The 139,317-nt window shown below is 47.1% G+C and overlaps 8 protein-coding genes and 1 long non-coding RNA gene across 17 annotated transcripts; 4 read left to right on the plus strand and 5 right to left on the minus strand.

The window, feature by feature from the left end:
• Positions 1-4,572: 4,572 nt before the first annotated feature.
• On the minus strand, positions 4,573-33,382 carry Usp39 (ubiquitin specific peptidase 39). Its single transcript, XM_059257977.1, has 13 exons — positions 33,081-33,382; positions 31,254-31,323; positions 28,258-28,352; positions 24,870-25,006; positions 24,128-24,280; positions 23,288-23,513; positions 18,837-18,914; positions 15,622-15,689; positions 14,697-14,885; positions 11,710-11,852; positions 7,584-7,719; positions 5,584-5,670; positions 4,573-5,057 (listed from the first exon to the last, which is right to left on the minus strand). Exons 1-13 carry the CDS (start codon positions 33,343-33,345, stop codon positions 5,010-5,012), a joined length of 1,695 nt encoding a protein of 564 aa, XP_059113960.1. The 5' UTR covers positions 33,346-33,382; the 3' UTR covers positions 4,573-5,009.
• Positions 33,383-35,104: 1,722 nt separating this feature from the next.
• C3H2orf68 (chromosome 3 C2orf68 homolog) lies at positions 35,105-37,571 on the plus strand. Its single transcript, XM_059257978.1, has 4 exons — positions 35,105-35,286; positions 35,364-35,482; positions 36,361-36,512; positions 36,858-37,571. Exons 1-4 carry the CDS (start codon positions 35,180-35,182, stop codon positions 36,978-36,980), a joined length of 501 nt encoding a protein of 166 aa, XP_059113961.1. The 5' UTR covers positions 35,105-35,179; the 3' UTR covers positions 36,981-37,571.
• Positions 37,572-43,474: 5,903 nt separating this feature from the next.
• Tmem150a (transmembrane protein 150A) lies at positions 43,475-48,268 on the plus strand. 3 transcript variants are annotated; one of them, XM_059257979.1, is made up of 8 exons: positions 43,475-43,573; positions 44,138-44,319; positions 44,720-44,767; positions 45,056-45,142; positions 45,986-46,053; positions 46,401-46,528; positions 46,667-46,844; positions 47,075-48,268. In XM_059257979.1, the coding sequence occupies exons 2-8, from the start codon at positions 44,255-44,257 to the stop codon at positions 47,314-47,316; spliced, it is 816 nt and encodes a 271-aa protein (XP_059113962.1). In that variant the 5' UTR covers positions 43,475-43,573; positions 44,138-44,254; the 3' UTR covers positions 47,317-48,268. The 3 variants fall into 3 exon arrangements, with proteins under 3 accessions (XP_059113962.1, XP_059113964.1, XP_059113963.1); XM_059257981.1 differs by lacking the exon at positions 44,720-44,767; XM_059257980.1 differs by lacking the exon at positions 43,475-43,573 and having other exon boundaries at positions 43,611-44,319.
• Rnf181 (ring finger protein 181) lies at positions 47,780-50,583 on the minus strand. Of its 5 annotated transcripts, none has more exons than XM_059257987.1 (5): positions 50,315-50,583; positions 49,499-49,626; positions 49,223-49,332; positions 49,003-49,077; positions 47,780-48,789 (listed from the first exon to the last, which is right to left on the minus strand). In XM_059257987.1, exons 1-5 carry the CDS (start codon positions 50,437-50,439, stop codon positions 48,703-48,705), a joined length of 525 nt encoding a protein of 174 aa, XP_059113970.1. In that variant the 5' UTR covers positions 50,440-50,583; the 3' UTR covers positions 47,780-48,702. The 5 variants fall into 5 exon arrangements, with proteins under 5 accessions (XP_059113970.1, XP_059113965.1, XP_059113966.1 ...); XM_059257982.1 differs by having other exon boundaries at positions 47,780-48,797; positions 50,315-50,578; XM_059257983.1 differs by lacking the exon at positions 50,315-50,583 and adding an exon at positions 50,088-50,308 and having other exon boundaries at positions 47,780-48,797.
• A 4,560-nt stretch (positions 50,584-55,143) lies between these two features.
• Positions 55,144-64,964, minus strand: Vamp5 (vesicle associated membrane protein 5). Its single transcript, XM_059256718.1, has 3 exons — positions 64,879-64,964; positions 56,228-56,365; positions 55,144-55,590 (listed from the first exon to the last, which is right to left on the minus strand). Exons 1-3 carry the CDS (start codon positions 64,879-64,881, stop codon positions 55,420-55,422), a joined length of 312 nt encoding a protein of 103 aa, XP_059112701.1. The 5' UTR covers positions 64,882-64,964; the 3' UTR covers positions 55,144-55,419.
• A 5,426-nt stretch (positions 64,965-70,390) lies between these two features.
• On the minus strand, positions 70,391-75,339 carry Vamp8 (vesicle associated membrane protein 8). Its single transcript, XM_059256719.1, has 3 exons — positions 75,114-75,339; positions 72,876-73,034; positions 70,391-70,796 (listed from the first exon to the last, which is right to left on the minus strand). Exons 1-3 carry the CDS (start codon positions 75,114-75,116, stop codon positions 70,653-70,655), a joined length of 306 nt encoding a protein of 101 aa, XP_059112702.1. The 5' UTR covers positions 75,117-75,339; the 3' UTR covers positions 70,391-70,652.
• LOC131905926 (uncharacterized) lies at positions 74,821-96,494 on the plus strand. The gene is made up of 3 exons (XR_009378076.1): positions 74,821-75,282; positions 93,052-93,168; positions 95,688-96,494. It is a non-coding gene; the product is annotated as an uncharacterized LOC131905926 (long non-coding RNA).
• Positions 96,495-97,497: 1,003 nt separating this feature from the next.
• Positions 97,498-115,518, plus strand: Ggcx (gamma-glutamyl carboxylase). Of its 3 annotated transcripts, XM_059257988.1 has the most exons (15): positions 97,498-97,610; positions 97,816-97,986; positions 100,987-101,145; positions 101,436-101,601; positions 105,674-105,752; positions 107,143-107,249; positions 109,502-109,665; positions 110,390-110,655; positions 110,818-110,949; positions 111,635-111,786; positions 112,210-112,379; positions 112,538-112,668; positions 113,108-113,255; positions 113,412-113,607; positions 113,893-115,518. In XM_059257988.1, exons 1-15 carry the CDS (start codon positions 97,568-97,570, stop codon positions 114,083-114,085), a joined length of 2,277 nt encoding a protein of 758 aa, XP_059113971.1. In that variant the 5' UTR covers positions 97,498-97,567; the 3' UTR covers positions 114,086-115,518. The 3 variants fall into 3 exon arrangements, with proteins under 3 accessions (XP_059113971.1, XP_059113973.1, XP_059113972.1); XM_059257989.1 differs by lacking the exons at positions 97,498-97,610; positions 97,816-97,986; positions 100,987-101,145; positions 101,436-101,601 and adding an exon at positions 101,676-102,382; XM_059257990.1 differs by lacking the exons at positions 111,635-111,786; positions 112,538-112,668; positions 113,108-113,255; positions 113,412-113,607; positions 113,893-115,518 and having other exon boundaries at positions 112,210-112,322.
• A 3,324-nt stretch (positions 115,519-118,842) lies between these two features.
• On the minus strand, positions 118,843-124,849 carry Mat2a (methionine adenosyltransferase 2A). Its single transcript, XM_059257991.1, has 9 exons — positions 124,755-124,849; positions 122,231-122,308; positions 121,849-121,971; positions 121,007-121,119; positions 120,776-120,919; positions 120,395-120,613; positions 119,905-120,087; positions 119,677-119,810; positions 118,843-119,094 (listed from the first exon to the last, which is right to left on the minus strand). The coding sequence occupies exons 1-9, from the start codon at positions 124,843-124,845 to the stop codon at positions 118,992-118,994; spliced, it is 1,188 nt and encodes a 395-aa protein (XP_059113974.1). The 5' UTR covers positions 124,846-124,849; the 3' UTR covers positions 118,843-118,991.
• Positions 124,850-139,317: the final 14,468 nt, after the last annotated feature.

Genomic DNA, 139,317 nt, shown 5'->3' on the forward strand with positions numbered 1-139,317 from the left:
AGGGGAGGGCAGAGGGGAGGGCAGAGGGGAGGGCAGAGGGGAGGGCAGAGGGTAGAGCAGAGGGGAGGGCAGAGGGGAAGGCAGAGGGGAGGGCAGAGGGGAGGGCAGAGGGGAGGGCAGAGGGGAGGGCAGAGGGTAGAGCAGAGGGGAGGGCAGAGGGGAGGGCAGAGGGGAAAGCAGAGGGGAGGGCAGAGGGGAGGGCAGAGGGGAGGGCAGAGGGGAGGGCAGAGGGGAAAGCAGAGGGGAGGGCAGAGGGGAGGGCAGAGGGGAGAGCAGAGGGGAGAGCAGAGGGTAGAGCAGAGGGGAGGGCAGAGGGGAGGGCAGAGGGTAGAGCAGAGGGGAGGGGTGAGGGGAGGGCAGAGGGGAGGGCAGAGGGTAGAGCAGAGGGGAGGGCAGAGGGGAAAGCAGAGGGGAGGGCAGAGGGGAGGGCAGAGGGGAAAGCAGAGGGGAGGGCAGAGGGGAGGGCAGAGGGTAGAGCAGAGGGGAGGGGTGAGGGGAAAGCAGAGGGGAGGGCAGAGGGGAGGGCAGAGGGGAAAGCAGAGGGGAGGGCAGAGGGGAGGGCAGAGGGTAGAGCAGAGGGGAGGGCAGAGGGGAAAGCAGAGGGGAGGGCAGAGGGGAGGGCAGAGGGGAGAGCAGAGGGTAGAGCAGAGGGGAGGGCAGAGGGGAGGGCAGAGGGGAGGGCAGAGGGGAGGGCAGAGGGGAGGGCAGAGGGGAGGGCAGAGGGTAGAGCAGAGGGGAGGGCAGAGGGGAGGGCAGAGGGGAGGGCAGAGGGGAGGGCAGAGGGGAGAGCAGAGGGGAGGGCAGAGGGGAGGGCAGAGGGGAGAGCAGAGGGGAGAGCAGAGGGGAGGGCAGAGGGGAGGGCAGAGGGTAGGGCAGAGGGTAGGGCAGAGGGGAGAGCAGAGGGGAGGGCAGAGGGGAGGGCAGAGGGGAGGGCGGAGGGGAGGGCGGAGGGGAGGGCAGAGGGTAGGGCACTGGTTCATGCTCTAGACCCTGGTTGTATCACAGCACTGAAAACAAAAGGGCGTGAGAAGAGGGACAGATCCTCCTGACTTCAAGTTTACAATCCTGACTGACGGTGATTCCGCATCTGCCGTGATTATCTAAGGTCACTTAGGACCGTGCATACCAAGGCCAGTTCCCATGCCAACACAATGCCTGAGTCACAGCTAATAAAAGTTCCGTTCCCTTGTGTAAAATAAGAAAACAGAGTCTCTTAAGGGGTGGCAGGAGTCACAGCCTCAGCCTGATGTCAGCAGGGCCAGAGTCCACCTCTCTCTCTGCCTTACAGTCCACATCTGCTCCCCCCAGTCCCTGCTTCCAGCCTGGCCTCCCTCCTGCTACCCTCTCCCTGAAAGTTTACTTCTTTTTTTTTTTTTTTTTTTTTTTTTTTTTTTTGGTTTTTCAAGACAGGGTTTCTCTGTGTAGCTTTGCGCCTTTCCTGGAACTCGCTTTGGAGACCAGGCTGGCCTCGAACTCACAGAGATCCGCCGGCCTCTGCCTCCCGAGTGCTGGGATTAAAGGCGTGCGCCACCACCGCCTGGCTGAAAGCTTACTTCTTAAGGTGAGCTGAAGGTGCTAAACATCAAAATAAGCAAGTAAGAGGCTGGAGAGACGGCTCAGCAGCTCAGAGAACTCTTCTCTTGCAGGGAACCTGGGCTGGATTCCCAGCAGCCACACGGTGGCTCACCACCATCAATGGCTCACCACCATGGCAACTCTAGTTTCAGAGGATTCGATGCCCTCTTCTGACCTCCATGAGCACCAGACAAGTGCCTGATGCACAAACACATGTGAAGGCAAAACATTCATACACATAAAATAAATAAATCTAAAAAAAACAAATAAACAAACCCATCTTTAGTATTAAAGCTCTAAATGCCAGATGTGTCCCTTTATATATACATATATGTATATATAAAAACTTTTGTCATGTTTCTAATTATAAAAAAACTACATTTGTTAAAGAAAATCTAGAAACTGCAAACAAAAAATAGACCCATTACACTCAATCTTATCAACCCCAAGAGGGCACTGTAACTACACGTATATCTGGACAGTAAACTTCCTCCACCCTCATCTCCCAAGCACCAGAATAAACTTTCTGCTCACCCTGCTCTGACAGAGGATGAGAAGCAAATCCTCAGCCTCTAAACTTAAATTTCACAATAGGTATTTCATAGGTGTGCATTAGATTATTGTCTTAAAAGTCACTGTTTTCGTTATTACACTCAGGTAACTGAAGGAAATAGGGATATTTTACATTTTAAAAGCAACAAAGGTAGCTAGCTGGGTTGGGGAAATGAGCCAAAGCATAAAGGCAGGGAGCGTGTGTCCCAGAACAAGCGTGAGGTGAAGGTCTGAGGGGAACCTCGGCTATTTCTGCCTGACGGCTTCACTCCTGGCTGGTGAACGCATCAACTGTTTCTGCTGCGGTTGCCGCCACTATCCTTCACTCACGGGAACTTTTTTGGCTTTCCAATGTGGACTTCAGACCAGCAGCTCTCCAGGAATCCTCCCGGCGTTCAAGGCCAGACTGGAACTACGGAAGCACCCAGCCTCAGGGCCTGGGTGGCTACTGGATGCTCAGCCTCTCCAGTCTGCAGTCATTGTTGGACTGACTAGTCCATATTTACTGTGTAAGCCAATCTAATGAATCCATATGTTAGCTTGGGATAAACAAGGCCCTCTTGAAATTAGCATTTTTAAAATATTTTTGTTTTATGCACAAGTATTCTGCCTGCATGTATGTTCACTGCACATGTGTCTGTCTGGTGCCTTCAAAGGCCAAAGGGGGCACTGGATGCCCCGGAAAATGGAGTTATAGAAGGTTGTAAGCTGCCACCTAACAGCTGGGAATGGAACCCTGGCTCACTGAAGAGCAGCAAATAATCTTAATGGACAAGCCAGCTCTTCAGCTTTGATTACTGAATAAATCTATATGCTTACAGGTTGTTAATATTTTATCCTTTGTGAAATGTCTGTTCGGGCTTTTGGCCTGATTTTGTTTTCTTTTCCTTATTTTAAAAAGTTATTTATGGGCTGCAGATACAGCTCTGAGGTTAAGAGCATACACTGCTCTTCCAGAGTTCAATCCCAGCACCTACATCAGGTGGCTTACACCCTCTATTGCTTGTACTCCAGCTCCAGGGGTTCCCGACCCCTCTGGCCTGTGAGGCTACCTGCACTCACATGCACAAACCTACACACAGATACACAGGAAAATAACAGTGGGACATCTGACACTATCCTCTGGCACACACATGCATACATGCAGGCAGGCAGGCAGATACACACACACACACACACACACACACACACACACACACACACGCCCCAAAAGAAAATGAAAGGATGACTCCTGAAAAAATCAGGAGTTTTTGTTTGAGAAAGGATCTCATGTAGTTAAGAATGACCTTGAACCTGTGGTTCTCCTGACTATATCTCCCACATACTGGGATTACAGACACATGCCTTCATGCCTGGTTTATATGGTGGTAGAGATTAAACTCAGGGTTCCATGAATGCTAGCCAAGTATTCTACCAACTGAGCTACATTCCTAACTAAGTTCGAGTTGATTTTTAAGACATCCAAAAACAAATCAAATAGGCATTTGGCTTTAAGATCAAGAATTGAGGGATGTGTGGTATTGGGACTTGTTTATGGGGCACCCGCTCCCTAAGAGTGGAAGCAGAGCCACAGGCACAGCTGAAATGGCCTGGGGAAGAGGTAAACTGAGAGGAGGGGTCCTAAACAGTCTCGAGAAATTCCAACTTCTATCAGCTGTAAAGCAATACACCAAAGCAAAGCATATGGGCCACAGCTGCAGAAGCATCCAGGTTCAGAACCTGCTGACGGGGGAGTGGTGGCCTGTAATCCCAGCACTCCAGAGGTGGAGACAGGAGGATGGTGAGTTAGAGGCCAACCGAGCTACAGAGCAAGACCCTGTTGGAAGGAAGGAGGGAAGGAAGGAAGGAGGCAGGGAGGGAGGGAGAGAGGGAAGGAAGGAGGGAGGAGGGAGGAAAGGAAGGAGGGAGGGAAGGAAGGAAGAAAGGAGAAAGGGAGGAAGGCACATCAAAGGGAAGCTGCTGTAATCAACTGCCGCCCGCTGCAGCGCCCCTTCCCCACATCCCAGGCCTGCTCTTGCCAAGGTTCAAATCCTCCAGGTCAGAGTCAATGACTGAGCTCAACAGAAGCCAGACAGAAGCCACTTCTGCCCAGTTCCTCGGCCAGTCAGCCTCTGCTTCGGGCTCCCCATCAGCCCGGCTGAGACCTGCGCAGAACTGCAGGCCTGCAAGCGGTGCTTTCTAGTTCTTTCACTCTGCTGCCTTAAAAGCAGCACTACAGTCAGAAATCGCCGCCTTTAGCCTTCTAGTGAGGCACAACCGTTTCTCAATTTAGCGAGCTATTTTGTTACTCAGAGACAAATGGACTCCAAAGGGCAAACCACCCTAACAGGAAGAGACAAGAATGATGCCCACAAGATGGCAGACAGCAGGGCAGAAAGTGTATAGGTTAAAAAGGAAAATAACCCTCTTAGCAAGCCTAAATGAGTACATAAAACAAGAGGCTGGTTTAAAAACAGGAGGATATTTAATCCGTTCCAGAAGTCCATGGGAGAGACGGGAACTACAGGAGAACCATCTACCTACGATAGACAGATAAACAGACAGAAGCTGTCAGCTTCATGTTTGTTCCTAACTCTCAAGACTTCACGTCTCCAAGGGATTATCTGTTCTTTATCCTTGCAGCAATTCAAACCAGGCATCCACCTGTAGTTCTGCCTGCCCTGCTGCTGAAAGGGAAGGAGCATCTGCACGTGCTAGTCAGAGAACCACTGGAGACAGCCCAGGACACCCGGGCAGGCCGGCTCTCTGATGGTGACAGACAGACCTGTAAAACGGGGCTGCGGCAGGAGTCTTCCAGCCAGTCCACAGTCAGCTACAGCCTCCGTGTTTTTATTTAACACCTTCAGCCAACACCACTGGGAGCAAAACCCCAGGCGAGGTGTTCAAGCCCCCTGCTGGTTGGTTTCATCATTATCCCGCCTCTTCCAAATCTGTCAGAAACGAAAACGGTGATGAGCTCTTCAGTCGGTCAGTCATTAAGTAACTCTTCTTCCTCAGGAAGCAGACAACATGCCACCCCACTGTTACGTGTGCTACATTTTCCAAAATGAGTCATACTCTTCCAGAATATTCCCTTTCATTCCATTTATATTTTTCCACCTACCCAACTCTTCTTCCATTCCTTTTTTTAATTCTTTTTCAGATTTATTCATTTTTAATGTGTATGAGTGCTTTGGCTGCATGTATACATGGATGTACCATGTCCATGCCTGGTGTGCACAAAGGTCAAAAGATAGCTTTGGCTCTCCTGGGACTAGAGTTCTAGATCTCTGCTAGACTCACAAGGCCACAAACACACTTTGTTCACTTGTTGACTCACAGGCTTCTACATTTTCCCTTTCTGAAAATCTGACTGGCTTTGGGGCCACATGATCTGGTCCCCTCGCACTCTGGAAGCACCAGGCCTGTAAGCGAGACTCTACATCAATTCCACTTCCTGCACTGGCCCACACCCACCTGAATGTAGGCCTCGGACAAGGTGATCATCTGGGGCAGGATGTCAGTCACCTGGAGGTCTTGTAATTCATACCACTTGCCGGTTCCCTGCACAAAGCATGAAGGGTTGATTGAGTTAACCTGCTCTCCAAAACCAGAGGTGTAAAAATGATCACAGCCAAGAGTCATAACCTTAGCTAGACCTCAGTCAATGAACAGTTCTGGCAACCTCAATTCCTATCAAGGCGTCTTTGAAATACAATGAAGTCCCAAACATTTTGCTTCCCCCTTCCTTCCTCCCTCCCTCCCTCCCTCCCTCCCTCCCTCCCTCCCTCCCTCCCCCCCCCCCCTCTCTCTCTCTCTCTCTCTCTCTCTCTCTCTCTCTCTCTCTCTCTCTCTCTCTCTCGTGTGTGTAGGGGTGTCCTCGCATAGTCCAGTCTAACATCAGATTTTCTCTTTAGCCAAGGAAGGCCTTCAACTTCTGATTCTCCTGCCTCTACCTCAAGAGTACTAGCATTACAGGTGTGTGCGACCACACCTAGTTCATGTGGTGTCTGAAGTCAAACCTAAGGTTTGTGCATGCTGGATACCTATCACTTGAGCTAAATCTCCAGACCCACTTCTACACATTTAAAGGGGAATTTGGCTGGCCACTCAAGAGGAAAATGAGAAGGCCCTTCAACCTCAGCTGTCTTTTTCCTCTCCAGAAACGGTAAATTAGACAAAGCCCTTAGAAAGTACATGACACTGCCTGCTAAGACCCCGCAAGTGGTCACTCTCCTCCTCCATACCCTCCCCAGAGAAATAAAGTAAAGCAAGGCATCTCGGTGGACACTGCCCATCACCTGCAGTTTCCCCGGCCTGCAAACTACCTCACAGCATGCTGACACGAACAAGCTTGGGAAAGATTAACACAGACACCCGCCAAACGTATAACAAATGAAAAACACTGCTGTGATAGGACACAGCTGTTGCATATATTGCAGATACTTTAAAATTCAAAATATAGGGACGACAGAGAAAGTGTGGGCCTATATAAGCAAGTTTATTTCTGGTTCTAAGAGTCTCGCCCCAAACCCCAATGTGACTGACAAGTCCTCACACTAGGTCTAAGCCTAGGTCTCCTCATGTGTGAGGGATGTGCTGTAAGGACAGTAAACCACTGGTCCCAGTTACACTAAGTCACAACAACCTACATTAAAATTCTGTGTTTACAAATATAGCTGGAGGATGCTTTTGTTTTCAGCTTTAGATATGCTTTTAAAATGTTTTAGCTCAGCTGGGCATGGCAGTAATGCCTCTGATCCTAGTACTTGGGAGGCTAAGCGCAGGAGAACTGCCACAAGTTCTCAGCCAGCCTGGGCTGCAGGTACATTCCAGGCCAGCCTGGGCTACAATGTGAGACTGTCTCAAAAACAATCATGACAGACAAAGCAAGGAAAGAGTCTCTAAATCAATGTTTCTCAAACCTTAATTTCATGCATATCAAAGGGTCTTGTTAAATAATGAAGAGCTGATGCACTGTGTCCCAAGGGGTTGGAATTTTGCCATTCTAAGGAGCCCTCAGATAGCACCACAGCTGCTGAGCTGCTAGGCTGGTGGGACTCTGACCCTGAAGAGAGGTCCTCAACCCTGGCTGGCTATCAGAACCTCTGGGGAACTTTAGCACACCTACCACCTCAATCTGCACCCACACTCTAAAGCCGTCTCTTAACCTTGATGCCGATCACTGCTTGGGATAAGTAAGCATGCTACAGAGATGGGCTCAGCACTGCAGCATCTGTGGCTGCGTCCCTGGCCTCTACTCCAGTTGAAAACCAATGTCTACTGTAACTGGGCTGGGGCACAGCCACCACTGGTACTTCAGAAACCTCCCAGTGGTGTCTACCATGAAAACAAAACTAAAGCCATCCATTCCATACAGAGTTCTGAAGCCAGGCCCAGAAAGGGCAAACTCAAAGACACCACGGGAACACCACCTATTCTGCAGCTCTGTGCCACGCCAGTCAGGGGCCACTCACATGATGAAGCACGTGGATCCTATAGGAGCCCTCGGAGGGCTTGCCATCATGCACAATGTTGGCAATGAGATCGTAAGTGGTGTTCTTGTGGACTGCCTGGACTTCTTCAGATAAGTATTCTCTCAGATCCACATTTCTGGAGACAAAGAGAAACAAACAACAACAGCACATTACACCACGGCTGTGAAGTTAGGGAAATGTTCCATACAAATGAACCACAGAGCTGTTGACTGCTACTTTAGTGTTCTCGTTCTGGAAAGGTCTACAGTGCCACAAAAGTTCCAGTGAGCTGAAGTCACATTTTCCAGCAGTGACAACCTCTATCAGAAACCACCCCTCAGAAGTATGTCTAGGAGCCAAAGGTGCAAGGTCTCTGCTCATCTGGATATGAATGGGCATCCTGGCTGTCCCCTGATAACTATGAACCTATGCAGTCTACACCAGGACTGTAGTTCCACTGGCTCCCCAGAGGGTAACGAGCTGGGGCAGCAGGGCTTGCCCAGAGGCCTACCTAGGGTGTAACTTGCAGCTGCAGGATTCCGGCAGCACCTGCCCTTTGCCCTGAGGCACCTACGGAAGAAGACTGACCACAGGATGTGTCATCGCTGTAACCACCTCAAACAGAAAACTAGGCAAATCACCAGCTTTCTTATTTTCAAGGATCTTCTTTCATTTTCTCTCAGTGAAGTTAGAGGCAAAATCATTACAAGTAACACAGCTCACATAGGTAGCAGAGGCATGAAAGGGGAGTTTACTCAAGGTTTCTAGACTAGAAAACCAGCACTGAAGAAAAAAACTGGTCCAGAGAGCTAGCAGCCTTCTGTTTCTTTGTATGTGTGGTATATGCACTTGTGTGCACATGCACATGGCTTGAACGCCTGTAGAGGTGAGAGGTCAACATCTGGTGTCTTCCTCAATTACTTTCTTCTTTATTTCTGAGGCAGGGTCTTCACTAAACCTGGGGTTCAAAGACATTCTGATTCTGGGCTACAGTGACTCAGGCCAACTTGGACCACACACTGACACCCTGCCTTTTTAAAAAAGCATTGGGGGCTGGAAAGAGACAGTTCAGCAGTGAAGAACACTGGCTGCTAAAGGACCCGGGTTCAACGCCCAGCACCCACAAGGTGGCTCACAACCATCTGTAACTTCAATTCCAGGGGATCTAAACATCAGTGACATCTGATTTTCAAGGGCACCAGACATACACAAAATAAATAAATCTTAAAAGCAAAACAAAACAAAAAACCTCTACCAGACATGGTGGCATACATCTTTAATTCCTCAGAAGACAGAGACAGGAGGATCTCTGAGAGTTCAAAGCCAGCCTGACCTACATATTGAGATCTAGAACAGCTACATAGAGACCCTGTCTCAAAACAAAACAAACAAAAAAAGCTTTTTTAGCCAGGCAGTGGTGGCACACGCCTTTAATCCCAGCACTCGGGAGGCAGAGCCAGGCGGATCTCTGTAAGTTCAAGGCCAGCCTGGTCTACATATCGAGATCCAGGACAGCCAGGACTACACAAAGAAACCCTGTCTCGAAAAACAAAAACAAACAAACAAAAAAGCTTTTTTAAAAAAATAAAAATGGGTGGGAAATGGATCAATTAGTAATGTGCTCACTGTGCAAGCCTGGTGGCCTGAGTGTGACCCCTGGGACCTACACAGTGGAAAGAGAGAAATGAATCCCATAAGTCATCTTCAAACCTCCACATATGTGCTGAGACTCATCAATATCCAAGCAGGTGCGAGTGCACACACATCCACATAACAAATAAAATGTAGTGATTTTTTTAATGAAGTAGTCTTTGAGTCCTGGTCTAATAGACCTCCTGTTTTCTAACTTCTCCAGAGCAAGCTTTCCAAAGGGCAGACTACTCTAGTCAGAACTGCCAAGTGCACAAAGGCAACCGCTAAGAGGAGAAACACTCCAGGCCCCCAGGAAAAGGCAGCAGGGTGGGAAGTCTCTGCGGCTACTGAAGAAGCACCAGCTACACAGTGGCCCCTTTGCAGGTGAAGCACTCTTTCCTATCAGGAACACACTGGAGACTCCCAAGAGACAAGCTCTAACATAAAACCTTGATGAATGGGATTTCAAAGGCAGTGCTCAGACACAGTGCTTCTGTGCACCCCACTTGCCACACAAACAAGACAGTGGCAAAAAACAGGAAGAAAAGTCTGGGGAGAAAGGAGGGGCTGGAGAGATGGCTGAGAGGTTAAAAGCACTGGCTGCTCTTGCAGAGGACCCAAGTTCAATTCTCTACACCTCCAGTTTCAGAGGATCCAACGCCCTCTTCTGACCTCCATGGGTTCTATATGAACATGGTAAACAGACACAAATGCAGGTAAGACATTCATAAACATAAGAAAACTTTAAAGAAATATTCTTTTAAAAAAGAAAGAAAAAAGGAAATTCTCTTGTACTCATTTAGAAATTCTCCTGTGTGGTACCTGCCACATGCTCACAATCCCAGCTGCTGAGCAGGCTGAGACAGGGGCACAAGTCCAGTAAAGGCCAGGCCTGAGTTTCATAGCAAGATCCTGTCTCCAAAATTTAGAAAAAAAAAAGATTTAGATAAAATTTAGACAAAGCTCAGCAATACAGTGCTTCCCCAGCACCCAGAGCACCTGGTTCTGTCTCTAGTAATTAAGAGGAGAGGATTCCCCGGACACTTCTCTCTTCACCATCTATGATCAGACTCTCAGGGAGGATGGACTCCATTAGAAAAACAAACCCAAAGCCTCTCCTGGAAGAGGCCTTAGGACTCTCCAGCCCCACAGCAGAGTGCATGCACTTTACCCACTAACCCACCTCCCCAGTTAAGACTTTCTTTAGAGAACTGAGAACTGGAAAGATTTTCAAAGGAAAGAACTGCAATCCTGGTAGTTTGGGGGATGAGAAAGAGAAAGGAGATGAGAGGAAAAGGGAACCAAGAGGTAAGTGAGCGTCTGCCCACCATAGTCCAGACTCCTTCGTTACTTTAAATTAGAAAGACTGACAGTGTGAAATCCAAAGACTACCAAATACAAAGACGTCAAACTTCCCTGTTTTAGGAAAACTGGACATATTCTAGACATACGAGTTACACATATGCCCATCCCAAGCCTTCCCCCTGCCAGTCTGTCTTAGACACCACGCTTCCTCCAACCTCAACACCACACACTGACACACTTCTTCTCAGCCTGCCATGAGGTTTCTCTGAATTCTAGAGACCTTCTTCAGATCATGGAAAACACTGTCTCTTGAGCTGGAGAGATGGCTCAGCAGCTAAAAGCACTGGCTGCTCTTCCAGAGGACTACAGTTTGATTCCTGGAACCCACATGGGGGTTCACAAGTGTCTGTAAGTCCAGTTCCAAGAAATTTGATGCCCTCTTTTGGCCTCTGTGGGTACCAGGAATGCACATGATTCAGACATACATGCAGGAAAAATATCCATACACATAAAATAATTTTTAAAATTTAATTAAAAAATTAAGAACATTGGCTTTGCAGAACTGAAAAACAATGGTCTGAATTAGAGGTATTTCTAAAGACACTGAGGTCTTTCTGAATTAGAAGGCAGCCAACTAAAAGTATCTGGTATTCTTCCAGTTCCTTCAAGCTAATCATGAAAACTCAATTGCAGACTAAATTAAAGGGCCCCACCCTAAAAACTGTAATTTATGACAGTGTGCTGTCACACGCTTGTAATTATGGAACTTGGGGGGTAGGAGGCAGGAAAATCAAAAGTTCAAGGTCATCTTGCCTTACAAAGTAACTTCAAAGCAAGTCTGGGCTACATGAGTAAATAAGTAAACAAATAAATAAATAATGACTGCATCTAGGTAAGTATCCACCTTTGGGGACCCTGAAATGTACATCTTCCAGCAAACCCATTAATTTCTATGATGTAGGGAGCTGTTTCTTGCAATCCCCAACCAAGTCCAAAAGGAACGACATGGAAAGATACCTAGACTCATAGCCAGATGTGGCACAGCTGCAGACTTGGGAGGCTGAGGCAAGAGTTTCAGGAGTTCAAGATCATTTGTCAAGCTCAAGAACAGCCTGGGCTTCATAAGCCCCTGTCTCAACAAGAAAGAGGAGGGCCCTCCCCACCCTCCAGTGAAGCAGAAGATACACACGTGATAGGGAAGTTGACAATTGTCGGGTTCTTCTCCACGAAGAAGTTGTTCTTAGTAAATCTCTTGATGCAAAAGATTAGATATGGAGGCAGCTTGGTGAGCTGGAAGCGCTTCAAGAAGTTTTCCTTGTAAGTCTTGTATTCCTAGAAAGACAGTTCAATGGCATCAGAGCCAGCACTGGGTAGGTCCTACAACGGCAGTTTGAGCTTTGTTGTTGTTTTTGAAGATTATATATTATATATATACTATATATATTATATTATATACACGTGTGTGTGCTCTATCCACATGTACCTTTATGGCAGAAGAGACCATCAAATCCGACTACAGACAGTTGTGAGCCACCATGTGGATGCTGGGAATTGAACTCAGAACCTCTCTCTGAAAGAGCAGGCAGTACTCTTAACCACTGAGAGCTGGGCCATCTCTTCAGCCCCCTTTGTTCTGGCTTTTAAAGATAGCTCTGCATCACACCTACTTCAGAAGACACCTAGTCTCAGAAACCACCAAAGAGGCTAAGATTAGCGATGTGGCGAACACCAAGTAAGAAACCTGACAGTGGGCTGTTTCAGCCAGTGTATGAGCACACTGCTGAAGAAATACCCAGCCGTGTGGGCTCAGGTAAACACAGAACAAAACTGCCCAATGAAAAAGTCAGTTAAAAGCTGAATCTTACTTTACTCAAAATGGGGAAATTTTTCTTGCCTTAGTAACCGTGAAGCACCCTCAGTATTCCAGAGGAGGTGACTATCTACTTCTCCCATCCCTCCTGCCTCAAAGGTCCTAAGACCTGGGGTGGGGCATAACTCTGTGGTAAAGCCTGTACTCAGCACTCAGAAGGCACTGGTCTATCTCAACCCCTGGCAACCAAAGTGTACATCTGAGAAGAAAATCTCAAGGCTTGTGTAGGTAGTCCAGCAGGCCACATTCCTGTGAGCTCACTCTACATGGCCCAAGGAGAAAGGGAAGGGCCAGAGCACCCGCCTAGCCCAAGAGGCGTAAAGCTGGTGAACATGAGCAGCTTTGCTTTTCCTTTATGTGTATGGGTGTTTTGCCTGTCTATGAACTCGTGTGTGCTCACAGGTCAGAAGAGCACACCAGGCCCCTGGAACTGGAGCTACAGATGGCTGTAAGGAACCATGTGAGTGCTGAAAATTGAACCCAGCTTCTCTGCAAGGGCAACACTCTTACCTGCTGAATCATCTTTCCAGCCCTGTGAATAGTTTTTCTTTTTTTGTTTATTTTTGAGACAAGGTTTCTCTGTGTAACCATGGCTGTTCTGGAACTTACTTTGTAGACCAGGCTGGCCTTGAACTCAGAGATCCGCCTGCCTCTGCCTCCCCAGTGCTGGAGTTAAACACAGATTCTTATCCTGGTCTAGGGATTTAGCCTAGTAAAGCACTTTCTTAGCATGCGTGAGACCGAGGCTCAAACCCCAGTAGAAAAAAATAAGCTTACATTTAGTTAAGAGATAGGAATGAAACACTAATCATAACCAGAGAGAAACAACCAGCCGAGGCTTCCCTCTGAACTGACTGAGTGCTAAAGGGAAAAACAGATCCCCCCCCTCCCAGATCCACAGGCTGCCCAAGGGGAGGGAGGGAGGGAGAGGGAGAGGGAGAGGGAGAGGGAGAGGGAGAGGGAGAGGGAGAGGGAGAGGGAGAGGGAGAGGGAGAGGGAGAGGGAGAGGGAGAGGGAGAGAGAGAGAGAGAGAGAGAGGCCTACTTCAAAACCATCTGGACAATGACCTTCTTAAACAGCAAGAGACCCATGTCTGACATTGCATAGTGAGGAGCCCTATAGACCTGCTCCCCCAGCCAATCAAGAGAAAGTTCTTAAAAGGTCATCTAGAAATTGGAGAAGCTTTTTACAAGGGAAAAAGATACTTATCCAAAAACATTAATAAAATAAATAGGCAAGGAAAACCAGAGTGTTGTGTCTACACTGTCCGTGACAGCTCAATAAGAAGGAGATGCCTCTGCAAGAAGGTTCAAGGTTCCTTTCTCCCTACCCCAGGAGTCCAGTATTGCTGGCATATGCCTTTAATCCCAGCACTTGGAGGCAGAAGCAAGCGGATCTCTGTGAGTTTGAGGTCAGCCTGATCTACAGAGCTAGTTCCAGGACAGCCAAGGGTATACAAAGAAACCCTGTCTCAAAAAAAAAAAAAAGACTCCAGTGTCATCATCATTTCTGATATTGCCCCAACAATTTGTTACTGAGACTGAAAAGTAAATACCCATATTATTAACAAAAAATAAGAGCAAAATAGACAAATTAAAAATAACTGTTGGAGCTGGAAGTGGTGACCCACACTTGTAAGCCAGCACTTGGGTGAAGGAAAGAGAATTAGGAGTTCAAGGCTGGTTTTGGATACACAGCAAGTTCTAGGTTAACCTGGAGAGATGAGACCTAACCTCAAAAAACAGAACAATAAAACTATTCTTTTTTTGCGCCGGGCGGTGGTGGCGCACGCCTTTAATCCCAGCACTCGGGAGGCAGAGCCAGGTGGATCTTTGTGAGTTCGAGGCCAGCCTGGACTACCAAGTGAGTTCCAGGAAAGGCGCAAAGCTACACAGAGAAACCCTGTCTCGAAAAACAAAAAAAACAACAACAACAACAAAAAAAAAAAAAAACTATTCTTTTTAAAGATGAGACTTCTGTATTTCTTGAGTTTCCAAACATCTCAACTTTCCACCTTTCTCTACAGTACTCAGAGGCAGGGAGGAGCCATGTAAGAAGCAACTCTAAAGTTAAGAGTTCAACACCAGAGAGGCTGGGGACTTGAAAAGACAGTATACTCAGAGCAAGTACATGATATTTATGTGCCTATTCTGACACAGAAAAGGACGACGCGGCTGAGGAGTGACTTGTCTGTGGAGCACTGGCCTTCCACTTCTGAGGCCCTGCTGTCAACACTGGGAAAAAAGGGTGCTGGTGATGATGAAGTTAAAGAAACCAAGAAAAAGGGCGAGGGCGGCAGTTGATACCTTCTCAGTGATGCCGTTGAACTTGGCCAGGATGTTGAAGAGCGGCACCTGGGGGATGATGAGCTGTTCCTTCTCATCCTTATAGAGCGGGGCTGTGGGAAGGTCCAGCGTCAGGTACATGAACGTGGACTCCACCATCGTCTCCTGGTACTCATCATTGTGGAGCAGCTGCTCTTTCTCTTCTGCTGGCTAGAAATGAATGAGAAGACCAAAGAAGAACCGAGTGTGGAAAGCATGAAGAAACCCAGAGGACATGATGCTCATTCACGTCTTCCCTAGTCCCGAGCCCAGGCAGCTGTATTCAGAACCACCACCTGACAGTATGAATTCAAAAACTGATGGCATGTGTGTGCATGCACGTGGTCACAAAACTAGAAAGGGGATCACTGGACAGAGGAGGAGACCTCCAGGAGGGGAAGAGAGGGTAATGGAACACATAGGACAGGAAGCAAAGGTGGGATCTACTTGTGGAAAGGAAGCCTGCCAGGAAGAGGGCACTGGAGACAGGGAGGGCAACAGAAGAGGGGATTAATCAGAACTAAGAATAATGACACATGCTTGGAAATGCCACACTCAAACCCGTTACTTTGTAGGCCAACTTTTAAAGAAAAAACTAATTGCTTTCCTCCTGGGAAGGATTTTATTTATACACTATACTATTTAAAAAGTTCTCCGACTACACAAGACGTTGGCTGAGTCTTCTGGAAAACACACCAGTACCACTCAAACCACTTCAACCAACAGACTACCACCTACAAACCCTGAAGCTCTTAGTCCATGGCCACTATGGGCACAGAACTGCCCCTCAGCAGGTGCTCTGGGAACTTCTTTGTGGGGTATATTCTGTCTATTCTCTAAGTTCCTGTTTCCCCAAGCCCCTCAGGCCACATGTATCAGACTAAAATTCTGTTTTCTGGACACTCACCAGATCAGGATGAGGAAGCTTTTTGGTGAAGATTCTCATTGACCCCTGGAAAACATCAGTCACAATAGCTGTGCAAACAAAAAGCAAAACAGAGTCTGTGAGGCCAGAAAGCATGTCAAGAACATACTCTCAACTTCTAAATTTCTGTTATAAACCAGAATGCCCTAGTGGAAGACTCAAGCTCTCCCTAAGCACAGAAGCTTCGTTTTGTAACATATATCATCATAGTACCTGTATAATTATTTTTCTACATTATATCTCCTCCACAGGACACTCTGACCACTGGGCTGGGTCATAAAAGGGGGAGAAATGTGCATTTGGAATGAATGAATGACTTACACAGCTTAAAGACAGAATCATTTTAAAGAGAGAGAGAGCTAGAGAGATGGCTCCGCAGCTTAGAACACTTGTTGCTCTTGCATAGAACCCAGGTTTGATTTCCAACACCCACATGGTAGCTCTCAACCATTACAGAGGCTCCAATGCCATCTTCTGACCTCTGAGGAAACCAGGCACACATGGTACACATAACAAAAATCAGGCAAAGCATTTATACACATAAAATAAATCTTTAAAAAAAAATCAGTCAAAACTGGGCATAGAATTGGGTATGGTGGTTCACACCAATAATCCTAGCACTTGAGAGGTTTAAGCAGGAGGATAAAGACACAGACAGACAGACAGACACACACACAGAGAGACAGACAGACACACACCCCCTCAAAAGCAGCTTAGTCAAAGTATTTCTCACTGCCTTCAAAAGGTAGTAACCTACACTGCACACAAGAGAGAAATGACTAAGATAGCAAACAAGAATAAAATCCAAACAGAGACACAAAGCACGTGGGGTCCCAGAATCCCAGTGGACACAAGTTAGAGACCTGAGAGAAAGAGCTTGGCTGAACTTACCTTGTAGATGGGGCAGAGCTATCCAGAGCTAAGTACTGAGCTCCATCACCCAGCAAAGCCATCACAACACAGAAGACAAGAGAGCTGGGCGTGGTGGGACACACCTACTCTCAGGCAGTGGAAGCAGGAAGATTGGGAGTTTGAGGCTAACCTAGGCTACAAGGCAAGACCTTATCTCAAAACAAACCACACACACAATCACACCATCAATCAAATAAAAAAGAAGAAAATCAGCAGGGCATGGTGTTGGCACGTCTGTAATCCCAGCACTTGGGAGGCAGAGGCAGGTACATCTCTGTGAGTTCAAGGCCAGCCTGGTCCACAAAGCAAGTTCCAGGACAACCAGGAATGTTATACAGAAAAGCCCTGTCTTGAAAAACAGAAGAAAACTAAACTGCATTATGTCTACAGAATGACTCACCTGACTGCAGTCTATAAGCTACAAGCTATAACTGGAATTCAAAATAAATGCCTAATGACCACTAAACCAACAGAAGCTGAGGGTCAGGGGGACTTTTAGTCTAGTTTTGTGCCTACAAGTAGAGTCAGGGTCTGCTCTAACATTCAGCTCAGCCCTTCACCAGCTCTAGTACTGGCAGGAATTGAAGAGTCTAGAACACAATGCCCCTACTCTCCATTTCAAACTGGGTCAGAATTTCTAAAGTGTAATTACACCCATTTCTGAATTGTAAAAATGCTTTGGCCAATATGTGGTGGTGCTTGTCTTTAATTCCAGCACTTGGAGGCAGAGGCAAGTGATCTGTGTGAGTTCCAGGCCAGTCTGGTCTGCATAGCTAGTTCCAGGACAGTCAGGACTACATAGAAACCCTGTCTCAAAAACAAAATCAACAAAACCAAGCTTTGATTTAGTCTGGAGAGATGGCCCAGCAGTTAAGAACACATACTGGCCGGGCGGTGGTGGCGCACACCTTTAATCCCAGCACTCGGGAGGCAGAGCCAGGCGGATCTCTGTGAGTTCGAGGCCAGCCTGGGCTACCAAGTGAGTTCCAGGAAAGGCGCAAAGCCTCACAGAGAAACCCTGTCTCGAAAAACCAAAAAAAAAAAAAAAAAAAAAAAAAAAAGAAAAAAAAAAAGAACACATACTGCTCTTGGAGAGGACCCAGGGTCACAACCACCTATAACTCCAATTCCTGGGCTTCTGACACCTCTGACCTCTGAGTGCTCTTGTACACATTTGGTGCACATAAACTCATGCAGGCACAGTAAATAAACACTTTAATCTGAGCAAAATGACATATTTGTAATCCCAACATTCAGAGGGGAAGGAGTTTTAATTGATACCCAAGACTGTATCTATTAATGGAGCAGAGTACTATTTCAATAAATGTATAGAGTACAATAATGGCCAGCTGAGGCTAACTGGCACATCCATCTCTAAACATTTATCATTACCTTGTGCTCAAAACATTCAAAATCCTCTCTAGCAGCTATATTGAAGCATACAGTTAGTGGATGTCAACCATTTTTACCTACTGTGTCAAAGACATTGAAAGGTCCTCCTGCTTACTCCTCTGTCTGAGGGAGCCCTTCTAGCCTCAGGCCTCTGGTAACCAGGATTCTACTCTTAGCTGCTGGAAGATCACTTCTGGAGTGACAACATACAGCCATGTCTTCTGTCTGTCTTACTTCACTTAACCTAGTATCTTTCAGGCATTTCTGCTTAAAATACCACTGGGGCCAGGCATGGCAGCATGATGTAATCTCAGTATAGGGGAGGCTGAGTCAGAAGGATCACAAATTCCAATCCAGTCTGGGCTAGGCAGCAAGACCCTATTTCAAAGATTAAAAAAAGAAAAAGCTGGGCGGTGGTGGCAGCGCACGCCTTTAATCCCAGCACTCGGGAGGCAGAGCCAGGTGGATCTCTGTGAGTTCGAGGCCAGCCTGGGCTACCAAGTGAGTTCCAGGAAAAGGCACAAAGCTACACAGAGAAACCCTGTCTCGAAAAACCAAAAAAAAAAAAAAAAAAAAAAGATAAAACAACAAAATAATCTGGGAAAAAAATAAACTGAGAATATAACATATTCTAACAAAAAACAGAGCAAGGTCTATTCAGGCCTAGCACACGCCTGTAATCCCAACATGCAGCGGGTGGAAGCAGAGGATCATGAATCTGAAGTCATCCCAGTATGGAGGAAACTAAGACAGGAAGAACCTGAGTTCCAGGTTAGCTTGGGCTCCAGCAAGACTTTGTCTCAAAATGGACAAAGCAGTATAATTTAATTTTTTTTTTTTTTAGAAAAACACAAAGAAAACAGAGCTCTCTTTTAACAAGCAGCATGACTTACTCTTCTTCTTCTTCTTGGTGCCACCCAGAGCTGAGTGCAGAGCATTCAGAAACCAAGACAGGAAGTCAACTCCATCCCCTGGAAACAAAGGAAGAGAAGAGCGTGTTGAAGCTCAGAGGCAGGAAAGGAACCTGACCACACACTGGCTGGCTCGCTTCATCCTCTCCAGTCACACACCCGATCCCCTGTGCATCCTCCTCTACCTGATCACAAGTACCCTCACTCCTCAAGGTCAAGTTTACTCTTTAGTCTTCTGTCTCTCTCAAGGTACTTTGATCCACAGCAGGATCCTGTCATTTTTGTCCCAGGATGTATCTCACCACCCAGCGATAACAATGAATGACGACCTTGTAACATCCATGTCTTCAGAGTGGCTCTGACTACTTTCCCCGGTTCCCTATATTACAAAGACTCTTGTCTTTCAGGAAGGTAACGTCTAGTGCTATTACTAAGAAGGCATCTATACACATTGTAGAGCAAAGGATTCTGGAACAAGCAACATTCCTGGCCCATGAGAAGAGTGCCTAATGGCTACTGTCTTACCAGATGTCTGTCTCCATTTACTTTCCCTCTACTCAGCTTAATCTGTAAGGCTTCTTAAACTTAAAGCTTGGTATATTTGGGAATTTGGGCACAGTTTTTCTTACTACTTTCTGCTGGAGGGGGGTGCTGTATCTTATGGGGACACAAAGAAAATTTTAGGATTATGGAGTAGTCCAGGAGGGTGTATCGTCTGAATCAGCTGTCTTGAAACTATTGTGGATGTTGGATCATCTGGGCCATGGTGTCATCGAGGAAGACCTTTCAGGGGGTCTTGGCTGGTCAAACCTGATGTATCTTAATCTGGAACAAATCCATAGCCTCTGGCTTTTTGTGGAAACAAAAGCAGAGCCTCCTTTCCAAAGCAATATATCTTTAGATCTAAATTTTGAAGTCAAGGTATCTTTAAAATATACATATTGGCTTAACTCAACAGCTTTTATAATCAATTGTTTTTTTGTAGTTAAAAATCCCAAAGACAACATAATCCAGAGTCTCTGTGTAATGCCTATCTTTACGTGGTTTATTTTTTATACTACGTTTATTGTCTCTTTAAATACTTTATTTTTAAAAACTATCTATTCTTTATATAACTGTATATATTCTCCCAGATTCCAAAGGCCTGACAACTCCACAAAATTACTTTCCTCCACTTCCACACACACAATGCTTTATTTAACTACAAATGACCAAGTCAAAAACTTCTCTATACACCCCACATACATCTAGGCAACTGATAATGCCCAGGTCTCAGACACTGGGGAAATTGTAGTTAGCTGACAATACAAACTACGGCTATGACAGAGGAAACTGGCTAAGGGTAAGCTGATTCTTAGGGTTAAGATTTTTCTGCAACTCTAACCAATCACGCTTTAAGCCGTCAAAAGCTATAGGGAAGGCCGGGCGGTGGTGGCGCACGCCTTTAATCCCAGCACTCGGGAGGCAGAGCCAGGCGGATCTCTGTGAGTTCGAGGCCAGCCTGGACTACCAAGTGAGTCCCAGGAAAGGCGCAAAGCTACACAGAGAAACCCTGTCTCGAAAAACCAAAAAAAAAAAAAAAGCTATAGGGAAGGCTAACAGATACAGCCATCCATGGCACACAAAATAAATCTCTCTACAAAAATATCATATCTTGTTGTAGCCTTGACTAAAAAAGCATAAGAAAGTTCCCAGCACCTGCAGTGGACAGCTCACAACCACCTGTAACTCCAGCTCCACCTTTAGGGGACTCAACAGCCTCTTCTAGAATCTAGGGACACCGGCATATTTATACACATGCCTACACACACACACACACACACACACACACACACACACACACACACAAAGTAAAATCTTAATTAAAGTCCAAACAAAACTGAGACTTCACAGAGTTGGTCCAGAAACAAAATGACTTTTGAACTACATGTTGGAGATGTGAAGGTTGATCTAGCACAGGAGGTAGCTGTGCCCTGTTCAGAAGAGTAAGGTGTTACTGGCCTTGCTGCAAACTATGAAACACCATGTGCTGTGGGATGGCCTGTACGTCAAATCTGTTGTTCTTATTGGTCAATAAATAAAACACTGATTGGCCAGTGGCCAGGCAGGAAGTATAGGCAGGACTAACAGAGAGGAGAATTAAGGGAACAGGAAGGGAAAGGGAGACACTGCCAGCCGCCGCCATGACAAACAGCATGTGAAGATGCCGGTAAGCCACGAGCCATGTGGCAAGGTATAGATTTATAGAAATGGATTAATTTAAGATGTAAGAACTAGATAGCTAGAAGCCTGAGCCATTAGGCCAAACAGTTTAAGCAATATAAGTCTCTGTGTTTACTTGGTTGGATCTGAGCGGCTGTGGGACTGGCGAGTGACAGAGATTTGTCCTGACTGTGGGCCAGGCAGGAAAACTCTAGCTACAACCATGCTCAAATGTCTGCTCATCTGGGAATAAACCATGGGGTTCTGGTCAACATACACTGTCTATTCCCAAGTGTATCTTACTCTCTGTTACCCTAAAACTCTAAAATCCAAGAGTCTCAGCTCCTTATCTATTATCTTATCACCCCCTAGTGCTCCTTTCCTAAGTACCCAACTCTGAAAGCCACTACTAAACAAGCCTGGTGGCACATGCCTTTATTTCCAGCACATAGGATGCAGAGACAGGCGGATCTCTGGAAGTTCCAGGCCTGTCTGGTCTACATAGCAAGTTCCAGGACAGCTAGGGCTGCACAGTGAAAACCTGTCTTTTAAAAAAGTGTGTTGAGGGGTTGGGGATTTAGCTCAGTGGTAGAGCTAGGCCCAGGGTTCGGTCCTCAGCCCTGAAATTAAAAAAAGAAAAAAAAAAAGTGTATTGAGAGGTGGAGGTGGCAGGAGAGATGGCTCAGTAGTTTAGAGGACTTGCTACTCTCTCAGAGAGACCCAGGTTTGATTCCCAGCACCCACACGGCAGTTAACAACTGTCTGTAACTTCAGTTTGACAGGATCTGACATCCTCTTCCGGCCTTCTCAGGAACCAGGCATGCATATGGTATGCAGGCATATACATACAGGCAAAACACTTACACACATAAAATAGTAAAGTTCTTTTAAAAGCAAATCACTTAACATTCCCTCTATGTAAGTCATTCCTCAATCAGAATAATGGAGGTTTTATTTTGTTTTTGGATTTTTAAGACAAGACCTCATGTAGCTAAGGATGATCTTGAACTCCTATCTCCACCTCCTAGGTGCTGGGATTATACACATGTACCACCATGCCCCGCTCGGAATAATGTTTGTGTGTGTGTGTGTGTGTTTCTGTAGCCCTGGCTGTCCTGGAACTCACTCTAGAGACCAGGCTGGCCTCGAACTCAGAGATCTGTCTGCCTCTGCCTCCCAGAGCTGTGATTAAAGGCATGTGCCACCACCACCCCACCCAGAATAATGTTTCTTAATTATAGATTTGTCATCACAGTTTTGCAAGTGCCAACTGATTTTCAATCTTAAGATCTAAACCAATCTCCTTACAAAGACACAGAAACTGGAAAATCTTTTTTCCTAGCTACTACCCTGGCTCTCCACTGACCCTAGAATCCAAGATGTGACTACTTACTGTCTGGGTAAAGCCAGACACCTTTGTGCATCCCAAACTATACACTAGAACCCCCATGCCTGCCTAACCAGCATGCCTATCACCAACCCACCTCTCCCTCTCCCACCTAGCACTCAGGACTCTTCCCATACGTTCAACTGGGTCTCTGCTCCATGTTCCCATAACAGCCTGCTTTCTCTTATCATAGCCCTTAATACCCTCTGGTTTCCTTCCTAGACAATTACCTTCCCTGTTCGCCTAGGAGCTCCTGGAAGAAAATGATCACATTCCTCAACCTACAGCTCTAAAACTCTGCAAGAAAAACATAAGCTGACCCAGCACTGGGAAGGCAGAGACAGGCAGAACACAAATACTCTCTGTGAGTTTGGGGCCAGCCCGCTCCAGAGGGAGCTCCAGGCCAGTCAGAGCTCCAGAAAAACCAAAACCAGAATATGGGATGAACAAACGGATGCAATGGGGCACTGCCTAAGATCCGGCTACTGAGAGTAACTGGAGACTCACTCAGGGGTGGTCGAGCAGAATGAAGTTCCCCGGTGGGGACCCCACAAAGTGAGCAGCAGCACAGGCGGCAGACACTTAACAACAACAGGCTTGCCCAGGTTCTCCCTCGGGCAGGACCACTCTTCTGACACACACAGACTCTGTATTCATTCAGCTGCAATCTCTTTGGTCCCTCTACACAGGACCCACTGATGAGAAAAGAAGGAAGACTAACCCACTATCCATGGGACAGTCCCTTCACTGTCTATCAGGATTCACTGCCAATGGAAAGAAATGTGTTCATGAGCCTTGAGATGCTGTCCTCAAGTCAGAGAGATGTGGGTGATTTGTTTCTCACCTTGTTTGGTGATCTGGAAAGTCTTCTTGCTGCAAAGGACAACAGCCTGAAGCATCTCATGAGGAGAAACATGTGCCTTGAAGTTTCGGGGGTTCCAGAGCTTTCTCATTAGCTCTCCAAAACGCTGGACCAACAAGAACATGATATCCCCTGGAGGGCGCTTGATGTTCTTATAATTGTCTTCCTCCAGGAAGTAGTTCCGAAGAGGAGGAACATTAGACAGAGCCTGCAAATCAAGCATTCCAGTTAGCAAAAAGCCCCTCACAGGACCCCTCAGGACCAGGCTGTTCCAACTAACATTCAGATAAAGCCTGTGCAGCCTAGGATAGCCTAAAACGTCCAAAAAAAAATTGACCCTCAGGAAATGCTGCCAGAGCTCAGTGAAATGTCCTTCACCTTTAATCCCAGCACTCAGGAGGCAGAGGCAAGCAGATCTCTGTGAGTTCGAGGACAGCGTGGTTCCAGGACAGGCTCCAAAACTACACAGAGAAACCCTGTCTTTAAGGAAAATAGAAGAAAGGAGGGAAGGAGAGAGGGAGGAAAAGAAACAGAAATGCAACCACAGTGTTTCACTTTGGCATTGCCTAGGAACAGAGTCCACCTCTAATCACCTGGAAACTGCAGGAGCCATAAGCCTAGAAGCTGAACCCCATGCCCCAGCACGGGACAGCCGCCCTTGACCAGAGAGGCGTGGTCTGCTGGCTGCAGAACAGTGCTCAAGTAGAGTCCTCAAGAGGCCTGGCCTGGGCCTTCTGACTGCACTAAGGAAGCAGTGAGTTCTCGGCAGCCCTCCCGCCTTTCCAGCTGCTCTCTCCTCCCCAGAGTCCTCCTGGATCCTACCTGCAGCACTGCATTTGCATAGTCGTTGGCTTTGATGTTGTTCAGCCCCACGATCCCTGGCAGGTACGTGGTACCATCATACGCCCGGGACAATTTGGCTTGCTTGTCCAAGTTTGCAATCTGCTGCTTTGTGAAAGTAGGCTTCAACACGTACTGCCAAGCAAAAGGAAACTTTAAGTTGTCGTAAACAGGGTTCACAGGTATGTCCAGAACAGCACTTTCTACTGAAAATAAAAATGTCCTGGTCATGAATGCCCCACTATACATACACCCTATGCCCCAGCCATGAGGGCTGAAGACAGAGGTAATGGAGTAAGTCCTCTACAGAGCTTATCTGCAAGGGGTTTGTGTCTAATCCTGAATCACTGCCTTCCAGGTCTGTCTTCAGCCCTACTGCCTGGTTAACTCCATGATCAAGGACTGCCTGACCCACAGGATCCTCAGGACTATGAAGACAGCAGGAGCCCGAGTATCCAGTGGATGTCACATGTACCTAGCTCAAAAATGGAGCACCTCCTTCCCTGGCAGCACCAGGATTCAGAGCCTCCCCAGGGCTGTGAAAGCAGGAATGGAATCTTCCTGGTCACAGAATCCTCATCATGAACTTACTTTGAAACTTGAATTTATTCCACTTTTTCGCTTTCTCTCCAGATACTACCCTGACGTCTAGTAGGACACTTCCCAGAGACCCGGGATAGCTCACAAAACAACGTGCCCCACACCAGCAACCTGGGACACGTACCGTGATATCCTCCAGTGAGGAATCGATGATCTCATAGTTGTCAGGAAGGCAGTAAAACTTGAGAGTGTGGAGGTTGAGGAAGACGTGGTGGCTGAACTGGACGCTGTGGATGTAGGCATGAGACTTTAATCCCCGGCCTGTGGGGAAGGGGGAAGGGCTGTCAGAGGAAAGCCTAGAAAGGCACAGACCAGGTTTGTTCTCGTTTCTTTATTTTGTGCAAAACACGTTAAAAGCAAAAACAAAGAAAGTCCTATGCCATCCATGAAATTAATGCACATAAACTTCTCTCACAAAGAGAACCAGATAGAACATTACACATAAGTTAGAGAAATTAGTTTCAACATAAAGTATAAAAATAAACCAACCTCCTAAGTATCAGAAACTAGGAGTATCAAAAATGTATTAATGAGTAAGAACATAAATACACACAAACACACAGATATACCTATCCTGAGGCCACCTGCCCACGTTCAGGACAAGCCTGCACCTGTGTCCTCTGTCCATGCTGCATCTCTTTGTTTTCTACGGTTCAGTAGTACTAATGTCAACCCAGAGTTCCGCACACTAGGCAAACACTCTAGCATTAGGCTACTGTTGTGGAAAATAGTTGAAGATGTATTACATGTGTTTATGCTGTGGAACATTTGTTTAATGATGCAAAGATATGTTGCATACTTTTATGTTGCATTTGTTTAACGCTGTGAAGTTGTGTTACTTTGCTTGTCTAAAACACCTGATTGGTTTAATAAAGACTGAACGGCCAATAGCTAGGCAGGAGAGAGGGATAGGCAGGAGAGAGGGATAGGCAGGGCTGCCAAGCAGAGAATAAACAGGAGAAATCTAGGTTTAAGAGAAGCAAAAAGCAAGGAGGAGTAAGAAAAGGAGAAGGAGAGGAGGACACCAGGGGCCAGCCACCCAGCCACACAACCAGCCATAGAAGAAAGACATATAGAACAAAGAAAGGTAAAAAGCCTTTGTTTATGTAGTTAAAGAGAAACAGATAATTTAAGTTAGAAAAGCTGGCTAGAAACAAGCCAAGCTAAGGCCGGGCATTCATAAGTAAGAATAAGTCTCCATGTATTTATTTGGGAGCTGGTGGTGGGCCCCCAAAGAGTAAAAAAAAAAAGCCAACTATAGGCTACCCTCCAAACTCTTGCTAAGTTGCCTGAGCTGTCTCAAAGTTTCCACCTTCCTATCTTCCCAGCACAGGCTCCTGAGAGCTGGGATGGTAGAATGCATCATCCTCCAGCACTCCTCTTTTTAGTATCACCCTCCTGTAACACATTCAAATCCTTTAGCAGACAAGAAGAGAAGAAAATAGGCCGGGCAGTGGTGGCACACACTTTTATTTTTTTTTTTTTATTTTATTTTATTTTTTTTTTATTTTTTTAAAGGTTTATTTATTTATTATGTGTACAGTGTTCTGCCTGCACTCATCCCTACAGGCCAGAAGAGGGCACCAGATCTCATTACAGATGGTTGTGAGCCACCATGTGGTTGCTGGGAATTGAACTCAGGACCTTTGGAAGAGCAGCCAGTGCTCTTAACCTCTGAGCCATCTCTCCAGCTCCGGCACACACTTTTAATCCCAGCAGAGTCAGGCAGATCTCTGAGTTCAAGGCCAACCTGGTCTACAGAGTGAATTCCAGGACAGCCAGGGCTACACCAAGAAAGAGAAACACTGTCTCGAAAGGCAAACCAAACACAAAAAGAAAACAAAGTATGACGAATTACACATGAAGATGCATATGAGACTCATCATCTCATATGCTAACCTGAAACATCAAAATAAAGGCAGAGCAGAGTGGTAATGATGCACACCTTTAATCCCAGCCCTCAGGAGGCAGAGCCAGGGAGATCTCTGTGAGTTCAAGGCCAGCCTGGGCTACAGAGTGAGTTCCAGAACAAACAAAACTTGTCTTGAAAAACCATTAAAAAAAAAAAAAAAAAAAAGGCTGGGCATGATGACTCACACCTGTAATACCAGCATTAGGGAGATGAAGATAGGAGGGTCAAGACCCTGTCTGAAAACACACACATGCAGGGACTGGAGAGATGGCTCAGCAGTTTAGAGCACTGGCTGTTCTTGTAGAGGACCTGAGCTCAATTCCCAACTACCACATGGTGGCTCACAACCATCTATAATGAGATCTGGTGCTCTCTTCTGGTCTGCAGGTGTACATATAGGCAGAGCACTTTATATATACTATGGTTTTTTTTTAAATACACACACACACACACATACACACACACACACACACACACACACACACACACACACACACACACGACCTTGGGGAGCTGGCAAGATGGCTCAGTAGGTAACGGCATGTGCCACCAAACCTAATGACCTGATTTCAATCCTTGGAATCCACAGGGTGGAAAGAGAACTAACTCCCACAAAAGCTGTGTGCTGACTTCTACACAAGCACACAAATGCACCCACAAATATCCACATACATATATAAAATAGTAACCTTAGAGTGTAATACTTTTTAGGAATTGACTCTGGAGACAGGCATGGTGATGACACCTAAACTCCCAGCACTCGGATGACAAGAGCAGGTGAACTGAGGTGAACTCAAGCCAGTCAGGCCATACAGTGAGTTCTATGTCAATCAGGGCTACATACTGAAGTATTTTCTCAAAATATCAAAGGAGGAAACACTGACCTTCACCTACTTCATTACCTCCTGTGCTCATTTCCATTCATGGCTATACAGTCTAGCAGAAATCATTACGGTCTTGTGGGGTTTTCTGGTTGTTTGATGTGTCAACATAAGCTCCCTACAAAAGCCTAACGCGTGGCTTCTCTTTTTTCACTTCCCCGGTGTACTATGTTCGTACATACTATTCGTTTGGTCTAAGTGAGTTAAAAGAATACATTTTCAGAAAAGAACTGAGTAAGTATTCTCGGGAGATGGTGATGGGGCACACCTGCAAATCCCAGCATGAGACAGCATGGAGCAGAGTCTCAAGTTCAAGGTGAGCCTGGGCTACATGCTCAGACCCCATCTCAAAACAAAGATAGAAATGCAGAAAACATCAGACTCAGAAACCCAGGAGCTGGGTGCGCAGCTCAGTGGTAGAGTACTTGCCTAGTATGTTTGAGAACCTGGGTTCAATGCCCAGCTCCAAAATGAAGGAAGGGAGGGAGGGGAAAAAAGAAAGAAACTTAGAAACTCAGTGCCTGGAGATCTAGTCTTTTTTCACAGGACTAGCTCTCTCCCCCTTTCAGAGGTGCTCAACTCTGACCAAGGAGAAAACCTCCAATTTCCTGGGAACAAAGACAGGAATTATTAAACATGGTTCCCAAGAATAACTTACTTTTAAAAAAAAGGACAGCTTCACAAACGTAACATATTTATCACCCGAGCCATTTATTTACCTTGAAAGTATTTGCCACACACCAGACAGGCGTAGGCGTTGATATGCGAGAGGGAGATAGAGCAGAGTTTCTCAAAGTCGAAGTCCAGTACACTCCTGAGACAGAACACAGGAAAAATGAACAGGGATGAGGAGGTGTTGGCCCTACATGACGCAATGCCACACACATCCTTAAGAGAATGCTTTAACAACGTATAAACCACACACCCAGCACTCCCTCAAGGCAGGCTCAGTATCTGCATCAAATGCCCACAACACACTTTTACATTAGCTTCAACCAACCGTGGATTGATATTTGGAAAAAATGTTACATCTGCACTAAACATACACAGACTCTTTCCCCCTTTGCCCATTATTCCCTAAATGACAACTATTTTACATAGCACTGACACTCTATTTGGGATTAGTAATCTCAGATCATTTAAAGCAACAGGAGGATATGCATAGACTATATGTAAATATCAACCAACTGGCCTTAAGACTTGCACAGTCAGATTTTGGCACGTATCACAGAATCCTGGTTCCACTCCCCCCACGGATATAAGAGGAAATCTTTCCATAGTGGCTCAATCCTGTAGTTCGGGCACTTGGGAGACTGAGTCTGGAAGATTGCAAGTCTGAGGCCAGCTACATAAAGGGCTCCAGATCGGCCTGGACTATACAGTCAGATGTCGAAAACAACAACAAAAAGGAACCTTCCATTATATTCACACTGCAGGAAAAGCAACAAATAGGACTAAAATAAGAGCCCAGCAGCACTGAGAGAGCGAGAGGCATAAAGTGTGACCACAATTAGAGACAAAAATTTCTGCCAGGCACAGTGGCACATACCTTTAATTTGTGCATCGTGAGGCAGATGCAGGTGGATATCTGTGAGTTTGAACCAGCCTAGTCTGCACACTGCAGTCCAGGCCAATTGGGGCTACATAGTGAGACTCTGGCTCAAAAATAAATAAAAATTTTATTTTTATTTTAAAAAAAAATGGCCATCAGTGGTGGCACATGCCTTTGATTCCAGCACTTGGGAGGCAGAGGCAGGGGGATCTCTGTGAGTTTGAGGCCAGCCTGGTCTACAGAGTGAATTCCAGGACAGCCAGAGCTGTACCCCAATTCAGAAACACTGTCTCAAAAAAACAAAATAAAGAAACAAATAAATAAATAATGGAAAGTGGTTGGGGGATTTTGCTCAGTGGCAGAGCACTTGCCCAGCAACCACAACACCCTAGCACACACACACCAAAAAAGAGAAAAACCATGAGAGAGAGAATGAGAGAGGGAGAGAGGGAGGAAGGGAGAGAGGGAGGGAGGGAGGAAACACCTGAAGAAGTTTAAGACAATATCTACAACTAGACCTGGTCATTAAAGCACAAAGCAAGGGATGTGGCTGCTGAGCAGAAAGGGACAAAAAAGTCTCTATGTCCACTGAATCCACGAGTGTGAAAGAGATTTAACAGTAAATACTAACAGTTGCACTGTTGAGGGACCACTAGCCACACATGGTTATTGATAACTAAGTCTGAAATTCAGTTCCTGGGCTGACGTGTAGCTCAGCGGTAAAGCACGTCCAGCATGAATGCCCTGGACTTGATTTCTAGCACCACAAAGAAACTAAGAAAGCAGTGCTTCAACTGCTGACACCATATTTCCAATCCTCAAGAGCCATGTGCAGCCTGTGCGTCCCACAGCGGACAGCCCTTAGGAAGAGCAATTACTGATGGGCTTGGTGGGGCACCCCTGTGACCCCAGCACTTAGGAGCCCAGGTGGGAGGATCAGCATTCAGCGTCAGCCTGGGCCGTATGTCAGAACCCTGTCTCAAAGAAGTAAAACAAAACAACGTTTTAAATGCAATTCTCTGTTGTGGAGAGTTCTATAGGACTGCACTACCCTAGAAGACAGTTGTGGACAACTGGAAATCGAAGAAAATAGAAGATAAGGAGACTATCTCTGCTATACAAAAAAAATGTTTTGGAACTGGAGAGATGGCTCAGTAGTTAAGAGCAACTGCTGCTGTTGCAGACAACTGGAGTTCAGTTCCCTGCACCCACATTAAGCAGCTCACAACCACCCATAAGGTCACTTCCAAGGGAACTGACACCCTCTTCTGGCCTCCACAGGCGCCTGCATGCACATGATGCCCATTAACTCGTGAAGGAACACACATACACATAAACAACTGAATCTGGAAAATGAGACGCCCACACCCATGCTCTTAGGTGTGCCTCACTTTCGAGTACCTCTTTCCCTTAACCCTGTGCATACGCCGATATTAAAATATCTTCAAACCCCAACTCTGCTTCATTAGCAAGAAAAATACTATATTTTGTTTAATGAATCCTGAAAGTCTAGAATAGTAAGTATTTCAGTTTGCTACTGTAACTCCAGGTACACCACGTATCCCTTAGTTACAAAATACAAATTCAGAATTGGCTGGGCGGTGGTGGCGCACGCCTTTAATCCTAGCACTCGGGAGGCAGAGGCCGGCGGATCTCTGTGAGTTCGAGGCCAGCCTGGGCTACCAAGTGAGTTCCAGGAAAGGCGCAAAGCTACACAGAGAAACCCTGTCTCGAAAAAAACCAAAAAAAAAAAAAAATTCAGAATTGGCCAAAAGCTCTTAATGTGTATGTGTGCTCACTCACGAGGCAGTGGTGGCGCACGCCTTTAATCCCAGCACTCTGAGTTCCAGGGCAGCCCGGTCCACAGAGTGAGTCCCAGGGCTACACGACAAACAAGTAAAACAAACGCACTCTGCCACCTTAAAGGGACAACATGGAAAACATGGCAAGAAGCACAATTTTCAAGGCAGAAAGGCTTAAAAGGCTGTCAGTTTGGAGGATTTTCTACAAAATCTTTACTATTTTCTGCATCTCAAAATCTACTGATTTTGCTTGTCTGTATGATCCTGGGGATTAAAGCCTGGGTCTCTGACATGTCAGGCCATATCTCTACTACTGAGATATATCCCCAAGACTTTTCCTCATCCTCTCTGTATCACTGACCTGTTAATGGTATCCAGGTACGGGCAGTGACGACTCCTCCGGTCCTCAGAATCCACTCGGCCATTCTTTGCTGAGAAGAAATCCATCACAGACTTTAAAATGGAAAACTCGTGCTGAGCTGTAACTCAGTGGCAGAGCACTTAACTAGCAAGGGCAAGATTTGCTCTTCCACAGCGTCATAAATGGAGGGCAGGAGACTCTACTCAAATCACAGGTACAAGCAAACCAAAAAATCCGAAGACAAACACAATTGCTTCCATTGTGTTTTGTTTCTATTTCCCATGAAAATGGGAAAATTTGATCAACTAAGATTAAGATGAGTTTTCACTTCTCTTGTAGTGACAACATTCCAAAACTGCAAACCGAGAGTAGATCTATTACATATATAAACATCAAAAGATTAATTCACGTTTTACATAAAGAGATCCAGACAAGTGAGGGGGCTTAGTGAAGGTGTTCACCACCAAATCTAACTACCCGAGTTCAATCCCTGGGATCTACAAGGTAGGAAGAGAGAAGTGACTCCCACTGGTTGCCCTCTCACCTCCACAGGCACACCATGGTACATGCATACACGCATATAAATAAGTAAATGTACTATAAACCCTTTGTTTCACCAGGTATGGGGATGCACACCATTAATCCTAGCCCTTGAGAGGGAGAAACAGGAGAAATCTGTGAGTTCAACAGCCAAGGCTACTTATTAAGACCCTGCAAATAAATAAATAAATATCTAATAAGGTGCTGGGTGATGGCTCAGGTCTTTAATCCCAGCACTCAGGAGGCAGAGACAGGAGATCTCTGTGAGGTCAGCCTGGTCTATAGAGCTAGTTCCAGGATAGCCAAGGTTACACAAAGAAACCCTGTCCCAAAAAACACCAAAAACAAAACAAACGAAACAAACAAAAAATCCAATATATCACAAGTACTAAGATAAGCTGATTAACTTAAATCTACTATTTGTCCAAGAATTGTGCTGGTCCTGAGAGTTACTCCTACTGGCGAGCTAATGTGTTAGCTGCCACAGCCTCACGAACACTGATGGAAGGCATGTGATCACAGACTAAAACGGAGTCTATTAAAGCAATGACAGCAGCCAATAATATGCCATCTTTGCCACTTCCTGGAGTCAAGTCGCACAAGAGAATAGAAAAAGAGCCAGTGCTCACAGTGGGTTGCCTTACAGAAGAACTCTACCCTTGAAGGGGATCCTATCTGCTTGTGAGCTTGCCTCCCTTTTGCTCTATAGAATACAATCTGTCTCCTAAGGCTGTTCACTAGTCAACATGCTTGACAAGACAATATAGAACCCCTACAACAACCTCCTGCAAAACCCAGAAGAAGCAGAACTGTCTCCAAACTACTGAACTAATACAAAGTCAGTACTTTAATCGGGTGCACAGAGATCTTGGCTGAACGAGCTTATTCCAGATACTACAACAGGACCCTGCATCTAAGGAATTTTGCAAAAACTGGAGAGGGAAACATCTGTAAAGTGATCGATCAGCAGAGCACCTGATCCACGCGGGCTATTCGATAAAGGGGAGCTGTGGTGTATCGTGACAACGTTTAAGTTTAGAACTGTCTTCATCTGAAGGCAGTCCTGTCTGGATTCGACCTCGGGCAGGGAAGCGTAGAAAGTAAGGAAAAGTAAAAAGCAGGCGAAAACTGGGCATCTCAGGGCTCACGAGGTAAAGGCAAGAGGAGTCTAAGGTCATCTCTGGCTACAACAGCAAGTTCCTGAGACCCTGTCTCAAAAAAAGAAAAAGGAGAAGAGAGAAGAAAGCAGGCGAGGATGGAGGGCGCGCCCGGCCCGGCCCCGCGCACCTCGCACCTCCCGCTCGGGCTCCGAGTCCTCGTCGGCCTCGCGTTCCCGCTTCACCCTCACGGCCGGGGGCGCGGGCGCCGGGATTTCTCGCGCAGTCGCCTCGGCTTCACGCTTCACGCGGACCGGGCTGCTCCGAGAGCTCGCCGCCTCGGGCTCCCGCTCGCGGTCTCGCTCCTTCTTGATGCGACCCGAGCCACCCCGCGACTCGGACTCGCGCTTCCCGCGGGTGGAACCATGGGACTGCCGCTTAGACCGGCTAGACATCGCCACCACCGGCTAAGAGGAGCTTCCGCGCTGGCGCCGCGCACGCTGGAGACACGCAGCCAATCAGGAGCCGAGCTGGCCTCGGGCGCGCAGTTCGCTACGAGTCGCTGAGAGGGACAAACCAGGCGGTTCTGATGTGTGAACACTTGTGAATCCATTGCCACAATCAAGAAACTTGTCTCGCTCCAGAAATGCCCTTGTGCCCCTGTGGAATTTTATACTCTAGTGTTATACAGTGTTTTCGCTTTCTGACCTGGTCTCTTTCACACCTGGTGTACAGACAATCTGTTCTTTACTTTGCATTGCAATATTCCACCACACAGTTGTACTAGAGTTTGTCACTGTTCTAATAATGAGTTCCTGATTTTCACATTTTAAAACAAGGACTTGAAAAACTATACACACAGGCTGAGGTAGAAAGAATCCCAAAGTTTAAGGCCAGCCTGAGCTACATAGTTAGTTCAAGACTATCCTGAGCTACATAGCAAAAGGAGAGAAAGAAAGAAGAGATGGCTATACATTACCAGACCCTTAAAAGCCTTGGCTCCTCGCATGGGGACAGTTAAGCAAGTGATCTGGGCGGGGACAGTGCAGCCCCAATGTGGCTGGAATAGGGGCTGGGTATGGGTGGGGACAACTTAGCTACCTGAGCACTTGTCTGCCTTATTACCTACTCGAGATAGATGTTCTTAGTGTGTTCACTTTTTAAAAAGCTAGCAACTGGGGAGATGGCTTACTGTACAAGAATGCCTACTGTACACGCATGAGAACCTGACTTCAAACCCCCAACACCCATGTAAAGAGCCTACAGCAGGCATGGCCTGTACATGCCTGTATCCTAGGCCTTTGGACGTGAGACAGCAGGACCACTGGGGCTTGATGGCTGCCAGCTTAACTACAGGTTCAGTGAGAGACCCTACCTCCAAAGAACGAGTAGAGAACACAGACCAGAGCACCTGGTATCCTACACACACACACACACACACACACACACACACACACAGAGGAAATTTAGGCACAGTTGGATCAGAGTCAACCAAGTGGCATATTTAGTAACATTTTCCTTTTTCTTCTGCCATAAAGAATGAAATTCTGTCATTTGCAAGGAAATGGTGAACCTAGCGATCATGTTAAGGGAATTCAGTAAGAGTTGGAAAGATGAATCGCAAATATTACATGTTTTTCCCCATATGCAGAACCTAGATTTAATGGTGTGTGTGTGTGTGTGTGTGTGTGTGTGTGTGTGAGAGAGAGAGAGAGAGAGAGAGAGAGAGAGAGAGAGAGAGAGAGATATGAAAGAACTGTAAGAAGCAAGTTAGAGGTCCAAAGGGAGAGAAGAGGGAGCGAAGGTGATGGGGATGATAAAATATCACTTTCTCATGAGCAGAATCTGCCCTTAAATATACGAACAAAGCAGATACACATACACATATACAATATATTTGATCTCATAATGAAGCTCATTGTACTGTACACTAAAGAACTAACTTTAAAAGGCTAGAAAAGAAAGCCAGTATCTCTAGTAATAGTTTCCAGTGTTCGTGGATGACTCTCATTTTTTTATAATTTCCTGGTATAACACCTATAAATTCTTCTTTTGTGTTGATGATATCACAAAGAAAGCGAAACTCCCGCCCTAACAGCAGCGCTCCACCAGACCAGGTTCGCAAATTCCGAAAGCATCAACGCTATGCCGCACTGGTGCCTACGCAACCGGAAGAAGGGCACTGGAGTCGGAAGTTGCGGTCCGCAGCCGGAAGTCGGGCTCCGCAGCTGGCGGTTTGAGTTCCGCGGCGGTTGTGGCGGTTGCTGCGGCTCTGCACCCAGGATCCGGATGGAGGCGGCACGGGATCCAGGCCCGGGGCTATGCTGCAAGCCCGGCGGGCGTCTGGACATGAGCCACGGCTTCGTACATCACATCCGCCGGAACCAGATCGCTCGGTACCGCCCCGCCCCAGGCCCGGCCCGGCCCGGTTCGCCCGGGTGACAGCACCTGACCCCCGCTCGGCTCCCCGCAGGGACGACTACGACAAGAAGGTGAAGCAGGCGGCCAAGGAGAAGGCGAGGAGGCGCCACACACCCGCGCCCACTCGGCCCCGCAAGCCGGACCTACAGGTGTACCAGCCGCGCCACCGAGGTAAGCAGCAGCCCGCCCGCAGCCCCGCCCCCTGGGCCAGCCCCGCCCCTGGGCCAGCCCCGCCCCCTGGGCCAGCCCCGCCCCCTGGGCCAGCCCCTCTTCTCTATGTCAGGCCCCCCTCCCTCGTCGCGGCCCTTACAGAAGCCACTGCCTCAGCGCCCCCAGATCTCCGCTCCAGGGCTCGTGACCCCAGTTAAGCAACACTGTTACTGAAGGTACATGGGACCCGGACAGGAATCACTGTCCACCGGTGTGGTCTGCCATGCTGTTTTAGTATTCCTGCCACTTGGAAGAGAGAAAGCCTGGCTGAGATTAAAGAAAACAAAACTGGCCAGTACATAAAGTGAAATGAACCCAGTAAATGGCCTTTTCCCGGTTTTCCTGTGACCATGAACTCACGTTAACAAACATAGGACACTAAGTTTATGGGCTGTTATTTACAGAGGGTTTAGATCTTAACTACATTAACTCATTGAGTCCACAGGACACCATGAGCTGAGAACTATTATTTCTGTTTCACTGTCCAAAGAGGTGAAATGATAAGTTGTCCAACGTCTCAGAGCTAGTAAATGACAGAGTCTGGATTTGAACCCAGGCCGAGTTCTGTCCATCCTTTCAGCAGCTTCCAGAGATAGTTGCTGGAGACGTGTGCATCTTGTACCTACTTTGTAGCAGAACTGTACTAGAGTAGAAATAGAAAGGGAAATTAAAATCCTGACTGACAGCTCCCCAAACACACACACTGTGTTCACATGCATAAATACCCAGAGACTGTCGAAGCTTGGAGGCTTTCTTGGTTCTCTTTTTCTGATGATTTCTGTGGGTAGGGATTTTAGCCGCATTCCCCTTTTCCCTCTCATTCTGGTTTGCCCTTACAGATGCCTCTGCCCACCTAGTCAACCCAGACTGTGAGGAGTCCGGTGAAAGCAGCAGTAGTGGAAGCTCTGAGCTGGAGCCTCCTGGGCGCCAGCTCTTCTGTTTAGAATATGAGGCGGACAGTGGAGAGGTCACATCAGTTATTGTATATCAGGTACGCCTTCTGGAAACAGCTGCAGCTTGAAGGTCCTGGGCCATGACGGAAACTATTGCCAGTCCCTGAGCCAATGTTTATCTCAGGGCCAATGGGAAAACATGTCTTCCACATGGGACTGCTGGGCATTGTCACAAGGTACAACTATCTCAGCACACAGTGGTTCTTAGTTGGGGGCACAGAGAGAACTTGTGACCCTCACTTGAGAATCACTATTACAGGGGACTCCTGAGAAATGAGAAGCCTTAAGCCAAAGAATTCTATGAGAATGCTGTCTAGGAACAGGGCAGGTCACTTTCCTGAAAGAGACCAGGCTCTGAGCTTCCCGACTCTTCCTCCACGTAGGATGATGATCCCAGAAGGGTGAGTGAGGAAGTGTCAGCACACACACCTCTGGATCCAGCCATGCAAGAGGCCCTCAGATTGCGCATCCAGGAAGAGCTCGCAAAGCGCCAGAGGCAACACTGACCGGGCTGAAGGCGTTCAGGCAGGCTTCACTGCACTTGGCAGAATTCACCCAGGGAGCTCACCTCTAGTTTGGGGGTACCAGGACCAGTCTATATGATCTTCAGGGATCCTTGTTCTCCCTTTCCAAGCTGCTGTATCCACAAGGGTGTTGCAGGACCACATCTGGCCTACCTCCAGCAGCCATTCCTTCTTGTATATTGGCCCATTTGTCTGAGCTAACATTCTGGAACTTTATGACAGTTTTGGATAACTTGGTATCTTGGGAGCAGAGACTTCAGGGAGAACCAGGGCTTATGAAGCCTTTACCCACATGCTGCTGTCTTGATGAGGTCCTTTGCCAGGCCCTTTCATGAGCCATACTTGTTATTCTGTGGTTCTTTGATGTTTGTGCTTTCTTCCACACATCGTCCCTGGACTGGTTGTCACTTGTCCTTTCTCCTACCTTTTTGCCATGGGTACACTCATTCCCCCCACCTTCCCAACGTGACTGTTTCTCTACCACTCAGGAATTTGGAAGTGGGGGTTCTGGGGGCCTGCCTTCCTCACAAGTTCTCCAAGTAATTCTGATGCCAATAAAACAGGGGAACTTTGGTTTTGAGGCCTATTTGGAAACATATCTCCTTCCCCTCCCATAGCTTTCCCAAGCCGCTCACATGCCCCCCTGCTTTACACTATGTAGAAGATGTGTAGGAGACCTAGGAAGACAATGATGGGCTAAGCTTCAATCATCTGTTGAGAAACCTGCCTGCTGGGAATGGTGGGGCACACCTTTAATCCCAGCACTCAGGAAGTAGAAGCAGGCAGTGTTCTGTGAGTTTAAGGCCATCCTGGAACAGAGGGAGTTCCAGGACAGACAGTCAGGGCTTGTAGAGAGACCCTGTCTCCAAAAAAAGAAAGAAAGTTAAAAAAGAGAAGAAAAACCTGCCTTGCCTAGGCCTACCAAATTGGCCCCCCAACTGTAAGAGACTACCTTCTACTCAGACTAGAGGGGAATTATCAAACAAACTTGAGACTAACTCTCCAATTATGGTCTAACAGTCTTGAATTATTGAAGATGGGAAAGTTGACTATAGCTATGATTGCCTTGGGGGGGGGGGCTCTGGTAGCAAAAAAAAAAAAAAAATAGAGTCCTGGAGAACACCGTAGAGGAAATGAACGCTTCTCCACCCCATGCTTTCTTCTTTCCCACCTCTCAATATGTCTGAGGATGCTTATGCACACTGTGACTGCTGTGTGCAGGAGGCCAAAGTAGGAGGATTGCTGCAAGTTAAAGGCCAACCTAAGTGGTTCCAAGAAAAAACTAAATAAATGTAATTTAGGTCTTTTGGGTAAAGATCCCCAGACGTAGCATTTTTCCAACAGGGGATATGTTTTCTAACACAAGATTAGGCTAAGGTCTGAAGTCCACAACACATCCTGTGCACGGGATTTTCAGGCACCTAAGATTTCCAGGAATGAGCCTGACTTCAGCCACTTGAAGTGTGAGTTGTAAAAGAGCCCACGAGCACTGAGACTGCCTGCAGCCCAACAGCCTGCCAGGGCTTTGTCTTCATGTGAGGGTCTCAAGATCGTTCTGACCAGAGCAGCTCAGTGGTTTTTCTCTCCCAGGACACTTGGGGGCTCTGCTGGGTTTCATCCCACGCTGCTGAAAACAGATGTAATGGGGTTTGAGCACCTACTTTATGCCATTAAAACAGTGAGTCACAGCTTGCCATGCCAGAGGAATTCTGGGACAGTGAGTTAGGTAGTAAGTTAGAAGGTCCTGGTTGTGGAGGTGGCTGGGGACCTAAATGCTCTAGACCCAGAGAGCTGGTCCCAGGGTTAAGTGCCTTAAGCTTGTCAGTCCTAAGCCCAGTTCTGCTGTCACAGGAAAAAGCCTTTACCCTGTGCTCGTGAACATGTGCTGTGAGTGCCTTTGGACTTACATGGTTAGATACCATCCAGAGCCTCTAAGGGAAGGAGGTTCTGCCAAACACCATGCTCATCATCCAGCAAGCCATTTTAGTCTCCAGCTAATCAGTCCATTTTCTGACTTGAAACACAGGATTCACTGGAACTCTGGCTGCTTTAGGAATGTGTTCTTAGCGCTTCATTTCCTATTTCCTGGTACAGTTACTAAACCTAGAAAAAAAGACCTGAAGAGGAATCTGAGGACTCAGCACCTAAAAATTTGCCTCTATTCCCACTTCTTGAGAAAGAAAGAAATGGAAGAATACAGCATTCAGTATAGGCCTTTTTTGTGTTTATGATCCTCACAAAGACCTTAGATAGGAGACTGATAGAAACTCCTCTAAGCCTTTTTTCCAGAAGCACTTTGCTTATCAGGTGTGTATGAAAGATTTTCTAGCCAAGAAAGCACTCTTCATTCTTAGCTAATTTCTCCCAAAGCTCCAAACCTGTGCTTGAGTGAAGAGCGGTCATTCTGAGCCAGCCTGTTGGAGCTGATGCTGATGTCTCTTCAGACACCCCTGAAATGCCTCTCGGGGGCTGTGCCCTCAGCCTTAGGGCTTAGCTGCATTGCTCTGCTGTTCTCTTCTGGGGTCCATCATAGTTCTGTTCAGTTTATTTGGCAGATCTGCTTCTAGATGTCTCTTACCTGTTTCAAAACTCACAGGCCATAGTGAGCTCTCAGAACTGCCCTGTTTTGTGGCACAGAAGCAGTATGCCATAGACAGGACTTACAGCAAACTGCTTCAGAATCAACACTCATTTGAGTAGATATGTTCTTGGCTGTCTTTTTTTTTGGGGGGGGGGATATGGGGGTCAGGTAGGATGGCATATGCCTGTAATTCCAGCCTTTGAGGCTGAGGCAAAGTGATTGCCATATATATATATAGCCAGGCATGGTGGCACATACCATTAATTCCAGCACTTGGGAGGCAGAGGCAGGAAGGTCTCTGAGTTTGAGTCTAGCTTTGTCTACATAGCAATTTCCAAGACAGGCAGGACTACATAGAAAGACCCTGTCTCAACCCCCAACCCCCCCCCCCAAAAAAAAAAGATTGCCATGAGTTTGAGGCTGTCTTGAGCTACATAGACCTTGTATCAAACAGTCCCATTCCTACTCTCTATGGAATGTTTTTTCCCTCAGTTCTTAACTGGAATTAAGCCTGTATTTCACAGTTTTGTAATTCCTGAGCCAGAGTTTATATCATTCTTGAGAGAACTGGTTTTGCAAGGGGGCTTGGGCTGTGCAAGTATAAATGATAAAGCTGGAGTAGTGGCCTACTGCAAGCATGAAAGCCTTTGAAGAGTGTAGTGCAAGAAGGGAAAAGATATAAAAGTGTATATATATGAAGGGAGTAGTGTATGTACTGGCTGCAGTAGCCAGCCAGTGGTGGGTCTAGTATGAATGAAAGAACATTCCATCTCTGGTCATCTGGGGTGCATTGCCAACTAGAGACCACCCCAGATAGATTGAACCCCTTTGGGGTGGTAAGTATTCCAACCTGCTGTGTGTGTTGACAAGATCTGCGAATGTCGGGGTGGTGCTTCCCAGATAACTCAAATGTAAGTGAGACCTTTGTATGAAAGACAGATGACTCTCCTACCTCTGAGCCTTTTGGGAAAATCTCATGGAATGTTGACAATTATTTGAAATCTTAACTCCTTTAGATTCCTATCGTATCGTTGGGAGCCCTAGGCATCCAGCCCAAATTTCTGTAGGAGTTGGAGTGATACTAGAAGTGAAAACCTTCCTAGTAAAGGGCTCCTCTCTTCCCAGAGCCAACAGAACAAGAGGCTAGGAATGGAACAGTTCAAGAGACAGGAGGAGCACTGCATATTCGAGAGCAGCCTAAGCTATATAGCAACACCTTATATCAAAAAAAAAAAAAAAAAAAACCATCAGAGTGTACTGGCTATGTCATGGTGCTAAATGTAGAAAAAGCCATACAGTCTCATTTCCGGTGTTTCTGTATAGATAAAATGGAATTATGCAAATTGAAAATCATGGAAGGTACTTTTTAACCAATAAACTATTTTTACAGCACTGTTTTTGCCAAGAGTTGTGAAATCACTTGTGTACTTGGGGAGGGAGGTTAAATGCCTGCCCTAAAGTTACTCCACTAGAATCAGCACTGGGAATCTCACCTCTTGGTGTGCTGACTATTTGAAGAGCTGTTCTGGTCAGAGTATAACAGCTAGACTCACGTAGCATAGAGGTTGAAATTTTTTAAAGATATCTGGTCCTACTATTGCCCTCTTAGGCAGCTTCCTCCTTCAGGTGTCCATAAACAACTTGGTCCTCATCAGGTTGACATTTTAAACCTAAAAGTGCCTCCAGTGGCACAGCTCTGGAGTTCAGGTAACCTCAACACTGTCAGAATAGTCAGTAGGGCTTGTGGAATCCTCCAAGACCCCCTGGTGATGAGATAGAGACATAAACCCAGCCCAATAGGATACAGTGAGTGTTAGGAATCACAAAGCTAAATGCAATGGCCATATAGTCCTGTAATAGCAGTACTAAGGCAGAGGCAGGATGATAGTCAAAAGTTAAAGACTAAGCTGGGCTTGGTAGGACATACCTTTAATCCTAGCACGGGGTGGGGGAGGGGCAGAGGCAGGCAAATCTCTTGAGTTCAAAGCCAGCTACATAGTGAGACCTTGTCTCAAAGAAAAAAATTTATATATATATATATATAAAATGAGTGAATGAATGAATGAATTTGGGGTCTAGAAAAATGGCTCATCGGTTAAAAGCACTTGCTCTTCCAGAGGACAAGGGTTCAGTTCCACATACTTGGTGGCATGAAACTGTAACTCCAGTCCCAGAGGATCCACTACAAGCATGTGGTGCACAGACTTACAGGGCAGGCAAAACACCATACATATAAAGTAATAAGAAGAAATCATATATATAATTTTAAAAGTTCCCCAGCCAGATACAGGGAGTTCCAGCAGCAGGACTCCACAGTCCCTATCTTGAGGAGAAGAAAGGCTAACCAGGTGTGGTGCTACATGCCTGTAATCCTAGCACTCTGGAGGCTCCAGCCAGAGGATCATTAGTCTGAGACTAGTCTGGATTACATAACAGGACACTATGCAGAGGGCTTGGGGTGGAGAACAGCTCTCAATGATAGTTCGCAGTCCCATTTGAGCATGTAAGAGAAACGGTGCCTGGTTAGGTTGGAATGTAGTGGGCAGGAAGATACCACTTCTGTGTTACTGAGAGATTCACCTTTGTCCCTCAGACAGAAGCTGGGCTGGATTTTATACCCACCCCCACCGCTGTCAATTCAGCCAGCCTAGTCTTGTCCAGTGACCATTGCAGAGCCTTATTCCTTGGCCCTGTTTTCACTAACAAGTCCTGGTGGTAAAGAGGGAAAAGGCCATTCAGTGATTTCCTATGCCACTTCTTCCCTCCATTTGGATGCCCAAAAGGTTTCTCCTCTTGAAGCCCCAGTCCACGGCTGCTTCTGCTCTATTTTGCTTCAGCATAAGGGACTTTGTGGAACTAACTGGTTTCACCAGTCCAGCTGTCTCCCACTCCTACCAGCCTGGGATCATGCCCCCTTGGGATAATGATCCCCCTAAGGGTGGTCTTATGGGGGCCCCACTGCTGGGGCTGCCTAATAGGCAGAGCCAGACACACCTATGGTGTGCCAGCAGAAGTAGCCATCCCCTTTCCATCATAAAGAGAATGTTCAGGGTACTCTGTCCATCGATTGAAGGGAGACTAATGGATAATTTATTCCCACATAGTCCTGTTTCCTCTTTCCAGATTCCACTTGAGTCCCTCACCTTCCCCTCTAGTAATGAGCACCGGGTGTGTTCATCTTTACCGGCCCTAGGCAGGCACCAGCATGTATTTAGAATGGATATCCTTTAGTACCCTAAACCTCACTTAAGTGTTGAGTCCTTAGTTGGGAAACATCTTGGACATGGTGACTTCTGGCCAGTACTCTGTGTTCTTGTATGCCCCCAAAATAAAAATAAAAGCAGCCCTCTTCCAGAGTTTGCTAATGGGGCGGACCGGAGGCTAGCGGGTGGGGTGGGCAAAACCAAATTCAGCGTGCTTTGGGTTTCCTAAGCCAAGTCCAGGTTTGGTGCTTGGCTTCTCACCCACCTGCCTCTTGCCTGTCAAGACAGTAGCAGGCTTGGGGCGCCACAGTGAGGTAGGGGAGAGCCTCCCCAAAGCCTTAACAGTCCGCCAAGGCAGTGAAGGAAGGCTTCTTCCAGCCACGTGCACGATGACAGCCACAGGCTACAGTCACGGGCGGAGCTGCAGGGCTGGCCAGCCCGCACTCCCACCGCAGGAATGACAAAACCAACTGCCCTCTAGATCTCGGTGTCAGAGGTGTCCGGGCCATCGCCCCCGGCGCCCAGGTCCCCTGGACTTGGGGCACCGCCCACGTTTCTCCCGTGACATTGCCGCGGGGGCTCGGGAGTTGTAGTCTCGGGCGGGGCGCCGGCACCGGGGCCGGGGCTACGCGGACTCCACGTCCCGGCGGGCGGCGCGGCGGGCCTGGGGCCGCCAGGGGCGGGGCCGCTCGGCCCTTTAAACCTTTCAGGGCTGCTCCGAGGGCCGCAGCTGGAGACGCAGCCACGAGGGGGCCGAGCAGGGAGCGGCGGCGGCGGGGCGCTCCGGGGAGGTGCGTACTGGACTTCTTTTCTCTAGCAGCCTCCAAGGGATCGCCTTGGGAAGCCGGGCTCTGGAGGGAGGGCGAGTTGTCGCTGGCTGCAGACGCCTACCCAAGCTGGGGTCCCTGTGCCCACGCGAGCGGGACCGGTCGGGCTTCCCTCGAGAACCCGCCCCTTTGCCGGGGCACGGTGGTCAGGTGGTTTGCCCGCACGCCAACGCCTCGCAGCCGCTCTCTCGGCCCGGCGCACCCTCCCAGGCTTTCCTTGGCATGATCCCCTTGATTGTCCTAGCTCCAGCCTTCACCAAGCCGGTGTCCCTCAGGCCGGGGAGCGTGGCTCTCTTTCCAGATGTTACAGCCCTACCCGAGGCTCTCAGCGCGCCGGTGGCATTTGAGTAGATCGCGGAGGCCCCCGATGGATAGCCGGAGGGTGCCACGTTCCGGCTGAGGCTCAGCCCAAAGTCTGGACGCTCGAATGCCCAGGGAGAGCTCTGGGATGAAGTGTTGCCCACCCTCCCCCTCCCCCCGCCCTGGCCAGTCACCAGACCCTGGACCTTGATCTTTCTCCCCCACCAGGCCAGGGCAGCTGATGATTGTGGCTGAAATATCTCAAGGTAGCTGGGCCTGTCCCCTCTTCCCCACCTACCTGTTGTCCTTACCCCCAAACTACCACCACCCTGGCTCCACTCCCTCATGACCGCCTGGATCCTCCTTCCTGTCAGCCTGTCAGCATTCTCCATCACGGGCATATGGACAGTGTGAGTAAGAGGGGTGCGGGTTGAGGGGGGCCTAAAGGAGCTTGATGGCAAACACACAGTCCATTGACCTGTTTGTAGGCTCCAGAATGGTAGGTACCCATGGTCACTCTGTCGCCAAAGCTTGGCCTGATTCCTGGGCACACAGCCTCTCGAGACATGCGGGCACCACTGCAGTCCAGCAAGACAGCTCCAACATACACTTCTAAGCAGGGCAACTTCCAGAGGGTCTTTGGTTGGAGGCAATTCTACAGGGTCTGCTATAGCATCAATACCTACCTCCTCACCCCACCAAAAGACAGCAAGGACAGTGAGGCTGAATTAGGCCAAAAGTCAAAGAGCCAGTAGGGGGTGGCTGGGCCGGAAGAGACATGAGGACAGAGTGACAGGTCTGCTTCCACAGGTATGCCATGGCCGTGATGAACCGCCACGTGTGCCCAGTGGAGAACTGGTATGGAGCACTCTGCAGGTGGCCTCACTCTAAAGCTCCCTTCATCTCTGTCCCTCCTTGAGCCCACAAGCCACACGGAGACCATAGACCTCACTGCTATTCTCTGACACTGGTCTCCAGGCTTGACATCCTGGCCATCCACCCACTTCCCATCATCCCTTCATCCTCTGTCTCTGCTTCAGGAAAGCCCTGGGAGGTCTGGAAGATTTCTCCTGAAGCCTAAGGCTCCAGGCTGAGGTTTTGAGATACTCCTTCCTCCAATCTTCTACCCTGTGTCCTACCTGCCAGGTCCTACAATGAGTCCTGCTCTCCTGACCCTGCTGAACAAGGGGGCCCAAAGACCTGCTGCACCCTTGATGATGTTCCTCTCATCAGGTAGGTCCTGGAAACTGGGCAGACCCCAGACCTTCAGAAAGCCCCTCAAACACAGGACTGTCCCCGGATCTCAAGAAGAAAGATTCTGAGCCAGTGAATACTAGCAAGGCTAAAGTGGCACTTGGGAAGTAGTACGAAGATGAATCCAAGGCCTGCCTGTGTCCTGTGAGACCCTGTCTCAGAGAAGAAAAGAGACAAGGGGGAGCCTGGGCATTGGCCATATAGCTCAGTTGGCAGAATGCCCGTCGGGCATGAGCAAAGCCCAGCACCACATAAAACTAGATGTGTAACACATGCCTGCAGTCCCAGCATTCTGGAGATTAAGGCAAGAGGACCAGAAGTTCAAGGTCATCCCCAGCTAGTTTTTGGCCAGCCTGAGCAAAGTTAAGACCCTGTTCCAAAAAAATAATGCACTACTTGCTATTTCTAGGAGCTGGGCATTCTGCTTAGTTTTATATGCCAGTGGTGCCTTTTACCCCTTCCTTCAGGTTAGGTTCCGTTTTCACCGCTTTTGATGTGGAAACAGGCTGGGAAATATTCATTCAGGTCACACAGCTAGCCAATGAAAGTACCGGATTTAAGGTCAGCACTTCTGAGTGCCCAACACAAGTCCAAGGAAATCTAGACCAGCTGCAGGACTCAGCAAGGAGTCTCAGATCTGCCTGGCACTCTAGGGCACCTCTTTATCTCTTACACATGAGCTCTATTTCAATCAGAGGTTTGTCTGCTGAAGGGCCAAGCACAGATAAAGTCCCCCCCACCCCGGGAGGGGGCGGGGAGTATAGGAGGGGTGTAGAGGGCCATGGGTTACTCCTGCCTCACTGTCCTCACCCCTCCCCTCAGCAAGTGTGGAACATATCCCCCAGAGAGCTGCCTCTTCAGCCTCATTGGCAACATGGGTGCTTTTATGGGTGAGTGATACCATCAGACTCCTACCCTCATCTCTAGAAAAGCCCAGAAATGTTTACTCTGCACAGCCTGCCCCATCACCAAGAGCTGGTGAGAGGGGCAACTTCTCTCCTGTTCAGTGAAGGCCATATACGAACTAATCTTCACACAGCTGCCTTGGGTAAAAGCCTGGGATTGGGGGGTGGGGGATGACACAGAAACAATTCTACCTACTTGTCCACAACCTTGTAGCTCTCAGCTCTCAGCAAGAGGCTGGAGTGCCTGAGCAGGCAAGAAACTGGAGGGCAGGCTGGGAAGGCAAGGTTGGAGGAAGGCGAGAAGAGGTCCCAGCATCACTGTCTTCCCCTAGTGGCCCTGATCTGCCTCCTTCGGTACGGGCAGCTCCTGGAGCAGAACCGGCACTCCTGGATCAACACCACAGCACTCATCACGGGCTGCACCAACGCCGCGGGCCTCGTGGTGGTCGGCAACTTCCAGGTGCCTCCCCCCACCTCCCCTTTCTAGGGTCTGGCTGCCTGTAGGTTGATCAAGGAAGGGAGGGGTTGAGGGACAGAGAAGGGATGGATGGGACAGAAAGGTGGGGCTACTTCATGGTTTAACCCCCGTCTGGGCCAGGTGGACCATGCCAAGTCTCTACACTACATCGGAGCTGGTGTGGCCTTACCCGCCGGGCTGCTCTTTGTGTGCCTGCAATGTGTTCTCTTCTACCATGGGGCCACCACCACCCTGGACCTGGCTATGGCCTACCTGCGAAGTGTGCTGGCTGTCATTGCCTTCATCACCTTGGTCCTTAGTATCCTTCTGGGACAAGGGTAGCCAGGAACTCACCCCCTAGCTCAACCCTTCTCCCACCCCAGGTCGGGGGAGGGGTGGGATCTTGATTGAGCGCAGTGCCCATCGGCCTGGAAGTCTTCTCCTTAGGAAGTCTGATCCTTTACCTCAGCCAACTTCAGTATCTGGGACGGCCAAACAGTGTAGCCAGGTCCACACATGGTATCGAACCTTTCCTTAACCCCATTCCAGGTGGAGTCTTCTTCCTCCACGAGAGTTCTCAGCTACAGCACGGGGCTGCCCTGTGTGAATGGGTGTTTGTCCTCGATATCCTCATTTTCTACGGCACCTTCAGCTATGAGTTTGGGGCGATCTCCTCAGACACACTGGTGGCTGCACTGCAGCCTGCCCCTGGCAGGGCCTGTAAGTCCTCTGGGAGCAGCAGCACCTCTACCCACCTCAACTGTGCTCCCGAGAGTATTGCCATGATCTGAGTCTGGAGGGTGGCTGGCCCAGCCTCCGCAGCACCCACACCCTCTACCTTCTTTGCATTTATTTTGTACCAAAAACGATTTGTAGAGAGTATTGTTGGGATCTAGGCTTCCTCACTTCTGGAGAAGTGGCCATCCAACATCCACCTGTGCCATAGAGGAGCCCGGTCTCACCAGCTGCCTCTGCTACATGTCCTGTCCCCCCATACCAGAGTAGTATTTTGTGTTAAAGGTCACCTATCCTCACCTGCCCTGCCAGCCCTTCAGGTGCCTTCTCCCAGTGCCAGAGCCAGACCACTGGGGTTTCCTGCTGCAGGAATTGGGGGCTGGGGCAGCAGGGGCCCCAAAGCCTGGATGATGGGAGGCGCATGCCTTAGCCTAAGGGAGGGCCCACCCAGCTGCACTTGGGTTCTTCACTCTGCCCCTCACTTCCTTTAGGGCAAATAACACAGCAGAACCACATGAGTATTTTAGTACTTTTTTATATCTATTAAAAGAATTCTAATTTGCATGTCTGCAGTCTGTTCTGGAGAATCAGGGAGGGTCTGATCCAGTAGGTAGGGATGAAAAGAAGCCCTTTGGTCCGTCCAGGAGAGATTCTTGAGGGTTGCCAGTAACTAAGAGTGACAGGTGCCATCAAAATACATCAGAAGGGTCTGGGCATGATGGTACAAACCAGGAATCCTAGCACTGGGGAGGTAGAGGCAGGAGGATCTCCTAAGTTCTGTATAGAGTGTGATTTGTATAGACCAGGATCAGCCTGATCAATACAGTGAGTTCCAAGCCAGCCAGGGTCACATAGTAAAACCCACTCTCAAGACCTCCACAAGTGCTTGGCCCCCCATTATGAGTCTCTAAACAGGCCAAAGAACTGGCTTGGCTTTGTAGTCTCACTTCTTTCCCCTACCCAGTCTGGCTTGAACTTTGATTCCTTGATACCGGCGCCTACAGGGACGGGGATGGGATACAGAGGGCAACTTTTACAATGTTAAAAGTTTTCTCAGTGGAACTAAAGAACACCCCCAGGATTCCAATGTTAACTAAAGGTTCCAAGGTTAACTAGATTCTTCCGGAAGGGGGTGGTACAAGTTAGTTTATCAGTTTTAAACAGCTACAAAGTGCCAGGCCCTGACACAGTTTAACTTGTAACCAAGAACACTCAGACCCAAGCCCTGGCTGCCCCCAGAGGCCCACCACCCAGAGGCTAGAGGCCAGCAGAGAGGGAAATGCAGCCTGGCACCTTCCGCCATCTGACGCCTTTGCCAGTTTTCTCACTAGCAGCAGGGTGGAGGATGCAGAGCCCTGCTCCGGCAGCGTGTGAGCGCTGCAGCTGCAGGGCGGGTAAAGAAACCTTTAATGAAGATTCAAAGTGCAAAAGGGAGGACTCAGTCACAGAGGCTGAGCTCTCAGCCCTAACCGCTGCCTCACGTATACATGGCTCCGTGGAGGTTCTCCAGGCGGTGCTGCTGCTGCTGCCTCCGAGCCTGGAAGACAGACAAAGGCTAGGCAGGGCAGGCCGGAACACTCATGGATAAGGCCTGTTTTCAGGCTCCTAGCTTCAGCAATGCTAAGGCCTCTGCCCCTCAACCAAACTGACTTGGAGGGGAGGCAAAGTAAGGAGCCTGCTGAGGTGGAGGGGTGGGGTGACCACGCCCACTGCCCCCCCTCCTCAGAAGCACCAGCCCCTACCTTGTCTTTCTTGTGCTCTTCGTAACTGTCATCATCAGTGGGCAGCTCATGGCGGCACAGGGGGCAGGAATTTGTCTAGACAAATCAGAGCAGTCTTCCAGCCCGTCCCTGCTCCTGAGTCCCACCCCTGCTCTCGCCCTTCCTGGATTCCCAGCTCAGGCCGGAACCACAAAAGCAGCTCAGGAATTGGTGCCAGGGCAGGTGAGGCCGGAAGAAGTACCTTACTTAGCCAGGGCAGAATGCAGTCGGAGTGGAAGAGGTGATGGCAGGGCATCTCGATCACAGTCTCCTCCTCCTCAAACTCCAGAAGGCACACGGGGCACTTGAGCTCTTGAAGAGGAAGTGCTGATCAGGAGAACTGTTAAGGCCCCACCCCAACCTCCCACTCAGACCCAGGCTTGGCCTAGAAAACTTAACAGGCCAGATTGTGCTGGCTTGGGGGAGATGGCACCTCTGGCTTATCTCCTAAAAAGAAAAAAAGAACTTGTATCCTCACCAGCATTGGAGCTACCGATGACTGTTCTGGGGAGACTCTCCACCACAGCCTTGGCAGCTGGTGGGGGCAGGTGGTGTTCCCAATCTACCAATCCCAAGTCTTCAAAGTCCATCCTATTAAAGAGTGATCTGAGGGAAAAGTGTAAGAATCAGAACTAAAAAAAACCCCACATTTTTGGCCCCATAATCCACTAGACACTAACAGACAAAAACACCTGTCCTGGCCAGTAGTAATAACGACTAGTACACAATAGCTGCTCAGTAGGAAAAACGAAAGTGGGGTGGGAGCGGAGGGGTCCCCCGCCTTTAATCACAACACTTAGGAGGCTGTGAGTTCGAGGCCAGCCTTACCTACATACTGAGTTACAGTTGCGAATACATACTAAGACTCTCTCAAAACACAAGAAAAACACCAGCGTGGTGGTGTGACCAGACAACCCTAGCTCGCTGTTCATTCCCATTTTACACGAAGTAGCAGTCTCAAGGAAGTCGCTCAGGAACGATCCGGTAAAGCTAAGTTGATTCCAGGGCCGCAGTGAGCTTCTGTGCTAGCTTATTGCTAGCAAAACACTATCCAATTTACTACGCACATGAGCACATGGCCGTGTCCGCCCCCACGACAATCTTCTCCGCTGCCTCCCTCTGCGACTCCCACCTTTTCCAGCTCAGTCCTTCCCACGATCCCCTGGCGGGCCCCGCTCATTAACGGCCCAAATTAACGACTCCGACTAATCGCGTCGCCCAGACTTAACATTCCATATTATTCGTCCCATCTCCCAGGTTACCGGCCCTCTCCGCCAAGCCCCAGCCCAGAAACCTGCTGCCCGGGGCCCAGCTCCAAGCCCCGCGCACTCTCCTCGCGAGCTCCAGCAACATATTGTTGCGGGCCTCGCGCTCGGGGTTCAACGGCTCGCAGTCGTGCTCATCAAAATAGGACGCCATGGCCGCCGGGTTGCTAGGCTTGTCTGACACGGCTCTAGCTTGCCGCTGGAGAGCCGGATCCCGCCCTGGCCAATAAGCGAGCGAGCTTCGAGATGACAGCCAATCAGAGTTATTCGTGAGATGGCCATAGTGGCTCGCTGACCGCTCACAAAGGCGGAAGTACTGATTCAGCCGCCTCTCATTGGTCGGGTGAGTCAGGTGACCAAAGGCTACAGCCAATAGAGTCGTAGAACAAGGAAATTCCGGGGACTCTTCCGGCCCCGCGCTCAGACGGCCCTCGCCGCGCTCCAGAAGTGAAAATGCGAGCCGGAAGTCTTTGTCTTGAGTCTCATTGGCTGAATTTACCCTCACGCCCCACCTACTCCTCGAGAGGAAAATTCCCACGCATTTATTAGGTTTTAGGCATAAAAATAAGAGATGGAGGAGCTAAAGAGATAGCTAAGCTGACCGAAGTTCTAGTCCCAGAACCCACAGGGCGGCGCTCAACCGTCTGTAACACAGTTTCCAGGCGTTCCGACGCTCTCTGCGGGCACCAGGCATACAAACGACGGACAGACAGACATGCAGCAAAACACCCACACACATTAAAAAAAAGAGAAAAAAAAAAAAGGCATGGTGCTGCTTGGCTTTAATCCCATAAGTCAGGAGGCAGAGGCAGGCGGATTTCTTTGAGTGGTAGGCCAACCAAGGCTACAAAGTGTGACCCTATTTCAATCTGTCAATCAATAAAAATAAAAAATAAATATAAACAAATAAGGAAAGGGAGAGAAAGACAAACAAAACCATGCATGGTTAGGAGCTCAAGTCGGGCAGTTTACAACCTCCTATAACTCCAGCTCCAGGTAGCCCCTCTTTCCCCCTTCTCCCCTATACCTACGTTCAACTGGCAGAAACACACATACACAGTTATAAAAATAAATCCTTAAAAAAAAAAAAAGATGACAGCCAGAGGATTGCAAGTTCAAGACCAGAATGGACTACATAGTAAGATCCTGTCTTAAACAGGATAAAAGGAGACACATACAGAAAACGAAAAGCCCGTATTTGATCACTGTAATTGTCTGATACTGTAGTGAGGTACCTTCTGCTTTTCCTTTTTCTCATGGGGGCTTAACTACAGAGCCTTGAGTCCATGCTAAGCACTTTCTCTACCACTGAACTGCACCCGCATTACTTCTGCCCCCTTTTATATGTATGAAACCTGAGTCCCAGAAGCAGCTTGCCCAAAGTGAGTGTTGTTGACCTACTTAGCAGGGCAAAGTGCTACCCTCCATCATTCTCAGAAGAGGAAGGTGATAATAAACCCAGGGAAGGTAACAAATTCTTAGAGCAAGCATGGTGGTAATCTGAGAATTTAAGAGGCCAGCTTGGGTTCTTAGGGAGACACTGCCTCTAACAAAAAGTAATAAGCCTCTATAGCCCACACTTGAAAAAAAACTAGGGTCATCTGCGAAGAAGGACCCTCAACTGAGAAAATTCCTCCATCACATGAACCTGTAGACAAAGTCATTTTCTTGATTAATGATTGATATGGAAGGGCCTAGCCCACTGTAGGCAGTGACACCCCAAGACTGTATAAGGAAGCAGGCTGATGAACAGGGCGGTGGTGGTGCACGCCTTTAGTCCCAGCATTCTGGTGGCAGAGGCAGGTGGATCTCTGTGAGTTCAAGGTCAGGGCTGGTCTGCAGAATGAGTTCCAGGACAGCCAGGGCTACACAGAGAAGCCCTGTCTTGAAAAACCAATAAAAAAAAAAATTTAAAAAAAAAAAAAAAGAAAAAAAGAAAGCTGAGAAAGCCAGTCAGCAGTGTTTCTCCATGGCCTCTGCTTCAGATCTTGCCTCAGTTCCTGCCCTGGTTTCCTGCCCTGACTTTCCTTCAAAATAGACTACAATTTTAAGTTGAAACACACCCTTTGCTCAACAAGTTCCTTTTGGTCATGGTGTTTTACCACAATAGTAAGAAAACAATGCCGGACAGTGGAGACACATGCCTTTAATCCCAGCACTCTGGAGGAGGCAGAGGTAGGTGGATCTCTGTGGGTTTGAGGCCAGCCTGGTCTACAGAGTGAATACCCGGACCACCAGAGCTACACAGAGAAACCTTGTCTCAAAAATCAAAATATATATATAATAAAATAAAGAAAAAGTGAGAAAAAATAAAAATAAAAATAAATAAAACAAAGCAAAGAAGTTGGCACTAGGACATGGGTATTTCTGTGGCAGATCTGAACATATTATGTTTGGGAAGATTGAGAAGGATGTTGGGACATTGGGCTAGAAAAGTTATGTTAAAGTTTTAGAACTTAATGAACTTGTGGGAACTTGGAAGATAATGCTGACAGCCATGCAGATGGTGGAGGCCTGGCTTAATGAAGGTTCAGAGGGAAGTTTGCGAATCCCTTAAAGACTCTGCTGGGGCTGTTTGTGAGATATATTTTAATTAAAAATCTGTGGCTTAGCCCGGTGGTGGTGGTGCATGCCTTTAATACCAACACGCAGGAGGCAGAGGATGGCAGATCTCTGTGAGTTCAAGGCCAACCTGGTCTACAGATCGAGTTCCAGGACAGCCAGGGTACCCAGAGAAACCCTGTCTCAAAAACAACAACAACAAAAGGAATGTATGGCTCTGGGCAGCTGGGGCTGAAGAATCCGTGGTGGTTAACAATAGACCAGCACCACTGAAGTGAAACCTGAGCTCTAGTAGGACAATCTATGCTGGTTATCTGGAGCTGAGAAATTGGCAGCGATTAAGAAGAGATGAGCATTATTTTGATCATGTTTTGGTTTTTCGAGACAGAGTTTCTCTGTGTAACAGTCCTCACTCTCCTGAAACTTTATCTGTAGACCAGACTAGCCTTGAACTCATAGAGATCTACCTGCCTCTGCCTCCCAAGTGCTGGGATTCAAGGCACATACCAGCATACCTGCCCAGCCCCAAACGTCAGTCTGGTTTTTTTTGTTTTTTTTTGTTTTTTTTTCAAGACAAGGTTTCTCTGTGTAGTGTGTAGTTTTGTTGCCTGTCCTGGATCTTGCTCTGTAGACCAGGCTGGCCTCGAACTCACAGAGATCCAGCCTGGCTCTGCCTCGCGAGTACTGGGATTAAAGGCGTGCACCACCGCCCAGCCTTTTTTTTTTTTTTTTTAATAATTTATTTTTATGTGCATTGGTGCTTTATCTGTATGTATGTCTGTATGAGGGTGTCAGATCTTGGAGTTACAAGGCAGTTGTGAGCTGCCATGTGAGTGCTGGGAATTGAAACCCAGGTCGTCTAGAAGAACAGCCAGTGCTCTTAACTGCTGAGCCATCTCTCCAGCCCCCACAACTCCATATTCTTTACTCACCAGCTCACATTGTTTTTTGAGACAGCTTATCCTATTGGCCTGGAGCTCACCAATTAGGTTAGGCTGGTGGCTACTGATTCCTCAGGGATTTGTCTGGATGTACAAGAAGGTCAACATACTGGTTTTTGTTTGTTTATGTGTTTTTTGAGAGAGGATCTCACTATGTAGACCAGGCTAGCCTCAGTCTCACGGAGATCTGCCTGTCCCTATTTGCCCAGTGTTTAGATCAAGGTTAAGGCTACCACATTGGACTACACACCGGGATTTTTAAAATGGGTTTTGGAGATGTAACTCAGGTCCCTGTGCTTTCAATGCAAACACTTTATGAGGTTATCTCTCGGCATGTTTTTTGTTTTCCTTAAATGTTGTGTAAATTGTGAGTGTGTGTACACTTGAGTGCAGCTGCCCACAGAGGATGATCTCATCAGGCGGTGGTGGCACACGCCTTTAATCCCAGCACTCGGGAGGCAGAGGCAGGCGGATCTCTGTGAGTTTGAGGCCAGCCTGGGCTACAGAGTGAGTTCCAGGAAAGGCGAAAAGCTACACAGAGAAACCCTGTCTCGAAAAACCAAAAAAAAAAAAAAAACCACAGAGGATGATCTCCCTGAAGCTGGACTTAGAGGTGGTTATGAAGTACCTGACTTGAGAGATGGGAACTGAACTTACAAATTTGGGTCCTCTGCAAGAGCAGTACGCCTTCCTAACCACTGAGCCGTCTCTCCAGCCAACTTTTTGCTTTTGAGACAGGGCCTCATATAGCCCAGACTGGCTTCAAACTAACTATAGCCAAGGATGATCTTGACCTTGTGATCCTCCTGCCTCTACCTCCTCAGTGCTGGGTCTCTAGAGGTATGTGCCACCATCCAGCCCAGAAGTTTGTTCACACTAGGCAAGGACTCTGAAAACTGAGCTGGACTCCCAGCAAGCCCTCTCTTCTTAATTCTTCCATCTGGGTCCTCTAAGAACCCTCAGGATGTCAGAAATGATGGGTTTCATTTTCATGGGAATAGGTGCAAAGGTCTGTTTTGTGGGTTGTTGTGTCTGTGCCCCCATATTACAGGTCTGTCTGTGTAGGGCAAAACCAAGGAGAAAAAGCAAAGGAAGGAGCCATCTACTGGAATATAGTCCTTTGGGCGACAGGTTTTCTTTTCTTTTTTAAATTACATTACTTTAGTGTATGTGTGTGTGTGTGTGTGTGTGTACAGTATGTAGTATGTTTCTGTGTCTGTGGGATGTGTGTGTGTGTGTTGTGTTTCTGCGTCTGAAGTGTGTGTGTACACATTTGTGTCTGTGGTGTATGTATGTGCACGAGAGAGAGAGAGAGAGAGAGAGAGAGAGAGAGAGAGAGAGAGAGAAACAAACACTTTTAACCAAACAGCTGCTTTTACTGAGCTCCAGCTGTGTCGCCTAGTAGGGCCAGTGCAGCAGCAGGCTGCCCTCAAGGACCAGTCCATGGCATGATGGGAGATGCAGAGGTACACATATCCAGGATGCCCTTCAGTACTCTCCGGGGTGGCCGAGACGGAAGCAAACACCAGGATTCTCTGGAGACCAGAACAGGCCAGTACAGTCATTCAGCCTCTCCTCCAGGCCTGGCTGGGTCAGTCCTCAGTCCCTAAGGCAATGCCTGTATCCTAGGCCTATGGATTACTGCTGTCCCCACCACTCCCTGGAAGAAAGATGACCAGCAGCACAATCAGGATGATGAGCAGGCCACCAGCCACTGCCAGCCCCAAGTAGATCCGGCACCGGATATTCTCCCAGCGCTTCTTCTGGGCTAGAGTCTTGGTCGTCTTGCTGAAGGCCGAACTCTGTGGGTACCCAGAGATACGAGAGAAAGAGAGTTAATGGTTCCCACAAGGCCTCAAAGCCAGCTCTCCATCCCTACACCAGCACCCTCCCTACCCTGTCTGCCGCCTCTCCACTCACTGTCACCCGCCCACCCGGGACCCTTCCAGCCTGGCTCCCAACCTCAAACACTTGACTCTCAATCCTCCTGCTAGTTCACACCCACTTAGCCCTTGACCTCTAGGAATGCGCACAGCTCCAAAGACTTCTTAGGTTTATTTATTTATTTTGTTTATTTGTTTGTTTTTGTAAGACAAGGTCTCATGTAGCTCCGGCTTGGACTTACTGTGTGACGGAGAATGAGCTTCTGATCTCCGGATTCCCTGAGTGCTGGGATCACAGGTGTACCACCACTGTGTTTCATGCCATGGTGGGGAGTGGGCCCAGGGCCATGCATGCTAGGTAAGTACTCTATCTGAGCTACAGCCCCAACCCAAGGCTATCTTTGTGAAATCCACTAGTAGGAAACCAGAAGGTCCCACCCACACTAGGAAGCAAGCAAGCCCCAGAACCCACCTACAGCCTCCCCAGCAAAGCCTAAGAGCTCCCTCTAAGGGTCAAACTTCTCCTGTCCCTCCCCCATTCCCAGAGGCCACCCACCATGTCCAGGAGCTGGTCTGAGCGCTGCTCCAGCTCTGCCAGCTTGTTGTCACGCTCCAGGACCTTGTTAAAATTGTTGAGCATGATTTCCGTCACTTCGTCCGCCTGCCGCTGGCATCGCTCCAATTCTTTCCCTGCCTGAGCACCAAGCCCAAGGTCAAGGATACAAGAGTTCCCCACCCAGCCTTCCTCCCGCACAAAAGACCTAAACTCCCCGCTCCCCTACAATGTCTGGGTATGGCAGATGAGTAATAGCATCCTTTGTGTGTAAAGGCTTGAGCTATTCAGGTTAAAGGGCTGCCTTCTGAGCAATTGACCTCCGGGCTCCTTATCCATCCGCTCCAGATTTCAGCATCTCAGCTTCTTCTATGTTACCTCAAACTGGGAGCTAGCTTCCCAGGCCTCCAACTTCCCATAAAGCAGACACTTTGCTCACCTGCTCCAAAATGGCATCTACCCAGTGTTCATCTGTCCTACGGCTTCCCACTGACCCCAAGAAATGGCAAAGAGCAGGGAGCCAGGCAAGAAAAAAAAAATTCACTCCGCAGGACTAGAAAGGTCTTTTGAGACCAGGTCACACCAGCATCTCTGCCTAGAACCCCTCCCAAACCAAGCAGCTCATCTCTCCCTCTCTGGACCCCTGACCAGTCAGGCCAGTTCTGCCTCTGAGCTAACCTGCTCTCCATCTTTCAGTGGCCACCTTCTAAATGTGCTCTCCTCCTGGGAACCTGAGACCCTCTGGCCTTCGGCCTCCAGCCTTCTAGGCAGCCAGGGCTTCCCTGGGATCCAAGTGACAATCTTTGGCTTCTGAACCTGAGCAGCCCAGCTTCACCTAACCAGGAAACCCAGTTTGTTTCGGAGGATTGGGATGAGAAAGGCACAAGTGTCAATCTGGGGGATGTGAAAGGGGAAGAGGGGGAGAAAAGAGTGGGGGCAAAAGCCGTGCTGTCTCTAGACGCCTTGTGCGAGACCACGAGACAGCAGGTCTATTCAGGAAGATGAACACCAGAGGATTAGCAAACCACAGCAACTCCCTCCCCTCAGCCTCATCCTTCCCATCCCCATTCTATCTCCTTTTCACAGAGTGTCAAACCCACCCACCCCCACCCCCGCTTCCGGCCAGCCCATATCTCCCATTGTTCCCAGCAGACATTTTGGCATTTGACAGAATTCCACTTAAAACCAGAGAATGTGTGTTGGAAGGGACCTGGTAGTCGCAGAGGATTACCTCCTCCACAGGCAAGAATCCTCCTCACACAGGATCATCACAGCTGCCCTGCACACAGCCTCAGAGCATTCCCAGGGCATGAGTCCTCTCTCCACAGCTAGATCACACGTTCCCAAAGGGAGGGCAGGGGCCAGCACCCTAGTCCATCCTCCAGCATCCAGAAGCCTGGGAGGCCAACGCAATGCTGACCACTGCAAGGACCCAGGAAAGGGGTCAGTTGCTTGATTGCCTATCCAAAAGGAACTCTTAGCCTCAAGAGAGGTTCTCCTGATGTGCTGATCTAGCCCAGCAGGAGTTTCGAGGGACAGGCATCTGAAACCCAGATAGGTCAATATTTATCTAAGAGCTAGAAAAACAGCTTGTTTTTAAAGTGGAGCAGGCAAACCAGGGAGGCATTGGGTGCAGAGGCTGAGACACAGGGCGGCTTCCTCCATTCCTGAGTCAATTGTCATCCCCACCGTGACTACTGGATTGTTGGACAAGGCTCCATTGTTTGAACTTCCCCAGATCCCCAACACTCCAAAAACTTGGGAACGGACAAAGATTTAAAGAATCACCGCTGGGGGTTGGTGGGATGCTGGGGGTATTTTCGTTTTTATTATTGTAGGGGGACCCAGACGGGGAAGTCAGAGGACATCTTGTCCACTTTCCCATGGATCCTGGGATTGAACTCAGGGCAGCAGGCTTGTGTGGAAAACGCTTTACCTGCTGAGCCACCTTATGGCTCCTGTCTGTCTGTCCTGTCCCCAACTGCCCACCCCCACCCTGCAGCATATGAGTGCGTTGGGAGTGGTTTTGTTGGTACACCTGCCTGTAAATACACCCAGAGGCCAGAGGATGATGCCAGTGTCCTGCTCTATCACCGTCGTCCATCTTACTCCCTCGACAGCAGGTCTCTCACTGAACCTGGAGGAGTCTGGTAGCCGGAAAGCCCCACCAATGCTCATGCTTCAGTGATAAGTGCTGTTGACTACCGAGCCATTGCCCAGCATCTTCCCCCTTTCTTCATCTTTTCTTTTATCTTTTTTCTTTTTGACAAGGTCTCGTATCGCCCAGGTTGGCCTCCAACACACTATACAGCCCCAAATGACCTAGTACTTCTAATCCTGTTAGCCTCATTTCCCCAGTACCAGTAGTGCAAGGGTGCCCTACCATGTCCAGTTTATGTGGTGCTGGTGACGAAAGCCCAGGGCTTCATTCATGCTCAGGGAAGCCCTCTACCTGCTGAACTGCATCTCCAGCTCTGTTCTTCTGGATGCTACAACCGTTATCTTCTTCCCATCCAAGGGGTAACGCAGGGTCACACTCTGTGGAGAGCTGGCTGTGCCTCCATCTTTTTCTCTCCACAGCAAAGCCATGCCACTGCCTATCGGGAGCCAAGATGGGCTACCGGCCTAAAAGAACACCTACGTTCCAGGGAACACAGCCACCAAACGCCAGCCCACTTTGGCCCCCCTCAACCAGAGGCAAAAGGACCCTAACTATGCGCACAGGTCTCTGCTGGAAGTATGAAAGATAAATCGCTAGGAAAGTGTCGGGGAAGAGTTGAGCAGAGGGCAAGGAAGGGCCATGCTGTCTTGTGCCACCTGTAACCCAGCCAAGGGCCTGGCAGCTGGTAGACACATGACAGATATTTTTTGAATGAATCGTACCTGTTTTCAGGGAGATTTCTCTCTAGCTGAGGAAAAGAAACATGTGATACCATCAGAGAAGGGTAGAGTTACACACGGAGACATAAAGTGCCCTAGCCACCCGTGGAGTGGGTAGATTACAAGGGTCAGAATTGTAACCAAAAGGGCAGATGTTGGAATGGAGCTGGGCCATTCTGGCAGACAGAGACATGGCCCACTAGTGAAGGGACCTGGCAGAGGATGGAGAGGCTGGGTGGGGCTAGGGAAAGCCGCAGAAGTCAAGGAGTGGAAACTAGTGTGGAGGAAGTGATAAAACCCAACCAAGTCAGGTGTGGTGGTGTGCATAAGCGGGGACTCTCCAGTCCCAAGCCAGCCTGGGCTATGTAGTGAGATCTGCCTCAAAAACAAGACAAAAGCATTAGGTGTGACACAATCCTGTAATCCCAACGTTCCAGAGGCAGAGGCAAGAGAATCGGAAGTTCAAGGCCATCTTTGGCCTGGACTACATGAGACCGTCTTGAGGCGGAGGCTGGGGGTGTGTAGGCTAGGGAGAGAGCTCAGTGGGTAAGAGTGCACTTATAAGCTCCTGAGTTCGGATCCCAAGCACCCATGTAAAAAGCCAGTTAAGGCTGCACACCCCAATACCTCCAGCTCTGGTAGAGATCGGAGAGAGAGGATCGTTGGTTTTACTGGCTGCTCCAGCTTTGGTGAGAGCCTTTGTCTCAAGGGAATGCAGCAGCGAGCGAGCGATAGAGCAGGAACACACACACACACACACACACACACACACACACACAGAGAGAGAGAGAGAGAGAGAGAGAGAGAGAGAGAGAGAGAGAGAGAGAGAGGCAGGCAGACAGACAGACAGACAAGACAGAGAGAGCTTCAGACTTTGAGTCTGTCCTTCATCTATTGCTGAGCACCTCCCCCCTCACACCACCCCCCATTTTGTTTTGTTTTACATACCCCTGGCTGGCATGGAATTCAATATATAGACCAACTAGGCTGCTTGGACTTACAGACACCTGCCTGCTTCTGCCTGAGACCACGCCTCTTAAAAGCAAGAAGTAGGGTGTGAGCACGCATGTACATAACCCTAGCACTTGGAGGAGGAGAGAGCACATGACATGGTAGAGGAAAATTCCCAGAGCCTGCTAGCTCATTCTCATGTAAAAACTGTGTGTATTGGTGAGCACTTATAACCTTGTTTCTGGGGGCAGGGGGGCCGGGAGGACTCTATGTCAAAAACAAGGTGTACTGCATCCCTCGCCTCAAATCCCGCCTGCCTCTGCCAGTTCCCAGCTGATTCACTAACACTGAGGCTGCAACCTTTCTGACCAAGCACTTCCTCTTTTGTAAAGTGGTGAGATCTCATATTAGCTCAGATTATGTAGTACATTATTAACAAAAGCCTAAACAATACCTGGCCCATACTAAATGCTAAATAAATAATATCAATTAGTATTAATGGAGACCATTTTTCATTCCTTTTTCTTTTTATTAAAGATTTCTTTTTCTTAAACGTATGCATTTTTTTTTTTTAGATTTACTTATTTTATGTGAATGAGTGTTTTTCCTGCACGTGTATATGGGCACCACGGGTGTGCCTGGTGCCCAAGAAGATCAGAAGAGGATGTCAGACTTCCATGGAACTAGAATTACAGATTGTTGTGGGCTGCCATGGGGGTCCTGGGAATCAAATCCAGGTCCACTGCAAGAACAACCAGTGCTCTTAACCGCTGAGCCATCTCTTCAGCCCTAAGATTTATCTTTAAAAAATATTTATGGGGGCTGGAGAGATGGTTCAGCTATTAGAGGCAGTGGCTGGTCTTTTGAGGACCTTGGTTTGATTCCCAACACCCACGTGATGGGTACAACCGTCTGTAACTCCACTTCCAGGGGATCTAACAACCTATCCTGGTCTCTTCAGGCACTGGCCATATGAACCACCCAAAACGGATACTGAGGACTGAACTCGGGCCCTCTGTAGAAGCAGCAATTACTCTTAATCAATAAGGCCCCTCTCCAGCCCATTTTCTTTTTCTTTCCAGGTCTAATGTAATCCAGGGTGGCCTTGAACTCACTACACGTATACCATCATACACACTTGGCTCCTTCTGCCCAGTCTTTTTTTTTTTTTTTCCTCAAGATTTATTTCTTTTGATTTTCGTGTGTATGGGTGTTTTGTCTGCATGTATGTCTGTGCACCAGGTGCATGCAGTACCTGAGGAAACCAAAAAAAGAGTGTGTGACCCCCTGGAACTGGAGTTACAGACAGCTGTTAGTTGCCATGTGGGTGCTGGGAATCAAACCTGGGTCCCCTGTAAGAGCAGCCAGTGTTTTAAGACTTATTTTATTTTTATCTTTGAGTATTTTGCCTGCATGTGTGTACGTGCACCATGTGCATGCCTGAGGAAGTCAGAGTCCTTGGAACTTGGCGTCTGGAGAGGGGTGGTTGTGAGCCACCATCTGGGTGCTGGGAATCTAACCCAGGTCCCTGGAGAGCAACAAATACTCTTAGCCACTGAGCCACACTCCAGCCAACACCACCCCCTTATGAAGAAGTGTTGGGGACCTTAGGAAAGACATCTTAGATGTGGGTGTAAGTCCCTCAAGACAGTCACCTTCCCTTTTCTTTCTCTCCTTAGGAGATGCACAAGCAGCCAAGGCTTCCCCGTCGCACGCACACTTATGCATTTACTTGCCTCTTATCTAAGTGAGGAACCTTCTGTGGATCTTCGAGAACTGCTGCTCTAGACCCAGGAGCTGCTATCTTTTCATCAGGTGCTACAGGCTATTGAGACCTTTGTTTATGTATGTGGTACCGGGAACTGAATCTAGGATGCCACACACTGCAGCCCTTTCAGAAATTTTAATAATAAAACAAACAAACAAACACGAAGGAGACTCTTAATAAAGTGTACAGCCTGGCCTGAGACTTGGGGGAGTCCTCCTGCCTCTGGTCCCGAGTGTTGGGATTACGGGGGCCTTAAGTCTCGAGCAACAGTAACAGCCACTTTGCAGTGGGCACACAACCTGACCAGCACTGAGCTGGCTGTTCAGGTGGGTATCTGGCTAAATCTTCACAATAACCCACTAAAGACAGCGTTATTGGCCCCGTTTTACAGCCCAGAGGTGTTAAGTTGCCTGGAGTCAGTAGGTAACCAATCTAAGGGCCGAATGGTCAGACTCCTGGGGCCACCAGTCTAAACCCTGTGCTAAGAGAGTGGAGGTGTGATGCTCCAGCTGACTGGCTCATGACTACCTACCAGTCACTTGATGATGCCAACTTAGCTTGTGCGCAAGTGAGAGAAGCCTGTGACCACACACCCAAATTCTGTCAGATGAATGACTTCAAGAATTATTTTCGGCTGAGCATAGTTGTGGATTTATTTAATCCCAGAACTCAGTAGGCAGAGTTTGAGGCCAGCCGGGTCTACATCGTGGGATCTTGTCTCAAGAAAAAACAAAAACAAACAAACAAACAAGAACTATTCTGTAGCTGGGCATGGTACCAGATCATTGTAATCCCAGCACTTGGGAGGTAGAGACAGGAGCATTGCTGCAATTTCAAGGCCAGCCTTGTCTATAGGGAGTTTAAGGGCTATGCAGCAAGACTGCCTCAAAAAAATAGTTCATTCTAGTCAGGCATGGAGGCTCAGCTTTATAGTGAGTTCCACACCAACATGATCCTCATGAGACCTTGTCCCCCCAAAAACGAGCAAGCTAAGTAACTTTTTAAATTGTTTATAGTGGGGTTGGAGAGATGGCCCAGTGGTTAAGAGCACATGCTGCTTTTCCAGAGGACCTGAGTTCCATTCCCAGCACCACTTGGCAGCTCACAGCCATCTATAATTCCAACATGAGGTGATCTAACACCCTCTTCCAGACTCCACAGGCACTCACATACATGATGCACATTCATACATGTGGGCAAAACATTCATACAATGAAATCTTTTTAAAAATCATTTATGAGCCGGGCGGTGGTGGCGCACGCCTTTACTCCCAGCACTCGGGAGGCAGAGCCAGGCGGATCTCTGTGAGTTCGAGGCCAGCCTGGGCTACCAAGTGAGTTCCAGGAAAGGCGCAAAGTTACACAGAGAAACCCTGTCTCAAAAAACCAAAAAAAAAAAAAAAAAAAAAAAAAAAACATTTACGATGCTAGGGAGATGGCTTCAAAAATAGAACTCCTCCTGTCCTAGTCTGAGAACCAGAGTTTGAATCTCGAGCACCCACACGAAAGCCAAGCAGTTTTGTTTGAAATCCCAGTGCTCACGATGCAGAAACCGGGGATCCCAAGGACAAGCTGGTGAGCTCCGGCCAGAGACCCTGCCTCCATAAATAAAGCAGAGAGCTATTGAATGAGACACCTGACATCAACCTCTGACTTCCATGTGCACCTAAACATGTACGTGCCCACACATGTGAACAAGCATGTCTGCTGAGGAGTTGGTGAGGTGAGAGGCGGCTGTGGCTTGTTCCTTTCTCTCTCTCTTTCAGGCAAGCTTTGTTGTTAGATCATACACGGAATATCACCACACACGTGTACACGTGCAAAGAAATGATTGCTCACTTCCCCTCTTCCCTGCCACTGCTTTGTCCTACGCTGGTGGCACAAAAGAGCTGCTGTGTCTTTTTTGACCCAATGAGTCACAGAGAAGAGACCGGAAGGAAAGGGAAAGGGGTGGGGGTAATTAGGTAGTCAGAGCTGGAGACAGAAAAAGGAACAAGAAGAGAGGGAGAGTTAGCTGATGGAGCTGGAGACAGGCTGGAGGAACAATGTACCCCGCAGGCTCTGAAGCCCCTTTGCCTGGAATCCACCTGTGAGCATCCCAAGGTTCTGCGGTACAGCCAGAGAACAAACCTAGCAGGACGCCCACCCTCCTCCCCATCTCTTACCCTGCACTCTCGGAAGTGGGCTCTCAGCTCCAGCCCGTTCTCAGAGCCTCCCTCAGTTTCCTGGTGTGGCCTCAAAGCTTAGGGCTACCTTCCTGCCCCACTTCCCTTTCCTGCCTCCAGTTCCCCAGAGACGAAGCCATCCAAGCACTGCCATCTCTAGCCAGCCCGCATCCATCCAGCCTTAGAGTACTAAACTTGCTTCCAGCCTGGCCCATCTTCCCAGGAGCCCCAGGGGAGGGGGATCCTGGCACCAGAGGACCCTGACACCTTTGCCTTGGAAATGGCAGGTCTGCGGCAGGAGTTTGGGTGAGTCAACTCAGGGTTATGTCACTAGGTAGAGGTTAGGAAAGAGTCAGCCTGTGTCACACTGATAATTTCATGGAACTTTTATAGTAAACAACTTATTTTCTCTTTCCCCGGGGAAAGTGTTTATCCTTCAGCACCCGGCCGAGAGCATTTACTCAGGTTTCCACCCTTGGGCCAGCTCTGGCTCCTCTCAGCCCCGGGAAGAGCTGCCGAGGTCATCACATTACCTACCACTTTCTTAGCAAAGGGTTCTGAGTGCCTGGCAGCAGCAACTATAAACATCTCCTTTAACCTCTCAAGGACCCACTAAGGTAGGTATTGCTGCTCCTACTTTATGGTACGGAAAAGAAAGCTCATGGAGGTTAAGTGACTCGCCGGGTATTGCCGGGAGCTGGTAACTGCCGCAGGAGCGTGGGAAGCTACAGCTCCGCTCACTCCGCCCCGACGGGGCGCACTCTGAGTCTCCTTCCCCGGCTGCCTGCAAAGTTGGGGTCTGGCCCATGCGACCAGCGTGTCTCTCACCCTGGGGTTCGGGCTCCTTCCTCACGCCCCTGAACAATCGCCCTCTGCCCCTGCCCGTCTCACCATCGCCTCCGCAGCCGCCGCCACCGCCTGCTCGCCGCCGGCTCTGGCTCCTCTGCCCGGCGCGGCCTCTGTGCCCGCGGCTCTGGAGGAAGCCGCGGGGCGGGGCGGGCCCGCGGGCCAAAGGGGCGGGGGGCGAGCCTTCTCAGAGAGGTACCCGACCCGGGCAAACCGAAAGCGGTAACGGGGCCCGTGGGGCGCCTCCTACCGGGCCACCAGCGTCCGACTTCGATGACTCCCCAGCCTGGTGAATTTTGGTGTCTCTTGGATCTGAAGTTGCAACAGGAGTTAGCCAGGGAGGCGTCATTCCGTCATGCGACAGGCATCTGTGAGTGCTAAGTGCTGGAGATGTTCGTGAGCAGGCCAGGATGCCACCATGGTGAGTGCATCTCACCCGAAATTAAAACACATCAATCACTCCAAAGTTATGATTGTTTTCAGACGGAGCAGGCAGCATTCTGAATACATCGCATGTCACCGAGTTGTACACTTTAAAAATGATAAACTGAGGTCTGGCGAGATGGCTCAGTGGATCAAGGCACTCGATGCCAAACCTAATGATTAGAGTTCCATCCCTGGGAGTCACATCGTGGAGAGAACCAACTCCTGCAAGTTGTCCTCTGACCTCCATACATCGGGGAGTGGAGATTTTTTAAATGCTAAAATTCTGCAGACGTTTCTGTGAGCTAAAAGTCTCAACCAACGGTGTGTGGATGGATGGGCCTCTAAAGTTGCTGGGATGGGTCCCAGCTTGAAATTAAAACAAACAAACAAACAAACAAACAAAAAAACGACAACAGCAGCCAGACCAAGTCTTGAACCAGCAAGAGGCAGAAGAGGAAAAGGAGGAGATTTGAGCCAGCTTCCAGAGCAGTACTCCAGCAGAGACCTTCCCTTTCCTACAAGAATCAAATACAGACAAACGACATGGAAAGCCCTGAAGAACGTCAAGGTGAGTTGAGGAGCGAGCTGGGGAGCAAGCTGCTGCAAGAAAAACAAACAGGGTTGTCCAGCCCCGGAACACACAGCTTCCCTCAGATTCCTGCAGGACCTCTACCCGGTGAGGAAGACGGAGAATTGGAAGGAGAGCGATGATGGGGATGAGGTGGCTTTTCCTGCAGAACTGGGAAAAATTAAAGAGCAGCCAAAGAGCAGTGCTTCCTTAATCTCACTGGCCCTGGCCAGCCTCAGGCCAACTTCAAGGTTAAAATGAGCTTCTTTTTAAGGACTGTGCAAAAGGTGTGACCAGAAAGTCAAAAGATTTGTAAGTGATACACTGTGATCTGAATTTCACAAGGAAAAAAAAACTCAGGGAGAAAGAGATTAAGTAGTACTGTTTTTGTGCTTATCAAAGACTAAAATGTGGCCTGGGAGAGTTAGCCCAGTAGTCAAAAGTACTGGGTGCTCCTCCAGAGGACCCAGATTGAGTTCTCAGCATCCACATGGTGGCTCACTACTGTCTATAACTCCAGTTCCAGGGGATCTGGTGCCCTGTTCTGGGCTCCCAGGGCACCAGTCACGCGTGTGGTGCATGTCACACGTGCAAGCGAAGCATCTTTACACACAAAATAAAAAATAATTTAAAGAAAAAGTAATTTAAAACATGACTTACTTATTTTACATCCTGACCGCAATTTCCCCTCCTTCCTCTCCTCCTGGTATCCCCCCCCCTTCGCCCATCCCTCTCAATCCTCTCCTCCTGGTATCCCCCCCCCCTTCGCCCATCCCTCTCAATCCTCTCCTCCTCCATTTCTATTCAGAAAAGGGCAGGCTTCCCATGGATGTCAACCAAACATGGCATATCAAGTTGCAGTCAGACTAAGCACCTCCCCTTGTACTAAGGCTGAGCAAGGCGACCAAGTATGAGGACTAGGGTCCCAAAAGCTAGCAAAAGAGTCAGAAACAGTCCCTGTTCCCACTGTTAGGAGTCCCACAAGAAGACCGAGCTACACAATTGAAACACATATGCAGAGGGCCTAGGTCGGTCCCATGCAGCCTTCCTGGTGGTCAGTTCAGTCGCTGTGAGCGCCTGTGAGCCCAGGATAGTTGTTTCTGTAGGTTTTCTTGTGGTGTCCTTTGACCCCTCTGGCTTGTAGAACCAATCCTTCCTCCCTCTCTTCAACAGGATTCCTGGAACTCAGCCTAATGTTTGACTGTGTTCCCATCAGTTGCTGGATGAAGGCTCTCTGATGACAGCTGAGCTAGGCACCAGTCTGGGGTTTAGGATGCTGGCCTGGCCTTTCGAAAAAGCAGTTTTTAAAAGACTGAAGTGTAAGGAAAAAAAATTAAATTGCAAACTGTGGCTGGGTATGTGCTTGCCTATAATGCACCAAGCTCTGGGTTTGATCTCCAGCATTATATAAACCAGATTTGGTGGTAGATGCCTGAGATCCTAGCACTGGGGAGCCAGCAGCAGAAGGGTCAAAAGTTCAAAGCCCTGGTCTGATATATAGCGATTTTGTTTGTTTGTTTGTTTTGGCTTTTTGAGACAGGGTTTCTCTGTGTAGCTCTGGCTGTCCTGGAATTCGCTCTATAGACCGAACTGGCCACAAACTCAGAGATCTGTCCAACCCTGCCTCCTGAGTTCTGGGATTAAAGGCGTGCACCACCACTGCCTGGCAACTCTATAGTGAGTTCAAGGCCAGTGTTTACCACATGAGACCCTGTCTAAAAACAAAACAAAACAAAAAGACAAACTGGGCTGGCCCTGCGGCTTTTGGCTGTGATTCCAACACTTAAGAGGATGAGGCAGGAGGACTGACTGAATTTGAGATCAGCCTGAGCTACATAGTAATAGGCTACAATGCTACAAAGCGAGACTTGGTCTCAAAAAAAAAAAAAAAAAAAAAGTGTGTCATATGAATTTCATTCCAATGTAAAAGGAAAGCAGCATCTCATGGGAAGTGCTAGCTCCAGCTTTTTTCTGTTCTAAACTCTTCATGAGAAACTGCAGGCCTGTTCCTGTGCTGCCGATGCTCGTGTGCCTCTAGCATTGTGGAGCCTTCCTGTCACCAAACCCGTCTCCCACCTTCCCGGCAGTCCTTGACATCCCAAATGAGGCCTCTTAACCAAAGTGTCAGGGGCTTTTTCCCTGGGGCTGAGCCACTGTGAGGACAGACCACAGGTTTCCAAGCTTGCACACAGCACCTCAGAGCGGGCTCGGGGAGAGCCGGTAGGCACAGCACGGCAAAGCAGACCAAGAGGGACTATTTGGTACTTTTTCTGCCCTCCCTGGAGTCAGGAGTATGATTCCAGAACCTGGCCTCTTTTTAGCCTCAAACTTTGTGTCTCTTAACCCTGCCCTTTCCTCACATCCTCCCAACAACAGGTTGTTTCTAATTCTGGAAAGGCTGTGGAGGAAACAGGGACAGAGGTAGCCAAGAACCCTTCCCACAAACCGATGCAGACTGGGAAAGAACAGCAGTGACGAAGAACCTGGTTGGGAGGAGGGGTCCAGAAGACAGAAAGCTCATTGTGCTTCAGGCCCTGTCCTGTGACATTGACTGTGACTAGCATGGGACTCCGGGGAGAGATGTTCGCCCCCACCCCCTCAGAACAGCTGAGCTCCAGGGCCCTCTAAAGACCCAGAAGAGCAAGGGTGGACAAAAGACAAGCAACACAGGAAAAGCTGACGATCTCCTTCAACTTTTGGCTCTGAGTTATACCAAGGCCACAGAAGAGACACGGCAAAAGAGGCCTTGAACCAGGCCCTAAATAACACGTCACATCTTCGCAAACACATCCAGGAGAATAGTTAAGGGACATGATAGGATCCAAGGAGGACACTGAATCCTGCATCCTACCCTAAAGTGCTGAGGAGGTTTTGATTCTCCTTGTGGTAAGATCCCTAGGAAATCCCTCCTCTTGGGGCCTGTGACAATGAACAGTGTGGTATGAAGAAAAACAGGAGGGCTTGAGATGGCTCAGTGGGGAAAGTGCTGGGTACGCACGCACAGGGCCTGGGTTAAGATTCCCATGCCCACGTAAAAGTGTGACCCATGCTTCTGTAACCTCAGCACTATGGAGACGGGTAGATCCCTGAAGCACATGGGCCAGCCATCCTAGCCAAACTGATGAGCTCCAAGTTTAGTGAGTGACACCATCTCAAAAAGTATGGTGAGGACTGGAGCTGTAAACCAGTAGTAGAGTGCTTAGCTCACATACATGATGCCGTAGGTTCAATCACCGGTACTGTCAGGAAGAAAAACAGGGCCCGCTAGATAGTAAGGTGGAAAACAATGAAGACATCCGACGTTGACCTCTGGCCTCCACACATATGCACGCATAGGTACACATGCACCTGCATTCATCCACACAGATGTACATCCTCACATATATACAGGATGGGAGGAAGGGAAGAAGATGGAGAGCTGGCTCTTTGGTTAAGAGTGCAAACTTGCTGGGCAGTGGTGGCGCAGGCTATTAATCCCAGCATTCGGGAGGCAGAGGCAGGCGGATCTCTGAGTTTGAGGCCAGCCTGGTCTACAGAGTGAGTTCCAGGACAGCCAGGGCTACAAAGCCTGTCTTGAAAACAAAACAAAACAGAAAAAGAGTACAAACTGTTCAACAATCTAGCTGCCTAAAGAAGACCTAGACAAGGACAACATCAATAGATCTGCGAACACGGAAGGGGAAATCTCAAAGGGCCCCATCCCTAGACAGAGAACTGCAGGCAATTGAGGGATGCTGAGAGAGGGAGAATCAGTCTTCCCCAGAGAAGAGCTCCTTACCTGGTTATCCAGTACCAAGTGGTCAGTCCTGAAGTCATATGCATGCAATCAACACCAAACAGACTCAGCGGGCTATATTTGTGTGTGTGTGTGTGTGTGTGTGTGTGTGTGTGTGTGTGTGCATGTGTGTATATGTGCATGTGTGTGTGTAAAACAATAACAACTAAAGAAAAGGAGGCTATGAATTTGAGAGGGAGTGAAGGGAGCACGGGGAGGCTGAAGGGAAGGGGAAACCCAGTATAATTATATTTTAATTAATAATAAACAAATTTAAATTCTTTACCTAAGGAGGGGGAAAAAAAGAGTGCAAACCGTTCTTGCAGAGGACCCAAGTTTGGGTCCTAGCACCCACGTTGGGCAGCTCACCGCTGCCTATAACTCCAATGCCAGGGGAACCGACATCCTCTTCTGGGCTCTGGGGGCATCTGCATTCACATACCCATACTTTTAAAAAAATAAAAGTAAGTCCATACACACACACACAGGCACACACACACATACACACACACACACACACACACACACACACACACACACATACACACACACACGTGTGTGTGTGTGTGTGCCAGACAGAATTATTGATTCTAGCTGGGTATAGTGACTCACATCTGTAATCCAGATGTGCAAAGCCCCTGAGCTGCCATCTTCCCTCTATAGCTCTGTACTCTATCTTTGCACCATCTTGGTCCTAGATTGGGAGAAACCAATCCAGAGGGGGTCCTCAGGAAGGGAGAAACAGAAGGGCAAAGGGCGAAAGAGAAAGGAGGGACGCGCTCATACTCTTAGGGACACTGAAAGGTCTTTATTGCCCGCCAGCCACCAGCAGGGCCCTCTGGGTCTCTCTAACCCACTCTCAGGACCCCTGAGATGCAGCCACAGTCCAGCTCTCTCCCCCCAGGGGATCAAGGTGCTTCTGGAGCAGATGTCGCAGAAGGCCCTCACGGGGACCAAGCAGCATTTCTGTGGAGGAGGGCAGGAGAGGGCCCCTCTTGGCACACATCAGGGAGGGTTACCCCTGAGGAGTAGCGGGGCATGAGAGGGGCTCTAAGTGGGGATGGTGCCGGTGGCAAAGAGCACAATGAGGATGATGATGATAAGGACAATCACACAGATGATGACAATCATCTTCACATTCTTCCACCAGAACTTCCGGGCCACCTTCTGCGATGTTGTCTTGAAGTGTTCAGACTGTTAGGGACAAGATAAAGTCGTGACCCAGTGAGTCCTTCCTTCAGAACAAGAGTACAGGTGGAGGCCCACATGCCATAGTGTAGATGTTTACATTGTAAATTGAAGTGAGAACCTGAAACACAGACTGGAGCTAAGGTATAGCTACCTCAAAATAAACAAACAATAAATCTTTCCTTTACAATAGGAATGGAAAGATGTTTTTGTTTTGTTTTGCTGAAACAGGGTTTCTCTGTGTAACAGCCCTGACTGTCCTGGAACTTGCTTTGTAGACCAGGCTGGCCTCAAACTCAGAAAGATACGCTTGCCTCCACCCGCTGAGTGCTGGGATGAAAGGTGTACTCCACCATGTCCAGCTGTGGGAATGGAAAGGCTTTTAAAATATTTTTATAACATTGATTGGTGTCTCTGTGTTGACATATGCACCACACTGCTCATGTGGTGGGCAGAGGACAATTCGCAGGAACGGTACTCATTTTCCATTCTGTGTCCTGGGGATTGAACTCATGGAATCAGGCATGACGATAAGAGTCTTTACCCCTGGAGCTATCTCTCTGGGTTTTGTTTGTCTGTTTGTTTTGTTTTTAACTTTTGAGACAGGGTCTCACTATGTATCCCTGACTGGCCTGGAACTTTGGAGATCTGTCTATCTCTGCCTGCTGAGTGCCACAGTGCACTACCCTCCTACCTCGATAAATCCCTTTCCACAACAAGCTGTAAGCCAAGTTCAGAGTTAGAATTCTTGAGCTCGTGGGCATCCCTTCGAGCATGGCAGGGGCCAGGACTTCCCTTCCTTCCTTTTTCTTTCTTTCTAGCCAGGATCTCATATAGCAAAGACTGGCCTCCGTTCCTATGCAGAAAAGGATGACCTTGAACTTTTAAAAGCCTGTCCTTCCACCAAACACGTGCATCCCAGGTACGGAACTCGAGTCCTTAGGCTCAACAGCAAGTGCCTTCACCCCCTGAGCCATCCTGATGGCCTCGCTTTGAACTTCTGATCCTCTTGCCGCTACCTTCCAAGAGCTGGGATTACAGGCATGTACCACAATACTGGGTTTATATGTTGTCAGGGACTGAACCCAGGGTTTCACGAATTCTAGTCAAGAACTCTACCTGAGCCTATCCAGCCTCCTTCTTTTTCCTCCCATCCCCCCCATGGCCTGCACACTGAGGAGTGTTTCACATATGCTCACAATCCAGGTTTGTTTGGTAGGCAGAGCCATCTGGCCTTTGGAGAGCAGACCCACAGACGGAGGGGTACAGGAATGTGCTCCAGATGGGTACATCTCCTGGCTCTATGACACTTGTCTTCTAGGGACTGTGGAAGCTGGAGGAAGAATCAGGGCACTACAGAAGGTTGAGAGAGTAAGAAAAGGCATCCTGCTCCCCCAAGTTTACTTACAGACACGAAGTCTCTGTGTACCCAGCTTACGCTGCAGGAGACACTAGATTCCATGATTACACATGGGGCCCAGAAAGCCAGAGTTCTCCACAGCATGTGGAAACTGAGGCTCCAGCCTTGGCTGATGCCGGACTTCCTTCCTCCCTGAGCAGCTGGCCTAAGCAAGATGTGTAGGAGATATTATTCTGGCCTTTGGCAGGCAGAGGGATCCTGGGATCAAAGAATTTCACTGTTCTTCTCAGTTGTGTTTTAAACAGACTCAGCAAAACTCTGTTTTCCCACTCCCAGCCTAATAACTCGTGGAAAATGCTGAAAGCCAAGGACCGCTTCCCCGGTGCTCAGAGGTTTGCCTTGGGGACGTCAACTCCAAATGACTGTCAAGGGCTTCAAAAGAAGAATCAGCTCCGTGCCCCAAAGAAGCCTAAGAATGCAGCAGTTGTCTGAGCTGTCTCAGGAATGGCTCTGTAGGTGGACTCCTGACCCAAGCCCAAATGGACCCACTCACTGAGCTCTGTACCAACCAGAAGAGGGGACTCAACAGTTCCCTGAAAGGCAAGAGGCCAGTAGACACGGTAGTCTACCACCCCTTCTGCTCATTTTGCCCCCTCCAGCCCCCCCCCAACTCTCCCCTCCCCGGTGAGATCTCTCCGTCTAGTCCCAATTTGCTCCCATCTCACCGTGGCTTCCAAGTCCTCCGTCTTGTTTCGGAGATGGTCCAAGTTTTCCCCTCGGGCCAAGATTCTTTCCACATTCTGGGTCATGATATTCTTGACTCCCTCCACCTCACTCTGCAGGTTCCTAACTCGGTCATTTCCGGCACCCCCACTGGCTTCCTCCTGGATGTCAATACAGGGGTTAATTAGACCAAGCGGCGAGGATCCAAGAGGCTAGAGGAGGTTGGAAGGAGCTAAAGTAGATTTTAGCCATTTCTAATACTTTACAAAGAGAATGTTCTTTGTCTATGTTCACGGGTGGGTGTGTGCCCGCGTGCACGCACATGTGTGTAACCTGGCATGGAGGGCCAGAGATCAGCTTCGGGTGGTCAGGTGTCATTCCACAGGAGCCTTCCACCTTGCTTTTTTTTTTCCCCTCAGAGGCTGGGTCTCTCCTGTTGGCCTGGGGCTCTCAGATTAGGCTAGCCAGCAAGCCCCAGGGATCAGCCTATCTCCACCATCCCAATGCTGGGAGCCATCACACCTAGTGCTTGTGGCTACCACACCTGGATTTTTTTTTTTTAATGTGGATCTGGGGATCCAACTCAAACCTCCGTTCTTACGTGGCAAGCACTTACCCACTGAGCCACCCCACCAGCTTTATTTATTTTCTTATTTATCTGAGACAGGGTCTCATAGAGCCTAGGAAGGCCTCAAACTTCCTTCCTAAACAGGATGACCTTGAACAACTGATCCTCCGGTCTCTACCTCCCCGGTGCTGGGGTTACAGGTGTGCACCACCACTCCTGGTTTATGAGCTGCTGGGGATGGAACCCACAGCGTCAGGCATGCCAGGCAAACATTCTACCAACTGAGCCACACTCTCAGTCCTGCCTAAGTGCAATATATGTGTACTATCTATCAGTGGGTGTGGGCTGGGGAATATGCACGCACACCACAGCGTTCATGGGGAGGTCAGAGGGAAACTTTCACCAGCGGATCGTCTTCTGCAGTGGCTGCGGATGGAAGTGGGAGGGGTCTTGAACTCAGGCCCGCAGGCTTGCACTGCAGGCGCCTTTACCGGCCAAGCCATTTTGGCTGCCACGTAAGTGTGTTTTTAAGTCCCAGAAGATGAGATTTTATTCTGGACTGTCATCCGCCTTCTTGGGGGGGGGGGGATTTTCAGGGTCCCTGACAAGGAAAATCAACACACACCTGTCCCTATTTCCACTCTCCACAAAGGCCGGGGAGATGACACAGCTGGCCTTTCAGTTCCCCCAGCAGTGCACAGCCGAGTCCTGTTAACCGGTCTCCACGCCACCCTCTTTCCGATCCTCGTGGGGTCTCACTAAAAGTGTGAGAGCTGGCCAGCCGAGCACCCTTGCCTGGCCCAGTCCGAGTGCCTCTCCAGACAGCTGTTGCTGAGGTGTTCTGGTCCCGGCCTGCTGCGCAGTGCAACTGCGGTTCAGTGGCTGTGGCCCCCAGAAGGCATCCTGTGCCGTTGGACCGCACCTTCTGCTTTAGCGCCTGGTGTAGGCCACACACCACCGCCTGCGTATGTAGATACTGAAAGTCCTCCCTGCTGCGGTCTCTCTATCCAGGAGGCCTCTAGATAAGGCTTTTGAACTCGGAGGGAAAAGGCATGGACTCCTCCCTTAGTGACCCAGGGGGCCTCAGGTACCAGCCACGGGTGTGGGCTGAAGCTAGATTGTCAGGGAGGACCGACGTCTGGCTGCTTTACTAACCCTGGCGCTGTTGCTAATGTTTCTAGAGAAGGGGCTGCTGTTGGTGGCCAGGCAGATCCTTTGGGTGTCTGCATATATACAGTGCGAGGCTAAGGGGGAGAACTCCAGCCCGCTGGGCTGGAATCTGAGCTCCAAAAGGCAGGGGCACTTGTGGCCCAGTAATGTCACAACACCGGGCTCAGGCCCAGCTGGAGGAGGCGGAGGAGGGGGAGGGCGCGGCGCAGCAGCTTGCCTTGGAATTCGGGCCCCCCTAGCCCCCACCGAAACCCTGATCGGATCCAGCTCCGAGGTCACAGGAGGAAGGCGGTGGAGAAGTGTCAGGAACCCCTGGCCCGGAGCGCAGAGCTATTTGTGGACGAGTTGTCAGAAGTAAAGAGACAGAGGCAGCGCCGGCCCAATAGGGCCAGCGCTCTGACTGTCGCCAACTTACCTATCTGGACACAGGCAACCCCCAGGCCCAATCCCCCTCTCGTAGCCCCCCTAAATCTCTCTTTTCCTAGTCCCCCACGCCACTCACCATGTCTCGGAGCACTTGGGCCTCTCAAAGCAGTACTCGCCTAGTCTGTTTCCACTCAAGGCAGCCACAGCTTCACTTCCTGCTTACTCCAACTTTCTGCCCGCCTCCTGCCCATCCCGCGACTCCAGCCTCTCCAGCTCCTGCCACACCTAACTGCAGGTTTCTCCAGGTAGGCGTCCGCTCTCTGCTGCCCTCCCAGTCTCCTCCCAAACAAAAGCTTAAGCTTAAAGCAACAGAGCACTCTGGACGGGGCGGGGGCGGGGGCGGGGGCGGGGGCGGGGGGGGGGGCGGGGGGGGGAGCGTCTAAGTCGTCCAGAAGGTGAAAAGAAAGGATCAACTAACCCTCCTAAGTTTTCAGAAACCCATGACCTCTCCTTTTTATGCTTCAGAGAAGTAATTCTAGTTTTCAGGGACTTAAATTAGCCTTGTTCAGATAGAAACGAATGTCCGGGCGAAGATATCTCGCTGGGCAACCTTTGTCCCCCAGGGCCATCCTGGGTGAGAAGAAAGCACTAAAATTTCCAGAAAACGGGGCTGGAGAGATGGGTCAGCAGTTAAGAGCACCCGCTTCTCTTGCAGAGGATGGAAGTTTAGTTCCCTCCACCCACATCTGCTGCTCACAAATGCCTGTAACTGCAGATGGGGGGGGGGGGGCGCAGGGGTGGTGGTGGGGGACTGGGTGCCCTCTTCTGGCCTCTGTGGGTATGTGAACACACATGCGCATACACACACTCATGCCCATATTTAAAATCTTTAAAATCTCTAGGTAAGTCCCAAGTTGGCCGTGAGGAATCTTGGTCCTCCTCCTCCCAGGGCTTTTCAGGTGCTGAGGCTGATCGTAGGCAGTGGGGAGGAGGGCAGGGCAGGGCACCTTAGCAGTGTCCGCGGCCGGACAGAAGATAGTCAGGAAGTGATAGCTCACTCACCAGCCCCTCCTTCCCTACTGGAGTTCCCTCCAAAGGTCACCATGGGAGTTGGTGACCCTGGTCAGTTGTCACAGATTTGTCCAGTGGATTAGGAGGGGGCCCGGGGTGAAGGGTTTTTCCACCACATGTGGCTCTCCGCCAGAGAAAATCTGCTCTTCTCCGGATGGAGTTTGTCAAGACAGAACAATAACAGGGCACCAAGAGAACAGACATTCTTTCCCACCCCAGAAGAAATAACAACGCCAAGGAGGAAATCTTAGCTCCTCCAACAAATAAGAGCCTAAGGGGGAGGGGGGGGGAAGGAGGCTTTAATAAATTTAGAATCCCTATATCATTTTGAGAAACTTTTGTGTTTTCCCTTGGGCATGCTCAGGGACTCATGGACGAACTGCATTCCCAAACATTGCACTGTTAGCTTTACAGAACTAAATCAAAGCAACTAGTAACACTTTTTAAATAGATCTTTTTTTAAAGGATTTCTAATTATGTGTATGTGTGTGTATGTCCGAGGTCAGAGGTGTCAGGTTCCCTGGTGAGTTAAAGGCAGTTGTGAGCTGTCTGATGTGGGAGCTGGGAACTGAACTCTCTCTGCAAGGGTATGCTGTGGGATTTGTACACTGTGTGAAGATGTATTGCTGTGATGGTTGTAATAAAAAGCTGAATGGCCAATAGCTAGGTGGGAGGTATAGGCAGGACTTTGGGGGGGAGGCGGGGTGGGGGGAGGAAGAGGAGGAGGAATCTAGGCACACAGGAGAGCCAGGAGACATGGAGAGGAAACAAGAGGTACAAGATGGGAGAAAGGTAACACCATGTGATAGAATGTAGATTAATATAAATGGGTTAATTTAAGTTATAAGAGCTAGTTAGGAACAAGCCTAAGCTATAGGCCACGCTTTCATAAATAATAAGTCTTTGTGTCATTACTTGGGAGCTGGCAGGTGGGACAGAAAAAGATCCCTTACAAGAGTAATGCCTGTTCTCAGCTGCTGAGCTATCTCTCCAGCTCCTTCGTAACGCCATAAAATTGCACAACCTCTTTCTTTCCCGGTAAAGCAAAAGAAAAATCTAGAATAAACAGGAATGAGATTACAACAGAGAATGTCATTTCTACACCTCATCTTAACCAAAAGGCCAAGAGGTGAGGAGAATGTCAGTTCTAGATGCGGTCTTTAGGGTACTGCGATTCTCTCATCAAGAGGCAGGACTCAGGTGGTCACAGAGAAAGGATTGGGGCTGGAGAGATGGCCCATCCATTAAAAGCATGTGCTATTCTTCCAGAGGACCCAAATTTGATTTCCAGCACCCATATCAGGCAGCTTGTTACCTGTAACTCTAGCTCCAAGGGATTTTATGGCCTCTTCTGGCCCCAGTAGACCCTATACTTATGTGTACAAGTACACACACACAGACATACACAGTTAAAGAATAATAGTAATAAGCAAGTGGATCTCTGTGAGTCTGATGCCAGCCTGGTGTTCTTATCCAGTTCCAGGCCAACTAGGGCTACGTGATGAGATTGTCAAAAAATAATAGAAGTTAAATTAACTTAAATATTTTTAAAAAGGAAGAATTATATTTTAAAAGAGTCATCTTAAACTGCAGGGGTGTCTACAGGATAAAACCCACCTAGGCTAGGTATGGTTGCAAATGCCTTTAATCCCAGCACTTGGAAAGCAGAAGCAGGAGGATATCAGTGAGTCTGAAGCTGGCTGGTCTACAAAGTGAGTTCCAGAACAGCCAGGACCACATAGAGAGACTCTGTCTAAAAAAAAAAAAAAAAAGGTGGGGATGGATCTCTCAGCAACAGAGTTTTTACCAAGAACGTTTGGAGTCCTAGGTTCTGTCCCAAGACCTCCCACCCCCAAATCCTTGTTCCCTACTTGTGCTGTCCAATACAACATTGCCTGCATGTGGCCATTTAGCATTCACAGTATGGCTAGTGAGAACTGAGGCTGTGAAAGGCATGACACGTTTAAAAAACTTAGTATAAAATGCTACTTTCATAAATTTCATCAATATTTTATAGCCTGGTGTGCTGTTCCATACATATAATCCCAGAATTCAGGGATCTGAGGCTGGGGCAATCACATTCAAGGTTACCTCGGGCTACACAGGCAGACCATGTTTTCAATCGATCAATCAACCAATCAACTGATGGCATGTTGAAATGATGTTTTTGGATGCATTCAGTTAACAGAAAGATACACACGTACCGCCAAGCTTGCTTTCATATGGTGCTGGGTTCGAATCTAATGCTTCCCACAGCGCCAGCTGAGGACCACCTGAGCCACACCTCCAGCCTCTTACAGTTTTTGTTTAACTAGTTGAAAAAACTAAACTGCACAACTAATAAAAACTTCATTCCTGGGGCTGGAGAGATGGCTCAGAGGTTAAGAGCACTGACTGCTCTTCCAGAGGTCCTGAGTTCAATTCCCAGCAACCACATGGTGGCTCACAACCATCCGTAATGAGATCTGGTGCCCTCTTCTGGCCTGCAGATATAACACTGTATACATAATAATAAATAAATAAATCTTTAAAAAAACAAAACAAAACAAAAAAAAACTTCATTCCTTTTTCCTTGGAGGTGGGTGCTGGAGTCAGGGTCATTTGAACCCAGGGTAAGGTGCATGCTAGGTAAGAGCCTACTGTCAATTCACACCTTCAGTCTCATTTCATTTCATTATTTTTAAAGACTTAGAAGGCGCTGGAATCCCTGGAACTGTTGTGAGCCGCCTGATGTGGGTGTGGCCAACTGAATTTAGGGCAGTTTGTACTCTCAACTATGAGCAACCTCTCCAGTCCTCTCTTTTGGATTTATTATTTTTTATTTTATTTTATATTTTCAGACGGAGTCTCATAATGTAACTCAAGTAGCCTGAAATATGATATGTCATCCAGGCTGACCTGAAACTCACAGTGATCTTCCCTCCTCAGAGTCCTAAATTTGGGGATTATAGGTGTGAGCCAAATGTAACACGAATTCCTAAAAATGGTCTTTTAATAAAAAAAACCCAGAGCCAGATATTGGGGTAAATGCTAAAAGATCAGAGAGACAAAGGAACAAGCCACTGCCACATCTCACCTCCAGGACTCTACAGCCTGAAAAAGCTTCAGTTCTTGTCTCCTCGTGCCTTATATAATTTTCTCCACCCAACCATATCACTTCCTTCTTAGTGCTGGAATTAAAGGTGTGTGACTCCCATGTGCTGGGGTTAAAGGTGTGTGCCACCACTGTCTGCCTCTGTTTCTCTCCTAGACTGAGTCAATCTCATGTAGTCCAGGGTGGCTTTGAACTCACAGAGATCCAGACAGATCTCTGCTTCCCTAGTGCTGGGATTAAAGGCCTGTGCTACCACTGCCTGGCTTTTGTGTTTAATCTAGTGGCTTGTTCTGTCCTCTGATCTTCAGGCAAATTTTATTAGGATACACAATATATCACCACAGCCAAATGCCCAGGTGTTCCTCCCTCACTCCCTCCCTCCCCCCTTACCTCCCACAGAACTTAGAACTCCCCAGACTCTGGGCTGACTGGGTGTTGAGATTGTTTTCTGTGGGCTTTTGTTTCTAGAAGGAAGAGGGTGCTCTGCTTCCGTAATTTTTCTGTGCCTCTTGCTAAGGTGTGATTTTCTTTCTCCCTGAGACCAGGTCTTAGGTAGCCTGGCTGACCTGGAGCTCACCAGGCAGCTGAGAATGATCCTGCTGTCTTCACCCCACTGGTGCTGGCATTACAGGCTCACAATGCATACCCGGGGAGAGGGAACTCACCCTGAGTGACAGCAGCCTTGTAAGGAATGAGGGCAGTAGGCCATAGGTCAGGCTAGGGAAGCCGTAGTTTAAGGATGGTTTCAGTCTCTAGTGAACGGAAGACTTGGGATCCTTGGCTGTGCTGCTGACTCAGCTGGGGAAACCTCAGTTTCCCTCTGGAGCTTTCAGTTTCTGGTTCTGCAAACAGGAAGGGGAATGAAGACTACTTGCAAAATCACTTCTTATGCTCACTCCTGTGATCCCAGCGTGTGAAGGCCAAGCAGGAGGATGGATTACTGTGAGTTGAGGCCAGCCTGGGCTACACGATGAGCTTGAGGCCAGCCTAGGCTAACAGAGTCTCACAAACAAAAACAAAAAAAAGTCAGGCATGGTAGCAAATTCCTGTACTCTTAGTACTGGAGAGGTAGAGGCAAAAGGATCAGGAGTTCAAGGTTAGCCTCAGCTATATAGCTATAGCCAGACTCTGTCTAAAAACAAGCAGAACAAATGAGAAAACAGTAAGTGAGAAAAAGGGGAGAAAATGGAGTGAGAAAATAGGGAAGAGGAATATTATAGCCTAAAAGGACAACTGTTTTTAGACTGGCCGGGTTACATATCAAGACTTCATCTTTTTTTTTTTTTAATTTATTTATTTATTTATTTATTATGTATACAGTGTTCTGTCTGCATGTATGCCTACATGCCAGAAGAGGGCACCAGATCTCATTACAGATGGTTGTGAGCCACCATGTGGTTGCTGGGAATTGAACTCAGGACCTCTGGAAGAGCAGTCAGTGCTCCTAACCTCTGAGCCATCTCTCCAGCCCCCAAGACTTCATCTCTTAACAAACAAAGTTGGACATGATGGTTCATGCATGCAATTCTAGCAGTCGAGCAACAGGGGACAGGATCACTTTGAGTTGGAGGCCAGCTTGGGCTACATAATGAGTTCCAAGCTAGATTGGGCTAAAAAGTAAGAAAGTCTTGGTCTTGCCGGGCGGTGGTGGCGCATGCTTTTAATCCCAACACTTGGGAGGCAGAGGCAGGCGGATCTCTGTGAGTTCGAGGTCAGCCTGGGCTACAGAGTGAGTTCCAGGACAGGCGCAAAGCTACACAGAGAAACCCTGTCTCAAAAAAGAAGGAAGTCTTGGTCTCAAAAACAAACAAATTCAACCAAACAATCATACTTCAGTCTAGATGCCGGGCTTGGGGAGAGCCAGGGAGCTTAGTCTCCTTTGAATGACAAGTTAAATGTCCTGTGTGATTGCGTTTCAGGAAGGCCTGTTGTTCAGGAGAAATGTGTGGTGGGTCTGTCACATACTTTCATACTTTACATGCTTCCTTTGTCAAGTTGTTTTGTAGGATAGCCTTGTTTTTTGTCTGATATTTAAAAATAAAACTATCTTGGGAAGAAATTCAAACAAAATAAAAACAAGGCGGCTGGTGTGGGGTGTGGTGACACATGCCTGTAAAGCCTCCACATTGGAGGGGGCAGTGGTAAGGCAGGAGAGCTAGCCTGGGCTACAGTGTGAGCCAACAAACAACAAGCGAAGCGAGCACAGAAGCCAGGGCTTGGGCATAGCTCTGTGACTGTTTTTCTAGCCCAAGCCGTCCTGGGTTTGACCCCAGCGCCATGCCTGGGCTTGGCCATCTCTTCATTCATCCTTGGTCATTGTGTATGCTCACTCTCTTCTTTCGACCAACTCCAGCTTCCCAGTGGCTAGAACATGAACATGGTCTCTGCTCTAGACAACTCCCTCCATTTCCAGACCTACCTTTCTGGTCCCATCCATTCCTTTAGAGACTACTTGCTGTGTTCCCCAAACAGACTTGAGTAAATTCACCTTGCCTCCCGGTTAAAGGCAGACTTCCTGGGTGTCCGCCCACTTTCCCAGGCTTCCAGGAAGCAGCCTTCTCAGCCCTACCCATGCCCTCCTCAAACACCCATTTCTGCTGAAGGGCTTCTTCATTCCTTGGGCCTGTGGAAATTCTTTTCATATTTCTTTATTTCTGGAATTCCCCACGGGACTGAATTTGCTTCTTCCTCCCTCATCTCTATCAATTTCCTTTTTCACACGCGTGCATGTAGCTGCATACACATTCTGCTTCTCCAAAACTTCCCTTTTTTATTTATTGTTGTTTGAAACTGTATTTGGCTATATAATTTTAGTTAGCCTTGAATTTTTATTTATTTATTTTTTAAAGATGTATTTATTTATTATGTATACAGTGTTCTGCCTGCATGTATGCATGCATGCCAGAAGAGGGCACCATATCTCATTATAGATGGTTGTGAGTAACCATGTAGTTGCTGGGACTTGAACTCAGGACCTCTGCAAGAGCAGCCTGTGCTCTTAACCTCTGAGCCATCTCTCTAGCCCCTTAGCCTTGAATTTATGATAATCTGCCTGCCTCAACCTTGCCAGTCCTAGGTTTACCAGCATGGGGCACCATGTCTGGTTTATATTTAAATTCTGAAACAGAGTACTAGTTTAAAAAAAATTTTTTTTTTTTTTAAAATAGATCTCTGGGGCTGGAGAGATGGCTCAGTGGTTAAGAGCACTGACTGCTCTTCCACAGGACACGGGTTCAATTCCTAGCACCCACATGGCAGCTAACAGTTGTCTGTAACTCCAAGATCTGACACTCTCACATAGACATACATGCAGGCAAAACACCAATGCACATAAAATAAAGATAAATAAATTATTAAAAAAAATGGATCTCTGAATTTGAGGGCAGCCTGGTTTACATAGTAAGCTCCTGGCCAGCCAAGACTACATACTGAGACCATCTCAAAAAACAAACAAAACATACAAACACAGAACCTCACAAAACACTGAAGCCAAGTAGCATTTATCTGGGAGCTCTTTGGACATACTGCCCCAGAGCACCCTAAAACAGTGCATGAGGCAAAGGCAGGGGCTTCTTTTGTTTTGCTCTTAACTGGGGATTTCCAGAGTGGCTTTTGGAGGCAGTCACTGCTTGGGCAGACATCCTAAATTGCAAACCTTCCTGTTAGTTATTGAGGGTACTCGTGCTGAGAAATGCCGAAGGCTAGCAGATACCGGCTTCAGTTGTTGACCCAAGCCTATTGGAACATTCTGTGGTTTAACCTTTTAGCAGGTCTGCGCGCAGGCCTTTTGCAATCTCCCAAATCCACTTTAAAAACATCTTAATTGCTAGATGCGGGTAGTGGCGTGGCACCTGCCATCCCACCTACTTAGGAGGCTGAAGTCAGCCTGGGCAACATAGAAAGATCACATCTCAAACTTAAAAAGAGAGCAAGGTCTGGCACAAGAGTGGTGGTGCATACTTGCAGTCTCAGCTCCCAGAAGCCGCAAGTGGAAAGAGAAATAAATACCGGGCTAGCCTGGGCTGCTTAGGGAGGCCCTGTCTGAAAAAAAAAAATATTAGTTTTAACGATTTGATTTTCCTTGGCAGATAGCAGGGGCTGTGTCCTCGTTCTGTATTATATGACATAGCTTCCCCTTAAGACAACTCATTCAATGTTTTGGATGTTAAGTTAGAGTGAATAAGGTGAGTTAGGGGATCACTTGAGCAGCTGAGCTGCACCACCAGCCCAAATTCAAAACAAACCAACAGAAACTTCCTTGATTTTCTACGCCTAGTTCATTTTCCCAGTGCTCCCACAGAATTTATTTAATGTTTATGACTCCCTACGTCACAACAGTGGTACCACTAGAGTTCTTAGGGGCAAAGCCTGGGCTCTAAAAGCCCCCGCAAGCTAGGCTTGGCCACCAACCCCAGTACACCAATTAAAGAGACAAGTGACAGAAACAGAAAAAAGGAGATGGATCCAATGTGTCCACATCGGAGAGAGGAACAAATAAAGAGGTCCCGTGACCCCAAGTCCACCTTTAGTGCACTGCCCTGAGGGTCAGATTCCAATAGAGGGCAAGACAGCATACAGACTGAGCAGTCCTGGTCAGTATGCACTCCCCCTCATTATGGACCCCTCACTGCCTCTCTTCAAGTCTGGCCCATGGTGTCCTCTGAATTCTGTGAAATCTCTCCTGGGAGGCAACTTCTTCCTGGCTGACACCAGACTTCAGCCTGTCCCTTACCCTGGAGAAATTGTAATTCTTTGGAACCAATAGTTTGATAGCCTAGGGAGGGGCACAAGTGTCTCTCTTTAGCAGATCTTCACTCCTATTAAGTAGATGGTTACAGAAGGTGCCTATTATTTCCATACCATTAATTTTTTTACATTCGTGTGTGTGTGTGTGTGTGTGTGTGTGTGTGTGTGTGTGTGTGTGTGTGTGCTCGAGTGGAGGTCAGAGGACAACTTGCAGGAATTGATTGTCTCCTTCCACCAAGTGGGTCGCAAGGATCAAATCGGGTCATTAGGCTTGGAAGCAGTCATGGAGCCATCCCCAGCCTTTGTATTGTCTTAGTCAGTGTTCTATCGCTGTGAAGAGACTCCATGACCATGGCAACTCTTACAAAGGAAAGCATTGAATTGGGGGCTTGCTTACAGCTTCAGAGGCTTAGTCCATCGTCATCGTGGTGGGGAGTCCTCATGGTGGCACACAGGCAGGCATGGTGCTGGAGAGGTAGTGAGAGCTTTACATGCAGATTCTCAAGTAGCAGCAGGAGACACTGAGCCTGGCATGGGCTTTTGAACTCGCCTCCTCCAATAAGGCCACACCTCTTAATCCTTCCCAGGAGTCTACCAACTGGGAACCACGCATCCCACATATACGAGCCTCTGGGGGCTATTCTTATCAAATCACCACAGTTATTGTTATTATTATTAGTCCTGTGGCTTGAACTAGGACTTCATGCTTGCTAAGCACACACTTCCACTCAACCCCACTCTCCATCCCTCCAGTCTATTGATATTGTTCTTGTCCTCCCCCTCCTCCTCCCCCTTTGCTGTTTAGACAGAGCCTCGTATAGTCCAGGCTGGTCTCCAATTCAATATGTAGCCAAGGATGGCCTTGAACTCCTTACCCTCCTCCCTCTACCTGCCAAGTCCTGGGATTACAAGAGTGAGCCACTTGTATGTAACAGACCAGAAGGTTAAACTTGGTGGAAGTAACTTTGGGTGGTTGGGTACTTCTGAAGATTAAACTTGGAGCCTCATGCATGTTAGGCAACTACTTTACCACTGAGCTACACAACCCAGAACCATCATTGTGCATGGTCCTAGAAGAGTCAATACAAACTTTCCAAGCTGCACTAACTCCCGTTGGGCCCCAGGTTTTTATTTTTTTTTATTTTCTGTGTACAGATGTTTTGCCTGTTGAGTCACAGTTTGACAGTGACTGAGAGACCCATCTCTTATAGGTCTGTAGCTTCCAAAGTGATGTGACCTGCCTTGCCTGTTAGGATAACCTAGCAGTGGACATGTCCTCAACAGCAGGAACACTATTGACCTAGTTATTCCAGCTGCCAAACACATCTGGCTCCAGTAACCCCTGCTTTTATGTCTACATCTGCCAGCAGTGGTGCTCAGTGTGGCTCAGAGCTCCTGGGGACTTCAAGGACAACAGCTACAATAACACTGCCGTGTTGACATTCACATTGGTGATGCTGGCAGCATAGCAACAAGGAAGACAGAGGCAGCAAAGTGGAATAGTATCCATTCGTGTTCCTTATTGTCCCACATTTACAATAGTTATTTTACTTATGTGTTCATTTATTCATTTTATGGTTTTTGTTTTGTTTTGTTTTGGAGACAATGTCACATGTAGCCTAGACTAGCTCCAAACTTCCTATTCAGCTATGAATAGGATGAATTCTTCATCCTCCTGCTTCTACCTCCCAAGTGCTGGGATTACATGCCTGACTTGAAATTTTTTGTCTGTTTTATTAATTTTACATTTATTTATTAAAACTTTTAAATGATTTATTTTTAAGGCCAAGACTGATGGCACTTAAATCTCAGTACTTGGGAGGCAGATGCAGGTGGGTGGGTCACTGTGAATTCAAGGACAGCCTGGACTATGAAGTGTATTCCAAGCAGGTCATACCTACATAGTGAGATTTTATTTCTTTGCATGGTTGTGTACTCTTGGAGACCAGAAGAGGGCATCAGATCCCTTAGAGCTGAAAATGCAGGTGTTTGTTTCTCTGATTTCTTTCTTGGCCCGTTTATCATTTGTATGTAGGAGAGCTACTGGTTTTTTGAGTTAATCTTGTATCCTGCCACATTACTGAAGGTGTTTATTAGCTGTAGGAGTTCCCTGGTAGAATTTTTGGGGTCACTTATGTATACTGTCATATCATCTGCAAATCAAGAAAGTTTGACTTCTTCCTTTCCAATTTGTATCCCCTTGATCTCCTTTTGTTGTCTTATTACTCTAGCTAGTACTTCGAGTACTATATTGAATAGATATGGAGAGAATGGACAGCCTTGTCTTGTTCCTGATTTTAGTGGAATCGCTTTGGGTTTCTCTCCATTTAATTTGATGTTGGCCGTTGGCTTGCTGTAAATTGCCTTTATTATGTTTAGGTACGTTCTTTGTGTTCCTGATCTCTCCAAGACTTTTATCATGAAGGAGTGTTGGATTTTGTAAAAGGCCTTTTCAGTATCTAATGAGACGATCACGTGGCTTTTTTCTTTCAATTTGTTTATATGGTGTATTACATTGACAGATTTTCATATGTTGAACCAACCTTGCATCCCTGGGATGAAGCCTACTTGATCATGATGGATAAATTTTTTGATGTGTTCATGGATTTGGTTTGCCAGTATTTTATTGAGTATTTTTGCATCAATGTTCATGAGGGAGATTAGTCTGTAATTCTCTTTCTTTGTTGCATCTTTGTGTGGTTTGGGTATCAGGGTAACTGTAGTCTCATATAAAAGAGTTTGGTAATGTTCCTTCTGTTTCTATTGTGTGGAACAATTTGAAGAGTATTACAATTAGCTTTTCTTTGAAATTATGGTAGAATTCTGAGCTGAAACCATTTGGTCCTGAATTGTTTTTTTGTTTTTTGTTTTTTTTTTTTTGTTTTGATTAAGAGACTTTTAATGACTGTTTCTATTTCCTTAGGGGTTATAGGTCTATTTAAACTGTTTATCTGGTCTTTATTTAATTTTGTCATGTGGTACCTATCGAGAAAATTGTCCATTTCTTTTAGACTTTCCAATTTTGTGGAGTCCAGATTTTTGAAGTATGACCTGATGATTCTCTGGATTTCCTCATTGTCTGTTTTTATGTCTCCCTTTTCATTTCTGATTTTGTTAATTTGGATGCTCTCTCTCTGCTTTTTGGTTAGTTTGGATAGAGGTTTGTCTATCTTGTTGATTTTCTCAAGGAACCAGCTCTTTGTTTCACTGATTCTTTGTATTGTCCTCTTTGTTTCTATTTTGTTGATTTCAGCTCTCAATTTGATTATTTCCTGGTGTCTATTCCTCCTGAGTGAGTTTGCTTCTTTTTGTTCTAGAGCTTTCAGATGTGCTGTTAAGTCAGTGTGAGATTTCTCCAACTTCTTTATGTGGGCATTTAGTGCTATGAATTTTCCTCTTAGCACTGCTTTCATAGTGTCCCATAAGTTTGGATATGTAGTACATTCATTTCCATTGATCTCTAGGAAGCCTTTAATTTTTTACTTTATTTCTTCCTTGAGCCATTGATGATTCAGTTGAGCATTATTCAGTTTCTGTAAGATTGCAGGCTTTCTATAATTTTGTTGGTGTTAAAATCTAACTTTAAACCATGGTGGTCCAATAAAATATGGGAGGTTATTCCAATTGTTTTTGTATCTGTTGATATTTGCTTTGTGACTGAGTACATGGTTGATTTTAGAGAAGGTTCCATGGGATGCTGAGAAGAAGGTATATTTTTTTGTTAGGGTGGAATGTTCTATAGATATCTATTAAGTCCATTTGACTCATAACATCTGTTAGATTCCTTATTTATCTTTTAAGTTTCTGTCTGGCAGACCTGTCCGTTGGTGAGAGTGGGGTATTGAAGTCTCCCACTATTAATGTGTGGGGTTTGATATGCAATTTAAGCTTTAGTATTGTTTCTTTTACATATGTGGATGCCCTTGTATTTGAGGCATAAATGTTCAGAATTGAGACTTCATCCTGGTGGATTTTCCTGTGATGAATATGTAATGTCCTTCTCAATCTCTTTTGATTTATTTTAGTTTGAAGTCAATTTTATTAGATATTAGGATAGCTACATCAGCTTGTTTCTTAAGTCCATTTGATTAGAAAGTCTTTTCCCAGCCTTTTACTCCGAGATAGTGTCTGTCGTTGAAGTTGAGGTGTGTTTCTTGTATGCAGCAGAAGGATGGATCCTGTTTTCATATCCATTCTGTTAGCCTGTGTCTTTTTATAGGTGAATTAAGTCCATTGATATTAAAGGATGTTATTGACCAGTGATTGTTAATTCCTGTTATCTTTTGGTGGTAGTGTGTGTGTATTTCCCTTCTTTGGGATTTGCTGTTGTGGGGTTGTCTATTGCTTGTATTTTCGTGGGTGCATTTGACTTCTTAGGTTGGACTTTTCCTTCTAGTGCTTTCTATAGGGCTGAATTTGTGGCTAAGTATAGTTTAAATCTGTTTTTTTCTTCGGAATATCTTGTGCACTCTATCTATGGTGATTGAAAGTTTTGCTCGGTGTAGTAGCCTGGGCTGGAGATGCAGGTGTTTGTGAGCTTCCAACACAGGTTTTGGGTCCAAATTATGATCTTTTGGTAGAGCAGTAAATTCTAACTACTAAGTCATATTTCCAGCCTTCTTTCCTTCCTTCCTTCCTTCTTTCTTTTTTCCTTCCATTTTGGCTGCCACATTAAGTGTTTTTTTTTTTTTTTTTTGGTTTTCCAAGACAGGGTTTCTCTGTGTAGTTTTGGTGTCTGTCCTGGATCTCACTCTGTAGACCAGGCTGGCCTCAAACTCACAGAGATCCGCCTGCCTCTGCCTCTGCCTCCCGAGTGCTGGGATTAAAGGTGTGTGCCACTGCCACCTCGCTGAAGCAAGCACTCTTAACTGATGAGCTATATCTCCAGCCACCATATTGATTTTTTAAAAAATACTTTATTTTATTTTTATTTATTTTAAAATTTTAAATGCGTGTGAGTGTTTTGCCTGAATGTATATCTGTGCAACATATGTGAGCCTGGTGCCTACAGAGGCCAGAAGTAGGTCTTGGATCCCCTAGAACTGGAGTTACAGATGGTTGTGAGCTTCCAAGTGGGTGCTGGGAATTCAACCCTGACCATCTGGAAGAGTAGTCAGTGCTCTTAACTGCTGAACTATCTCCCTAGTCCTCTTTATTCTACTTTTAATTAGTGTGTGTGTTTATCTGTGTGTGTCTGTGTTTGTGTGTGTGTGCGTGTGGATATGTGCACATGAGTACACATGTCCATGGAGACCAGAAGCATCAGAGTTGGAGTTATAGATGGTTGTGAATTGCCCAATTTGGGTGCAGGGAATTGAACTTTGGGTCTCTGAGAGAGCAATATGTGCTCTTTAACTACTGAGCCATCTTTGTATGCCCTCATTAATTTTCAAAATGGTGCTATATATCCCAGGCTGTTTCATTAAGTAACCCAGGATGATTGTGAACTTTTAATTCTCCTTCCTCCACCTCCCATGAAACTCAGGGTTTCGTGCACATTAAGCAAGCATTCTACTAACTGAGCTACATCCCTAGCTCCCCAGATTGCAATGCGGGTGTGTAGTTGTGTCTGTTTGTGTGTGAGAGGGTGTGCACATGCCATGGTGTGCATGTGGAGGTCAAAGGACAATCTCAGATGTTGGTTCTTAATATCCATCTTATTTGACAGGGTCTCTTGCTTTTCACTGTTGCTTAGGCAGATGAATTAGCTGGCCCTGCAAGCTTCAAGGAGTTCTCTGGTTTGTGTTCCCATCTCTCCTTAAAATCACTGGGATTACAGATGCATACTTCTGGGTTTTACACAGGTTTAGGGACTCTAAACTCAGATCTTCGGGCTTCCCACTGAGTCATCTCCCCAGCCTCAGCTTGCAACTTTTTTTGTCTGTTTGAGCCTCACTAAGTAGCCTTGTTGCCTCAAACATGCTACATAGACCATATCATCCTCAAATTCCTAGAGATCTGCCTACCTCTGCTTCCTAAGTGCTGCAGGTGGCATCGTGCCCAGCCCTCAGCTCAGAATTGTTAAAAAGTACCATTTTAATTTCCTTGGTTTTGGACTCTTGAGATAGAGTTTCATGATGCAGCCCTGGACATCCTGAAACTCCATAGGTAGACTTGGCTTTCGTGGAACTTGTAACAACCCCCTGCCTTTGTCTCACACGTGCAAGGATTATTACCATATGCAACCATGCCCAATTTTTTAATAATACCATTTTTGGCAGACATGGTGGCTCATGGTTTTAATTCCAGCATTCAGAGGCAGGTAGATCTCTGTGAATTTGAGGCTAGCCTAGTCTACATAGCAAGTTTCAGGACAGCCAGGGCTACATAGAGAGATCCTGTTTCAAAAAAAATAATAAAAATACCATTTTCAATTATGAATGCCCTTGATGAGCTGGGATTTGACTCACTAGTAAAGCATTTGTCTATTATGTGCAATGTCCTAGGTTGAATCCCTCAGTACCAAAGACAATTTACTTTGCTGAGTGTAGTGGTATATGCCTCAAAGCACTTGGAAGTCTAAGGCAGGAGGATCACAAGATCAATGTCTGCCTGGCATACAGAATGAATTCAAGGCCAGCCTAGGAAATTTATGGAAACACTGTCTTAAAATAATAAGTTTCAAAAAGGCTGAGGATATGGCTCAGTGGTAGAGTGCTTGCTGAGCACGCAGAAAGCTGTGGTTCCTAACCTCCAGTGCTGTTTAAAACAAATAAAGAGGGCTGGGGGACGGCTTGGTGGGTAAAATCACTTGCTGTGCAAGCCTGATAACTCAAGCCGGGCTCCACGGAATCAACATAAAAGCTAAATGAAAAGGAACAAGCAGCTATAATCCCAGCACGCTCTCAGGAGGAGACTGGAAACAGAGGCAGGAGAATCTCAGGATGCTTTCGAACCAGACAGCCTGGCTTTTGCAGCAGCAAAGAGACCCGTCTAAGGGTGGAAGGTGGAGACCAGCACCTTAAGGTGGTCCTCTGGCCTCGACAAGTGCTCTCACACTCACACATACAGACAAGCACACCCCCATACACATACAATAAATAAATAAAACCATTTTTACAGTATGGATAGGTGTGGTACTAGAGAAGAGTCTACAGTGATTAAAAAAGGCTATTAAGTTGATTTTTCCTCTTATCCAGTTAAATATGTGTATGGTCCTATTTCCTTCATATCTTTTAACTAACATTTCAAAACAGATTGAATAGAGAAGTTAATATAAGATTGTAGCTATGTGTAACTAACAAAAATGTAAGAGAACTGTATATAAAACAACACTGAGTTTTGTGGGAAATATACTTTTGGGGTTGATGGAAGAAAAATAAGCCAGATACTAGCAGAGCCATTAGCTGATCAGCTGCCCATTGACAGTTTACTCCATTCACGTAGGTGCTAGAAAAAGAAATGGGTGCTGGCTGCTTCTTCTGTCAACTCGACACCATCTAGAGTCATTTGCCCAAGCCTGTGGGGGCATTTTTCTTGATGGATGGCTGATGTGGGAAGGCCCAGTTCACTGTGGGTGGTGCCACCCCAGGGTAGGTGATCCAGCGTTCTATAAGGAAGCAGGCTGAGCAAGCCAGGAACTAGCAAGTCAGTAAGCAGCACTCCTTCAGGACCTCTGCTTCAGTTTCTGCCTCCAGGTTCCTGCCTTGTGTTCCCACCCTGACGTCACTCAGTGATGGACTGTGATGCGGAACTGGAAGCTGAAAGCAACCTTTTCTTCCCTGGGTTGCTTTTCGTCATGGTGCTTCACCACAGCAATAGAAATCCAACTACACAATGTAATGTAAAAATAATGCGTTTTCTGTTCTGCTGATATAAACTCAACACCAACTTCAGATACATCAGCTATGAGCATAAAGTGCATCACGTAACCACACATCTCTAACACTGGAAGACTTAGACAAGAATGGATGCTGCCAGAGTAACGTCACTTCCTTTGATGGATGCTGAGCAACTATTTCTCTCGACCTCAGGTTATTTTTTCAGCTTGTCAGAGCAGTGAGGAATGGTTGTCTCATAACCAAGTTAGAGTGATGACATGGACTCTAATGCATATGTTCCAGTGTGTGTGTATGTGTGTACACATGTGTACATGCGGGTGTAGCCCAGATGTTAATGGCTGGTTTCTTCTTCTTCTTCTTCTTCTTCTTCTTCTTCTTCTTTTTTTTTTTTTTTTTTTTTTTTTTGGTTTTTCGAGACAGGGTTTCTCTGTGTAGCTTTGCGCCTTTCCTGGAACTCACTTGGTAGCCCAGGCTGGCCTCGAACTCACAGAGATCCGCCTGGCTCTGCCTCCCGAGTGCTGGGATTAAAGGCGTGCGCCACCACTTCTTTTTTTAAAGACAGGATTTCTCTGTGTAGCTTTGAAGCCTGTCCTAGATCTCACTCTGTAGCCCAGGCTGGCCTTGAACTCACCGAGATCCGCCTGCCTCTGCCTCCTGAGTACTGGAATTAAAGGCGTATGCTATTCATTTATTGTTTTTATTTTATGTGTTTGTTTTACCTGCATGTATGTCTGTACACCACGTGCATGCAGTGCCTCAGGAGGACACAAGAGGGAGTCAGGATCCTCTGGAACTGAAGTTAGAGATGGTTGTGAGCCATCATGTGGTTGCTGGGAACCAAATCTTGGTTTCTGAAAACAGTAATAAGTGCTCTTAACCATTGAACGCCATCTCTCCAGCCTCCACCTGATCTTTCTGAGACAGGGTCTTTTGATGAACTGCTTAGTGATTGCTTCAGTGAGCCCTGGCTATCATCTTTCTGTCTCCATCCCTCAGGACCAGGAGCACAGAGCTTCAGAATCAGGCCTGGTTTTTATGAGTGTGAGGTATCCAAACTCAGATACTATGTTTGCTACATATGTCCATTTTTTAGAGATTTAGTTTATTTTTTTAAATTATGTGTGTGCCTCTGTGTGTGGGTATGTAAATATGAGTTCAGGTACCTATGGGGGCCAGAAGAAGGCATTAGATCCCCTAGAGCCGGAGTCACAGGAAACTGTGAGCCACCTGACATGGATGCTGGGATCCAAATTGTGGTCTTTTCTAAGAGCAGCACGTGTTCTTAGTCCCTGAACCATCTCTCCAGTCACCCTCTGTTCCATTAAAAAACACTTTTCCCCCCCTGAATCTTGGGCAATTGTTCTCTTGTAACTCTTTTGCAGTTCCTCAAAGCTGTTTTTGTTCAAAGCTGGAAGAACTAAGTCTTCTCATATGAGCATGGAATGAATGGGCAGGGATTAACAAAAGCAAAAGGATGAGGTCTCACAGGAAACATCCAGGTAAGAAGATTAAAACAGGAATGGTGATTTAAAGTTCATTCCACCTATGATTCAGGTTATTCTGACTTGAAGGCATGTTTCTGAGTCTATTCTTGAACATTCTGTACTTACCTGTCTGCTTTATAGACCCCTGCAGTCTACCACTAGGTGGTCATCTGGGTTTGGATCACAAAGCAGTGAACAAATAGATTAATGGACTTTAGAAATAGCTAAAGTGAGGGTGTAGAGATGGCTCCGCAGTTAAGAGCAGTGGCTGCTCTTCCAGAACCCAAGTTCAGTTCCAGCGCCCACACTGGGCATCGATAACTCCCTGTAAATCTAGCCCCTGGGGATCTGATCTGATCTGGCTTCTGTGGGCACATACATGGCATACACATGACACACGCATATATGTATCTCTAAATTTAAAAAAAACAGTTAAAACAGAAAAACACTGTGACTTCACAGTGTCAAGACAAATGCTGCCAGGGCTCTGAATATCTGAACGATGCTTTTGTTTTTTGTTCTTTGAGATGGGGTTTCTCTGTGTAGCCCTGGCTTTACTGGAACTCTCTCTGTAAACCAGACTGGCCTTGAACTCAGAGATCCACCTGCCTCTGCCTCCTGAGTGCTGGGATTAAAGGTGTGCGCCACCACTACCTAGCCTGATAAATTCTTGTTATAAATGCAATTTTGTGTGATTTGAAGGGGTAGCCTGTAGGGAAATGAATTGTCAAAAAGAATATACCACTTTGATGTGGGATATTATCAGGTCCCACAATTGTAGCTTGTCAACAAAACAGATAAACAGGGCCTGATGGACACTGCCAGAGGGTCACTGGCCAGATCCCACAGAGCAGATCAAAGGCCAGTTTCTTATTAATCTGTTCTAGAGGCATACTCTGTGCTTGTCACCTGGCCTCTCCATATCTCAACATGTGCTCAAAAGTCAAGCCAAAACTTTTTTAAAATATAAGATTTATTTTTTTTCTGTGTACGTTTTACCTGCATGTATGTGTGTGTGTATCATGTGTGTGCCTGATGCCTGAACAGGCCAGGACATCGGATCCCTTTGAACTGTAGTTACAGATGGTTGTGAGCATCCATATGGGTGCTGGGAATCAAACCCAGGTCCTCTGGAAGAGAAGCCAGTGCTTTTAATTACTGAGCCATCTCTCCAATCCCTTCTCTGAGCACTGAGGAAGGACTGTCTTCATTTTCACACCAGGTCTGCCACCAAGTGTTTTGTTCTGAGGAGGCCCGTCTCTTGAGGACTGTCTTAGTTAGGGTTTCTATTGCTGTGAAGAGACACCACGACCACAGCAACTCAAAAAGGGAAACATTTAATTGGGGTGGCTTATATTTTTAGAGGTTTAATCCATTATTGTCATGGCGGGAAGCAAGGCAGCATTCAGGCAGACATGATACTAGAGCAGGAGCCGAGAGTCCTTATATCTTGACTCACAGGCAACACCTCAGACAAACCTTTTGGACAAGGACAAAAAGCAGCCACATTCTTCACCAAAATATCACAAGAGCAATCTCTAGGCAACATACTAAAATTCTTCTCTGAAACTTCTTTAACCCGCTCCCCAACACACACACAGAGTTCAAATCACTTTTGTTTTGTTTTGTTTTGTTTGAGACAGGGTTTCTCTGTGTAGCTTTGGAGCCTGTCCTGGAACTTCCTTTGTAGACCAGGCTGGCCTTGAACTCACAGAGTTCCACCTGCCTCTGCCTCCCAAGGGCTGGAATTCTTTAATGTGTGCCACCATTGACCAGCTCAAATCACTCTTATCACCCCTGTTTTCCATGCCCCTAGTAGTATGGCTCATTAAGCAGTGCTTAAAGCATTCCACTGCTTTCCTAACCCAAAGTACCAAAGTCCAAATTCCTCCAAACAAAAGCATGGTCAGGCCTTTCACAGCAGTATCCCAGTCCCTGGTACCGACTTCTGTCTTAGTCAGGGTTTCTGTTGCTGTGAAGAGACACCATGACCATGGCAACTCTTATAAAGGACAACATTTAATTGTGGTGGCTCAATTACAGGTCAGAGGTTCAGTCCATTATCATCATGATGGGACACGGTGGTGTGCAGGCAGATGTGGTGCTGAAGAGGTAGCTAAGTGTCCTACATCTTGGATTGCAGGCAACAGGAAGTGGTCTGTCTCACTGGGTGTAGCTTGAGCATAGGAGACCTCAAAGCCCATCCCCACAGTGACACACTTCCTCCAACAAGGACACATCTCCCATTAGTGCCACTCTCTTTGGGGGCCATCTTCTTTTAAACCACTACAAGGGCCTTATGGTTGGGTCTGAAATATACTTATTTTCCACAAAAGATTGTAGTACTTGCTGGGTCAAACACAAGGCCTCACACATGCTAGACCAGTGACCTATTATGTTACAGATGTAATTTACCTAAACATGTAATAATTCTTTAATTGTATTTGAATAAGTCAACATACATGTATATATGTGTATGTTATATAATTTTGTTTTTTTTTTGTTTGCTTGTTTTGTTTTCTCTTTTTATATAGGTTGGTCTGGAACTTACTATGTACCTGAGGACAACCTTGAACTCCCAATACTCCTGGCTCCACCTTCTGAGTGTTGGCTTGCACCACCACATTTAGCATTGATGTATATTTTTTGAAATTTATTTTTATTATTTTTAGTTATGTGTGTAGGTCTGTGTGAGGGATTGTGCACATGATTGCAGGTGCCCTCAGAGGCCAGAGGTCTGGAATCCCCCAGGATCTGGAGTTAAAGAGAGTCCTCTCTACAAGGGCAAGACCAAACACGCTCTGAACGGCTGCCCTCTCTCCACACCTAGATACTCATTTATAAATCTTCTCAATGTAAAGCTCTTCAGAATAGGAGCTGGAAAGACACTCAGTTGCTACTCTGCAGAGGACACAGGTCTATTCCCAGCACCACATTCTGGGGCTCATAACCCATTGTAACTCCAGCTACAGGTTATCTGACACTCTCTTCTGGTCTTTGTGGGCACCTGCACACACAAGGCATATAGATACACAAATACACACATCAATAAAAAGAGATCTTTAAAAACATCTCCAGAGCTGGGGTTGTAGCTCAGACATACAGTGCTTGCCTAGTGTACTCTAGGATTTGGGTTTGAGTCCCAGCATTACACACACACATACACACACTTAAAAAAAAAAAAAGCCAGAACTCATAGCACATGTCTGTAATACCAGGACTCAGGAGGTAGAAGCAACAGAACTGATAGTTCATGGTAACCCTCACCTACAGTGTTTGAGCCAGCCTGGGCCACATGAGACCCTATCTCGAAACAGAACAAAAATAAACACAGAAAACTAGTTTCCTCTGTTTCCAAAGGTGTAAAAGTGTCTTGAGACCAAAATTTTGGTGAAGCGTCCTGTTCTGGGTGCTTTTCCTTATTCTGTGGGCCACCTCCAGCAGGGAATTGAATGTTACAACTGTATTCAAGACCCTCTGACTGATGGCTGGACTCACAGCGCTTGCTCCACATCTCTCCTTTGTTTCACCTTCCTGCTGCTTTCAAATCTAGGGGTTCTTTTAGGTACAGAAAGGTTGGCACACTAGCCTTAAATAGAGGCAGTTCTTCCAAGTGCATCCTTAACTCTCCAGTCGGTGGGAAAGTCTGCCCTTTAGCGTACTCGATTTATTTTATTTTTTTTAATGCCAGGAAGCACTTTAGGGACATTCAAACCCAGAGACACCTGATGGACATAAGGAGGTTAGTAAAGTATGTCGTAGTCTTGCAATCCAAACATTTGGGAAACAGAGGCAGGGGTATCACCGCGAGTTCCAGCCTAGTTCTGTCTCAAAAGGAGGTAAATTGGGTATGGGGTGAATGCCTTTAGTCCTAGCACTCCGGAGGCAGGGGCAGATGGATCTCTGTAAGTTTTAGGCTAACCTTGTCTACACAAGTGAGCTCCAGGAAGGCCAGAGCTAGAAAGAGAGACGCTGCCTCAAAACAACAAAACAGAGGAAACAGAGGTGTCAGGGGTTGAAGCTCAGGTGTGTGATGGGTAGCTAGCATAGAGATACTTGTTCTGGGAACGGTCACTCCTCCCTCACAATGCCAAGGTTAGATTTACGCATGCCCCTTTGCCCCTGCGCTGCCCATCCCCCCAAACCCCTTGCCCTCTCCCCATGCCCCTGCTCGGCAAGCTCTCTGGGCTCAGCCCGGTGCTCAGGATCTCTCCGCCCCACCCCGCCCCCTCGCCCCGCCCACACGCCTAGCCCCGCCCCACGCCCCTGGTGTTCCGGCCTTTACGACAGTGCGGGCGCTTTCCGGCCTGCCGCGCGTGTGTTGACGTGTCGAGGAGGCGGAGCCTAAGACAGCGAAGGCTTGGGACTCCACTCGCTGGGACCCAGCTGCACAGGCTCATCTGTCCCTGCAGTCATGGCTTTGCACCGTGGCTCTGCACGGGCCGCTACCGCCTCAGGTAGGCCAAGGGTTGGCGAGAGGGACGGTGTCTTAGAAAGGGGCATATTGAGAGAGATGGCAGTCTTAGGAGGATCCTGGAGGAGGGCCTGCGACCCAGAAGCGTTCAGTAGTCCGATCAATGGGAGAATCCAATGGGTAGAGACCCTAGGCTTTGGGGACTTCGGTTTTCCTATGCACACATTTTCCCCACTTCTTGGTTGTAGATAAAGTACAGAAAAACAAGTCTTCGCGGACATCAGGGCTCAGCCAGGGCAGCCGCATGGAGAAACTTTTGGGGTTTGAATGGACAGATTTATCTAGCTGGCAGAGTGTCGTGACTCTGCTTAACCGACCAACGGACCCCGCAAACCTGGCTGTCTTTCGTTTTCTCTTTGGTAAGTTCATTTTCTAGATGGGGATATATTTTGGTTGTGGTTGGGAAAATGACATCCTATTTCTTTTTAAGATTTGTTATTTTGTGTGTGTGTGTGTGTGTGTGTGTGTGTGTGTGTGAATTCACTTTCTATTACTGTGATAAAACACCATGACAAAAAGCAACATGGAAAAGAAAGGGTTTATTTCAGCCTACAGGTGTAGTTCATCATAAAGGGATGTCAGGGCAGGAGTCTGGAGGGCAGAACTGAAGAAGGGACCATGGAAGAACGTTGTTGTTGAGTTGCTCCTCATGGACTCCTCAGCCTGCTTTCTTATACCGCCAGTGATCACCTGCCCACACAGTAGGCAGTGCCCTCCCACGCCAATGCTCACCGGCCAATCTGATCGAGGCATTTTCTCAGTTGAGGTTCCTCTAGATTGTTTTAAATGGACAAGTTTAATCAGGACAGTTTCTGTGTGAATGTATGCCAGGTCTGTGCTTGCTTGTGGAAGTCAGAAGAGGGTGTTGGATTCCCTGGAACTGGAGTTAAAGGCAGTTGTAAGCTGACTGATATGGGTGCTGGGAACTGAACTCTGGTCCTTTGGAAGATCAGTGCATGCTCCTAACTGCTGAGCCATTCTCTTCAGCCCAGTCACCTGTTTCTTGGTTACTTCTTAGATACTCTCTTTTCCTTAGCACTGAAGGTATTGGAATAGTGGAAGAATTCCTTGGAAGTTTAGAATCATACCTGGCCTTGTCACCTCTCATTAGGGTTTAGTGTTCAGAAATGCTTTGATTGAGGCTATATAGGATACATAGATTAGAGGAACGGGTTCAAGCATAGGCACGCCAGGTGTGTGTGTGTGTGTACACATGTGTAGGCCACAGGTCAATGTCAGGTGTTTTCCTTAATCATTTCTCCACCTTATTTTTTTGAGACAGGGTCTCTCCTGAGCCTGGAGCTCACCCATTGAGTTAGACTGGCTGGCCAGCAAATCCCAGGGCTCAGTCATCCTGTCCCCCTGCCTCCACAGCACTGAGATCGCTAGCTACTGGGCTGGGCTTTTTACGTGAGCACTAGGGATCTGAACTCAGGCACTCTTACTTGCAGGAAGCACTTTTGTTTTCACTAACTGCTTGCTCCCCCCAGCTCTCTGTGGTGTTTGAAATGGTCTTACTCCATAGCCCAGGTTTGCCTGGCCTCTTGAGTGCTCTTCTTTCTTCTTGAGTGCTAGGATTACAAACACCAGCACACCTGACAAGGGACCCGTTTTGTTCCTGTTAGGAAGCTGCTTCGGAGCTATGATAAGTCCTTCAGAGAAATAACCGTAACAGCTGACAGAGTTACAGATGTGCCAAGATATTACTCCCTTAAGTCCAGTAGTTCCCAGCTGCAGGCCATTTTGCTCCTTGAAGATATTCTTTTTTTTTTTTTTTTTTTTTTTTAAAGATTTATTTATTATGTATACAGTGTTCTGTCTGCACATATGCCCGCAGGCCAGAGAGGACACCAGATCTCATTACAGATGGTTGTGAGCCACCATGTGGTTGCTGGGAATTGAACTCAGGACCTTTGGAAGAGCAAGCAGTGATCTTAACCTCTGAGCCATCTCTCCAGCCCCCCTTGAAGATATTCTTAATTGTCAGAACGTTTGGAGAAGAGGAATAGGTGGTTGCTGGCATCTGTGCTGGTACCAGGATGCACTAGATATCTTGTCATGAGCAGGTAAATGCCCTACAGATAATTAACCAGACTGGCTAGTGCAACTGCTGCTGGGATTGAGAAACCTTCCCTGAACCTAAACTGGCTTCCAGATCAGAGTGTCCTTATTTATCTTAGTGTGTTGATCAAATACCACTGCTTTCCCGGGTATGTCAGAAGGCAAAAAGAAAAGAAAGAAAGAAATGTTAAGGTCCCTCTGGAACACTTTTTATGGTTCAGTAGACTATCTTTATAGATGTAAATAATTGAACCCCAGCAGTTTCTATAGTGGTTTTTTTTTTTTTAAAAAGAATTATTTATTTATTATGTATACAGAAGAGGGCACCAGATCTCATTACAGATGGTTGTGAGCCACCATGTGGGTGCTGGAAATTGAACTCAGGACCTCTGGACGAGTAGTCAGTGCTTTTAACCTCTGAGCCATCTCTCCAGCCCTCTATAGTGTTTTGTACATAGCTCTTATTTAATCCTATCTTCAACCCTGTAACATTTTGCTATGGTTTGTCTTATTTGTTGTTTCTTTTACTGAGACAGGATCTCACTGTCCTGGATGGCCTACAACTCTCTATGTAGGTCAGGCTGGCATAGAACTCACAGAGATCTGCTTGCCTCTGCCTCCCCAGTGCTGGGATTAAAGGTGTGTTCTAGGAACACTGGCTTCTGAAGTTTTTTAAAGATTTGTTACTGTGTGAGTGTATGCACACACACACTCCCACATGTGTGCACAGGTGAGAGTTCCTGAGCACAGAGGCTAGAAAATGGTCTCTGTCACACTGCACTCACTCGTTCCTTTGAGGCAGAATCTCTCCCTGAGCCCCTGGGGCTTGCAGTTTCTCAACAGGCTAGAAGCTGGTAAAGCCAGCAAGCCTCCTGTTTCCACCCCTTTCACAGCTGGAATTACAGATGTGCATAGAATTCCCAGCTTGTTATGTGAATGCCGGGATCTGAACTCTAGTCCTTGTGACTGCTCAGTTGGGCCATCTCTCCAACCTCTCTACCCCTGCACCAAGTGTGAGCACGGTTGTTACAGGTGGGAATCCGCTCACAGAGCCTTAGGATTTCTCAGACCACACAAGTAGCATAATTCCTAGCACAGAGCAGGCTCAGTACTAATAGTAGTGACTGCTATTTTGGTTTTTTGAGACGGGTTTTTCTCTTTACCTCAGGCTGGAATTGAACTCACTGTGTAGCTCAGGCTGGTGTTAAACTTCAAGTGTGGGGCTGGGCATGCTAAGAGCTGTGTCTTGCCTTGTTAGTGGATGCCTAACAGTTGTCTTCCCCCACTTGCCTTTATAGCGTTCTTGATGCTACTGGACATTCCCCAGGAACGAGGCCTTAGCTCCTTGGACCGAAAGTACTTGGATGGGTTGGATGTGTGCCGCTTCCCCTTGCTGGATGCTTTGCGCCCGCTGCCACTTGACTGGATGTATCTTGTCTACACCATCATGTTTCTGGGTGAGGGGAACTGGGTGCTGGGGGTCTGAACCAGGGAGAGTTGACTGGCCTGTCGGAAACTCACCAGAAGCAGGCTGGTGAGCCACGGATGTCTGTATCACTTCTGCTGTGGTTCAGCTTCATGCCGCTCATCTCTGTGTCATGTGAGCCGTCATGACCCCATTACCCTTCTTTCATTTCGTTCTCTGCTTGATTATAAAATGCCTGCTGACTTTTCTTAATTTCAGTCCCAGGGAAGCAGGGCCTGTGGTGATAATTTGACCTTGAATCCTCTCCTCACAAACCCGTAGGGGCTCTGGGCATGTTGCTGGGCCTGTGCTACCGGCTAAGCTGTGTGTTATTCCTGCTCCCGTACTGGTACGTGTTTCTCCTGGACAAGACGTCGTGGAACAACCACTCCTATCTGTATGGTCTGTTGGCCTTTCAGTTGACATTCATGGATGCAAACCACTACTGGTATGTGCCTTGGGAAATAATAGGGATACGGATGCTTACTGGAGGGGGTAGGCAGTGAAGTCCTAAAAATTGTCCAATAGGCACAATTTTTATTGGTGTTTTGATCTTTTGGGAGTGGGGATTTGAGGTGGGATTTGTATTGCTGTATGTCAGGCTGGTCTGGAACTCACTGTGTAGTCTAGGCTGGCCTTGGACTTCTGTTCTCCTGTCCTAGCCTGAGGGCTGGAATTACAAGTGTGAGCCACCATGCTGGCTCAAAGACATATTTTTAACCAAGTTTTGCAAAGTATGGTCTGAGATCATACTCTGACCTGGATGGATTCGGGAGAGCCTGTTCTCTTTCCTCCGTGTGGGTTCTGGGCATCCAGCTGAGGTAGGCTCGATGGGGAGGGCCCTTATTTGCTTGGCTCTATTACTTGCCTGGCTTGGATGGATTTGGGGAGGGGAAGGGCCAGCAAACTGGGTGATTGGAGTGACCTAGGAAAATGGCTCCACCCCACTCCTTCACTTTTTCCCTATCTCTCCAGGTACCTTGATATATCCACTCCTGTATCCCTCTTAGAAGAAGAGAAGACTAAAGCCAGATATAACTGTTTTCAGATACTCCAGGGCTGCAGGCTTGACTTTCTGTGTGTGAGCCAGCCCAGAGAGGCAGAGTGATAGCCAAACGTAGACGTTGCTGTGAGGTGGAAATGATAGCAGATACCAAGAGGAGAGGGCCACCAGGGTTGCCCAGCAGTGCTGTCCTAGGAGAAAGTAACCCACTCCGTCTCTGGCCTAGGTGACCATCTATCAGGGGAGGTGGGGGAGAGCCTTGGAGCCAGGGTGGTGGGGCAGGAGACCTTGGGGAGATTTTTCCTGTTAGTGAGAGGTAGCTGTGGAAGCTCAGTGAGCTAGATGGAGATGGCTCACCACTGATGCACGAGTGTGTAGTTCTCTCCCATAAAGCTTTGTGTGTGTACACATGGGCTGCGGATTGCCCCTGGCCTCCCGCATGCTGAGCATGTCCACTCCCACCAGGCCCTGGCCCCCATCTTTGTCAAACTTGAAACCCATTCACGATGTCTTGCTTTGATCATAGAGAATTAAGAGGTCATTTTGACAGATACCTCCCACTTCCAAGTTCCATTTTTATGATTTTTAGACATTTTGAAAAAAAAAAATACCTATCACATACTCAGGGCTTTGTATGTGGCAGGCATATTTAAATATTTTTTCCTCATTAACCCTATGAAAAGTCAGGTTTGGTTGCTCATGCCCAGCACTTTGGGATGCCAAGGCAAGAGGATTGCTTTCAACTAGAGGCCAGCTTGGGATATAGATAGATAGGTAGATAGACAGACAGACAGACAGACAGACAGATAGAGGGAAAATGAAGACTCTGCCTAAGTTTACACAGCAGGGAGGAAGCAGATGGGCTTCGTTGTCCTTGACTGCAGGTCTAGGTCTTTCAATCACAGTGTAAGCCACGTTCTCCCCCACTTCTTCAAAACCTGTTTCATTTCCGCTTCAGAATAAGTCTGGTGTTAATGTTCTAGCTTTTTCAGTTCTCTCTCAGGATAAGATTTAAAATCAGTATCTTCCAGCACTGGATCCTGGTATCATTTTATAAATGTTCATTTATGCTCTGCATTATTTTGCTGGGGAGTATTTTGAACTAATTTTTCCTTTTTTACCCCTATGGAAGTGGGAGTCAAACTCAGGGCCTTGTACATGCTAAGTAAGTGCTCAGTCTCTGGACTACTCCCCCCCCCCCCATAAGATAATATACTGTATCGCTGAATGTGATGGTGCACACCTTTATTCTTGGCATTGAAGAGGCAGAGGCTTGAAGATTATAGCTTGGGCTACGTGGTGACTTCTAGGCCAGCCTGGGCTACAAAGTAAGACCTTGTCTCAAAACACCATAACAAAATAAAAGATATTGCAGTGTGTATTTCTGTGTGTGCATGTGTTTATGCACCTCTGTATCTGTGTTTTAATTTTATTTCATGTGTGTATATATTTATCCTACATGTATGTATGTGTACTATGTGTGTTCCTATGCCCATGGAGGTCAGAACATGGCACTGGATTTCCTGAAATTGGAGTTACAGACAGTTGTGAGCTGCCACATGGGTGCTGGGAGTTGAACCCAGGTCCTCTAGGAGAGCAGCTAGTGCTTTTAACCATCTTTCCAGTCCCCCATTTTGTGATTTTATTATTTATTTATTTACTTTATTCTTTTTTTGTGTGTGTGACATAGTTTCACTATATAGTTCTAAAACTTGCTATGTAAACCAAGCTGGCCTCGAACTCATGAGTGCTAGGACTAAAAATGTGTGCACCATGCCCAGTCTATTTTTATTTTTTAATTGTTTTTTTTTTTTTTTTTTTTTTTTTTGAGACAGGGTTTCTCTGTGTAGCTTTGTGCCTTTCCTGGAACTCACTCTGTAGCCCAGGCTGGCCTCGAACTCACGGAGATCCACCTGGCTCTGCCTCCCGAGTGCTGGGATTAAAGGCGTGCGCCACCACCGCCCGGCTATTATTTTTTAATTATATTTATTATTATCATGTTCCATATTACATGGAAACACAGGATACAGGAGAACAAGGGTATACATACTGTGGTGTATGTGTAGAGGTCAGGTTTTTGTGGGCTCCAGGAGTAAACTGTAGTTGCTGACCTGAGCCATTTCTCCAGCCCACCCCTTTAGATTTCTCAAGCACTCCCTCAGATTTGTTTCTCCTTGTCCTTTCTATTATAGCTTTGAACCTGATGTGACTCTTTAGGACAAACTGAAGAGTGAGCTAATAGAAACCACTGTGTGTGTGGGTTTGAGTCAGGCTATCATTGTATGTAGATCGTACTGGCTCCAGACTTGAGCAGTTCTCCTGCCTCTGCCTCCAAGTGCTGGAGTTGTAGGCATGCGCCACTATACCTGCTACACTGAAGTTCTTGTTCGTTTGTTTGTTTGAAGACAGGGTTTCTCTGTGTAGCAGCCCTCGCCATTCTGGAACTCACTCTAGACCAGGCTGGCCTCAAACTCACAGAGATCTATCTGCCTCTGCCTCCCAAGTGCTGGGATTAAAGGTGTGCGCCACCATGCCCAGCAAGTATTTATTCTTATGATTTACTGTAGACAGTGTTTAACTTAGGGTTCAACTTTAGTGTCTTTCGACGTGGTGGTGAGAGCATACCCGTTCTCTCTCACTTAGTTGGCACAGTGTTCAACCAAATAGCCAATGCTTTAATTATTAAATATTTGTCCTGGATGACCTTGCCCAACTGCAGGCTATTGTCAGTGTTCTGAGCACATTTAACACACCGTGTAGGCTATGCTTGTGATATCTAGTAGGTTATGTATATCAAATACATTTTCAAATTAAGGCTATTTTCAGCTTCTAAAGGGTGTATTGGGATATTACTTTATAAGCTACAGAACATCTATAATAGTATTCTCTCATGATCTTAATAGTAATTACCATTACAGTGTACTCATATTGCCTAGCATGGTGGTACACTCCTGCAATTCTAGCACTTGGGAAGTGAAGGCAGGAAGATTAGGAGTTCAAGGCCAATTTCGGTTACCTAGTGAGTTTGAGGCCAGTTTGAGATATGAGACCCCTTCTTCTCAACATCATGTCCCAGAAGGATTTACTCATGTGTTTCATGAGGTCCTCAGAATAGCCCAGAGAATCAGGGAGGGCATGAGAGCTTGCTCTTTTTCCTTCCTTCCTTCCTTCCTTCCTTCCTTCCTTCCTTCCTTCCTTCCTTTTTCCTTCCCTCCTGTTTCCTTCCCTCCTTCCTCTTCCCTCCCTTCCTCCCTCCCTCTCTCTTTCTTTTTTGTTTTTTGAGACAGAGTTCCTTTGTGTAGCTCTGGCTATCCTGGGGACTAGCTCTGTAGACTAGGCTGTCCTCAAACTCAGAGTTCCTCCTGCCTCTGCCTCCCAAGTGCTCAGATTAAAGTCGTGCACCACCATTGCCCAGCTTGAGAGCTATTTCTGAGGTAGATACATCTGGCCTGATTGGAGGGTGGGAATGTAGCTGGACTAAGAAGCCTTCCTTGATGTTTTCACCTCCTTCCTATAGGTCTGTGGATGGCCTGCTGAATGCCCAAAAGAAAAATGCCCACGTTCCCCTTTGGAACTACACGGTCCTAAGAGGCCAGGTATGGAACCTTGTGCGTGTGTGTATGTGTGTGTGTGTGTGTGTGTGTGTGTGTACACCTTCCACCTGGATCAAGCCCAGTCTCTATTTCTTTGTTGTTTGATGCTACCTAGCTGGCTGGCCCATGAGCTTCTAGGGATCCCCTGTGTCCATCTCCCATCTTACTGTAGGATGCTGCAAACACAGATACACAGTACTATGCCTTACTTTACATGAATTCTGGGGATTCAAACGTGGACCCGCATGCATTTGTGGAGAATGCTCTACCCACTGTGTACCTCCCAGCCAAGGTGGGGAAGGGGCTCCTTGTGAGCTGTTAATAGTCAGCAGTGGTCAGAGGCCCTTTTCTCTGCCTCCTCAGATTCTTTCTTGTTTTTAAAAAATGTTTATTTATATAGCTGGGCTTGGTTGTACACACTTTTAATCCCAGCCCTCAGGAGGCAGAGGCAGGGGATCTCTGTGAGTTTAAGGCCATCCTGGTCTACATACTGAGTTCCAGGAAAGCCAGGACTATACAGTGAGACCTGATCTCAAAATAAAATTATTAATTTATTGTGTGTGTGCATGTACTGCAGCATACATGTGGAAATCAGAGGATAACTTTGGGGAGTTGGGTCCCTCCTTCTACTGTGTTGAGGTAGGATGTCTCTTGATGTTTCTCCCCTGCTGCAATACTCCAGGCTAGCTGACCCAAAAGCTTCTAGATGGTTCTCCTGTCTCTGTCTCCCATCCCTGGAGCAGTGATTACAGATATGCCCCCTGCATCTTTTTCACATTGGTAATTGAATTCAGGTTGTCAGCCCTGTACCACAAGCACTTCTACCCACTAAGCCATCTTGTTGGCACTGGATGTTTCTTTGTTCCTTTTGCTAGAAAGCTAGATGGGCCCTCCATTTTTTCCAATTCCCCAGTCCCTGAGTTCTCATCCCATCGTGGAATGAATAGTACCTTGTCTATTGGGTTAGACTCCTCATGAGATAATCACTTCTGTGCTTTTATTACTTTTTCCTTTGTGCCTAATGTGCCTGGCATAGGTAGATTTTTTTTAAAGAGCTTGTTGGATGAGTGACTGTGAGACGGAAGGTTAGAGGAATGGATTTGTTCTTTCTTGGGTACTGGCTGAGATGAGAACTTTCATTCTTTAAATTTTTTTTTAAAGTTACTTTTATTTTTATTTTTGTATGCATGTGTGCTTGTCTGTGTGTGTACCATGTGCATGCAGTGCTTACATGAAGAAGAAGATGCCCTAGAACTGGAGTTAGAGGTGGTTGTGCTGGGAACCAAACCCAGATCCTCTGCAAGAGCAGCAAGTCCTTAACCGCAGAGCTTTCTGGGAAAAAACAAGGATTCTTTGTTTGCTTAAACATTCATGCTGCATGTTATGTTTACAGATCTTCATTGTGTATTTCATTGCGGGTGTGAAAAAGCTGGATGCAGACTGGGTTGAGGGCTACTCCATGGAACACTTGTCCCGGCATTGGCTCTTTAGTCCCTTCAAGTGAGTAGAGTCAAGGTAGGGGCCTTTTTGGGTTCCGTGTACTGAGTGGGTGATTCATCTGTCGGGTCTGCGTAACACATGCCTGACATTTGCCTTGTCTCCCTATTCAGCCAAATGCAGAGTCAATGATAGTCAGAGATGGGGCCCAGCCGCCTCTGGGAGACTCTGCTATAGATGGTCAAAAAGAGAAAGGATCAGAATTGGGAGACGTAGTGTCCCACTTTGCTTTCAGTTGCTGTGATAAGACCATGACCAAAAACAACTTGGGGAGAAAGAGGTTTATTTGCCTCCCACATCTAGTCCATCCTAATCCTCAGCTGTCACTGAGGGAAGCCAAGGCAGGAACTTAGCAGAGCAGGAACCTGGAGGCTGGAGCAGAAGCAGAGACTGTTGAGGAATGCTGCATACTGGCTTGTTTCTCATGGCTTACTCAGTTTTTCTCTTTTGAAAGAAAAATTTTGTTTATGTGTCTACTGTTTTGCCTGTAAGTGTAACACATGGGTGCCTGGTGTTGATGGAATCTAGAAGAGGGCATCAGATCCTCTGGGACTGGAGTTACAGATTTGAGCCACCATGTGGGTGCTGGGACTCAAGCCTGGGTACTCTAGAAGAGCAGCCAGTATTAACTGTTCACTCATCTCTCCAGGCCTGTCAGCTTGCTTTCTTATACCAGGACCACCTGCTCAGAGGTGCCACTGTCCATAGTTGACTGGGTCCTCCCACATCAGTCAATCAAGAAAATGCCCCGAAAGACTTTCCTCTAGTCCCTCAGTTAGGTTTCCTCCTCCCAGATGACTCCATCCTGTGCAATGTGACAGTGACCTAGGCAGCACACTTGGTCAATGAGCCAGGACCCAGCAGTTACCTTGGGTGGCAGTGGGAGTTGCTTGTGTCCTTGCCTTGTCAACTTCCATTTTTTGAAATTTTTATTACATTTTGACAGTACTGAGGATTGAACTTGGGGTCTCATACATGTAAGGCAAGCATCCCGGCCCTGAACCCACTCTTTATTGTGTTTTATTTTTTTAATCTTTTGGAAACGGGGTCTCACCATGTAGGCCTGGCTGGTCTGGACCTTACTATGTAGACCAGGCTGGCCTTGAGATCAGAGCTCCTCTGCCTCCTGAGTGCTAGGATTAAAGGCGGTGTAACCACAGTCTTCTGTAGGAGCTCCTCAGACAGTTTAGTAGAGACAGACAGTGCTGCTCCTGCACGGCCGAGCAGTTGTTACCAACTCTAAAACAGCTCCATCTGTGAGTTTTCCTTCCCTCCCGACTCCAGGCTTAGTAGCAAACACCTTTGTCCACTGAACCATCTCACCAGCCCAAAACAGTCAGCATTTTAAAACAAGTTTGTTCTTTGTCTTTTGAGAAAAGATATCCTGGGCTGGCCTCCAGCTCCCTGAGGATGAACTTGAACTTCCTGATCTTCTTGCTTCTGCCTCCCAAGGGTTAGGATTACAGGTGTGCACTGCCACATCCAGTTTTATGAAGTTTTGGGGACCAGCCCTGGCACTCACCTTTTTTTTTCCCTCCCAATTTAACTTTTTTTTAATTGATTCTTTGTGGATTTCACATCATGCATCTTTATCCCACTCATCTCCCTGTCCCTTCCCATCCACCCTCTACCCTTGCAACCTCCCTCCCAGGATAAGACAAAATAAAATTTAAAAGAAAAGAGGAAAAGAAAGAAAAGAAAAATCATTGTGGACGCTGTAGCGGGACACAGTGAGTCACACACTATGCCCTTTGGTCATCTATCATTACTTGCGAGTGTTCATTGCAATGAGTCACTGGTCTAGTTTGAGGCGTCTGGTTTATGCTACACCATAGATACTGGGCTCTCACTGGGACTCCTCTTGGATATCCTGTTGTTGTCCTGTGTCATGCAGATCCTGCCTCTTTGGGCCTTCAGGGCCAGCCCCTTCATGCCCAGCACTCACCTTTCAATGCTTCTCATTTATGACTTCCATGAGGAACTGGCTCCCTGCAGTATACTTTTCCATCAAATTTTATCCTAGAAGATTGGGCTTTACTCATCACACAAGGGATATTTAAAAAAAAAGGACATCTGAAAATGTCAAGGGGTTGGTAAGCTCCAATGTAGAACATTTTTATGGGTGCATTTGGGGCTTAGCTGTTGTACCCCACTGGTGGGCAGATCCTTCATCAGGGACAAGTTGCTAAGGCAACTAGTACTTCAGTTGTGCTGTGATTGCTGGGTCACTCTGGCTTTTGTCTCTGTGTCTGCAGGCTGGTGTTGTCTGAGGAGCTAACAAGCCTGCTGGTGGTGCACTGGTGTGGCCTTCTCCTTGACCTCTCAGCTGGCTTCCTGCTCTTTTTTGATGCCTCGAGATCCATTGGCCTCTTCTTCGTGTCCTACTTCCACTGCATGAATTCGCAGCTCTTCAGCATAGGTCAGTACCTGCCGCTTGGTAGGAAGCAATGACTGCAGAGCTGTGCGGAACACCTGGAGAGAGGCATTGTCTGTGGGTGGGAGGTGGTGGTGGGTCAGGAGCTAAGCTGAACCCAGTATAGTCACTGTGAAGTAGGAGTAAGTAAGGGTGAGAGGATTGGGACCTCAGGGACAACATGTTGCACAGTGAGGGTCTGCAGGGAGAACAAGTTAAGCATTTCCTTCAGGGCCAGGCACGCAGCTCAGCTGCTCCAGTGCTTCCCTAGTGTGCACAGAGTCCTAGGGTCCATCCCCAGCACCACACACAACCAGGTGTGATGGCATTCACCTCTTGTCCCAGCACTCGGGAAATAGAGTGAGAAAGATTAGGTCAAGGTAATCCTTAGCCACATAATGAGTTCTAGGCCAGCATAGGCACATGAGACTCTGTCTCAAGAAAATGAAGATGAGCCGGGCGGTGGTGGCGCAAGCCTTTAATCCCAGCACTCGGGAGGCAGAGGCAGGCGGATCTCTGTGAGTTCGAGGCCAGCCTGGGCTACCAAGTGAGTCCCAGGAAAGGCGCAAAGCTACACAGAGAAACCCTGTCTCGAAAAACAAAAAACAAAAAAAAAAAAAAGAAAAGAAAATGAAGATGGAGCTCATTAAAGTAAAATATGTTAGAGGTACTTCATAAGGGAAGCTGGTAGGGAGAGCCTGACCATATTGACATGTCTCTGCTTTCCTAGGTATGTTTCCCTATGTCATGCTGGCCAGCAGCCCCCTCTTCTGCTCAACCGAATGGCCTCGGAAGCTGGTAGCTCGATGCCCCAAAAGGCTGCAAAAGCTGCTGCCCACCAAAGATGCTCCTCAGCCCAGTGCTTCCTGTGTGTATAAGAGAGCCCGTGCCAGAGCTGGTCCAAAGGTGGGGCTGCGCCACCAGCTGGGAGCGGTCTTCACCCTGCTCTACCTTCTGGAGCAGCTCTTCCTGCCGTATTCCCACTTCCTCACCCAGGTTTGTTCCTTAATACATGCCTCAGAGGCTGAGCTTGGACTGTGGCGGATGCGGCAGGATTAGGGAAGGGAGGGCTTGGCTTTACAGCTCTTCCCTTTTGGAGGATGAGGTTGGGTTGAGAGGCACTAAGCTGATGCTCTCTGCTCTGCTCTGCCCTCCCAGGGTTACAACAACTGGACAAATGGGCTGTACGGCTATTCCTGGGACATGATGGTACACTCGCGCTCCCACCAGCATGTAAAGATCACCTACCGTGATGGCCTCACTGGCGAGCTTGGCTACCTTAACCCTGGGGTGAGACATCTGATGCTGCACTTTATTTGGTCCTGTACATACCATCAAGTAAAACAAATTTGGGTCTCTGTACTTTCTCCAAAACCAGACAGAACCTTTTTTTGGTGCTAGACCCAGGGCCTGACACATGTTAAGTGTATATTCTACCATTGAGCTATAGCCTCATCCCTGGGTCTTTTGTAGTTTAAAAAAAATGTATTGTGTATGTGTATGTGTATGTGTATGTGTACGTGTGTACGTACATGAGAGACAGATAGACAGGTGCATGTGGAGACAACTTTGTGGAGTCAGTTATTTCTACCACTTTGTGTGTTCTGGTAACTTAAGTCATCAAGGTTTCATGGCAAATGTTTTTAACATGATGAACCATCTCGCCAGACCATATTTTTAATTAATTAAGCCAGAGTCTTTCTGTGTAGCCCAGGCTGGTCCCTTTTCAGCTATAATGTCTAGTGCTGGACTTTTTATTTTTTAACGTGGATAGAGATGTCATTGTTTTGAATTAAGATTATGTTTTGGAAAGGTAAGTAAATACCTAGTAATGAAAAATTCACACCTGAAGACAAGTTCCTTTTTTTCCCCTCCTGCTCAAATTAGGCAGAGGCAGAGATTTTTGTGTTATTGGCAGTGCATGTCTTGGAGGTTGACAGTGACAAAGTGGGACTAATATGGGGGTTTGGGGCAGGTATTCACACAGAGCCGGCGATGGAAGGACCATGCAGACATGCTGAAGCAATATGCCACTTGCCTGAGCCTCCTGCTTCCCAAGTACAATGTCACTGAGCCCCAGATCTACTTTGATATCTGGGTCTCCATCAATGACCGCTTCCAGCAGAGGTGGGCAAGGGGAGCAGAGACAGGGAAAGATGAAGCACAGCTCTTTTTGTCAAGATGAAAAGCTGATGTCTCCTCATGTTGTCTTGCTTTTTACAAGGCTGTCTCAGGCTAGTGCATGTCGGGGTTGATCTGGTTGTGGGCATAGCTGGTTATGTCCAGCAGGGGGCACCATCATCCAGGAGAAAGTGAACTGACTGTTCTTTCAGACACTGTTAACACAATGCCTTCTCCTCAGGTGGCCACTAACGCACATTCTTTCCCATCTCTCTGTCATGGACTGGCAATAACATGCTGACAGTAGGCATTGCTCCTTTTGGGAACTCCTATTCCCTCTCCATGGGTCCAGTGAAGAAAGGAACAGAAAGAAGAAGTCTGGTGGGTGGGTGGCCACTGCCTCCTTAGAACATGGTTTCCTTTTTTAAGGCTTTTTGACCCTCGTGTGGACATCGTGCAGGCTGTCTGGTCCCCCTTCCAGCGCACACCTTGGGTGCAGCCACTCCTGATGGACTTGTCTCCCTGGAGGACCAAGTTACAGGACATTAAGAGCAGTCTGGACAACCACACTGAGGTGGTCTTCATTGCAGATTTCCCTGGTATGGAGGAAAGTGAGGGGAGAGTCTGCTCTTTCCTTGACTTCCTTGACCAGAGACATTGCATATGATGGGGGAGGGAGGGGACTCTGGAGGTGATGGTGGTGAAAATCTGTTCTGCTGGGATGGGGTGGGGTGGTGAACTCTCTTGCCTCTGGCAGGTCTTCACCTGGAGAATTTTGTGAGTGAAGACCTGGGCAACACTAGCATCCAGCTGCTGCAGGGAGAGGTCACTGTGGAACTGGTAGCAGAACAGAAAAACCAGACTCTTCAGGAGGGAGACAAAATGCAGGTATTTGCTGGGGCCAATAGTGACAGCGGCTGGGGACTTAGTACTACCAAACAAAACTTTAGAAGTGGTATGAAGTTTAGGTAAGCAGGGTTCATTTGTTACAAAGAAATCCTTATCAGCGCAGTAATGTAGTGGGGGCTCAGAAAGCAAGGGCTTCATCGGAAGCCCTTGCCTATCAACTTCAGGACTTGGGAGGCTGAGGCAGGAAGACTGAGAATTCCAGGCCAGCCTGGACTACATAGTGAGATCAAAACTCAAAACACAACACCGGAAGAAGAAAAAAAAGGAGCCCTGAGGCTGTGAACAACTTTATCCAGATTCTAGAGGCCATTATTTCAACTCCAAGACACAGGAAAAGAGAGTGCCAGCAGGGTTAGAGTAGGGAGGCCATAGGCTAGCTAGGGAGGTTAGAGTTGAATGTATCTCGTTCCCCCATCAGTTGCCTGCTGGAGAGTACCACAAAGTCTATACTGTATCATCTAGTCCTTCCTGCTACATGTACGTCTATGTCAACACTACAGAGGTCGCCCTGGAGCAAGACCTGGCATATCTGCAAGAATTAAAGGAGAAGGTGGAGAACGGAAGTGGTGAGTGCATGGAGGGGTGACGGAGAGAGTGCCTGGTTTCGGAAGTCAGGGCTCTAGGTTCTAACCAGTAAAGGGAGTGCTTGAAGCCTCTAGTTGAGGGAAATGGCTGAGGGAGAGAGTGGTCCATCTCAGGTTCTTTTGCTGTCTTCTGGACAGAAACGGGGCCTCTGCCTCCAGAACTTCAGCCTCTTTTGGAAGGGGAAGTAAAAGGGGGCCCTGAGCCAACACCTTTGGTCCAGACCTTTCTAAGACGGCAGCGGAAACTCCAAGAAATTGAACGCCGGCGAAATAGCCCTTTGCATGAGCGACTCCTGCGGTTCTTGCTGCGAAAGCTGTATGTCTTCCGACGCAGGTGAGTTCACTCACACAGCATTGTCAATGCTGTCAGATGTTTGCAAGTTGGTCACTTTACCCTCCTCACCCACCTCTTCTTTTTATCTGTAACCTTTCCATGGTTATTCCTATTCTACCCTAGAATATGTCAGGCTTCGGAGGGAGCAGGGTCCTTGCATTTAGGAAGGTTAATAAAGTAGATGTCTGTGTCCCCAGGTGAATGGGTCTAAGACCAAGTGTTTCCTGAGGGCTTTGTTGGAATTATGTAGAAACATAAATTTGGACTGTTTTACCTTTCTTTCAGCTTCCTGATGACTCGAATTTCACTCCGAAATCTGCTCTTAGGCCGCCCTTCCCTAGAGCAGCTAGCCCAAGAGGTGACATACGCAAACCTGCGACCGTTTGAACCAGTTGATGAGTCGAGTGCTTCCAACCCCGACTCTTCAAACCCGAACCCTTCAGAGCCAGATGCTGAGCATGTTCACTCGGAGTTGTGAGGAAGTCCAGATGTTCTGTGGAGGTGTGGGGACAGCCTGCTACAGGTTGCTGCCTATGCAAAGGATATTTATTGGAGAAATATCATCTATTTTGAGACAGGCTTTTACAATACAGCCCAGGCTGGCCTCCAACTCATGGTAGTTCCTCTGCTTCAGCCTCTGAGTGGTTACATGTACATCACCAAACCTAGTTTTTTTCCTTTTACATTCCCCCCTCTTATAAGTTCTTTAAGATGATAGCTTATAGAATCCAAGGCAACAGAGAAGAATTTGAAGAATTGAAGGCTCTTTTTAGAGGCAATATGAACTATCCTCTTACAGTAAAAGGTTTGTTTTTTCCTTTTTTCCCCCTCAAGACAGGGTTTCTCTGTGTAGCCCTGGCTGTCTTGGAACTGTCTGTAGACCAGGCTGAGCTTGAACTCAGAAATTCACCTGCCTTTGCCTCCCAAGTGTTGGGATTAAAGGTATGCACCACCGCCGCCTGGTTTATAAAAGTCATTTTTAAGCTGGTTCTTTAGGAAAAGGAATGTACCACAATGAAAATAGCTGAACCCAGGTGTTTGCTATGTGCCTGGTACTGTTTGAAGCAGTGTACCTGAATTATCATACTCAGTACTTTAAGAAGCATTGATCTTAAATGCTTAAATTTTACCTTTGGAGAAAGGAAAGCAAGTAAAATTTACCTAAAGGCATCCAGGAATGGGTTGACAATTTGAACTGAAATCTGTTGGACTTAAGGTCTCATGTGCTGCTGTTTAATGCTTTTCAGAACCACTGACAGTAAAGCTGAAGCAGTATAGCTTAAAACTAGTGTTAATCTGATTAGGATGGTCAGGTACTAAATGCACAAAGTAATTATATTTACAACTCAAGTTTTTCAGGAGCAGTGGTATCAGAATAGCACTACTAAATAGGGAAGCCAGATGGCTTGCTTTAGTATAAATCAGCTTAGTGAATGGCAGCTCTCTAAGCCATGACTGAGTCATAAGCCTTGAGGTTTTCCTTTTCCTTACAGTGTCAAGCCCTATCACGTCTTCTATTCAACCTTTCTATTTCTACTATCGGCCTATTCCTTTACCCTTTAGACTGCAATCTATTTAGGGATAGGCCAAGGCAGGGCCACCATCTTTTTTTGCACAGGTTGGGACCAAGTATGGAGACCCAAAGTCCCTCTTAATGCATACAAAACATTTTATATAGGCTACTGATGGCCACGCAGAGAGCTCTGATCATTTTCTCAAACAGGAAAAACACTAGTTTGCTTCCTTACGTAACACCATGAACACACCTTGGCACTATGTCCTTTCCAAGTTCAGCTACTTCCTTATTCCCTTAACCTGTCACCTTTGACTAGCAAGAAAAGCATTTTTGTTCGGGAGGGGTGTCTTTCAAACTTGTGCTGAGAAATGAACCCAGGTTTCATGCAAAGTACTTAGCTTTCAAACTTGTGCTGAGAAATGAACCCAGGTTTCATGCAAAGTAGTTTGTAGAAAGATGCTGCTTCCATGCTCATTTACCACCTGACTTTTTCCCAAGAAAAATGTTGGGGTGAATTAAGTAGAGATGGGGGCATTACTAATAATTTAAGTTGCTTGGGGCTAGAGATGGAGCTCAGTTGATAGAGGGTTAGTTTACCATGCATGTTTGATCTCAGCACTGTGTAAGTGGAGCTCTATGATACGTATCTGTGACCTCAGCATAGAGGCAGGAAGATCAGTTCAAAGCCAGCATGGGGAGAGGTGAAACTATCTGGTTGAAGGAAGTTTATTAGCATTGCCAGAGAAACTAGACTCTCCAACTACAATTGTTCTGGCAATGGATTGTTGATGTCTTTTTAAAAGCCAAGGGGCCTACCATTATACATGTAGCAAAATAAAAAAATGCAAATTTCCTTTCAATGTTAAGAATTTGTACCCCATGTTACTATCTCTAGTGTATACTTTATGCTTGTCCTTAGCTCTGAACCCACTTCCAAGGTTTTTACTTTTTCTTGTTTTCCCTGTCTAGCTAGTGTTCATGTACCTAGTATTTTTAGGACATACTCTGCCCTAAGTCACTGTTGTAGTCTGAGGGCCAGAGATCTTGTAAGCACATCTATGCAGTTCAGCAATTCTGAGATGGCCTCACTTAGACCAGGCTATCCCCAAAGATAAATTCTGTAGCAGAGGATAATCTTGAACTCTCAATCAGCTGGCATTGCAGTTATTACCATGTTTGAACTTTTTTTTTTTTTTTTTTTTTTTTTTTGGTTTTTCGAGACAGGGTTTCTCTGTGTAGCTTTGCGCCTTTCCTGGAACTCACTTGGTAGTCCAGGCTGGCCTCAAACTCACAGAGATCCGCCTGGCTCTGCCTCCCGAGTGCTGGGATTAAAGGCGTGCGCCACCACCGCCCGGCCTATGTTTGAACTTTTTGAGACAGGGTCTATTATGTAGCCCTAGCTGTCCTGAACTATGTATACCAGAGGCTAGCTTCAAACTCAAAAAATCTGGCTATCTCTGTTTCCCAGCATTTGGGACCACAGGCATGTGCCACTACAGCCAACTGAGCAATTTAAAAATTCTCCATAGCTGTTCTTGCTACTAAGCAACATTCATTTATCTCATTCCTGTCCTTAGCCAACAAGGTTATTCACAATGGAATGGCATCTAAAGACTTGAGATGGAGAATTGCTAATTACCCAAGTTTGCGGTCTCTGGAATGCTGGGATTCCAAGTATGAGCCACAGAGGGTTTGGTTTCTAGGCTCCTTGAAATCACTAAACCTTTACAAGACCATACAGTGGGTTTTGTTTGCCATAAATTAAAGCTGTACTTTTGGGAAATTTGTTCAATTATTTTAATAAACTTTAAAGTCTCTTAAAATGTTTTTAGCATTGAAAGAGCAAAGTGTTTTAAAATGTCTTCCTGTCACCACAGAAGCCCTGCCCCCCTCAGATAAACCCATACTTCTAAATCTCAGGTAATAGGTATTTTCAAGTTCCTGAGAATCTTTCCCTGTCCACCTGAAGATAGCAGGAGCATACTAGTTCTGCTATCCTTAAACTCAAGAGAATCTTTTACTTGCTTGGGGAGTGGGGGGCGGGAGGCGATGCCTAACCACAGCATGCAAACATGTAAAGTGTTGCTTCCCAGGATTTTACATGGCAAATATAAATAAAAGCACCCCTACATGTTCTCCTGATCTCCACACATACACCATGTTATGTGCAAAATATTAAACTAGGTTTCCTAAATTACCACTCCAAACTTTTAGCCACAATTTCTCTTATACATGGTTGAGAACTTTGCCTTTGGCAATGGGTGGCAGATGCAGTAAGGGATGCATGCAGATTTTAACTTAGAAAGCAACTTATGGACACAGTTTGGGTAGAACCTAGCATTTTATTTAGATCTTCATTAAACTGTTGGAATTGAGAACCAGACATACGTAATAAACCTCCAAAAATAGATCCTGAAAGGCACTTTCTTGCTTAGGGCAAGCAGTCATGGAATAAGCATGTAAACAAGCTGGCTTCTCTGTACCACACCAGCCAAGTCAGCTTTCTCCATGTCCAGCCGCACCAGCTCTGCCCTCCCTTCTGTTAACACCAGCCAGACCCCCTGTAGGTCTAACCCAAGGTTTTTCTGTAGGACACCTTGGCCTACCTGGGAATGCTGGAAACATGTTAAAGGAATCATGGTGTTGAGGAAAAAAAAACCAAAAAAAAAAAACCAAAAAAAAAAAACAAAAAACAAAAACAAAAAAAAAAACCTCTTTTAAAAGCTGCCATCTGAGGTGATGGCTTCTCTGTACTTACGCCATACCCCAGAATACAATAAATAAGCAATTAGAAAATGTTCAAGTATGAAGGGCTTTCCTCCTCCCCGCCAAAAGCACTGCTCTCTGAAGGAAGCTGGTTTCTCTGTAGCCACACCAGCTGTTCAGAAAGCTCATTGGACCTGGTTTTGAAAATAAAACAGAGTTAAAACCCTGGGAGGAGCTATTGTGCAGTGTGGAGTACTGTCTTTCTTATAAAGAAAAAAGTTACCTGGTACCAAAGTGTGCAACCTACAGACCCTCAGGTACTGCCCCGTGACTTCTCTGTATGACATCACAGGGTGCCAAGTGCCTGTTTTTCTAGACTACAAGTTGGTGAGGTTTGGCTAGTGCTGAAACCATGCATAGGATTGGTTTACTAAATAAAACCTTATTACGTACGTCCTCCAAAGACAGCTGAAAAGTGGAGAGATTTTGATTTGGTGCTGTTTAAGAGGTGGCAATTAATAGCATAAGCACCAGGGAGATGGTTTAGTTGTAACTGCCTTTTTTTAAAGTCAGGCTAGAGCTCCAACTGAAACTTGCGTTTCATGCAAGATTGACTGGATAGGGAACACTCCCTGACACAGAACTACATAATTAGAAATGACCGAGTTACAGGGAGGATAAGGGAAGGGGCTTCACATTCAATAAATAGAGCTCAAGACATTACAAATTCATGCTGACAGGGCTATGGCATTGCCAACGTCTATAGTCAAACTACAAGTACTTTACGTGCACATTACAAGGACATTTTCAGCATCTGGTGGGAAAGTAATTGCAGTTAGGACTTTGGAGGATTAGGTGACAGGGCACAAAGGTTCGATTTCAAAGCATTATCCACTACAGTGTTTGTTTCTAGGCAGTTACATGGATCACCTATGCTCACTATATCCATTATAATGGTGAACAAAACACCTAGGGACAGAATAGCAAGCCCAACTTACAGTCCCCACAAAAGCTAAAATTCATGTCATTGATTAGAGTGACTGCAACTGATCAGGAGCTGAAAGAGGACAGAAAATTTTAGGAAGTAGGGCCCTTTCCCTCAGAGCTTGAAGGCTTCTCTGTAGCCTACGCCAACAAGTCTGGGGAAAAAAGGCTAACACTTTCAGTATTTAAGCTTTTTGGGCACTTCCCATGGGAAGCTGTCCCTACCAAAGTGGCCATAGGCTGCAGTCCTCTGATAAATTGGCTTCTTCAGATCCAGATCCCTGGAATATACAAGTCCATAACTTAATATGTAGCATTAAATTAAAACAAAGCAAAACAATCAGCAAGACTCATTCAAGAGCTCTGGCAATGAGTTCAGTTCTCCCTGGGGCTTGCTAGGAAAAAAGTTCAGGGCAGAAGTGTTTGTTACTTCCCTGGTGTCCAAACTCCTTGCACAGTCCTTATTAGTAACTACAGTTCTTGTTTTCCAGCCCTGGCTTGACAAATAGGAAAACTTATCATTCACAGGAATTCCAATTAAATACTTACCAAGGTCCAAGCACTGCCCACTATGGTTATTTTCTTTGTAACTTTGATCATCCCACCTTAGCTTATTAATTCTTAATGTAGCACCCTTAGTTAAGATTAAGCACAAATCTCAGTATTGAAGATGGAGAACTTTTTAGGATGTTACTGAGTCACAGAACACTAACTTTATCATCAGCTAGGTCCTCTCCAGGCAACTGAAAATCCTGGCATGTTCTAGGAATTCAAAGAGGAGTCGACCTTCATCTCCTCAGATTTTAGTATATATGCCCATACCCTCCCTATTTCTCACTAGCAACAGGCTTTACCATCTTTACCTGACAATGACCCCAGGGCGAAGATCAAAATTCTTCTTTACAATTTCTAATAGCTCTCTCTCACTCTTCTGAGAAGTGCCATAATGGAAAATGGAGATCGACAATGGATGAGACACTCCAATAGCATAAGAGACCTAAAAGTCAGTGATATAATATGGTTATAAAATAGGGAAGTATATAAACTATTTTACTAAATACCCTTCTCCCATTTCCCTGTCCATTACATACCTGAACAAGAACCCTCCTGCACAGACCTCCTTTAACAAGGGATTTTGCTACCCAACGAGCAGCATAAGCAGCTGAGCGGTCCACTTTGGTATAATCCTTTCCTGAAAAGGCCCCTCCTCCATGAGCTCCCCAACCGCCGTAAGTATCCACAATGATTTTTCGGCCAGTCAAACCAGCATCACCCTGAAATTATAGGATTTAAGTCATGTAATCTTTTCTACTAAGTGGTTCTCGACTAGGCTATTAGGAACCATTCAAGATACATATGTGGCTAGCAGTAGCTCACATGTACAATCCTAGTGCGTGGAAGGCTGAGGCAGGACAAGGTGTTGAAGGCTAGCTGCACAGCCACATTAACATCAGACACACAGTGAAATTGGGGGTAGCCTGGGCTACACAAGACACGGGGTGTGTGTTATGTGACCTGGGGGTGGAGTCAGCCGAAAACTAAGTAACCAACAATAACCAAAACATTTCATACATTCATTACCTGAGGCCCACCAATAACAAATCTGCCACTTGGCTGTAGGTGGTAAATTGTATCCTCATCAAGGTATTTTGCAGGTACAACAGCTTTGATCACTTTCTCCTTTAGGGCATCCCTCATCTCATCAAGACAAACTTCTTCATCATGTTGCACAGATATAACAATTGTATGGACTCTGATAGGAAGCACAGCACCTCGATCTTGCATATACTGCACAGTCACCTTGAATGCAAAATAGACCAGAACACTCGTCTAACCAGTGTTGTTCTCTATTATATGTTTAAATATAGCAAAAAGACATTATTCTCCCCAGTCAGTATAATTAAGTAACTTAGGAATTTTAATGTAATTTGAGATGAACGTAGCTTTAAAATAACCACTTACTTGAGTTTTAGAATCTGGGCGTAACCAAGGCAATGTGCCATTGCGGCGTAGTTCTGCCAGTTTGGCATTTAGCTTGTGCGCTAAGACAATGGTTAAAGGCATACACTCTTCAGTTTCATCAGTGGCATACCCGAACATCAAACCCTAAGAAATGGGAAAAGTGAAATGAGAAAGTGCACTCTGAGTTTCAGATGTACTGTTAAAAGAGATGCCAACAAACCGTCACAATACCTGGTCTCCTGCACCAATGTCTTCCTCATTCCGGTCAAGATGAACACCTTGGGCAATATCTGGTGACTGTTGTTCCAAGGCAACCAACACATTACAAGTCTTGTAGTCAAACCCTACAAACAACAAGGTGTTCCAATCACCCTCATTTTTTCTTTTAGTGTTAAGAGTAGTGCTGTGTTGCTAGCAATTGAGACACTTCTACTTTTTTACAAGAAGGGTAGCGAGGTGATGGTGGCACATGCACACCATTAATCCCAGCACTTGGGAGGCAGAGGTAGACACATCTCTGAGTTCCAGGACAGCCCGGGGATACACAGAGAAACCCTGGGGGGGGGGGGGGAGATTAAATAAAAGGCTAAGGATTAAGCGAAGAAAAAAATATTGATTCAGAGATTTACGATTCACTATTTTAAGAGACCATATTCACACAATTCACTTATTGCCCCCCTCTCCAACATGGTTTGAAATAAGGTTTTTAACTTGGCTGGCCTCAAACTAAGCAGCTAACTCCTGCCTGACCTCCAGAAGTTCAATTTACAGGTATATCATCATGTCTGGCCTCTCTATTGATGTGAATCTGTACTTTAGTTGTAGGATAAGACACTGCTTTTGCACTAAATGTCACACTTTTAGAGGACAGAATAGGCTGGATCAGAAAGCTGAGAGGATATGATAAAACTGCAATCAGTTAAGGAAATAGGCTGGATCAGAAAGCTGAGAGGATATGATAAAACTGCAATCAGTTAAGGATTACTAGCAACATTCTAGAAGCTTCTCCGGCCAGCATCAGATTCTATGTCTGCAAAAATGAGTTTACGGAAAATTAAATATTTAGTACATACCTTTGGAAGAATCATCATATCCAATGTGCTTAATGGCTTCACGAACTACTTTCTGGTAATCAATGGCAGCTCTGGATGTAATTTCCCCAGCAAGAAGGATCATTCCAGTTTTAGCAACAGTTTCTAATAAAACAGAAATTTATACCTAAAATATTAGTGGTGGGGGGTGGGGTGGGAGAAGTTGGAGAATTCAACCCATTTTGTATATGCTATATCCCTGGGCTTCATTTTCTACTTCTGAGATAAGGTCTTGCTAAACTGTCCACACGGGCATTTAACTTGCTACCTCCAGCCTCAGCCTCCCAAGTAGCTAGTAGCATCACAGATCCATCATGCTTCAAATGACCTCTTTCTCACTCATAAGCAAGTGTTGTGTACCCACCACAAGCCACTTTGGCGTCGGGGTCCTGCTGAAGGTGTGCATCAAGAACAGCATCACTGATCTGGTCACAGATCTTATCTGGAAAATAAAAATTCCGATTCAATTTAACCATTACTGTTAACCCCATCTATAATGTAACTAGCACTAGATGGCCACCTTGAGGGCCAAGTACAGCTGTGAATTTGTAGATGACAAAAATCTTGTCGTGCTGTCAAAAGATTATAGACTTATCTGCACCAGAAAAATCTCTGGAGCCTTTTGGTTTTTTGAGACAGGGTTTCAGCTTATTACCTAGTCTGAGCTCAAACTCATGGCAATTCTGACTCAGTCTCCAGAATGCTGGGATTAAAGCATGTGTCACCATTCTAGGATAAACTTTTTATGGTAAAAATGAAAGGCAGCATTATTTGTATAATCCTGGCTCACACTTGTGCCATGGTGCTCATGTACAGATCAGAAGACAACATTAGGAGGAGTTGGTTCTCCATTATGTATCCCAGATCCCAGAGACTGAACTCTGGTCTCAGCAGGCTTGGCAGCAAGTACTCTTAACCCACGGAGCAATCTCACTGGCCCTACCCACGTAACTTTGAGGGAACAATTCTACTGCACTGCATTAAGTATGAGATCTTAACTGTTAATAAAAGCACTGCTTTACCAGGAGCTATTTGTCAGAATAAAAATTACTGTATACAGGGATGTATGCTACTTGAAAACTTGGTATTTTAGCCTGAATATCGTTACACATGCTCACCAAAAGCCAGAACATTCATTCAGCATATTTAAGCCATTCTAGTCCATTATATAGCTTACACCTTACAATGAATTCAGTTCCACCTCAAAGTATTTCAATTATTTTCTATGTTAAATAATAAACAGAACGGCCATGTAAACTCAGATTAATCAAGTCAAAGTAGAAATGATGATTATCTTGAAATCCCAAAGCCTACCCCATGAAATAACTTCACAGTCTATTTTAAAGATCAATCGTTCTATTTCATCCCCCACATTTAAAATTCGTTACAAATTTAACCCAAAGAGCCAACTGTCAGGTCTATTTCTTAAAAGAACAGTTCATTTCCCCTATTAATAGAACCACTCAGTTTTCCTTAAGTTCTAACTAGTACCAAATCTCTGTACCTGGGGTTCTGAATAAACCAAGGCCATATGTAGACCAACCACTCTAACCTTGAAGAACACTAACCTAATTGGGAAACGAGACTTTTAAAACTATGAACAGGAATAACAGCAAGAGATGATCCAGGAAACTGTTCAAATGCATTCTATAGCATACTCAATTTCTCCTTGAAAAGGTGGTAACATGTAGCCCAGGCTAACCTCAAATTTAATCTCCTGCCTCTACACTCTAAATGCTGGCATTACAGAAGTGTACCACCATGCCTGGCTCCAGTCACCTGGATTTTGTGTACTGCAGCCAGAGCCTTAAGACCCAATCTATCAACTGTAACAAGGGAGTGGCTCAATCGATGTGGAGGTACCCCTTTCCTCGAGGAAAACCCACCACAGCGACACTTGACTTTCATTCATCAAGATCCTCCTGGGTTTGTTCTCTATCATCAATGAGGCCACTAACTACAAGCAGATCATCTCTTCCATCAGACCAAGTAGTTAGTATGTTACTGTGGACCCTTTAACAGAAGCAGCTCAAATAGCATGCCGTTTACTAGATGGTATGTTCAGTCTGAGACCCAAAGTTCCCCTAAAATAGCTTCATTGTAACCCATTTCATCATGGCGGCTCAGTGGACAAAGCCAAAAGAATCGTGAAAAAAAAAATCCTCCTTTAGTCGAGGGAAAGCGCCAAAGGAAAGACTTTAAAAGGAAACCTAAGGCGATGGGAGTCTGCACTTAATTCATGCTCCTCACCCTTTTCACGCAGCCTCCAAATAAGGGATGCCCTCCCTAACTCGCGCTATATTTAGCCGGCGGCTGCCTGTCACCTTGAAGGCCTAAGGACATGTCCACCCATACTCTTGAGCATTTCCAGTGGCCGGAAGCCATGTGTAATGGAGACAGGACGTTTGGAGACAGCAGCCCCCCACTTCAAACCCCGGGGTCGGGTAGCTCGGGGCCCCGCCAGCTCCGCTTCGCCCCGAAGCCACATGCGGTGAACACGTGGTTGGCGCTGCAATGCGGGGCGCGCGCTCCCGACGGCCGGGGCGAGCACGCGGGGCGGGGTCGCCCACTGGAGCCTTTTTCCAGACGACGGGACCAAAGAGGAAACGGGGCCCTCCCCGCGCCGATCGCAGGCTGCCGCGGGGCCCCCCGCCCTTCTCGTTTTCTGGAACCTTCCGCATGCCGGGGCGCGCCGCCGGATGGGGATGGGAGAAAGGGGGGGGAGGGGAGCGGCGGCCACACACTGCAAACGCGCGGCGCCACGAGGGAGGCGCGCGGCCGCCGCCGCCGTGCTCACCGATCCGACACCCACCCCCCCGTCCCGCCCCCGCCTCCCAGCGCCACTGCCCTCCGCCCCTTCCCCGCTCCGAGTCCCCCGTCCGCCTCACCTGGGTGACCTTCCCCCACGGACTCGGAGGTGAAGAGGAACGTCCCCTCCTCAATGAACGCCTCATGGAAGCCGTTGAGCTGTCCGTTCATGGCGGCGGCGGCGGCGAGAGAAGGCGACTCGGGGGCGACGGAGCAGCGGCGAGGCAGGGCACTGCGAAGCGCGCAGAGGGAGGCTTGCTTCGGCTCTCGGCGGGCTGGAGACTCGGAGCGCACGGAGCGGCGGGCGACGGGGCCCGCTATTTATAGAGCGGCGCCGCGCGCGCGCCCGGCTCGGGCCCCGCCCCTCGGCGTCGCGCGCCAATGCGCCAGCGGCCGGGGTGCGGGGTGGGCAGGCTGGTGCGGGCCAGACCATTCTGCGGCCGGGCGGGGGGGGGGAAGGACAGCGGAGGGAACCGCGCCTCCTGCCCGTAGTTAGCCGTCTCGGCGGCCTAAGGTAAACGGAGGGAGGTGTGAGTACGTGGAGAGACCGGGCTTCGAGGCCCCTTCCCACGACGGACGCCGGAGGGGAAGGCGACTTGGATTCGAGGGACGGTCTCCCCCTGTGCGGGGACATGGCACATCCCTCCCGACCGTTGCCCGCGGAGGTCCGCCGGCGCGCGCGCCCCCCGGCGGCGGCGGCGGGCATGGCGGCCGTTTTGTGCGGTGACTCTCTAGCCGAGGGTCTCTCCTGCCTCCCCACCCCCGCCGTTCCCCCGCCTCGTGCACCGGCGCCGGGTGGCCCTGTGCCCTGGCAAGGTGGCCATGTTGGCTGGCCGCGGAGGCGGCTGTGCGCGGCCCTTTTTCATCGTGCGCGGTTCCCTGCGGGGGGGCGAGAGATTCCGAGGGGCTCCGGCCCATCTGTTAGTCATTGCTCGCGTCACTGCTCCGGTGGAAACGGCTGTAAAGGCAACTGACGGGATTGCTGCATTGTTTAAAAACGGTTGCCACTTGCCAGCCTCCCCTCCCCCCTTCGCGCCGGGCTTCGTGGACCCTTGGAGTCGGAGGCCGCGCTAGAGCCTCTTCTGTCCTAAGTCTGACCTTGCACGGTTTGGCTTTGCATCCTTCCGAGGGAGAAATGGATGTTGAATCAGTCTTTTCAGGAGAATATCGAACAAAGTGTGTGTGTGTGTTGGGGAGGGCGCTAGCCAAGCCTTCGAATGTGCTTCAGATCGCTTGTCAAGGTCAAATGGCCTCGATTTCATGACACTCTCCCTTTCAAACCTTGGCATTTGTCTCAGTTTTGCCCATGAAAGGAATTAAGAGGAAAAAGTGAAATAAAGCATGTGCCAACAAAGAGTGGAGTGGGGAGCTGCTTGCATGCAGAGAGCCACTGTGAGGCCAGTGTCAGGCATCTGCTCCGACCAGCCCTAGGGCAAGCCTGGAGCTGGTGTCCTTGGTGGCTCCTGAGATCTATCATTTGTGAAGAACATCGGCTTTTAGTGAACAGTCTGCTCCTACCATAGGAAGCGCTTGATACCGTGAAGTCGAATGACAGGCTTCCGCTGCTGACGGCTCGGAAAATTAGGTACATTGTGAACGGCAAGGAGCCTTTCTCTCTAGGGTGTGTGCCAGTGGAAAGGTGGGAGTTTGAGAAAGGCACTGTGGAAAACAAAGGAAGCTCTTGGGCCGTGCTTGGAGCCTCAACAAAGAAGATAGGAGAAGCAGTCTCTTCTCCATGGCCAAGAGCACATCCCTGATGTTAAGGCACCAAAGAGACAATATTTCGTTCTTATTCGTTGTTTTTCTTTTTCAAACTAGCCCTTCATGGGAAAATAGTCAGGGCTTTCATAATTTTTACTTGTTTTAGGCACTAGAGAGATGGCTCAGCCATTAAGAGTAAGTAACTCACAATGAGTAGTAAAATTGCCAACTAGACCAAAATGCCTATGTAGACTGGTCAGTGCATTATCTTCCTGCAGAAAAATCTATATGGAAGCCAGAATATAATTAAAAAGTTTATTAGTAGGGAGGGAGAGGAGAGGGATTGAATTCAATGATTAGCTCATTAAATTCTGATACTCCTCCGCTCCAGGCTCCACAGCTGGCTCCTCCTGCCAAAGGATTAGACTCAGTTGTACATTATTAACTCTCTCTTGCTCATAGGTCAATATAGGGGCCTCCAGTTGTGGCTTTGGGTCATGCTTCTGCTGTTTACTAACAGAATAAGCAACCTCTGTACCTCGTCTTTGGCCTGTAAAGTTGGGATAATAGTAGGAAATTTTTGTTTGTTTGTTTGTTTGTTTGTTCAGAGCTGAGGACTGAACCCAGGGCCTTGCGCTTGCTAGGCAAGCACTCTACCACTGAGCTAAATACCCAACCCTAGGAAATTTTTTTCAAGAAATTTTTAACACAGTGTCTAACACATAACAGGATTTTGTTCGTTTGTTTTTTTGGCTTTTTTTTTTTTTTTTTTTTTTTTGAGACAGGGTTTTTCTGTATAACAGCCTGGAACTTTCTCTGTAGACCAGGCTGGCCTCAAATTCACAGAGATCTGCCTGGCTCAGACTACTTGAGTGCTGGGTGTGTGCCATCACCACCTGGCTTATAACAGGAATTTTTAAAGCAGTGAATGATCTTTTACAGGTGTCCATTTGCTGGTAAGACAGAGACTAAAATTCTCTGAATATTCTGCTTTGCTTTTTGAGACAGAGTCTCATTCTGTAGCCTGTGTTGGCCTGGATCTCACTGTGTATCCAAGACTGGCCTAGAAATTCATGGCAAGGCTTCCCTGCCTCAGCCTCTAGGGAGCTAAGATTTCAGGTGTGTGTTCCACCATGCCTGGCTAAAGCCGAGTATACTGTCTTTAAAGGATGGAGTATGATGTTACTACTACTACTTCAACCTTATCATGTACAACATTCCCCTCCATCTTCTACTTTGAATCTCTTTTACTAACAGTTCAAGTCATGAATTGATTCACATCATTCTTTATATTATCCACATTATCCATCCCTTTCTTCTGTAAGAGGACAACTGTGAGGCTGGCAGGTACTGGTATGACGACAGTCCTGGTTCTTGTCCTAGTCTAGACTCTTCAAAATGGTCCCTGGCACACTCTGTCCTTTCCTCCCAGCTCAGCTGCTACTTCCTAGGTGAAGCCTTCGCCTCCAGAGATTTCTCACAGGGTTCAACTATTCTTTCTCATGCTGCTAAGTGCTATTTGAAATTGCAGATTTGATGACTAACTGACGGGTGTCTCCAGTTCCCAGTTTGGTACATAATCTCCAGGATAATCAGGTGGTCTGTTTTGCTGAAGCTTTGCTCTGAATGCACTGAACAAGATGCTGGAGAGGGTCTAAAGTGAGGAAGAGCCATCATGAAGGAGGCAAGAAACAAGTAGGGAGATGAACCTCGGAGATCCAACAAGACCAGTGAAAAGAGGTCCTACCTTGACTTTGTGAGCAGCCTTGCAATAATAAAATCGAGAGCTCTTTACTAACAGAGAAGCACATGGCCATCCTGTTCTGGAGGAAGGATGAGATTTCTGATTTTGTAATTAGTGTCCTGAGGGCAAAATAAATGAGAAGTTATTAGTTTAAGTCATATTTAGAATTAATGAGACGTGTTGAATATTGAATTGTTATAAAGCACATAGGGAACATTCGAATCACTGCCTGAAGGCTCCAGATTTCTCAACCCAGAGAATCATAATGTATCGTAAGACCTATGAACGCTTTCAAAGACAGGACTGGGAAAGCTGATATTTGGTACCCATTCAGCAACTAGAACAATCCAGGTCTTGTGAGTCTTAGAAGAGCTTCTGGGAGAGAGTTCTGGCAAGTGAAAAAAGACATCTATGTCACATATGTATGCCGTTGAGCTGGACACTGTGGCACAGGCCTGTAGCCTGTAACCCCAGCACTCTAGGACTGAAGCAGGAAGACTGCTTCAGGTTCAAGGCTAACCGGTGCCACAGACAAGACACTGTGTTAGGGTTCTATAGAGAAAAGAACTGATAGGATGAATACATATTATACATATGGAATTTAGTAGAGTGGCTTACAGGCTATGGTCCAACTATTCCAGCCATGACTGTCTGCTGAGGGAAAGTCTAAGAACCCAATACTTATTTGGTCCATGAGGCTGGATGTTCAGTATGTGTCAAGATCCTAAAGTAAGCTCTAAAGCCAGTGGAAGGATGAACTAGCCAGTGAGTGTGGCCCAGCAGGCAAGGAGCAAGAGCTTCCTTCTTCCATGTCCCTTATATAGGCTGCCACCAGAAGGGGTGACCCAGATTTAAGCCTGATCTTCCCACCTCAAGTGACCGAATCAAGAAGAAATCCCTCACAGGTGTACCTAGCAGCTTGGGTTTTAGTTAATTCCAGATGTAGTCAAATTGACAACCAAGAATAGCCATCACACTGTCTCACCCAAAGGGGAAAAAAAAAGCTTATCATGGGCATACACCTGTAATTTCAGCACTTGGGATGGAGGCAGAGGCAGGATAATCAAGAGTTCAAGGCCAACCTTCACCTACATAGTGAGTATGAGATCAGTCTAGACTGCAAGAGTTTCTGTTTCAAACAAACAAACAAACAAACCCCAGCAGCGGCATTGACCGAGCACCAGAGAAAAGGATGCCTACTCACAGCAGAAGGCCAGAACAATAGTGAGCATGTGTCAATCACCAGGTGACAGACGGGGCAGCTGAAGCTAAAATGAAGGAAAGCCTGAGACTGGGAGCCTTCCACGTAAAGACACACCAGGGAGAAAGAAATCTATGCCGGACATCTCCAAAGGTGTGCCCGGCTTTTAGGCAGGCAGCTTCAGAAGCAAGCTAACTCTAATAGGATCAGAAACAGGGACTATATCAATTCCCTCCCACTTTTAAAACTTGTTTGTGTATATGTGTGTACATTTGTGGGTGCGTGTATGGGTCAGAGGACAACTTTTAGGAGTTCTATCTCTACCAGGGATCCAATGCAGATCAGAAGACTTGACAACAAGCACCTTTTCCTCTGAGCCATCTCACTGGCCCAGTCTCCTTCCTTGTAAAGACATTTTGGATTTCTGTTTTGTCTCTTGATTCTTAATGTGAAGGATAGAAGAATGCATGTGTACAGTGATAAGACACTGAAGGAGATACTGAGGACAGTATCTACAACTGGACAAGCACTGCTGTAATGTCTGCACCTCAAAACAGCTCTAATGAGCAGTTGGTATTTATTTCTCTTCTTGTTTTATAGATAAAAAAATTGGCATGTAATTCATCCAAGTCATACATCATCAACTCAGTGGTAGATCGGGGACTTGAGCCTGGGTCAAAGATCTGATATCTAAATTGATAAGATTTTTTTATAGCCAAACAATAAATGTCATATTCTCTGCAATAGTAATACTTCATCATCTCATAACTTTCCCATGAACACACACTTTACTGTTCAGAGAAATGCAGCATGGTTTCTCTCTCCCTTCTTCAACAGTGGAGGATTAAGCATGCCAGGCTAGTGCTCTACTGCCGAGCTGTGTCCCCAATTCTTTTGTAGGAGTTGTATGTGTTCTAGTCCAGCACTGAACCTGCTCTGTAGCCCTGAGAGGCCTTGAGTGTTCTGTCCCCCTGACCCTCCCGACTCCCGAGTAGCCAAGATACCAGGCTTGAGCTGCCAGGCCTGACTGTTTTCTCTTAGCAATTTCGGCGACTTTTTCTCTAGACATAACCCAGAGATAAACTCACTCTTTCTTCCCCTCTCTCTGTCTCTCTTTGCATGTCTTAGACAGGGTTCTCATGTAACCCAGGCTGGCCTCAAATTCCTAATCCTCTTGTTTCCACCTCCCAAGTGCTGGGATCACAGGTGTGTGCCACCCTGCCTGGTTCCTCATTTTCTTTTAGAAAAATATACCAGCTGCTTTTCTGTGGGGAGAAGTCTACTCCCTCTTGAATATGCTCTAAAATCTGCTTCCTCTCCCCCGCTTACTTGGTTTCATCTCTTTCTCTGACAAGAACCTGGAAACACTAGGTATGGTCTCAACCTGGTCTTTAGCTCTGAGGTTTCTCCCTAACACCTGTGGCACAGGACTGCAGTGAGGTAGGTACCAGGTAATAGACAAGAAAACTGAAGCAAAAAATGGTGGTGGGAGTTGGGCAGTTGTGAAGAAGACTCACACCTGCAATCCCAGTACTCAGAGGAGGAGGAGCTGTTGGAGACCAGCCACAGCTGTAGAGAGCTCAATTTAAAAAAAAAAAAAAATCAGACTTGCCCACTGATAACTGTTATGAGCTAAAAAATGGCTGCCCTTGAATGGTGCCATACATTCAAGCTATAACCTAACTTCACAGTGCCTCAGAATATACTTTTATTACTGTCATTGTTGAGACAGGGTCTTACCATGTCGCTCAGCCTGGATGATCCTCCTGTCTCGGCTTCCCAAGTGCTGGAATTACAGGCTTGTGTCATCATACCCAGCTTAGAATCAGTCAGTCTCTCTCCCACTCCTCCTCACCCCTCCTCTCTTTTATGTTTGTTGTTTATTTATTTTGTACTAGGAATGGGTCCTGGGTTTGAAGCATGCTAGGCAAGCATTCTAGTACTGGTATCTATCTCTCTCATCCTTCAGATAGATAGACAAGTAGACAGACAGGTAGACTGGTAGATAGATAGACAGGTAGACAGACAGACAGACAGACAGACAGACAGATAGATTAGCTAGAGACGGACAGACTTTTTTTTTTTTTTTTGAGACAGTCTCAACAAGTTTCCCAGACTGGCGTCGGTCTTACAATTCTCCTGCCTCAGCCTCCTGTATAACTAGGATTACAGTTGTAAGCCACACAACTGGTCAGAATGTACGCTTGTAACCCACTGTACTGCCTGTGTGACCTAGCCCAATTTCTACCCAACTCTAATGTTACTGTGAGGACAGGATGTCTGTTGATATCATAAGTTCCTTAGCAGGTAAGATTGCCAAAACTGGTTACATCTAAGACAGCAGCCAGAGTGACCCTCATTATTTTAGTTATTTTGTTGTGGTTGTTGTGATGAAATATCATGACCAAAAGCAACATAAGGATAAGTTTATTTTAGCTTATGGCTGCAGGGGCTAGATGTCCATGATGTCAAGGAAGGCGTGGCAGCAAGAGCAGAAAGCTGAGAGTATATTTCCATAATTCACAGGAAGTAGAGAGAGAGAACCGGAAGTGGGGAGATGCTATAAACCCTCAAAGCCCACCCCAGTGACGTCCTTCCTCAAGCAAGGCTGCATCTCCTAAAGGTTCTGTAATGTCTCCACATAGCACCACCACCTAGGGATCAAGTGTTCAAATACATGAACCTCCCAGAGACATTTTTTATTTAAAAATCACCAGTTAGCGTCATTATAATTCATCTGCATGTTAAATGGCACTTCATCCCCCAGCATTACAGCAGTTGACAATTACCTTGATGACAGAGAGCAAACGTCCAAGCAGCAAAAAGTGGGCCTGTCTGAAGTTGAGGAGAGTCTCCCATTCCTAGAAAAAACATGAATATTCTTCCCTTTCATGTTTTTCATTGTATTTGACTTCCAAAACCTCCAAGGGTTGAGAAGGTGATCTGTGAGTCTGTCTCCCAGATTATCCTGTTCTTTGGCCAATAATAAAACGGATATAAGATAGATAGATAGATAGATGATAGATAGATAGATAGATAGATAGATAGATAGATAGATAGATAGATGATAGATAGATGATAGATAGATAGATGATAGATAGATGATAGATAGATAGATAGATAGATAGATAGATAGATGATAGATGAATGATAGATAGATAGATAGATAGATAGATAGATGATAGATAGATAGATAGATAGATAGATAGATAGATAGATAGATAGAGGCGGCAGTGGCAAGAAGCTGTGGTTAAGTGGCACCTGCTGTGACCAAAGGCCACTTCTCACATCCAGTGACTCTTACAGGTACCATGACACCACTTTGGTGGCTGTCTAGTCCAGCTGTTTGTCATCTAGTTGTCTACAGCCATGGCTCTTTTAACTTGATCTGTTGGTATGAGCGTTGGGACAGGATGAAATTCTTTTTTTTTTTTTTTTGGTTTTATTTATTCATTGAATTTTTATGTGTGTTGGTGTTTGGCCTGCATATATGCCTGTGTGAGGGAGTTGAATCCATTGGATATAGAGTCGCAGACAGTTGTGAGTTGTCATGTAGGTGCTAGGAATTGAACCTGGGACCTTTGGAAAAGCAGCCAATGCTCTTAACCACTGAGCCATCTCTCCGGCCCCCGAAATCCTTTTGAACTATCATCTGGATGTCCCCCTCTCATCCTTAGCTCTCACAGCTATCTATCACTGGCTGTAGGCAGATGCACGCAGCTCCCAGCAGGCTGCAGTTGGACGTACCTAGTTTAGGTGTTAAGGAAACGAATGACTCTGATAACTAACAGCTTTTACAGGTGGAAGCTTGTCTAGGTATTCTCTGATCACGGTGGCAACGAAGCAAAAGTACTGGCCTGCGTGCTTACACTTTAATTCCTGCCTATAGTTTGGCAATACCCCTACTGTGGGCTGGGGGCACTGGGCCACTTTATACAACCTTGACTGCCAGGAAGAGGTGTGCTCCTATACTAGTGAGCAGCAGTTCATGCAGACAGTGTCACTCATGAGCAAAGACTGGAAGGATGCAGGTTATAAAGACCTCTGCACTGGTGGTTGTTGACTGCCTCTCTGAGGAGACTGAGAAGGCAGACCCCGGGCACTCTTAGTGGATCTGCTACTTAGCTAATTGTGACCAAGGACTGGAGCCAGGGATTTGTGCAGATGTGGGAAATCAAACCTGCTCAGGCTTCCCTGGGAGTTTAGGATGCCACAGTATTGATGCTCTACTCTCTGCTGTCTGGGAAGGGGTCTGCTAAAATGTGGTGGATGTTGCTGTGAGATATGGACCACTTGGCAGATGGTTACATATCACTGGCTTTGAGTAAGACTGACAGAAGCAATGTGTGTTCCTGGAGTGGCCCCCAGGTATATCCAGCCCTTTTATGAGCCCTAGTACCCAGAACTCCAACAGTGTTGTAGTTACTGAAGAAATTCTGCACACACTTATTATTACCGGCAAAATAAAAGCTTCTAGCAGCTCCCTCGCTCATTTTAATGACCTGCGACATATTAGGCCTCAAGTCAAAGCTTTGATTCAGGAGTAAGTATGTAACGTCCATCATCTAGGACCCCCTGGGCAAGCAGGGCCATCCCTGTTTGCAAAAGTGCACATTTAAGTGTGCAAATGATCCTTTCAGCTCTCAGCTGGACTGCAGATGATAAGCCTGCTAGAGAACCTTGTTCTCTTGCGATCTTGATTCCTTTTCTGGGTCAAGACATGGCCTGTACATTGGCCTGCTTCATCGTGCATGCAAAATGAAATCATCATTTCATCCCTATGAGAAGGGAACTTGGGATCTGTGAATGGACTGCAGACCCACAAACCTTAAATCTCCAAACCTTAAATCCTATGACTACAGAAAACAATCTAGACTACATTTTTTTAATTACTCAGCCAGCAAGAAGGCTCAGCAGGTAAAGGCGCTTGCCACCAAGTCTGCCGACTTGAGTTCAATCCCCGGGACCCATAAGGTGGAAGGAAAGAGTGGGCTCCTGCAGTTGTCCTCTGACCCCCTTACGTGCACTGTGGCGTGACATGCCCCCCACTCTCCACAAAATAAATACAAATTTTAACTAAAAAAAACTGGCTAGGTGTAGCCAGCGCATGCCTTTAATTCCAACACTAGGAAGGCAGAGACAGAGGCAGACAGATCTCTGTGAGTTCAAGGCCAGTCAGGGATATATATATATATATATATATATATATATATATATATATATATATAACAAAAAACAGTAAGAGAAAGAAAGAAAACTGACTTCTCAATCTGGATGATGGAGTGTACTGTAAGCTCAGCATTTGGGAAGTAGAGATCAGAGGATCAGAGAAAAGGGTCAGCCTGAAGGCTAGAGAGGTGGCCCGTTAGTTAAAAGAAAGCACTTGCTGGCCCTGCAGAGGGCCCAGGTTTGGTTCCCAGCACCCACATAGTAGCTTACAATCATCTGTAACTCCAGGTCTAGGGGATCCAGAGCCCTCTTCAGATCCCTGTAGGCACTAGGCAGGCACACGGTACACATATATACATAGGCAGACCTCCCATACAAAAGTGACAAAAAAATTTAAAAAAAGAAACAGCTGGCATGTAGCTTAGAGTCATTGCCTAGAAAGTGTAAGGCTGTGGATTCCATGCCCAATTACACACCCACACCCACACACAAAAGACTATCATGGTGGTGCACACACACTTGTAATCCCAGTACCTAGAGACGGGAGGATCTGGAGTTCAAGGTCATCCTTAGCTATGTAGTGAGCTGTGCTCAAGAGACCTTGTCTCAAATCAGCCACACTTACCGAGAAATGCAAGGGGAGATGAGATTCTCCTTTTCAAGCTGTCGGTGCTGATCATACCCAGTGCTTGTGGGAATGTGAGAAACAGGCATTCTTGTGAGCTGTTGCTGCAAGTGTAAACATGTCCACCTCTCCTGCAGGGTCATTTAGCAATGTCTGTCAACACTGGTTATGCTTACACTCTTGATTCAGCCGTTCTACCACGAGGAATTTGCTAAGGAAAAGCAGACAGAATGTGTCAAAGTCATGTGCATGGGTGTTCTCTGCAACACTGTAATAACAACTGGAGAAAGCTCCGATGTCTCACAGTAGGGGAGGAGGGAGGACACGTCAGATATCCTTGTGTTAAAAAATATGTAAGGGTGGCATTATATAGGTGGTATGGAAAGAGATTCTAAATATGTTGTATTAGAAAAGAAGCAAATGGCAATAGGATTTCATTTGTGTGAAATTTTAAAGTGCACCTACAAGTATACAGAGACATTTTTCTGGAAAGTTCTGATAAGTTTGTGTTTACATTTTATTATCTATCTATTATGTATATGTGTGTGTGTGCCTGTGGGAGGCCAAAAGAGGGTGGAACTGGAGTGTCAGGAGGCTGTAAACTGCCTGATGTGGGTGCCGAGAATCGAACTCAGGTCCTCTGTAAGAGCAGTGAACACACTCATCCTTGAGTCATCTCTCCAGCCTTGGGAAAATAAATTTTGCTTCTGCTATTGTTGTTTGGCATTTTTCTAGAATGTTTGAATTTTTTAATTTATTTTTTGAGACTGCATCTTACATTATAGCTCAGGTTGGGCTGGAACTCACTAGGTAGCCCAGGCTGGACTTGAACTCGAGGCACACTTCCTTACCGCTGCCTCTTCAGTGCTGGGATTGCAAGTGTGAGCCCTATGCCCAGATCATTGGGGGGGGGGGCGGAAATGTGTGAGTGTGTACCTTATGTGTGCACGTGCTATGCGTGTGCTCATGAAGGCCAGTGGAGGAGGGGCTAGAAGTCTCTTATTCCTTCAAGACAAGGCCAGTCACTGAACCTGGAGCTAGGCTGGCAAGCCGCAGTGGTCCTCCTGTTTCCACTCTCCACAAATCTGGAGTTAAGGAGGGCACAGCCATCACCAGCTTTTTACATGGGTGCCACCATCTGAACTCAGTTCCTCATGCTTACCCAGCAAGTGTTCTCACCACTGAGCCATTTCTTCGGCTTGAAAAAATATTTTAAGAAAAAAAAAAGGGGGTTATTTTGGTTCATAATATTTAAATATTTATACTATGAATATGTGAAACTATTTTAAAGTAAATCTTTTGGGCCAGTGAGCTTGCCACTAAACCGAAGCATCTGAGGTCGGCCTGAGAGCCACGTGGTGGAAGGAGAGAACTGACTCCAAGTTGTCCTCTGATGTCCACTGAAGGATCATGCACACGTGCATTTGCACACAAGTACACACACAAATAAATACATATAACTAAAATAGATCTTTTGAAAGAAGAAACATAAGAGATAAGTGAGAAGGAGATGAGGAACTTTGCGGTAGAGAAATACTGGTTTATCCTGACCCAGATGATTGTTTCAGCTGTGTGAATGAAAACAGTGGGACCTGAGCATTTGGGAGTTTTGAAGACCAGGTCGGTAGGAGGAGGATTGGGGGGGGGGGGGAGGCATAAAAGACTAGACTGGGGGCGAGGGGCTGATGACATGGATTCAACATAGTTCCACATTGCGCAAGGAAATAGCCTCCTGTCACAGGCTGACCTTGAACTCCACGTAGATGATCTTGAGCTCCTGATCTCCTGCCTCCACCACTCATGTGCTGAGATCACAGGCATATCGCTCTACGCCTGGTCTTCCGTTCAGGCGAGCATGAGGCAGGAGCGGTGGGAAGTGGCCAGTGTGGGGGGAACAGAGAAGACATCCTTCTCTAGATATATCAGTCCAATTTGTTACTTCAGGCCTTGCAAAGGAGAAAACCACAGACAAATAAATCTGGGTTACTGTATGAAAAAAAAAAAGTGTTTGTTAGGAGAAACAAAATGCTTGTCCTTACGGGCCGTACTGTGCCTCTGGTCCAGGGATAAGATACTTTATCTTCCCGTTGGCGCCTGAGACCTAAGCTGAGTGGCAAGATCACAAAAAGAAGCAGTGGCCAGAGCCAGACAAGCTGGCTGGACAGAGCGGGGCTGCCGCCTCCTGCCCTGTCTGCCCACTCCTTCCAGAACCGTGGATTCCCTCCCTCTTCTTTCTTCTGGGCCCTCTAATTGTATTTTTAATTTCTGGGCAGGGACATGAGGGAATCTAAGGTTTCCAGAGCACAGTGGCGGCGTGTGGGCAGATACAAGCCTCACTCTCTCCTCCTCGGTCGCTGCACCTCTTGTCTTTGTTCTTTTCTTCTACCGGACCCACCCGGACCCACACTAACAGTGTTAACCCGATAAATATCAGTAGGCCTGACCTTTTTCTCCAGGCCCCCCAGTCGCCCTGGCTCCCCAGCTCTGCCGCTCTCCTGCTTAAACCGGATTAACACTTACTGCTGTAGGCAGCAGGGCCCTGCACTTGGGCTTGCTGGGAATCAAAATAGAGATCTCCTTATTTGACTTGAAGCATTTTCTACCCGAGGGACGAGATTCCCCCAGGGAAATCCACTGGGGCTTATACGTATATGACTTTACACTGGGTTTTAAAAATAGCTCGCCAGCTGTTTGCTGGGTTCTTGGCCTTGACTGACGCCGTGTCCATTTGGGGAACAGGGGCTGCCAAGACTGCAGGGCTCTAGATGCCTGGGGACTTTCCCAGGAGCCCTGGCAGTTGTTGCCATGAAACCCTCAGATCCCTGGCACCAAGGTCTAAGTCTCACCCAGAGAAAATAACCACATCATTCAAACCACCTCCCCCAGAGTGCACCTCAGTCCTGGGCTGCCGCTGCTCAGACTAAGTCTGAAAGAAAAGACAGAACGGAGGACTGTTCTCAGCAAGAGCCTTCACACTTTTGGAGGGTGGTTTTCTTTTTCTCAAAGTTTTTTAATTAGCATATATCAATTGACTTAGTGATGGGTTTCATTACGACATTTTCCTATGTAAATAAAATATATTTTGATCATGTGTCCCTTAATTCCCTCTCTGTCCTCCCACGGATCTCCTTCCTCTTCCCAGCTGGTGTCCCCTTCTTATGGTTTTTGTGATGCATGTGTGTGCATGTGCGGGTGCACGTGTGTCCTGGTGAGTTTCACTAGGGTTACTTATGGGGGCATAGGTGAGTGGTTGTTTTTAGGAAGGAACTTACCAGTCACTACACCACGTGCCATCAGAAAGCAACTGGTTATCTGTGGCAGATTTATCTTGTGGGCTCATCTTGTCTAGTGGGTCTGTAGTGGGTCCACAGCTGAGCAAGAGTGTTGACGCTCTTTCTTCCTCAGCAGCCTGCAGAGCACTTTCCAGTGTGACGAGGGCTAGTCAGCAAGGAAGAAGCTCCCAGCTCAGTGCCAGCTTGATTTCACTGGGTCCTGCAGCCAGAGCATGTTGTGTCTTCAGCAGTGAGGTCTTACCGTCTAGTTCTGCTGGAATATTACACACTTTTTGTGGCTAAATATTTTTGCTCTTTGTATAAAACTTCAGGTGATAAATACAGGGCATCTCACCCCTTCTAGCCCTACTCTTTATCTATCAGGTCACAGCTTGAATGTCACTTTCTCAGGGGGGAAATGAGGGAAAGAAAAGTATGGAGCTTCAGAACACAGTGTGTAGTGAACTTCTGTGGTTTAAGATCAGGAGTTAAGGAGCTTCCTTGGCTATATCATGGCAAGTTCCAGGGCAACCTGAGCTACAAGAGACTGTTGTGGAATAATCTTTTTGTACAATGTGAAGATGTGTCACTCTGACTGGTTTAATAAAAAGCTGAATGGCCAATAGCTAGGCAGGATTTCCAGGCACAAAGGATGCTGGGAAAAAGAAAGGTGGAGAGGAAGCAGCATGGGCAGCACAGAGTAAAGGTAACTGAACACAGATTAAAACAAATGGGTTAATTTAAGTTATAAGAACTAGTTAGAAACAAGCCTAAGCTATCGGCTGAATTTTCACAATTAATATAAGTCTCCATGTCATTATTTGGGAGCTGGCTGGGGGGACAGAAAAAGACATATGGCACCCAACACCCAGCCATGTATATCCACATAAGGCCTAAAAAGGCTTAAAAAAAAAAGTTTGGAACATGGAGT

The sequence above is a fragment of the Peromyscus eremicus genome, chromosome 3 (genome assembly GCF_949786415.1).
Source record: "Peromyscus eremicus chromosome 3, PerEre_H2_v1, whole genome shotgun sequence".
Lineage (NCBI taxonomy): Eukaryota > Metazoa > Chordata > Mammalia > Rodentia > Cricetidae > Peromyscus > Peromyscus eremicus.

Coding starts and splice junctions, on each gene's coding strand:
- Vamp5 (XM_059256718.1), bottom strand. Junction 55,591..56,227: donor CAGACCAGCTCCTGGACATG/GTGGGTGGCCTC, acceptor GGGTACCCACAG/AGTTCGGCCTTCAGCAAGAC.
- Rnf181 (XM_059257987.1), bottom strand. CDS start 50,439: ATGGCGTCCTATTTTGATGAGCACGACTGCGAGCCGTTGAACCCCGAG. Junction 49,627..50,314: donor AGCTGGGCCCCGGGCAGCAG/GTTTCTGGGCTG, acceptor CTTTTCCCTCAG/ATCACTCTTTAATAGGATGG. Junction 48,790..49,002: donor AAGAGCACAAGAAAGACAAG/GTAGGGGCTGGT, acceptor CCAGGCTCGGAG/GCAGCAGCAGCAGCACCGCC.
- Ggcx (XM_059257988.1), top strand. CDS start 97,568: ATGGCTTTGCACCGTGGCTCTGCACGGGCCGCTACCGCCTCAG. Junction 101,146..101,435: donor CTACACCATCATGTTTCTGG/GTGAGGGGAACT, acceptor ACAAACCCGTAG/GGGCTCTGGGCATGTTGCTG. Junction 113,608..113,892: donor CTGTATGTCTTCCGACGCAG/GTGAGTTCACTC, acceptor CCTTTCTTTCAG/CTTCCTGATGACTCGAATTT.
- Usp39 (XM_059257977.1), bottom strand. CDS start 33,345: ATGTCTAGCCGGTCTAAGCGGCAGTCCCATGGTTCCACCCGCGGGAAG. Junction 24,281..24,869: donor CCTCACTGGAGGATATCACG/GTACGTGTCCCA, acceptor TTTGCTTGGCAG/TACGTGTTGAAGCCTACTTT. Junction 5,671..7,583: donor GGATCCACGTGCTTCATCAT/GTGAGTGGCCCC, acceptor TGCTTTGTGCAG/GGAACCGGCAAGTGGTATGA.
- Tmem150a (XM_059257979.1), top strand. CDS start 44,255: ATGACCGCCTGGATCCTCCTTCCTGTCAGCCTGTCAGCATTCTCCATC. Junction 44,768..45,055: donor GTGTGCCCAGTGGAGAACTG/GTATGGAGCACT, acceptor CCTACCTGCCAG/GTCCTACAATGAGTCCTGCT. Junction 46,054..46,400: donor CAACATGGGTGCTTTTATGG/GTGAGTGATACC, acceptor GTCTTCCCCTAG/TGGCCCTGATCTGCCTCCTT.
- C3H2orf68 (XM_059257978.1), top strand. CDS start 35,180: ATGGAGGCGGCACGGGATCCAGGCCCGGGGCTATGCTGCAAGCCCGGC. Junction 35,483..36,360: donor GTACCAGCCGCGCCACCGAG/GTAAGCAGCAGC, acceptor TTGCCCTTACAG/ATGCCTCTGCCCACCTAGTC. Junction 36,513..36,857: donor CATCAGTTATTGTATATCAG/GTACGCCTTCTG, acceptor TCCTCCACGTAG/GATGATGATCCCAGAAGGGT.
- Vamp8 (XM_059256719.1), bottom strand. Junction 70,797..72,875: donor CGGAGGACTTGGAAGCCACG/GTGAGATGGGAG, acceptor TGTCCCTAACAG/TCTGAACACTTCAAGACAAC.
- Mat2a (XM_059257991.1), bottom strand. CDS start 124,845: ATGAACGGACAGCTCAACGGCTTCCATGAGGCGTTCATTGAGGAGGGG. Junction 121,120..121,848: donor ATATGATGATTCTTCCAAAG/GTATGTACTAAA, acceptor TGTTGTTTGTAG/GGTTTGACTACAAGACTTGT. Junction 119,095..119,676: donor CGCCCTGGGGTCATTGTCAG/GTAAAGATGGTA, acceptor TGTATATTCCAG/GGATCTGGATCTGAAGAAGC.